Raw genomic sequence first — 144,179 nt, forward strand, 5'->3', positions numbered from 1 at the left:
CTAGGAGGTGCCTGGTTAGCAGAGCCCATGGGCAGAACAAGAGGAAGTAAGAAGATCCCAGCTTGCTTTGTCAAAAGCTTACATTTTGACACTGTAAGAAGACTACTGCATCTCACAGGATGATTAAATAAATTTCAGACATTGTTTGTAATACCTTAAAGCTGTTTGTATACTTTTCATTTGATACACAGCAATTAATGTTCCTTTGAATACTCCTCATTGAAGCATTGAGCCTAGATTGAAATGCTTATTTCTTACATGTGTATATTCTGAAGCTTATGTATGATTTATATCCTCAACAGATAGTTTGTTGAAATATTTACACTATGTGATCAAATCACATGTTGAAAACTGCATTCTTCCCTTAGGTGAGAATGGTCTCTTCTACATTTCACAATGATCTTGGTACTTCCTTAAGCAGGAAAGTGTATGAAATTGGTCCATAACGTGAAGAGTCACCCTTATGGTGGTTTTGAAGGTACTGAAAGTTCATTGGATAAACAAGTCAGCCACCTTTGTTCTAATAGCTTACAATACTTCCTGAAGTCTTGCTCAGTGCACACAAAATAACCTAGACCATAGCTGCTGTGCAGATGGCGTGGTTGGGGAGGACAACAATAGTTATGGAGACTTTGCTGTGGACAACCACAGCATGTTGGGGGAGGTGCAGATCAACAGCTGAAGCATCTGCACAAATGTATTTCTTCCATAGCTTGTCAGCTACAACTACTGAGCCTGTGAATGATAATATCAACTGGTTATGCAAGTATGGCCAATGGTTTGACAAATGTAGATGTTAAGATTAAGTACTTTCTCACTAGAATACTGAAGAAGGACAAACCACATAAACAGAAGATCAGCAGCGATGAGTGAAAAAGTGTGCTGTAGAGGGACTCAAACCCATGATCTTCTGGTTACTAGGCAGTCACATTAACCGCAATGCCACCTGGACACAGTGTTTATTGCAAAAATGCAGACTATCTCATCGTGCTCCCCAGCAGACTCTCACAGCCCCCCAGTGGCACCTATCAGCAGTCCCTGTCCATGTCGTACTTTCTCGCTGATTTTATATTCACACTGGAGGTTGAATGTAAGTGTACATCCACACTGAAGGTAGGGAATTAATTACCTATTGAGGTGAATCAATAGTATGAATGCATGGTAAAACGTGCTCACAATTAACTCACTATGTAAAAAGAAATTGGTCAAATCTAGAACATAGAACTATTCACACAAATTTTATTCAGCATAACTAAAACAAACTTTTCTTCATATCATTGTCAACTCTCTGCCAGGACAAGAACTTTTTTTTCTTTCCTTCATTATGGGATACTTAACCAACCACAGTTTGTATTTCAAGATGGCTTTCATACTGAGGTAGTTTTCAGTCAGCAGTTGGTTCCCACTCCTTGTTGCACATATCCTGCAGATGCATGCTGTTTCATTTAGTTTCAACACAATAGACAACTATATTTTTACCCAGTGAACTCAGTTGTGTAACAGTCCATCCCACAGCAATCAGCTGAAGACAGCAACATTCTCTGTTGCCAAAATAACTGGTGATCTGAGGCATCTCAACACCTTGGAAGATTACTAACATTATCAGACATATTGGGGTTTTAAAATGTTGTCTATATCTTGCTTACGTCTTTCATTCTTGCAGTCTGTAAATATAATACTTAATAATGTATTGTACAAGTTGGGCAAGCCCAGATAAACCTATTGTTTACATTTGACTGCACAAAAATTAGTTGTCCTCTAAGAATTCTAAGTCTGGCCGTCTACACAATCTGGCAACACTATAGTATTTGTATGTGTCTGGAGGAAATGTTGTCTTCCACTCGAGCTGTTACAGTGTTGTATCTGGTAGTAAATGTCGCCCAATGTAGAGGCATAGTTGAGAGTTTAAGTCCTCTCATTCTTTTATTTTTTAACCACATTTCGGCTGTGTACTTAATGTACCAGTCTGATAGAAACTCAGGGATAATTTGCTTCCCTTTCTAATCTTCTGTGCAAGAGCTCATGGCTGCATCAAGATCGGAATAGATTATAGTCGAGAGTTTTCTTTCCATAGAGCATCAACCAGCTATCTGCTACTGGTCTCTTGATGCCAGCCACCATCTGACCAGTTGAGCTCATTGCGACGTATTTTTGGCACCTTGCTGCTCTCGCATTTAAATTGTTTCTTTGTGTAGTTTGATTCTCCGCATGAAATAACTCTGATAAATGGGGTGGACACCATGCAGTTACACATGTGTAGGTTATTGTGAATATATTTATCAGTTGTCATTTTCTTATTTGAACTTCCAATATTTGATGTGTAGTTATGAACTGGATTGTGTGTAGTTGAATCTTATGAATATTGTTTAAGTGTTATGAAATAGATGCAAGGGTCTAACACTTCAGACATATTTTTCATTTTGGGGTTAACTGACAGGTGAAGGAGCCTCCATATTTGCCATGTCTTTTATAACAGCATCTTCTCATTGTTGATAGCCATGGCATAGGGAAGCTCTATGAGTGAACTGATGACACTGAAACGAAAATGCGGTAATAGACACCAGTTTGATTTTTGTTGCTGTTAATTGTGGCATGTCGTACTTCTGCTATTGACTTCTTAACTTTGGCAGTTGAATGCAAATGTTGTACGAAAGTTAAATGGTAACAGTTCATCACATATGTCAATTATTGAAACTTCATGAATGTGGAAATTCATTCATGCCAGAATGAAAGAAACAAGAAAATGCTTTTCTGATGTGGTTTTCCTAATATCGTTCCACACTTCACACAAATGCTTCAAGGTGCATTCACCCCTCTGTTAAACCCACAGCAAACAGTATGTCACATATATTAGATATCTTCCTCGTGCTGCAGAAAATCCAACTATGCTAATAAATAATTTCATGCTTATCAGTGTGAGAGCATAAATTTACTCCAAACGCAGATGCACCACATTCATCTGTTCGGACTACAACCAGTGTCAGATGCCTGGTGGTGAGCAGCTGGGTTGCAGTGGTTATGTAGGGTGAGGAAACGTTTAAACATAAACTGTTGTGATCTTGATGCAGCCAAAGGCTCTTTTGTTATTACTGTGTGGTTAGAAAGTGAAGCAGAATACCTTTGAGGTTTCATCAGGTTCACACTTTTAGCAGGCAGTCAAACTGCAGTTAAAAAATAAAGGAATGAATAGACTGGAGCATACAACTTTGCATCTACATTGCATGACATTTACCACTAGACCACGAGTGGTACAACACTCTAACAACTCAAGTGAAAGACAATGTCTACATCTTACAGTGTCTGCATCCTGTGTTGTCAAATCATGCATATGACAAGGCTTAGAATTCTGAGGGGTGGGGAACTTTCTGTGCTGTCAAGTGTATATGTAGAGTTGTTTCATTTAATGTGGTCTGGTAGTTGCTTCACATACTCATTTGATATAACTTTTTGTTAATGGTAACTACATTACCTGAGAGCTTGTATAGTTACAAATATTATTGATTGATCAATGGAAGGCCCAGGATGTAAGAACAATAATATAGAGGATAGATTTCTACTCGTAACGTAGAAGAGTCATCGAGTTGTGGACCGGCACAATGAAAAGGACACTGGAAGTATGCACAATCTCCGACAAAGTCCTTCCTCAGAAGTAGAACTCTCTCTCTCTCTCTCTCTCTCTCTCTCTCTCTCTCTCTCTCTCTCTCTCTCTCTCACACACACACACACACACACACACGGCTACTGTCTGTGGCTATTAAGGCCCGACTGTGACTGTGTTTGACATGAGCAACAACTGCTGAAGTGAGTGACAGGTAAAAGGAGGCAGCACAGGTTGAGGAGTGGGAGGGATAGTAGGGTAGGGGTTGGGGAAGAAGTGAACCAACTGTGAGCTACTACCTGTATTCTGTAATGGTCTAACTTCTGTATCAATATTTTGTGATCAACACAACTGAACACCTTAGTTGATTAAAAAAAGATGGCTAGTGCTCGAAACCATTTGTTTAATCCATCCAGTACCTCACAGAGAAAAGAGAATATAGCATTATCAGTTGTTAAACCACTTCTAAAACTGATCTGGACATTCGATAGCATATTATGTGAAATAAAATGATCAATTATCCTTACATACACAGCCTTTTCAATAACTTAAGCAAACACTGTTGGCATAGAAATAGGTCTAAAATTGGTCACATTATCCCTTTCTCCCCTTTTACAAAGTAGCTTTTTCATGCAAACAGGTAGCTTGTTAGTGGTCGTGCCCACATAGAACATGCCACAGATGTTACCGCTTATTTGGTAGATCGTATGGCTGTTTTCACAGGTGGCTCTGTCTTTGATCAAATAGGAGATGCCAGTGATAGGTATGGAGTAGATATGGCTTCTAGGTCTGTTGCAGGAATATAAGCGTTGAGGCAAGGGGCTAGGAGCAAGAGAGGAGTAGTGATGGATAAGAGTCTTGTCTAGGACTGGTGGGCAACAAGATATCATTATGGGAGGGTTGGGGAAGACAGTAGTGAGGATATTTTAGGACAGGTCGGGAGACAGTCAAAACAGAAATGACAAATATCCTCCCCATCCCTCCCACAGTGATATTCCACCACCCACCCAACATATGAAATATACTTGTCCATCTCTAGCCTGCCCCAGTTCCCAACTCCTTGGTACATGCCTCATATCTATGCAATAGACTCAGATGCAAGACCTGGCATGACAAATTTTTTTGAAAGTCTGTGCCGAATTTTATTAAATTAGTGGGGTGCCTTAACGATTTAAGAAATTTCACACGGGATGAAAGTCATCCAGAATCTTCTGAAGCCATTAAGGTGGTGCTTAGTAACCCACTAGTATTAGACATACCAAATTTTGAGGTCATGTTCTTCTTGCAGACAGACACCTAATTCTTCTGGAGTAGAAAGTGGTAGCTGTCCTCCTACAGGAACAGATTGGCAGGGGACATGTTGCATGTAGATGCCCTATAGCAATGCACCTTGGGAACTTTCACCTGCGGAGATGAAATATTCTATGTATGAATGGGAAGCCTTGGCGGTTATGTTTGCCCTTAAGAAATTCAGATTTTATTTTGAACACCAGGAATTTTGTTTAGAGACTGACAATCAAGCTCTTAGTTAGGTTTTGGCTCGTTATTTCCATAATACCCTCATAGGCATTTATAAAACCGTTGTCAAGATCAGACGACACATCACCTGGTCCTCCCTGTATAAGCAAGCCTGGAGGTTGGTAGGGTCAAGATCACTCAACATGTCACCTGGTACTCCCAGAATAAGACTGTCCAGAGGTTGGTGGAGGAGTGTGAGAGCCGTAAGGGAGCTGAGCCCAACTTGAATTCCCTCAAGTGGCTTTTAGAGCCTACCTGTTAGGAATGCCTGATGGATTAACTTTGTATGGATTATATAGGTCCACTTCATCAAGTGTGTGTGTGTATTAGGCACCTACTAGTTATCATTGATGAATTTTCTCGTTTTTTTGACACATTCCGAGCAGAGAAATGACATTCCTGGCAGCTGGCCAGCATTTGTTATGAATTTTTTCTGTTTCCAGGCCACCGAGGATGCTTGATAGCTTCTGTTTCCCAGCTATTTGTGAGGTTCTGCTTTGACAATGGAATTAAAGATGTGACCACAAATCCTTTTACCAGCATACTTTGCTGACCAGGTGAACTGCAAGTTGAAGGCTGTGCTTATCTTTCACAACAAGGCTCAGACAACGTGGCTCAATTTTATCTTTAACACTGCACAACCCAAGTCCGTGGAGGCTGCTCCACTATCCCTTATGTTAGCACATCCAGTCAATTTTCCTCTTGTCAACCTGTAGTCAATCAATGATTTGCTTCAAGAACAAGTCACCCTAGCAGTAACACAGCACAACTGGAGCCAGACTAGACATAATACCAAAATTGTCCGAAACCCTAATATTGCTGAAAAGGGGGAGTTAGGGTTCGATAGCAAGCTAGCTCCTCAGTTGTTGGGACCCTGTTAGATTGTCAGGGTGGTGAGTTCGGCAAACCTCCTGGTTCTGAATTTATGGACGAGTAAAGCCTCACACATGCACATTACTCATATCAAGGAGAGGCATATGTAAAGGGCTCCTTAACGGTGGGGACGGGGGATTTTGGTTTGGTGGAGGAGGCTGAACCATGGTGGGCTCCCTCTTCGAATTCGAGCCCCATGTGCCTGGAAGATGTCACTTCTCACAGCTCAGAGCTCGTGGCACCAGTGGGCATTGTGGAGCATCAATGGGTGTAGAGGAACAGCAGTGGATCTCACGGGCAGTCGGTGTCTTGAAGCTGGACTGGAGGGTGAGTCATGCAGGGCTCGTGGGCAGCATGTACTGTTTAGCCGAACTTTATGTGGCAGTATCATTATACCATCACAATCATTACAATAATACAACCTTCTTTCAATAATGGTAACTGCCATAGGCTGATCAGCCCAAGATTATCATTACTCATCTAAAAGCTGGTATGTACACCTCAGGCACAGACAAAAGTAGGGAGACATAGTGGCACAGAAGCAATGAGGCCTTCATAGATCACTGGAGGAAGTTGGAACCATATTTATACAATCAGGCCACTTCATTCCCATAAATTCTGGAAGGGGGGATGATCTCTGACGTTATGTTAAATCACATCCCAGATCTGTTCAACCAGGTTGAGGGCTGGCGAGTTGGGTGGCCAACACATTAATTGGAACTCACCACTGTGTTCCTGTTGCAGGGGCGACAGTCAGGGTGAATGACTGATCTGGTCTTGTAACATTAACCAAAACAGCCTTGCTGTGCTGGTACTGTAAACGGATGAAAGCAAGGGGAAACTATAGCCGTAATTTTTCACGAGGGGATGCAGATTTACTGTCCATTAAATGATGATGGTGTCCTCTTGGGTAAAATATTCCGGAAGTCAAATAGTCCCCCATTCAGATCTCCAGGATGACATCATTATCAGGAGACAGAAAACTTATGTTCTACAAATTGGAACATGGAATGTCAGACCCTTTAATCAGGCAGGCAGGTTAGAAAATTTAAAAAGGGAAATGGATAGTGTAAAGATAAATATTGCGGGAATTGGTTAAGTATGATGGCATGGGGAATAAGACTTCTGGTCAGATGAACACAGGATTATAAATACAAAATCATGTAGGGGTAATGGAGGAGTAGGTTTAAAAATGAATAAAAAACAGGAGTGCGGGTAAGCTACTATGAACAGCATAGTGAATGCAGTATTGCAGCCAAGATAGACACAAAGCCCACACTTACCACAGTAGTGTACAGGTTCATATGCCAACTAGGTCCCCAGATGATGAAGAGATTAAAGAAATGTATGATGAGATAAAAGAAATTATTCAGATAATGAAGGGAGACGAAAATTTAATAGACATAATAGGTGATTGGAATTCAATAGTAGGAAAAGGAAGAGAAGGAAAAGGAGGAGGTGAATATGGAATGTGGGTAAGGAATGAAAGACGAAGCCGTCTGGTAGAATTTTGTACAGAGCACAACTTCATCATACACTATGCGCTGAAAAGCTTCAGGCCACCCCCAAAAACTTACTTTTTCATATTTGGTGCATTGTGCTGCCACCTACTCCATATCAGAGACCTCAGTAGTCATTATACATCGTGAGAGAGCAAAATGGGGCGCTCCGCGGAGCTCATTGACTTTGAATGTGGTCAGGTGATAGGGTGTCATTGGTGTCACATGTCTGTATGCGAGCTTTCCACACTCCTGAACATTCCTACGTCCACTGTTTCTGATGAGATAGTGAAGTGGAAGCATGAAGTGACACATGCAGCACAAAAGCATACAGGCCAATCTTGTCTGCTGACTGAAAGATACCGCTGACATTTGGAGAAGGTTGTAATGTGTAATAAGCAGATATCTATCCAGACCTGAAAGAACTGCAAAAAGGTAGGAATTGTAAGAGATAGGATCTGGATAAAGTGAAAGGATCAGAGATTGTAGAGCGTTTCAGAAAGCACTAGGGAACCATTGACAAGGACATGGGTAAGAGATACCGCAGAAGAGGAAGGGTAGCTTTGAGAGATTACTAGTGAAAGTAGCAGAGGATCAAGTAGGTAAAAAGACGAGGCTAGTAGAAATCCTTGGGTAACAGAGGAGATACTGAATTAAATAGATGAATGGTGAAAATATAAAAATGCATTAAATGAAGCAGGCTGAAAGGAATACAAACGTCTCAAAAATGAGATCGACAGGAAGTGCAAAATGGCTCAGCAGGGATGGTAACAGGACAAATTCTAGGGATGTAGAGGCATATATGACTAGGGGTAAGACAAACACTGCCTACTGGAATACTGAAGAGACCTATAGAGGGTCTATACAAGGGCGATGCACTTGCGGGCAATATTTTGAAAATGGAAGAGAACGTAGATGAGGATGAAATGGGAGGTACGATACTGCGTGAAGAATTTGACAGTGCTGAAAGACATAAGTTGAAACAAGGCCCTGGGAGGATACAACATCCATTAAAACTACTGATAGCCTTGGGACAGCCAGCCTTGAAAAAACTCTGCCATCTGGTCAGAAAAATGTATGAGACAGGCAAAATACCCCCAGACTCCAAGAAGAATATAATAATTGCAATTCCAAAGAAAGCAAATGTTGACAGGCATGAAAATTACCGATCTATCAGTTTAATAAGTCATGGCTGTAGAATACTAACATAAATTCTGTACAGTCGAATGGAAAAACTGGTAGGTGCTGACCTCAGGGAAGATTAGTTTCGATTCCGTAGAAACGTTGGAACATGTGAGGCAATACCGACCCTATGATTTATCTTAGATGATAGATGAAGGAAAGGCAAACCCACATTTCTAGTATTTGTAAACTTAAAGAAGCTTTCGACAATGTTGACTGGCATACTCTCTTTCAATTCTAAAGGTGGCAGTCGTCAAATGCAGGGAGTGAAAGGCTATTTACAATTTGTATAGAAACCAGATGGCAGTTATAAAAGGGGAGGAGCAAAAGGAAAGCAGTGGTTGGGAAGGGAGTGAGACAGGGTTTTAGCCTATCCCTGGTGTCGCTCAGTCTGCATATTGAGCAAGCAATAAAGGGAACAAATGAAAAATTTTGAGTAGGAATTAAAATCCAGGGAGGAGAAATAAAAACTTTGAGGTTAGCCAATGACATTGTAATTCTGTCAGAGACAGTAAAGGGCCTGGAAGATCAGTTGAACAGAATGGACAGCACATTCAAAGAGGGATATAAGACGAACATCAACAAAAGCAAAACAAGAATAATGGAATGTAGTCGAATTAAATTGGGTGATGATGACAGAATTGCATTATGAAATAAGACAATTAAGGTAATAGATAACTTTTGCTATTTGGGGAGCAAAATAACTGACGAAGGTTGAAGTAGAGAGAATATAAAATGTAGTCTGGCAGTGCCAAGGACAGCATTTCTGAAGAAGAGAAATTTGTTCACATTGAGCATACATTTAAGTGTCAGGAAGTCTTTTCAGAAAGTATTTGCATTGAGTGTATCCATGTATGGAAGTGAAACATGGACGAAATGTGGTGCTGCAGAAGAATGCTGAAGATTAGATGAGTAGATTATGTGACTAATGAGGAGATACAGAATAGAATTGGGAAGAAGAGGAATTTGTGGCACAACTTAACTATAGGGTGGCGTATAAAATGTGTTACCAATTGTTTGTTTTACAATTTACACCACACATTAGATACTCCGCTGGGATCTCTACAGCAGTACCAGCAGAGCTTGGAAAAACAAATGAGTTACGAAATGACATGTAATTCACGATACTGCCACTAGGAGACTAGTAACCAGCAATGGCTGATAATGGAAGACTGACAACACAGCAACGATCGGCAATTGTGTTACTTTTTCATGAAACGAAAAGCCTTGTTGTGACTCAGAGGCGTTTTCGACAACAGTTTAACACACGATGGGTCCCTTGCAAGAAGACCATTCACGGGTTGCACAATAAATTTGTACAGGAAGGAACAGTATTGGGATCGAAGCGACCTCGGCCTAAGCCTGTTTGTTCGCCAGAGAATATTTAAGCAGTACGAGTTGCTGTACAGAGAAGTCCCGGGAAATTGTGTAGAAAGGCAGCAGTGCAACTGGGAATACCCAGTCGCTCCATTCAATGCATTCTTAAAAGTGGCCTCCACATGTACCCATACAAGATGACCTGTGCACAGAAGCTCACTGAAGAACACAAGCAGCAGAGACTACTGTTTGCTCAGTGGGTGGAGGATAGGGAAGAAACTCTCAACAACGTTTGGTTTTCAGATGAGGCACATTTTCATTTAGATGGTGTGGTTAACAAACAAAATGTACACTTTTGGGCCACTGAAAACCCACAAGTGCTTCATAAATGACATTATGCTCCGAGGATTACAGCGTGGGCAGCAATTTCCAGTCACGGACTTACTGGACCCTTTTTCTTTGAAGAAACTGAACAGCGAACGTTATTTGAGCATGCTTCGCAAAAGATTTATTCCTCAGCTTCTTGCTACTGCCTTGCCCTTCAACACACAGTGATTCATGCAAGATGGAGCAAGGCCACATACTGCAAACACTGTGTTGGAGTTTTTACACAAGCATTTCGACATGCGGATCATTTCACTCAGGTTTCCAGGTTGCTTCAATGATGGACAAAATTGGCCCCCCAATAGTCCAGACCTCAATCCATGTGACTCTTTTCTTTGGGGGTACCTAAAGGAAAAAAATTTCCTGAAATGTCCACGTGATTTAATGGAGCTCAGAAGACTTATTCTTTAAGCTTTCAGTGAAATTAGGGAAGACATGTGCTGTAGGGTACTCACTAACTTCAGCGTTCCTTTGAAGAAAGTTGGGAATCAAAATGGTGGGCATATTGAGCATGTACTGAGTTAGAACAAATCTCCATGGACGGCTCTTCATTATAGCATATGTTCCTTTTGGATTGTATTGACAATAAAGTTTATATTCAAAAACTTAATGGTAACACATTTCGTGCGCCACCCTATAGAAGAAGGGACTGGTTGGTAGGACAGGTTCTGAGCCATCAAGGGAACATTGATTTAGTATTGGAGGGAAGGGTGGAGGATGAAAATCAGAGGGAGACCAAGACATGAATACACTAAACAGATTCAGAAGGATGTGGGTTGCAGTAGTTACTCGGGGATGAAGAAGCTTGCACAGGATAAAGTGGCATGGAGAGCTGCATCAATCCAGTCTTGCCACTGAAGAGCACAACAACAATAGAAGGGGTGGATGTGCTTTGCAACCAGTTTACAATACTTCTTTTGTGACACAGTGCCTCACACAAGCTCCACTGGACCCATGGGTGCCCACGTGGTTGTTTCCCAGAGTATAATGGAGGCCCCTACAGTACAGGAGTCAAGAGGCTGTTCCCCTTGTGGGTGACGGAAATGCACCCTCCCAAAGGCACGATGAAGGTATCAGGATTCATCAGACCATGCAGTGCTCGGCCATTGTGCCAACATCCAGCGCCAACAGTTACATACCTATTTCAGTTGTTGTCGATGTCATGGCGTGGGTCATCAGCGGCACAGACTCATCATTAGGAGTGTTTGGAGCATTGTGCATTCAGACACAATTGTACTCTGCCCAGCATTAATGTCTGATGTTAGTTACATCACAGTTTGTTGCCTGTCTTGTTTTACCAGTCTGCCTAGCCTATGATGTCTACCATCTGTGATGAGGAGTACTTGCCCAACCCCATAACGTCTGGCCATGGTCTCACCTTTGTTTTGCCATGTGTTGAAGACAACTGCCATATTACTACTTCAACACCCGGCAAGCTGTGCAGCTTCCAAAACGTTCATACCAAGCCTTCAGGCCATCAAAATCTGCTCTTGGTCAAACTCAGATTGTGCGCATTTCCTATTTTACAACAAGACAAGATGCTCACTGATACTCCATGCAACGTGTGTGTGTCTGACTAGAAGACAAGGTGAGATGCTATTGCCTGGATGAGTTTATACTGACAGTAGATCAGTGATCATAATGTTTTGGCTGCTGTGTATATGGATTTAGTATTATGACTTCCAAGTGGATGCTGGGCAATGCCAAGGGAACCATTTCGCAACATTTGAGGCAACTGTAAAATGCATCAATTTATTACAAGGGTGTGCCAGAAAATAATGCCTCCAAAATTTTGATTCTGTTCTTAATATCAGTTGTCATGCATATGACACTGTTGATGTTACCACTTTGCTGACACACTATGCAGCACCCTCCTGATGAACAGTTCTGAACTGAAGGGTGTGTGTGTTATTTAACTGTGTCAGCATGTGAGAAAACCCTCAGACAACAGAGCACCAATTCAAATAGTTCATCCACATGTGGAGCACCCTCTCCTTCAGCATGACAATGCCAGACCATACACAACTTTTTTTTTGCACCTGCAACAGACTGACGCCTTTGATTCATTATTATTGATCATCCTCCATACTGACCCGGTTTGAGCCAATGAATTTTCAACTGTTTGCAAAACTTAAAGAACACCTTCAGGGACTCAACTTTGATAGTGATGAATTAGTGTAAGCGTAGGTGAGGCTGTGGGTCTGCCAACGAAGTCAAGCATTCTACAGTGACGACACCAACAACCTGGTGTCTCACTGGGAGAAAGGTGTTCAGTGCCACGGTGACTATGTTAGAAATAAATATACAAACATGAAGAATAAATATGTTAAATATTAAGTTTGTTTTAATTAAAATGCTTCAATAATTTCCGAATAGAAATTTTGTGTCATTACTTTCCAGCATGTGCTCATGCCCAAAATATACACCAATTAAAAATTAACATTTAATTAATTTGGCAGAGAAGGTGGCTTTCAACTGATACAATGTTAAGGTCATAGGGAAGTTCAGTTCATCAACTAACACAGCACACGAGTATGAGAAGACTTCTTGTAGGTAAAAAGTTACATTATGGGCACCATTTGGATGTTTTGGTTAACATTAGGCTGTGCTACTGATCAATTTGTTACCATATCCTTTACTTGGCTTTCACATTTCTAGACTTTGTCAGCTCACAGCCACACTGCCACTTTTGAACATAGGCTAAGCCTTGAGATGCACTACGAATCAAACTCCCACTACAACCAATGTTACAAGGGGGGAGTGGGTCTAGAACCACATTTTAACGTTGTAGCCTTTGAATAGTTCTCCAGTTTAGGTCCAAAGTCAATGGATCTTCAAACTGCTTTTCATTTACATGATGTGTCTTGTGCATACATATCATCCTGAATGCCAAACCATCATTACATCAGGGTTCAAAGCCAAAGCCTGAACTGTGTTGGGTCTAACCACTCTTTTACTGTATTTAATAAAATTTAGTATATTTATTTTCCTATCATTTCCTCACAGTGATTGTTTAGGATTACTGTTGTGATAATGCTTGTCAAATGAATTGCAAGCTGTTCGCATAGTTTGTATAATCTATAATGAAGTACTCACATATATTCAAATGCAAATGCTGCATTAATGCTATCCCAGTACTTCTGCAGTTGCACTCAAGATGTATGTTGAAACAGATTTTTTCAGCACAGATAGTTCACAAGTAGTTTGCGTGATTGTGTCAGTGCGCTCAATTCTCATTTGCAGGATAAAAATACTAGTGGCACCAAGTGAATTTGTTTGCTGCTGATAGGTGAATACCCTACAACCGGTTGCACTACGTCAGATTTCAAGTGACATGTATATGTAAGATTATTTACACCAGTAACTGTAACATTGTGACAGTTTCACAAACAATATGAGTAACAATGTGCAGCAAATGCAGAAAGTGGTTATGAACAAACCTGTCAATATTTAATGTGTAACCCCATGGCTTCATCAAAACTTTGCTGCCAACATACAAATTCATTCTGCTGTGTAACAATTTATGCTTCCATGTGATATTTGTCTGAAATTTAACTTTACTGCTGAGAGTTCTACTTACATATGGTTCACATATTCAAAGTAAACAAAATGTACTTCTCAGATTAGTGACCATGCAAGTGTCACTTCAAAATTATTCATAAATAATTTATTTTACATTATCAGTAAATAAATTACAATTCTCATTCCATACGACGATACACTGCAATAATGCATTAACTGCAGCCATACCATTTATAAATTTAATGGCACTGCTAAGGTTCACTACAGTCATAATCATTCTTAAGTTGCACATTAAGGTTGTCATTCAAAAGAAGTGTATCAGAGCAGAATATACCCACTTTATGGCAACCAGTTTATCAGTATAATTGTGTTGTGCATTAAAAAAGTTTTGCATGTTTACTAACCATTAAATTGAAACTCTTGCTCAATTCTATGTGAGGTTTAATACAAGGCTTATTTCAATGCACTGTGCAAAATGTCATATTTAAGACAGTAAGTTCATCAGTTTAGTAAACCGAATTATTCATGTTTCCAGCTGTATGACATCAATTGTACGTATTCACGCATCACACTGCACACAGAAATTAATGAAACCCTGTTAAGAAATACAAGTAAGCCACTTACTATGAAGTGTAACTCAGTTTGTACTTCATCAGTTTCATCTTTTTTTATCCACTTAGTTGGCTCCTGGTCCATCGCTTCAGTTCTACAGTCTGAAAAGAAAAAGCAATCAGATAAGAAAAGTTTTTGGCCCACTCAGTTTCTGTTTTTACCATGAGGTATAGCTCAAAGGCAGTATTGTCACTCATATATTGCGTGCAGTAAATGGGTGATTACACACGAAACAGATGCAAAGTGGCTGAGGAAAAGTGTGTTCATTGATATAAACTCATTCACATTTTGCAGGTCATGAAGATTGAGAACAATCATAAAACAACACGCAATGGAAACTGAGCATTTAAATTTGCTACTGCTTCTTTGTAACACTGGCTCATGGATACCATCCTGTTGTGACAATTATGGAAGATGTGTAATTTTGTGTGCATGCATTAACTTCAGCATTACAAACAATCACAGCAGTCAATAGATTGCAGCAATATTACTTAATAACATCAAATATTTCATTCTATACTTGGTTCATTGTGTTAATTTCAGTGTGATAGGGACATGAAGAAAATCCGGATTTACGGATTGTTTATCAGTGAATATGCATTTTCAACGTAGGCATTACCTTGAAACTTACTTCATCTGTATTCATTCACGGATGTATGCTCAATTTACAGGAAGTGTCATCATTTTAGAATCTTTACCTGCTATTAAAGGAAACCAATACCTGCACTGTAGACTGCACATTGCAATGCAGAAGTTCTCATTCTTGATTACCATCAAGATTAAACATTAGTTAGCATTTTCTAACAAAACTGATTTACTGAAACGACTTCATACTAACTGTAAATATGATGAATGATCTATTGAGTTCTGATGACATGTAATGCTTTACGTTAGGCAGATTATAGTTAATCTGTACCTTGTATCTCGCCAGTTCGTAAATGATGTTGCAGTACTCTTATACAGAACTCCATTAAAACCCACACACTACAACAAACTGGTATTTACATATGATTACACGAATACTAACGACACGAATAATCAAAGCACAGTGAAAACTAACAAAATGCAACAGAATTGCAGCATTTCCTTTCATGCGAACATACTCGAACCATGAAATGATGTAACTGTGGGCACTTTAAAAAATGCTTACGTTAGCCCTAAGATCTGGAGCCGCTTTATGTCTACATCACATCACAGAAAATTATCATCACAATCATTATTACTGCTAAGTAAGTCAAAATAACCATACTAACATGGACAACCTTTGAATTTAACTGTCCGCCTTTTCTCGTTAGCCACGAAGTATATGAGGAGATTACTTCGTAGACAAACTGCTCCTGACAGCACGTCACACACTCAGCCGTTTCTTTTACGAAGATACACGTAGCGATTTTAACCATCAGGCCAAAAACAAGCACTAACAACTCAGGTATTTAGTTGTTACGAACATAACCTGAAAAATTACAACATTCACACTCCGTCACCAAGCACACTATAGGTGATGTGATCACAATTAAATACGGAATAAACTCTCATCCTTATGTACCCATTAAAAATTAAAACATAAAAAAGACAGCAGCCTCAAACAGCAGTCATCACAAGATATTCGCGAACTAGTACACTCATCAAACTCAACTGTTACTGTGATAGAAGTTAAGTACCATGTTAATTTAATTCCGAAACACATTTCTTCACTTATTCGTGTTTGCAGTTTATAAACGCTAATAAATTACCTGGAGAATATCACACACAAATTTCCACAACACCCCAAGGTTGCTGCTGACTACACAGTACACGAAGGGTGACAGTATCGCAGAACCAGCAGATGCATTCAAAACCAGCGTGAATCTTGTCGCTCGTGTGGCCAACAGCAGAATTTTACGTCTTTTTCAGTGAGTGTTACGAGATATGTAATTAACAGTTTTTTTCTGTATTTTCTATAGTATTTGCGTGCATTAGTGTGAAATAGACTTGATAAATTGAAGGTTTCAGTTTTTATTTGCGTTTGAATAGGAAAAGCGAAGGACAGCTTCGCGTGTACGCAAACGTTTGTTTACATTCTTAAATTACATTGTTAAATGTGCGGGATCATCAATTAAGTAGTGCACAGTACTCAGTATTTACGTTTATTAGTGTCATTTAGACTCGATACATTGAACATAGCAGTTTTTATACATTTTATTAGGTCATTTTTCGCGTGTACGTGAACGTTTGTTTACATTATAAATACGAGGGTTAATCAGTTTAAGTTAGTGTTGGATGCTTAGTGTTCACATTTATTAGTGTCATTTAGGCTCGTTACATTGAAGGTAGCAGTTTTTATACGTTTTATTAGGAAAAGTGATACTGACAGTGAACTCTAACGCCACTTGCATACGTTTGACTAGCGTTAACAGTTAAGTAGACGTAAAATACGTGGTAAATTGGTGTTACACTAAAATGTCTGAGTAAATCAATGTTACAATGAAACTTCTGAGCCATTCTTACATACGGTTTAGTTAGCAGAAATCTAATACTCTCCTCGCCGTCTGCTTATTTTTCTTAGCTTGTTGTGGCCATTAGTGATCGTGTACTGTGAGCCTATGGGTTCCTATAAAGTAGAACTCGTATTTGTGCTTTTCATTCTGAACTCTTATTGTTAGCTAAGGGTTTTGATTTGTACCTGCATCTGTCAGTGTACAATACTCAGTATTTACGTTTATTTGTGTCATTTCGACTCGATACATTGAATGTAGCCGTTTTTATAGTTTAGGTCATTTTAGCGTGTACGTAAACATTTGTTTACACTGTAAATGCGAGGGATAACCAGTAGGTTTAGTTTACCGCTGGTTACTGTTTAACATTTATAAATAACATTCACTATATAGCCCCTAGCAGTATACTGTAGGTCACTGTTTTTTCCTGTAGTATCCACTTGATAGCCCTAGCAGCAAAATAAGCACCAGATCTAGCTTCTACCATAAATATTTATTGTTTTTCATTGTTGAGTGTCCTTTCTGCCACCTAGAGTGTAGTTGTTAACCTAGTGTGGCAGTAGGTTTCCTTAAGTTTCTTATAGTAAATCACATATTAGCTAGATGGATAGGGACTGTGTCTGTTGTGTGCGGATGCAGGAGGAGTTAGCCACAGTCCAAATGCAGCTGGAAGCTTTGTTGGCCACAGTCAACTGGCTCCAGAGTGCCACCTTGAGGTGCGGTGGGGATGGGGTACCTGGAGCAGCCTTTTCTGTACTAGATGTGCGGGCAGGGGGGCGGGGGAGAGATGTCACAGCTCTCTGTCACTGAGCCGACCTACACTAGTAACATAAAACTGTTTATTTGCTGCCATTAATCATCAATGAGGAAAGAAGTCAACAAACCTAACTCAAAAACTTCATAAAAAGACTGAAAGCATTACAAAAACACACACACATGGAAAAATATCCTAAATGTAAAACCAAAGTGAACTCCCAACACTGAAAAGATAGTCAACAAAAATGTAATAAAGGAGAAATTTTTAAAAAGAAAATCTGAAACTAAATATAATGTGTCATTTCTTATTAATGTGCTCTATTTGTATGTATACAGTCAATTGAATAAAGTTGAAAAAAGGTTCAAGTCATGGCTGTGATAGAAATTTTAATTAATTTCTTCAGCTTCTACAATTATTAAAGATAAAGCTGAGACTCATACACCTCAAGGAAACTTTAAAACCATCAGTTCATGAAATGAAAGAAAATGATCTGTTTTATGCCCAATTGTGCAATAAAATCTTCAAAGAAATGTAAATCCAAGTGTGTGAAATATCTTTATTGATTTATGAATATTTCAGTACCATAAACAGAGGATCATTTATAATTTTTGTCTGTCTGATGCAGTGTATGCGGTACTTTCACTCCTGTGCACTTCACACGTGTGAAAGAGGCATCAAGGGACTCCAAACCTCCTGTTTGTGTATTAGTCAGTACAGTATCTTCTCTGAAAAATAACATGAAGAATGACAGAGAGCTTGGATCATTCCCTGGCTGATTGCTGTGTCCTAAGGACAAGTCTTCAAGTGTGTGATTAAGTGGACTAAAATGATTTTTTTTCTAGTCAAATTTGTCACCACCCTTTCTTCCTTGGACAGACTATCAATTACATCTTGTTGACACAAGACTACATGTTACACTTGTTGAGGTACATGACTTCAAGACTGTCATGGTAAGAATCTGTGGAGGAGTTACCACTTGTATCAACATTGAATAATTCATCCCCACTGTCATGCTTCATATCTTCATAATTTCATCCTCAATAGAAGGGAACAACAACAACAACATATTCAATAGAAGGGCTGAAGATAAAAACATTTGGATCAACAGAGGCATCCAACCCAACCCGTCGGCTTTGATCCATGACGTAAGCATGTTGTGGTGTGTGATGTCATGACGGTGCGGAGTTTAGTTTATGAGTGTGTTGTGTTTGTAGCTGTCGTCTTGTTGCAGTTGGAGGTGTCCTCAAGTGGTGTGTGTATGGTCCGTGTATTATGTGGTGTATTGGGTTCACTGCTTGAAGTGTGCATTTATTGGTCATGACTGTTATAGAAGAACAGAAATTGGTTTCAGTGAGTTAAGAATTAAGTTTGTGTTGTGTTTATGTTATTGTGGTGTCATTTGCTGTTTGTTGAGTGGTAAGTCATTTAATTTAATTTGTGGCTTCTTTTGTTTGGTATGGATATGTCTTCTAAGTTAAATTGGGTTAAGGTTGTGGGAGGGGGGGGGGCTGGTTTGTTTTGGATGTGTTTTTGTTTGTTTGTTTGGCGGAGGTGGGGGGATTGGGGTTGCTGACCTAGTGTGTAGCGCTGGAACTTTTTTGTGGTAAGTAGCCATTTTTTTGGATCTATTGTTTGCATGTTATGATGATTGGTGGGGTATTTGTGTGTTGTTGGGTCAGTGTTATTTACTGCATGTGTTGGTGGTTGGTTATCAGCACTTGTAGTTGATTTATGTATCTTATGGGAAGTACTTTATTTCAATTTTTTTGGTATTGTCAGTTGTATTTGAGTTATATAGGTCAAGGGAAGTGTCCAACTCAATGACTCGTCGTAGCTACGTGTTTTGGTATTGTGAGCTGCTGTTGACCTATACTGTATAGGTCAAGTGAAGTGTCCGATTCCCATTTTTGATGGTATGTGTAGTCGCAGTGTTGCAATTTTTCTAGATGTCAATTTTTCTTTTGTGGTATCGGTAATTGTGGTTGAGCTATGTAGATGAAGGGAAGTGACAGATTCCTGTGAATATTGTGAATGTAGTGGAATTGGGGAAATTTTGATTGGTTTTATGTTGTCGTGTGTGTGTGTGTGTGTGTGTGTGTGTGTGTGTGTCTGTTTAGTTTGTCCCCACCCAAAAACCCCCAATTTCCCGCACTGGTCCCGTGAGTTTGATTATATTTATGGATTTTGTAATCGTGTTTACACAATGACCTCATAGGCGCCATATTGGAGACATTGTGAATGGTCGTGTCCGCCATATTGGTGACGTCATTGGTCAAAGCATACGGGTGGAATTGGACATTTCCGTAATCCCAAACATTTTTATTCTAATCTTGATGAACAGTAAGATGAAGTAAAATTGAATGCAGTGAAATAATATCGTAGTAGACACAGTACTACTACTACTACCAACTTAGTAGCCAGAACTGTGAGAAACCGCTAAAAAATAGGTTCAAAGCTCTATTGTGCACTTAAATTCATGAACAGTACACAGCTGCCTGTGAAGTTGCACATTTATACTTGTCATTAGTGGTCAGGGGGCAGCAGGATGGCTTAAGTTAACTCATCAATAGCGCTCAAGGAAAACCCACAACCTGTGCTTAAACTCGTCAAGAGTACCTGGTGACCAGCAGAACATGAAGACAGTACTCAACAACAACAGTTAAAGGACTATGGACAGATGAGACAGTGGTTGGCCAAGAAATTTATTTGGAGGGTAGGCCCTGAAATTGTCATTTTGTATATAGCTCAGTTGGTCAGTTTCATACTGCATCATGCCCAAAAACAAGTGTGTCCATTCATAGTAGTGAATCATATTAAAAAAAAAACTGTGTTATTAAAAACTAAGTTAAGGAAAAACTGTAGTGTCCTACGATTTCGAACCAAGCATCACAAGAAGTGAACCAAGTATGGCTTATCCCTGGACAATAAGAATAACAATAAAGATGATGATGATGATGTAGTAGTATTCCACATTAATATTAAAGGAAATAATTTTCAACAGACAAAACATCATGCTGCGTTAACTGAAGCCTGTGTCATTCGAAGGAATTAATTAATTCATTGTATATGTGCTATGCCAATCAACGATATCAATTCATTTTGAAATGTGAATTGACCACCTAGTATCTGTTAATGATCAACTTAGGTGGCAACCACTGATCAATGCAACTAGCTGATAGTAATAATTTGAATCTAAGCTTGCTTGCTAAAGAGACTTGATTTTGTAACCCCAAATACAGACTCACATAAGTGCCAAGAGCAGACATTATCAACAAATATTGACTGCAATATCAGACAGTTCTGTGTCGCCTCGCTTTCACGCTAATGGAGGACATTTTGAACATTTCCTGTAACACAGTGTTTGAAGTCACGCTGGTACGTTCTGTTGCTGTGTGTTTCCATTCCATGATTAATGTGATTTGAAGAGAAGTAATAAAATGAGCTCTAACATGGAAATTAAGCGTTTCCGGACACATGTCCACATAACATATTTTCTTCCTTTGTGTGTGAGGAATATTTCCTGAAAGTTTGGCCGTACCTTTTTGTAACACCCTGTATAATAACCATTTTGATTTTTCCAGCATAATTATTCATAGTTTTCTTATCAGGTTGCCTATTAGAGTGAAAAACCATCATGACAATGTATCTAATTGACTGCCATTTCATATGAGATGCTATTTCTCAATAATGGCATGCCTCACTACTTCATTTTCATCACTGGCACCACAGCACGCACACAATGCATTAGGGGCAGCATTGATGTGCCTGGTACATATGTCACTCCATATTTTGATCTACATAATATTGCTATCTCCAAAAACAGTATCAATCAATAGCTCACAGAGTAAATTTTATACATGAGATATTTCATCTACCTTTTTTCAATTACTGTAGAAGTAACATGGGGTCAAATTTCTGACACTACTCTGTTTGTTTTAGTGTAACTCAAACCATGTACACAAAATATGAATCATTCTGTATAGAAAGTGAACATTTCAGAAGTAATTTTCTGTTAATCAGTAATGTAACAAAACAAATCTGTAAGCATGTAAGACTCTGAAACCCTTAACATGGGATTATAAAAGAAAGAAGTTATTTTGAAATAACAAATGAATGGAGAGGTGAAACAATTGGTAATAGGGTAAAAGGAACTACTACTATCAATAAGTAAGATATTGTAACAGACTACTGCACACAATGAAGTAGAGGAGTATAAATGTAAAATAAGTTACAAATGTAAGACAGGACACAAGATAAGATAAAAAATACAACATTATAACAAGGTTTATGGTACATTAATAAATAATCTAGAGAAAATTTATAACTGGTAGAAAATAAACTTTTTCTCGCTTGCATTGAAATTTCAACACAAAACTTTCCAAGAAGAGACTTAACTCTGTCAAAATTTTAGGTCTGGTACTAATTTTATATTAACCACAACAGAGCAGAAAGTAAAAAAGAAGTCCATAAATGGAAAAAATGTCGTTAAGATTTGAGCGTTATGCTATGTCATCACTAAAAGCATGCACAGTATAAGTGCTATCTTACGTCAATTTCGCCTCAACTTTCCAAAGTATCTAAAGAATCAAGAGTTGTACTCTTATACAGAATGGGTAATGCTGAATATATAAAATTGTACTTAGGAAACTCGGGCAATAGCCTCAGACCACAGGGCACATACAGCTACTTCTGCATTTGATCACTTGGGCCTTAGAAACACAAATGTTTCTACAACTTCTGAAACAGTGACAATAAACTGCAGAACTCTGGGATCACGATCTAGGTTAGTGGAGTTGCAAGAGGAGCTAATGAAGACCAAATAATATGTAGAAAGGTTATAGAAGCATTGAAAAAATCCAGACCAAATGGAATTAAAATCAGGCCGTATGTTTTATTACAGATGAAAAGAGTGGAAGTAAATACAAGTGTAGCCTTTGTAGCAAATAAGAAAATTAAAAATACTACAGGTATTAAAGGAAACTCAAATATTATATTAAAACTGGTTTTAAAAATAAAAAAGAGATATACTGTGGCAATCGCTTGAACCTATGGACCAACACTCAGATGCTGTTGAGGTATAACACCTCTACAAATATTTACAGTTATTTCAAGCAGAATGACCTCCTCCAAACCAACAAGCACGAATTCTGAAAACCTCCATCACACAACACCCCCCTACACTTTTTTGTATTTATTTATTTGTTTTACTCCACATACCATCCTCAAAGACAAAGATTGAGGGAATAAGGTAGATGGAATATTTCCTGATTTATAAAAACAATTTGACTTAATACTGCACCAATGTTTATTATCAAAAGTATGGTGATATGGGTGTCAGACAACATATGTGACTGGGTTGATGTTTTCTATGTAAACAGGGTACAGCATCATCCCTAGACTGTAAATTGATGGGGTAACAGAATGTAAATTATACCAAAATCTGTTCTAAACATTTCTGAGATTTGCTGGATCCACTACAGTAGATGCTATAGGTATATCTTTATACTTGGTCAAGCGATCAAACTGAGCTATAATCTTCTGATTTGTAATTCAACGTTGACAGGCAATGTGAAATACAGTATCTATAATGGTCTAGTGCAGGGTCATGTAAATTTCTTAGTTCTGCCCAATTTCATGGCAGTTTGTCATAACATCCCATGATCTCCTTATGGGTATATCAGCATTGTAGCATCCTTTCAACTATGGAGCTGTCTCCATGTTCAGCTGCATTGTTCTGCTGAACAATCTGTAATGGTCTAGTGCATGGTCATGTAAATTTCTTAGTTCTGCCCAATTTCATGGCAGTTTGTCATAACATCCCATGATCTCATAATGGGTATATCAGCATCCTAGCATCCTTTCAACTATGGAGCTGTCTCCATGTTCAGCTGCATTGTTCTGCTGAATTCTCTTCAAAATAAATGTTAATCTTTTAGCCAGGTACTTCACTTTGCTGGAATTCATATCGGGTGACAGCTTATAAGTCTTGAAACATGAATGGATTTTGTGGTGATAAACAACCTCAAAGGGAATCGACACTGTGGTTTCATGTATTCTGGTGTTGTATGACGAAATCACATATGGTAATAGACAATCCCAGTCTGAGGGGAAGCTAATCATGTTATAAGATAAGATTCTAGGTACTGTTTTATGAATGTGTTCAACCCTGCTATTACTCTTAGAATGAAATGACGTAGCTCTGAACTTCTTTATTTTAAACAGTCAAGATAACTGTATGATAAGATTGGCCATAACGTTTGTCCCTCAGTCTGCTATAATGGCCTCTGTACTTCTAGATTATAGTGCAAAATAAGTTACCAGTGCTCTCACAACCATCTCAGTGGCCATGTCTGCAGTGGGTCACACAATAAGATGATGAGAGAAACGGTCAGCGACAGATAAAATGTATGTTACTTTTTACTGTTAAGGCAAATGGTCCTGCAATATAGAGTGCTAAGACTTTGAAAGGTCCAGCTACCTCAGATGTAGTTTGAAGAGGTACATTTGGTTTTTGTTCTTGCACTCTCTGCAAAAAGACAATTTTGAACATAATATCCTAATTTATTTGTGGCACTTTCCCCATTACGATGTGTCTGTATACACTCATGACTTTGTCGCAGTATATACTTGCCAGTAGTCTTGGGATTCTTGTGCCTTCTTTAATTCCTCAGTAAGCACATCATCTACTTGCAGGATCTTAATTTTTGTACTCAAGGCACCTGGATTCTGATTTAACTTTCCAGGCTTAAGTCTGGTTATGTAGTCATATTCACAGAGTTTTAAGGCCAATCTAACAAGTCCACTGCTGGGATCCTTTAAACTCAAAAGGCACTGTAAAGCAACACGATCTGCAATTACTGTGAACTGTCATGCCTATAGGTGACACTGACAGTAATGGGTGCCAAAAACAAGAATCAGAAGTTCATTTTGTGTGGTGGTGTAATTTTGCACAGCTGCTACAGCTGACGTGAAGCATAACCAATTGGTTTTTCTTCACCATTTTGTATCTGATTCAAAATACAACCAGCTGAGACATTGCTAGCATCACACAACAAGATTAAAGGTAGAGCAAAATGCCGATAACCCAAGACAGGTGTACTTGTTAAGAATGTCTTTCAGTTTTAACATGGCCCTCCTGCTATCCATTGTCCAGACAGGAGCAACTCCCTTCGTTAGTAATTTTGCAAGCCATTTTGTGGTGACCGGATAGTTCTCCACAAAACGGCGATAGTAATTTATTAACCTGAGAAATCAGTTGCAATTCTTTAATGTTCCTCGATGCTGGAAAATCATTCACTGCATTTTTTAATTGTGGTTCTGGTCTTGACCATCTGCTAAAATTATATGGCCTGGATAGTGCAATTATGATAGTGCAAAATCGCAGTTTTTGAATTTCAAATTTATATTAGCATCACTAAAATGGGTTAGTATGTTTTTTAGTTACTTTGCATGTTCTCTCACTGAATTTGAAAAGACAACTGTGTTATCCAGGTATACTAGTCACATGGTTGGCTTTAAACCTCCTAAAAGTAAATCAGCAAAATGTTAAAATTTTGTGGAGGGGGAGAGGCGGATGTTTGGGGGGGAGGGGGTGCGGGAAGGGCTTTCTTTGATATTCATAATGCCCACAGGGTACAACAAAAGCTGTCTTTTTCTCCATCTTTAATAGCTACATGAATCTGATAGTAGCTGGAGCATGGTGAAGAATTTGCGTTTGACAAGATGATTGAAAATATCATCAATCTTTGCAAAAAATGCTGCAAGCTTTTCCTGTGTAACTGGTTTTGTTGGGGACTGCCACTGTAACGAGCGTACATAAACAAGGTGTATACGACCCGGGACAACCGGTTTTTTTTAGAATTCTAGGTATTTTTCATTGTTTTCAGTTAATTTTTTGTAATTTTGACTGGTAAGAACCGATACTCTAACAAAGGATATTACTGTACCCCACTACTGCAGAATAATACTTCGACAATAAAAGATAAACGAGAGAAAAAGAACGAAAATTACTTAAATTGCAAAGGAAATGCGCCATATACAATGACGACACACAGTGCTCGTGCAAGTGTCTGCCAAATGCAAAATTTGTCAAAGGCTTTAGGAAGACTATGCAATGCTTCATAACAACAAATTGCCTCCGATGAGTGCGAAGTCACAACTGTCTACATTAGATTCGTTTTAGCAGTTACGAGCGGGCTCATGCGCATGCGCAGTTGAGTTGCTTTTGAGTAGTAGATTCTCCTAATTCTGGCTACAGGAATGTGGATGTTGGCTGTGCAAGCAGTCGCATCAAGCAGCTAGAAGCTACCGGGGAAAGGGGGCGCCAAATTCATATTTGTCTATTGATTATTCATATGATTTTGAAACGCATCCCTATTGGATTTTGAACATTTTTGAACACATTTTAAGTTGATTTCTGACTGAATCATAAGTAGATTTTTGAATGCATGCATAGTGTATGTGATGTCTCATCGCATCTAGAAATAAACTTCCCGTAGATGGGACAGGGCTATACGATCTGAGCGGACTAAAGCCAAACGGATGAATGCCAATTGCTGTCTGATTATGTGGTTGATTGGGTTTGTAAAAGATCAGTGTTGTTATAATTACTAGCGAAATCCATAGATTCAGACTACCGGATGGGAAATAAACAACTGTCAGGAATAACAGGTGAGAAAGATTATGTATTATTTTCTCTGTGTATCAAAGGAATTGAAATTTTGACAGAAAATGTTTGGCCATATCGCTACACTAGTAAGGACCAGTAGCACAGTTCTCGTCTAGCAGCCACTTAAGTTCTATTCTGGAAGTAACATGGAAAACGTGTTGCACAAAAACGTAAAACGCCTAACAGGAAAATAATTGCGGGATAACCTAACGTGTGATTCTGGCAGGGTTAGTGAAGTTAATCAGCAAACAAATTTTGACAATGGCACGAATAGCTACAGAATTGGTGGTGACAAGATTGTTTGTGGAACGAGGAAGGAGAGGAAACGGGGACAAATTATGGGAGAGTAAGACAATCCCAAATTTATATAAAAATTTCGTAATTCTACTTTTCGGTCTCATGCTTGAGAAACTGGTGCATATGAATGAAAGTGAAACTATTTCCTAACATTATGTTTTTTTGTTTGTAGTAGGTCTAATAGGCATTTGATATTGGTACTTCATGAATTATATTCTGTAGTGTTATAAAAATGTCCATTGGTGCCAAGACAGTCTTGTTTATTTGGTGTGTGTTACAAAACTGCTGACATATTAAAAGGCCTATTTTGTTTTATCTAGCAGACAGCGACAAAATAGATGTAATCAGATCGAGAAACCACACCAGTCTTGGGTATTATTTCTGTTAACAGCTTTTTGAGTATTAGATAATGACATTTTGATTTTTCATGTAGCAAAACGTTTCACGAACTTTGATGAGGTAATACCGTAGATCCTTTCCCAGAAAGGAAAGCACACCATGTAAAGCTGTAGTGAGTTTAGAGAGAAAAAATGCTAGGAGCTAAGGATTGAAGAAATCCATAATTTCTTGATTATCTCTTGTCTTTATTGGTTTTATGTATCCTATATTTAATTTTATGTCGCACAAAACAGCAAGTTATTAGCCAATAGGCAATAAATAGTTCAGATTTTCTGAAGAGTTCTTGTTCTCCTGATTACAAAAAATCCCATCCGCTATTAATTGTGAGATTTTGTTTTTTGAAAAGGGGCAGGCTGTCTAACTGGTTGACTGGGAACAGGCGAGGCCCCACAGGACATTTCAATTTCCACTGTCCTGAATATAGTTTGATGGCATCCATTACAAAATATACATGTTTCAATTCCACAGAGCGAAATACAGTGACATGCGTTAGAAGAATGATTTGACAAGAGGAATGGCACTGCACTTTGGCGTACTTAAGACCAAATAATATGTCTTACATTTCCTCGAACACACATGTTTTATGCTTCAGACTTTTCAGAAAGATGTGCGCTACAAGATGAACATATTTATGAAAATTCGATTTTTTTAGTATTGATCCGGTACGCAAATATCGTAGATATGGGGCTGATGCGCAGAGCAGTCAGAGTAGAGTTGTAGTGGGTAGTCTCCACTTGATCCGTGTCTACATTTAGTGATTTTGCTGTTTCGCCTTCATGTACTCTCACGTCAAATCGAAACAAAACGGATGTCTGTGGCCGGGAGCTATCAAGTGAATTAAAATACATTCACATAATTATGGAAGGCTAAAATATGGCATTAGTTTCAGATTTTATTTTATTTCTACCTTTCTGACAGTCAAGCATTAATCACCTTGTGGAACAATGAAGTTATTTTTGTCTGTTTGCTAAAGAAATTTGGCTTTTATTAACCTTTTCTGCAGTGGCAGTCAATGTATTTGAAACAAAACGTTTAATTCCACAGTGCTGGCTGGTTTCAACTGTTCGCTGCATTCCCCCCCCCCCCCCCCCCCCCTCTCCCTCCTCCAACCCCTCCCCCCCCCCCCTTAGCACATATGGCATTATGCCATAATTAAGAACCAAATATGATATAATACAATACTGGTGCTCCAAGAAAGTTTACATCGCGAAAGCCACACTGAAAAGCTTAGTATCAGGTTGAGGTCTACTTCATTGGAAATCTGGACATATGAGTGTGCACTTTAGATCTTTCAGTGTTTAACACGTACGCACATACGGGCTTCCTATGTTATGATAGCTGTGTCGCCTGTTATTTGCGCTGTCTGGCAACTGCTGAAACAAACCTATTTCTGACAGGTCGCGGGAGAGTATTGCGACTTGTGGTTTCAAAAGCATTACTTTCAAAGTAAATATCCTTCTACGTAAGTTGAACTATGTGCAAGAATGTGCCATGAATTTATTAAATTAAAGTGCAACACACACAAAAAAGATCAACATTATATGCGAAAGCTTAACTTCTCTTACAGCATATTAACCTTAGAGACCAATATTATATTTGACAGCTTTGCTTTTCTTGTAGCAACACCATATATATTAATTTAAACTATTAACTTTCCCTGTTTGTGTGTTCATGCTACTTAACAGTGATGTTGCTGCTGGCTGGCTACATCACGTGTCCTATGCTCTGAATATCTGCTGGCGAGATCACGTGACATGAGCTATGACTGGCTTACAAAAGCGCATCGCAATCTTGATTTCAGTGATTTGGAAAGTAACATGTGGTGTTAAGTGGAATTCCAATGTATACTTTTGCAATACGAAAATACGCAGCATGCATGTTGCTGCACATGAAAGATATTTCCAAATCTTTTCTTTTTCCCTGAGTTTCGTTTTCTATTGTGCCAGAAAATTCTATGCCCATGTATAAAACCATAACCATTCAAAGGATTGATAAGGGAAAATATACTATCAATTAACATGGAGAAAGTGTATTTTTATCCGTGAAAAATCCGGGAATTTTTTTTCCTTGTCCGCGTATACACCCTGCACAAGAACAAAACATTGTACAGATATCATACGTATGTCATTTTGAAGAGAAACCCTGAAAGCTCTATTTTCATGTGTACCGTGCAACGGTTCTTTCGCGTTCTCGTCAATATGGTACCAGAATGTTTAAGTTCTATCACTGTAAAGATGGAAGATCCGCGATTCGGAATGTCAGAACTGTGTAGTAAGTAGTGACAGGCACACTTTAAACCATCGACTCTCGGAGACTGTTTTTAACCGTGTTCAACCTAATGGTAAATTATCAAACTATTTTTCTCTGAATCATACAGTTTGTGGGAAAAGCAGTGAGAATAATTACTTTTGGAAACCTTTTATCAGACAAAGCCTGTTATAACAATAAACTGTTTCGCTTAATAAAACAGCCGCCATACCCAAATCGGGCACAGTGTCCACACAAAAAGATGAAGTCAATTTTCGACACTGAATAAATAACTGCTTTCACTTACTATGTAACTGAAAGACAACCACTTAATTTCCATTTACTTGAGTCATTTGGCAGTAAGTACTATTAATCCCACTTTCTGTTACTTATGGAATTTACCACTATACTTCAGTAATTATTTAAAGAAAACACACACATGTTTCAACAAGGATACAAAAAAATATTAAACTTATAGCTATTATTCATATGACCAAAACTATTATTTAACACGACTAGATTTCATTTCTTTAGGACTTTTATTTGTTAACATTTAACTAACACCAATATTTGTCTGGCTTTCTTTGACATGGAGAAGCAACATGAACAAATAATGTTAAGATTGTTGCAGTTAAACAATTATGTTATCTTACTTTCAAGAATGCTATTGAAAACTTATCCTCATGGTCACGAAAAGCGGTGGTTCTTAAACTGATATGTGCAAACTGTAGTATTTAACAATGATTTTCAGAATTTACTACCAAAACAATACTATTGCCAGTAATTTACTATTATTCAAGCTTCAATAAACATCAGAATACTCGGAATAAATTCGTTTAGGTAAGGACCCTACTGAGGTAAATGAAATTGGAAAATTATGGTTAAACACAAAGGTACATTTAACACTTATATTCCACTGATTGAAGAAGGCTGGTTCATACTGTGATACACTTCTAAGTAAAGTACTTTGCCTGTTACTGATGTCGGAGGTGGCGTGAGGCGATGCTGCGTAGTAACATTGCACAGGTACGGCTCCTGATGTACATAGCTCTATCTTCCTCTTGTTGGCGACGATAAAATTGCAAATTTCTGAGCTATTAATTTATTGCTGTACTGCACCAATCATGTAGAACACGTCTGAGCATGTTCACCACTTGCAGGGCAGCTACCGACTGTGTGTGTCACTTGCGCGCCAATTCTCACTCGCATGCCCCACCACCTTTCCCATTCCACCACAGAACGGAGTTCCGTTCTACCTATGATCCCTACACATTTTCATTTTACACTTCTGCTTACAAAAACCCTAAGTATGAACCATCTACAATTGCATGACAGCACATACATACAAAATTGACATAATTAATTACAGTTGTACTTGAAATATTACATAATTATTTACAAAATATGTTTTAATACATTTATTCCACCTACATCAAAGAGGTTATTTTTAAGAGATAAACTACACTTAACAAAAGCTTACTCTCGTTATAGTATTTACCTAATTTTTCAAAATTATTACGGAACAAAAAATTTAAAATATACAGATTAATGGCAGTATTATATTTACAATAGCATTACAACTGCCACAGCGTATTTTGGTAATTTGCCGATAGTTGGTGCTAGTCACAAGCATGGTGAGTTGAGGTATGTTGTAGTTTGACAAATGGGAAAGTGAACAGGCATAAATCTCAAATATGGGATTCAAAGCATCCACACAAATGCATTGAATTTGAGCGTGATTCCCCAAAGGTAAATATTTTTTGTGCCTTGTCACGTCAAAAACTGTACAGGTCATTCTTCTTTGTCGAAAGCACTGTCACTGGGTATTCCTACTTGGACATGTTTCAGCAGAATGGGGCTCACCCCATTTCCATCTTGAAGTTTGTGGGTACCTGAACACGGAGCTACTGCATTGGTGGATTGGCCGTGCAGCACAAGGGGACAGCTGTTTCATGAAATGGCCTTCCTGATCACCAGACCTCACTCCATGTGAGTCTTTTCTGTGGGAACACATTAAAGATCTGATATATGTACCACCTCTACCACGTGATACAGCAGAAGTCCGGGAGAGAATACGGGAAGCGACTGCCACAGTCGACGATGCCATGCTAGGATGGGTATGGCAAGGTATCAATTACCATACTGACATGTGCTGGGTCTCTCATGGTTCTCATATAAAATGTTTGTAAAAAACAAAAACTTTCACAGTCTCCCTTCAAAGTGCAATATGTATGAGACCTGTACAATGTTTAGTTCTTTTGCAATAAATAATGATTGAAAGTGTTCCCGGACTTTATGTACGCCCTGTATGTGACAACCAGGAACTGAAAGAAGGTTTAATTACTCCAGCTTTTAGTAAATCTGAGGCATTTTTGTCTACTGCAGGCTGCAAGTGATAAGATGTGCAATATGGTTTCCAGGCTATTGGCTTGGTATCATATGTAGGAATCTTGTGGTACATTAAGAAGTTTGACAGAAGTTGTTTCTTTTCTTCAGATGAAGTTGCAAAGTCAGCTAGAATGGGGTACAGTTGACAGTGAGTATATCTAACAAACAAAACATTTATTTGTATGCCTGTATTGATGAGGAAGGTAGAAGTTCTGCTGTTCATTTATCTTGCAAACTTGAGCAATTCCTATCTCTCTTACCGGATTGGCTTTGCAGAAGGGGAGCAAGGAGCAGTGGCAGAACTGCTCCCATTCACATTTCGCGTATTCACATTCCTTCGAGCACCTCGTTGACCCACTTGGTTAGCTGACCTGTGCTGTAGAGATGGACAGTTTTCTCTCTCGTGTCTAATTTTTCTAAAACAAGCACATGCTGGTGCCAAACACTAAGGAGCCGTGTAACTTTTTGTCATTTGCAACGAGTGTAGCACACTTTGTCAACGAATGCACATCAAGTGGGCTTTATCCCGGTGGATGATTACACAAATTGTTGCACCTCCTTTGTGAGTTGTGTAGCCTAACTTAGTGTACTCGGTATACTTCACCTTGTCACGTACCTGTGGGGTCAATCCTGCAAATGAGTGAATCTGCAAACAAGTTTCTGATTTCCTGAGTGGTATCTCATTCCTTTCATTACTTTCTGTTAGTACATATGTACGACAACACACAACTCTTATTCGGTCAGAAAATCACTCGAAATCCTCTCCAGAATTTTGATATTTGATGGAAAGATTGTCCTTATAGTAGCTGACTGTATTTATCTCTGTATATATCCTCAACGCATTCTGCAAGGATGTCAAATGCCTTGGTATTTCTCAGCCCTTCCTTGAATCTACGTAAGCATGAGCCACTCCTTGCAATTTCGTGCTGGTACTCCTATAAACTTTTCGTCAGTCGATGGGGACAGTTTCCCTGTATCCATTACATTTTGTACTACTGTGTCAACGTTTACACGTAGTTTAGAACCGCCTATGGGAACACAGAAATAGGGAAGTTAGGCTAGCTCCAGGCACAGTGCTGTTTCGCAGCATCACATTTACTAATGCCTCACTAAGGTGCCTTTGCAGATCATCATTTTTCACACGGAGTTGCTCCACCCGTGTTTGCAATATGTTGGATCCATCTCTAGTTGCCTCTGTGATGTGGTTGAGGGAATTGCTTTAAACTAGACACTCACACACACACACACACACACACACACACACACACACACACACACACAAAATTTGATCACAGACCTCGATGATGTCAGTGGCAGCATTGGTCCAGAGGCATTTCCCCCTACAAGTGAAGCTTGCACGTTTAATATGTAGTAATTGGATAGATAAAAAAATCCAGTCACCGAGTGATGGCAGGAGAAAGGTTTTACTTATGCAAGCTTTTGAAGCCAGTGGCCCCTCCTTCCAGCATAAAGATTGAATGGGTAGGGAGAGGGGCTAAGGGAAGGGAACTTGAGACGTCTAGGGAAAGGGGTGGGGTTCTGAAAAGTCACCCAGAATGCAAGGTCAGGGGAGACTTAACAGATGGGATGATAAAGGAAGACACAAACCGTTGCTTGGTGAATGGATTTTTTAGCTATACAATTACAGTATATTGTCAGGAATTGATTATTTTGATTGTTACAATTAAATTGTTCATTGACAGTTGATTGGGCAGCAATGCAGTGGCGATGCCCGGTGTCGAGGTGGCATCGGGACATCATAATCATGATGTGACCTTGTGCGACCACGATAGAGGAGGCAGATGAGGTTGAATTTCCTTGCCTAATGGCAGCGTGGCATTAGGCCTGGGTAGACTGTGGTGGGCAGCTTGGGCTGACTGTGCTAAGCACTTGTCTGTTGCACCGCAGCATGGAGCCGGACAGTCCTGCATGATGGATTCTTACATCTGTTCACGGCTTAGTAATTTGTATGGGGCACCTCAAAGCTGAAAGTGGGTCAAATTTGGCATCTCACTTCAGATGCCAGTTCTTACACCCACTTGGGGGTGTCGTCAGGATTGGATAGTGATGTGGACTTGTAATTAATATATGTAGTCATGTTGGGAAAAGGAAACTGTATCAATTTATTTGCTCATACGGATTACATTGTGAGAACCATTTTGGAGCAGAAGGTAAAGGAGCCAAGGTAAAGAAACTGAGCCATTTAGTGTTTGCCATAGGTGGCGGTTTGGAACATAAGAGAGAGATGTTCTTCAGCTCTGATAGCAGTCAGTGTCTAAAGTCAAGTGATCCTGTGGCATTATTTTGTTGGTAGGTAGGTCTTTACAGTGATGATTTATCCTAGTCCATCATGAACTGGCCCATTGTTGTATCAGCAGCAAGGCGACAGACTGAATGGGAGCCCATTTGTAAAATGAAGTAATAGTAATTTCTTGCTTACGGAGACTGGAGTAGCACCTTGCAAACAAACTACTTTCCAATAACAGTTTTAGCCACGGATGTGACATCTCTGACCCTTTTACGCAACTATTGTGTAAAAATGGGTGTTTGCGAGACTTTAATATGGTGCATCATTTAAACTATATATTTTCAGAATGAAATATTCACTCTGCAGCGGAGTGTGCGCTGATATGAAACTTCCTGACAGATTAAAACTGTGTGCCCGACCGAGACTCGAACTCGGGACCTTTGCCAGGAGCAATGTCACTCTCTTCTGTGGTGTTATGAGATTCAATTTGAAAATGTTGTGCTCGTTAATGAGATCTGTTTACTCAATGTATATGAATGTCACATAAGAGTAACAAAATACAAAAGAGTTGTTTAAAAGGCAGTTATGTTATTTTGTGGCTTGAAGACTAGAGAGCTGTCTTACAGCCCTCAATCCTCTGCAAATGGAAACAAAGTCACACGACAAGACATGGTGGCAGTACATAGCAGGTTTGTTAACATGGAGAAACTACAAGAAGGTAACTGACTTTAGTAGCATCAGGGTGACAGATCATTGAAAAGTAATGTGTCTTCTCAGCTCAGTACAGCCATCCCTCTCTTTTTCACTGCTAAATTTCACTACCAACAATTCGTGCTTTGACCACAAGCTTCATTCACAAAATAGTAAAAATAATATGGAATAACTATTAAAATAAATGTGAGGGTTACCCAAAAAGTGAGGCACTACATTTGTTTTCCTTCAGTAATTATTTATTGAACACAACGATAAATATACAAAAGAAAGAATGTTGTTTATTCTACATTCCCTATACTTCCACACAATTGCTGCCCTTTTCTATGGCCTTCCTCCATCGAGACACAAGGGTGTGTGTACCCTGTCAGTGCCACTCCTTGTTCTGGTATTGAAGCCATTTCTCCACTGTAAGAATCACATCTTTGTCATCCTCAAAATGTCATCTACAAATGTGATGCTTTAATGGGACGAGCAAATGGAAGTTGGAGGTGCGCTAGGTCAGGGCTGTAGGATGGACGAGATGATACTGTCCAACCCTGTTTAATGATGGTTCTGAAGTCCTCAAACTTGTGTGAGGCCGAGCGTTATCATATAGAATCAGTCAATCACCTGTGTTATTATGGTGACAAAATCATTGGAAGCCCCTTTTGGGTTTGGTTAATGTGTTCACATCTGCTTCAGAAATATTGGTACTGTGTCTTGGCATCACATCAAAGAGTGAGAAGATTTAGTTTCCTTCCTGAGTGACAGCTTCATTGCCAAGTGCCAAGTTGTTCTGCATTGGTCTTTGTGAATGAGCACATCAGCAAGCTGTGCCTGGTCAAGTTTGAAAGCCACGAATGGGCTCCCTGAATGAAGCAAATCTTGGAGCTCTGCCGAACCAATGTCTCGTAATGGCCTCACTCTCTTTGCCCAGTGACTAACAGAACTTCTGTCTATTGCAGATGCTCCATAAACAGGATGCAAACAATTGGGAATATTCTCGAAGGTTCTATTCTTTGCTGTGAGAAGTTCAATGACGACACGCTGCTTGTAGCTTACATCATATAGAGCCACCATTTCAAAACATTGCTATAGGTATGATACCTGTCAGAATAAATGGGATATTTGTGTGTGCAATTTGGAAACTTCAAATAATGTATATCTTAACTGTCACATTCATACAATTTTTGCTGATTGAGAAAATATGTGGTACATTATTTTCCAGGCAGTCTTCGTACTTTCAGTTAGCATGACACCCTCTGTTCGCTGCTGTGTACAGTGGCGAGAACCTGACCAATTGGGTGCAAATTTGATTTACGTGCTAGCTAAAGTGCTATGTGCTATATTTCATGTTGTGTTTGTGTCCTGCAAAAAAATCCTATTTAACTGATGCTCCACTTTACAGATCTCACCAAACTGTCTCATTGTTGGTACAGTTTGTTACGCAAAAATATTGAGAACTCTGATGTCAGTGGATGAAACAGTACCTATATTCCAAGTTACAATTGAAGACTGCTTCATTATTATGAGAAATACAAATGTTTGATGCTAAAACCAGCCAGCTTTTGTTAAATATGAATGGAACGAATGCTTCAGGGCGAGGTGAAGAAAACCGAGAAAGGCACTATGTTGCACCTTCATATTAGGCTAACAACTCTTATGGTGACAGATCTGTATATTTAGTCTTATTCACAGTCCTGGGCTCTTATTTCTAGTGTGATGATGATGAATTATGTTCATGCTGACACAGCAAATAGTTTATGTGTGCATAGGGTGGCAGGTCTCAGTTGTGAAATATTCTGAAGGGGTAGCAATACCTTTATAATTTGATGGGAAGCAACTTCCCATGCAAGCAGGATATGTGGACATTGTCAGATGTCTGGTGTTGTGCTGAAGACATTTGGTCCTCACAAGGGGAAGGTCGTGGAATGGCCAACCAATTTGAGTCATATTTGGCAGGGTGCTTGTATAAACCTAAAACAGAGGACTGAGATATTTTGGCTCAAAAAGCTCCCCCATCGTTATATTTGAGGAAACCACTCCTAATTGATCGATTCAAATTTGACAAAATCAATAGGTAATTGAAAATTGGGTGTTTTCATCATGTGGGGGGGTGCTGCTCAGCATATTCCCATTTCGTAGAATCGAAGAAAGACACTGAGTATGCCTATGGTAAACACTGTTCAAAAGAACTGCCACTGACGTAGTGATCAAGGCATGTGGCTGAGGAGAAGAGAACATATGTTTAATTTCCAAATGCATTCTGCAGTTTTTTCATTAGTATTTTTGCTGTATTGAATCTAGTAGGAATAGGAAAGTGAAAAGGTAATCAGTGAAAAATAGTAACAAGGTAGGGAAATAAATTTCTTTAATGACTTGGATTAGAAAGAATTATAATTTTAATCCTGGTTGCCCTACAAAGGCTCTTTCACTCACTGTTACATGCCTTTACTTACCTTTGAACATCTACATGGGTGGTACTTGTCATATAAACATTTGAAGCAAATATGCTTGTGGCACCAAGAACATATAATGAAAGCAGCTTTTGCACAACTACATCATTCATTCTGAAGATTTGGCAGAAAAGTGACTTGGGTTACATTTAAAAATATTTCGTTTTTGGGAATTACACTGAAGTGCCAAGGAAACTGGTATAGGAATGTGTATTAAAATACAGATAGATGTAAACAGACAGAATATGGCACAGTGGTCATCAATGCCTGTATAAGATAACAAGTGTCTGCCACAGTTGTTAGCTAGGTTACTGCTGCTGCAATGGCAGATTATCAAGATTTAAATGAGTTGGAACATGTTGCTATAGTCGGTGCATGAGCGATGGGACACAGTATCTCTGAGGTAGTGATGAAGCGAGGTTTTTCCATTTGACCATTCCACAAGTGTACCTTGAATATCAGGAATCTGGTAAAACATCAGATCTCTGACATCGCTGTGGCTGGAAAAAGATTCTGCAAGAAAATGACCAATGACGACTGAAGAGAATTGTTCAATGTGACAGAAGTGCAACCTTTCCTCAGATTGCCGTACATTTCAGTACTGGGCTATCAACAAGTATCAGCATGCAAATCATTCAACGATACATCATCAATATGGACTTTTGGAGCTGAGGCCCACTCGTGTACCCTTGATGACTGCATGACACAAAGCTTTATGCCTCGTCTGGATCCGTCAACACCGACATTGGACTGTTGATGACTGGAAACATGTTGCCTGGTCGGATGAGTCTCATTTCAAATTGTATCAAGTGTATAGATGTGTATGGGTATGGAGCTGGCCTCATGAGTCCATGGACACTGCTTGTCAGCAGGGGACTTGTTCAAGCTGGTGGGGGCTCTGTAATGGTGTGGGATGTGTGCAGTTGGACTGATACAGGACCCATGATATGTCTATATACGACTCTGATAGGTAACTCTTATGTAACCATCCTTTCTAGATTACCTGTATCCATTCATGGCCATTGTGCATTCTGAAGAACTTGGCCAATTCCAGCAGGACAATGTGACACCCCACACATCCAGAATTTCTACAGAGTGGCTCCAGAAACACTCTTCTGAGTTTAAACACTTCACTGGTCACCAAACTCACCAGACATGAACATTATTGAGTGTATCTGGGATGCCTTGCAATGTGCTGTTCAGATGATGTCTCCACACCCTTGTGTTCTTACTGATTTATGGACAGCCCTGCAGGATTCATGGTGTCAGTTCCCTCTAGCACTATTTCAGACATCAGTCAAGTCCATGCCATGCCATGTTGCAGCACTTCTGCGTGCTTGTGGGCCCCTACATGATATTAGGCAGGTGTACCAGTTTCTTTGGATCTCCAGTGTAATTCTAATGCATACCACGCATGCAACATCACCTAAAAAATTGGTGCTGAAAATTGATCATGAATTATGCTATGAATTGTTGTGGAATGTGGATAGTTGTGAAATTCCTGCTGGATTTCCAGATGTACATTGCAGTTTTGAAACCTCCAAATAAAGTTCTGTACCACGGCTCATTGTAAACTAGCATAGCATATTAAGCTGTCTGTGGTCCCTCGTGACATTTGTTTTCATATGAGGCTTTGAATTTTAATTTTTCACCAATCCAAGTTGTTTGAGAAATTTATTTACCTCCTTGTTATTATTCCTTAATAACTGCCATATTAACCCTCCTTTTGTTACTAATTTCAATAAGGAAAAGAAAGATGACAAAAAATCCAGCAGACTGCATTTCAGAATTGAACACAGGTTCTCTGCTCCCCAGCCAGATGCCTTGATTGTTGCATCAGCAGTACTTTCATTGAATAGCATTTACTTTACGGGTACATAAGTGGCAGTTGTAATAGTTTCTTTTGCAAATCCCTAGGAAAAAAGTTTGCTTCTGGACACCACCTATGATGATTAAAAGTGTTCCATTTTCAATTGTATATCGATCTGGTCAGTTTTGAATCAGATTCACATCATGAACTGTAGGGATGGTGTTCTCAAAACTGATCTTCATTTTATGTTGTATAGAAGCAGGCTGCCAAATATGAGCTGAATTGGTTAACTGCATTTGTGGCCTTCTCCTTGCCCATGTTAAAAATTTACACTTTACACTGCCATTTTTGCATTGTTGTGAAGTACTGATCAATTGGTGGTAAAAGGTTTCAAAGAAACCATTGAAGCTATAATAGTACTTTAATTTGAAAACCTTTTGACAGTGTATGGTTTCTTTAATTGATTACATTTAATGGGTTTCATATAAATGATTTCCTTTTTCTTCTGTGATGCCATATGTAATGTAGTTAAGAGGTATATTTTCGTTTTCATAGTGCTGGAACAGTGATATAAGCCGTTTGATACTTCAAAAATAAGCTATTGGAAAGTGATACCAAACTCCTGAAAAATGCCATCAAAATTGGCAGAAAGTAATACTAGAGTTGGCAGAAAACAGCAACAAATAAGCAAAAATAACTCTGAAATTGACCATAAAATAAAATGGATTTTTCCTGTCTCTGCTTACTGTTTGTTAGACAGACAGACATTATTTCCACGACATAATACTTATTTATTTGAGATTGTGTTCTTCGCAGTTGTAAACCATTGTTTACACCTGATTCTCTTATCTTGAATGTGCTGCCATACAGTGTATGTTCAAGTACAGCGTGTACATAAAATCAAGGAACACTTTCGATTATTTATTTAAACATTGTACAGATGCCATACATACTGCATTTCGAAGAGAAACTTTTTGAAAGTTTATTTTTTTCTATAAACATTTGATATGCGAACCATGAGTGATCACGTAGATGACAATACGGTAATCAAATTCTTGCCTTACCCATCCCAGCATGGCATCGTTGACTGTGGCAGTCACTTCCCGTATTCACTCCTGGAGCTCTGCCACATCATATGGTAGAGGTAGTACATATGCAAAAGAGTCACACAGAGTGAGATCTGGTGATCGGGAGGGCCATTTCATGAAACAGATTTCCCCTTCTGTAGCATGGCCGAGCCATCGATGTGACTGCTCCGTTTTCAGGTACCCAGGAACTTCACGATGAAAATGGGGTGGAGCCCCATCCTGCTGAAAGATGAACAGAGAGTCCAATCTCATTTGAGGCATCAGCCATTGCTGCAACATGTACAAGTAGGAATTTCCAGTGACAGTGCTCTTGGTGAAGAAGAATGGCCCATACAATTTTTGACGTGACAAGACACAAAAAACATTTACCTTTGCAGTACAGTTTCAGATTCTTTGTTCACCATTGACCACCTGAGGTGGACTAGGCAATTTAAATGGATATCATATAACATTTTCCGTGAATAGTACCTTAAAGCTAAATGAGCTTTGCAAATAGCGCCCATAGATGATAACATACACCATAACATAAGATAAATACTTTCAGTGACACCACATAATGAAATCCTTAAAAATTAATGTTGATTGATTTTATATTCATAAATTCTGTTACATTGTAAAAAGGATTGATTAGTAACCAGTTTAGTAGCTTGCTCTTGAAGCTACTTATGTGATCCGACCGAGAAGAAAATGGAAGTTTATTAAATATTCTTAGACTATTGATTAGATGGGAATTCGCTGTTCTTGTCAGCCTGTGCCTAGGTATGTCTAATTTTGTTTTGCCTCTGGTATTATGGTGGTGCATGTCTTCCCCCATTTCAAAAACTGCTATATTGTTTTTTTTGCTTACAATTCTGAGGCGTATATATAAAAATTAATAATGGTTAATATTTTCAGCTGAATGAACAGTGGTCGGCAGTGCTCTGATCTACCAGAATTGCTCATTGGCCTTATCACTTTCTTCTGAATTTTTAGAAGTTCAGTGATGTGAAGAGAGTCCCCATATCAGCAGTCCATACTCTATCTGTGACTGAAAGAGTCCAAAATAAATAACTCATAAATATTCTCTTGTCACCAGGCTCCTCAGTTTCCACATTAAATACGTAACTCGAGACAATTTTGCGCAGGTGTGGTTGATGTGTGTTTCCCACATTAACTTAAAGTCTACATGAATTCCTAGAATTTTAACTGCTTTAACCTATACCTCTTTTGACAATCCCAGTGTAATCTGTTGGTTTTTATAAGGATTGCAAAGCAATGTATTGGGTGAGAACCAATTTAGTGCTGCTTCCATGTCATCTTGCAGAACTGATATGTTCTCGTGCTGAGCAAACAAAGTTGTGGCATCAGCATAACCAAATAACAAAAGTGGGGATACAATGAGGTAAATCATTGACTGCAGTTATAAAAAAGAAGGGCCTAAGGACAGACCCTTGTAGGACTCCTGTCTTAACTTCTAGCAACTGTGCGTCTCTGTTGCTGACATAGGCAAACTGCTTCCAATTTTTAGGTATGATTCAATTACTGCCAATGTAGAATCTTGTATGCCATAGAATTTGAGTTTAGCAATTAAGATATCATGAGAAATCCAGTCTAATGCCTTACTTAAATCACATAAAAGAAGTGAGGCTTTATTTTTATTCTCAAAGGTTGTTATTACTTCATTCACAATTGAAAGAACAGCAGTGGTGGTATTTTTTCCCTTGCGGAAGCCAAATTGACTATTAGAGAGTAAGTTATGCGACTCAAAGTAGTGGTTCAGTTGGTTATAAATAAGAGATTCAAGTATTTTCAAAAAAATGGGAGCTATTGAAACTGGTTGGTAATTTTTGAGATCATGTTTGTCCCCTTTTTTATACACTGGGATAACTTTTGATATTTTTAGAGTTGTAGGATGGACTCCAAACTTTCGACACCTATTAAACAGAAAGGCCAATGGTTCACTAATTATATGCACTGTTTTTTTAATTATGTAATTGGACAACCAAGAGCAGTCCATGCTCTTGGGAGTTTGAGAACTTTGCCACTACCTTTGTAATCCAAGTGGGTGCGATTGTCCTCCATGTAAATGTATTGTTTGCAGGTTGTTGTTGCTTAAGTAGATCACTTGCATTGGTGGTTGTTGTTTCAATTTTGTTCCTAATATAACTCACAGAGTCCTAATATAACTCACAGAGTCCATGAAAAAATGATTAACTTTATCCGGGTCAAGAGCTATGCGATGTTCATCATTCCTGCAATGCTCTTGTGCAACAGTATTCCATGCAGCTTTGCACTTATTAGGAGCCCCTTCAATGTATCTTTTGTATGCTGTTCTTTTTGCCATTCTAAGCTTAGTTCTGTAGGTTCTCTTACATTCAAGATATGCTTTGTACAAATCATCTTTCTGCTCCGTTCCATCTTTGTGAGAATTTTTATACGTGTGGTACAATGATAACATATTTTCCCTCATATTGGTAAGTTTATCTGTGTACCACTTAATGTTTTTCTTTATAGGTTGGCTTTTAAGATTGATTTTTATAGGAGGAGAACAAGAATACCACAAATCTAAATAATTTTTAATGAAGCTCTTAAAAGCAGTTTCAGTTTTATTTATTCCCACTTGACAGTTATATATACAGTCCCACTTAATATATCCGAGTTTCTGAATGAACTGGTTTACTACATCTTCCTTCTGCCCTCTAACCCACATTACCTTTTCCTTAGCATTGGCACCTATGTTTGGGGAATACGCTCAAATTCAGTGCATTTTTGTGGATGCTTCATACCGTAGATTCGACAGTTGTGCCTGTTCACTTTCACAGTACTGTGAAAAGTTACTTGGTTGCTAAAAATGAAGTGTTCAACAATGCCATACCCACCCCATTCACTTGTTACAACTGTGAATAAATCTCAGAATGCTTGTCTTTGTTGTTGCCATTGACGTTCTGCACTAGCTCCAATTTTAATGGTTTCATAGACAGCTTCTGTAACAGGACTTTCCACACTGTCATTGGAGTCATTTCCAGTTCGAAGGATGCACGATGCGCCGATTTCCTAGGACTCCTTATGAATATCTCTCGTAAATGCTCCACATTCACTGCACTCACACTAGGATGTCTGCTTCTCTTCGTCAGGCACAAGCTACCTGTCATAAGGAATTTGTTGTGCCGGTGGTACATGGCCTTTCTTGTTGTTAGCTTCTTACCGTACTTGGTTCTAAACATAGGGGGAAAAAAAACTTTCAGTGTTTATCTTCGAAATGACATATGTGTGATATCTGTACAGTGTTTGGTTTCTGTGCAGTAAATAATGAAAACTGTTCCTAGACTTTATGTACACCCTGTATTTTGAAATCTCCTATGTTGGCAAACATATAAGTGTTATATCAGATATTGATAGAAACTGCTTACCAAGCATCAAGGAAGACATTAACACAGACGAGGAAAACCTAGTCAAGGAAAACATAAGTTTTTTTTGAAACTGGAGTTATATTAATCTGCCAAAAGAGAAGAAAGTAGCAATATTATGAAAAGGAAAGTTACCACTCACTATAAAGCAGAGATGCTTAGTCATAGATAGGCACAACTAAAAGCCTGTCACAAACAAGAAGGTTTGGCCAGTAAGGCCTTACTGGCCGGAAGCTTCTTGTTTGTGACAGTCTTTCTGTTGTGCCTATCTGTGACTCAGCATTTCTACCATACGGCGAGTGGTGACTTTTATTTCCATAATATTGTTATATTCCATCCTGGATTTTCCTTATTTGAAAAGAGAAGACAGGTTGGATGAAACAATGCATACTGAGATTAAATAGAAAAAGTTCTCAAGAATTCCTGGAGCAAGGAGGAGGTGAACAACTGAGTAAGAGCACTTGTTTTTCCTTTCATTCTTTCTATTTAATTTCAGTTTCTATTCCTGCTTCTGTACTTTCTTCATTCGAAAGAACCCGAAAAATGGCGCTGTTATACTTCACTGTGTATGCCTGTATCTACAGCTGCTTGGTAAATAAAAATTATATCTAACGTTATTTGACTGCAATTCTGTATGGGGTGTAATTTTTGCTAGCAGAAAAATATATAATTCCAGTGATACACTATGGCTGACCACTACTTATATTTAGGAGGTGAAATTGCCAGTGCTGCTGATTGTCACACACAAAATGAGGGGGAATGAGGAAGGGAGATATCTCATAACTTTGATGTTCCCCATGGAGGAAAGATTGATAGCTTGGGGATGATTGGAAGAGGTCCCTCAGACATCAGGAAACTAATGAATTCGAATTTTTTTTTTTCACCCCATACACTTAAAAGTGTCCATCAGCAGTACTTGGGAATTCCACCTTCTAAAGGTAAGTACTGCCCACCCCATCTGTCTCTTTGTAATTTTATACACAGTTCAGTCACATTAATGTGAGCACTGCCTATGTTTTATATCAACATGCAGTAACCGCTCACAGAAGGCAGATGCCAGCATTAGCATTGGAGTATATATAAAGTGGGTCAAGGGGTGATGCAGAAAAGAGTGCAGATGTTGTCATAATGCTGAAACAGAGCTATTTATCGGACATCATTGGTTTTTGGGCCAAGTGTAGAAGCATTTCCAATGAATGGATTTTGTGGTGATAAACAACGTCAAAGGGAATCGACACTGTGGTTTCATGTATTCTGGTGTTGTATGACGAAATCACATATGGTAATAGACAATCCCAGTCTGAGGGGAAGCTAATCATGTTATAACATAAGATTCTAGGTACTGTTTTATGAATGTGTTCAACCCTACCATTACTCTTAGAATGAAATGACATAGCTCTGAACGTCTTTATTTTAAACAGTCAAGATAACTGTATGATAAGATTGGCCATAACTTTTGTCCCTCAGTCTGCTATAATGGCCTCTGGATTTCTAGATTATAGTGCAAAATAAGTTACCAGTGCTCTCACAACCATCTCAGCGGCCATGTCTGCAGTGGGTCACACTATAAGATGATGAGAGAAACGGTCAGCGACAGATAAAATGTATGTTACTTTTTACTGTTAAGGCAAATGGTCCTGCAATATAGAGTACTAAGACTTTGAAAGGTCCAGCTACCTCAGATATAGTTTGAAGAGGTACATTTGGTTTTTGTTCTTGCACTCTCTGCAAAAAGACAATTTTGAACATAATATCCTAATTTATTTGTGGCACTTTCCCCATTACGATGTATCTGTATACACTCATGACTTTGTTGCAGTATATACTTGCCAGTAGTCTTGGGATTCTTGTGCCTTCTTTAATTCCTCAGTAAGCACATCATCTACTTGCAGGATCTTAATTTTTGTACTCAAGGCACCTGGATTCTGATTTAACTTTCCAGGCTTAAGTCTGGTTATGTAGTCATATTCACAGAGTTTTAAGGCCAATCTAACAAGTCCACTGCTGGGATCCTTTAAACTCAAAAGGCACTGTAAAGCAACACGATCTGCAATTACTGTGAACTGTCATGCCTATAGGTAACACTGACAGTAATGGGTGCCAAAAACAAGAATCAGAAGTTCATTTTGTGTGGTGGTGTAATTTTGCACAGCTGCTACAGCTGACGTGAAGCATAACCAATTGGTTTTTCTCCACCGTTTTGTATCTGACTGAAAATACAACCAGCTGAGACATTGCTAGCCCAACCAGCTGAGACATTGCTAGCATCACACAACAAGATTAAAGGTAGAGCAAAATGCCAATAACCCAAGACAGGTGCACTTGTTAAGAGTGTCTTTCAGTTTTAACATGGCCCTCCTGCTATCCATTGTCCAGACAGGAGCAACTCCCTTCGTTAGTAATTTTGCAAGCCATTTTGTGGTGACCGGATAGTTCTCCACAAAACGGCGATAGTAATTTATTAACCTGAGAAATCAGTTGCAATTCTTTAATGTTCCTTGATGCTGGAAAATCATTCACTGCATTTTTTATTGTGGTTCTGGTCTTGACCATCTGCTAAAATTATATGGCCTGGATAGTGCAATTATGATAGTGCAAAATCGCAGTTTTTGAGTTTCAAATTTATATTAGCATCACTAACATGGGTTAAAAGAAGGTTGTATACCTGGAAGAATCCTGGAGATACTAAAAGGTATCAGATAGATTATATAATGGTAAGACAGAGATTTAGGAACCAGGTTTTAAATTGTAAGACATCTCCAGGGGCAGATGTGGATTCTGACCACAATCTATTGGTTATGAACTGCAGATTGAAAGTGAAGAAACTGCAAAAAGGTGGGAATCTAAGGAGATGGGACCTGGATAAACTGAAAGAACCAGAGGTTGTAGAGAGTTTCAGGGAGAGCATAAGGGAACAATTGACAGGAATGGGGGAAAGAAATACAGTAGAAGAAGAATGGGTAGCTCTGAGAGATGAACCAGTGAAGGCAGCAGACGATCAAGTAGGTAAAAAGGCGAGGGCTAGTAGAAATCCTTGGGTAACAGAAGAAATATTGAATTTAATTGATGAAATGAGAAAATATAAAAATGCAGTAAATGAAGCAGGCAAAAAGGAATACAAACGTCTCAAAAATGAGATCAACAGGAAGTGCAAAATGGCTAAGCAGGGATGGCTAGAGGACAAATGTAAGGATGTAGAGGCTTGTCTCACTAGGGGTAAGATAGATACTGCCTACAGGAAAATTAAAGAGACCTTTGGAGAGAGGAGAACGACTTGTATGAATATCAAGAGCTCAGATGGCAACCCAGTTCTAAGCAAAGAAGGGAAGGCAGAAAGGTGGAAGGAGTATATAGAGGGTTTATACAAGGGCGATGTGCTTAAGGACAATATTATGGAAATGGAAGAGGATGTAGATGAAGACGAAATGGGAGATAAGATACTGCGTGAAGAGTTTGACAGAGCACTGAATGACCTGAGTCGAAAGAAGGCCCCCGGAGTAGACAACATTCCACTGGAACTACTGACGGCCTTGGGAGAGCCAGTCCTGACAAAACTCTACCATCTGGTGAGTAAGATGTATGAGACAGGTGAAATACCCGCAGACTTCAAGAAGAATATAATATTTCCAATCCCAAAGAAAGCAGGTGTTGACAGATGTGAAAATTACCGAACTATCAGTTTAATAAGTCACAGTTGCAAAATACTAACGCGAATTCTTTATAGACGAATGGAAAAACTGGTAGAAGCGGACCTCAGGGAAGATCAGTTTGGATTCCATAGAAATGTTGAAACACGTGAGGCAATACTAACCTTAAGACTTATCTTAGAAGAAAGATTAAGAAAAGGCAAACATACGTTTCTAGCATTTGTAGACTTAGAGAAAGCTTTTGACAATGTTAACTGGAATACTCTCTTTCAAATTCTGAAGGTGGCAGGTATAAAATACAGGGAGCGAAAGGCTATTTACAATTTGTACAGAAATCAGATGGCAGTTATAAGAGTCGAGGGGCATGAAAGGGAAGCAGTGGTTGGGAAAGGAGTGAGACAGGGTTGTAGCCTCTCCCCGATGTTATTCAATCTGTATATTGAGCAAGCAGTAAAGGAAACAAAAGAAAAATTCAGAGTAGGTATTAAAATTCATGGAGAAGAAGTAAAAACTTTGAGGTTCGCCGATGACATTGTAATTCTGTCAGAGACAGCAAAGGACTTGGAAGAGCTGTTGAACGGAATGGACAGTGTCTTGAAAGGAGGATATAAGATGAACATCAATAAAAGCAAAACGAGGATAATGGAATGTAGTCAAATTAAATCGGGTGATGCTGAGGGAATTAGATTAGGAAATGAGACACTTAAAGTAGTAAAGGAGTTTTGCTATTTAGGGAGTAAAATAACTGATGATGGTCGAAGTAGAGAGGATATAAAATGTAGACTGGCAATGGCAAGGAAATTGTTTCTGAAGAAGAGAAATTTGTTAACTTGGAGTATAGATTTAAGTGTCAGGAAGTCGTTTCTGAAAGTATTTGTATGGAGTGTAGCCATGTATGGAAGTGAAACATGGACGATAAATAGTTTGGACAAGAAGAGAATAGAAGCTTTTGAAATGTGGTGCTACAGAAGAATGCTGAAGATTAGATGGGTAGATCACATAACTAATGAGGAAGTATTGAATAGGATTGGGGAGAAAAGAAGTTTGTGGCACAACTTGACTAGAAGAAGGGATCGGTTGGTAGGACATGTTCTGAGGCATCAAGGGATCACCAATTTAGTATTGGAGGGCAGTGTGGAGGGTAAAAATCGTAGAGGGAGACTGAGAGATGAATACACTAAACAGATTCAGAAGGTTGTAGGTTGCAGTAGGTACTGGGAGATGAAGCAACTTGCACAGGATAGAGTAGCATGGAAAGCTGCATCAAACCAGTCTCAGGACTGAAGACCACAACAACAACAAAATGGGTTAATATGTTTTTTATTTACTTTGCATGTTCTCTCACTGAATTTGAAAAGACAACTGTGTTATCCAGGTATACTAGTCACATGGTACAACAAAAGCTGTCTTTTTCTCCATCTTTAATAGCTACATGAATCTGATAGTAGCTGGTGCATGGTAAAGAATTTGCATTTGACAAGATGATTGAAAATATCATCAATCCTTGCAAATAATGCTGCAAGCTTTTCCTCTGTAACTGGTTTTGTTGGGGACTACCACTGTAACGAGCATACATAAACAAGGTGTATACGACCCGGGACAACCGGGTTTTTTTAGAATTCTAGGTATTTTTCATTGTTTTCAGTTATGTTTTTGTAATTTTGACTGGTAAGAACCGATACTCTAACAAAGGATATTACTGTGCCCCACTACTGCAGAATAATACTTCGACAATAAAAGATAAATGAGAGATAAGAATGAAAATTACTTAAATTGCAAAGGAAATGCGCCATATACAATGACGACACACAGTGCTCGTGCAAGTGTCTGCCAAATGCAAAATGTGTCAAAGGCTTTAGGAAGACTATGCAGTGCTTCATAACAACAAGTTGCCTCCGCTGAGTGTGAAGTCACAACTATCTACATTAGATTCGTTTTAGCAGTTACGAGTGGGCTTATGCGCATGCGCAGTTGAGTTGCTTTTGAGTAGTAGATTCTCCTAATTCTGGCTACAGGAATGTGGATGTTGGCTGTGCAAGCAGTCGCATCAAACAGCTAGATGCTACCGGGAAAAGGGGGCGCCAAATTCATATTCTTGAGGAAAAAAACTTGTATCGCAAAGTGCCTAGCATGCAGCGCATGTTTGTCTATTGATTATTCATATGATTTTGAAACGCATCCCTATTGGATTTTGAACATTTTTGAACACATTTTAAGTTTATTTCTGACTGAATCATAAGTAGATTTTTGAATGCATGCATAGTGTATGTGATGTCTCATCGCATCTAGAAATAAACTTCCCGTAGATGGGACAGGGCTATACGATCTGAGCGGACTAAAGCCAAACGGATGAATGCCAATTGCTGTCTGATTATGTGGTTGATTGGGTTTGTGAAAGATCAGTGTTGTTATAATTACTAGCGAAATCCATAGATTCAGACTACCAGAGTGGAAATAAACAACGCTCAGGAATAACAACGTGCGTCTCGCGGGCCCTGAGGAATCGCTTCATGACGTCATCAGTAAGGCTGAAAGCGTGACAGCGCTGCCTGGTGACTAGACCTGTAAACAACTCTGTTGACGTAAGTGACGTCACACGTTGAACTATGTGCAAGAATGTGCCATGAATTTATTAAATTAAAGAGCGTTTGACTCATTTAAAAATCAACTCCTTGATGATGAGTCATTTAGAAGAATTTGGAGCCCTGAAGATCAGACATTTATCTCATTATTGTAAATTTTACTGGCACATCTGTGTGATGTATCTCAAAGTGCAACACACACAAAAAAGATCAACATTATATGCGAAAGCTTAACTTCTTTTGCAGCATATTAACCTTAGAGAGCAATATTATGTGACAGCTTTGCTTTTCTTGCAGCAACACCATATATATTAATTTAAACTATTAACTTTCCCTGTTTGTGTGTTCGTGCTACTTAACAGTGATGTTGCTGCTGGCTGACTACATCACGTGTCCTATGCTCTGAATATCGGCTGGAGAGATCACGTGACATGAGCTATGACTGGCTTACAAAAGCGCATCGCAATCTTGATTTCTGTGATTTGGAAAGTAACATGTGGTGTTTGGTGGAATTCCAATGTATACTTTTGCAATACGAAAATACGCAGCTTGCATGTTGCTGCACATGAAAGATATTTCCAAAGCTTGTCTTTCTCCCTGAGTTTCGTTTTCTATTGTGCCTGGAAATTCTATGCCCATGTATAAAACCATAACCATTCAAAGGATGATAAGGGAAAATATACTGTCACTTAACATGGAGAAAGCTTGTTTTCACCTGGGAGAAAGTGTATTTTTATCCTTGAAAAATCAGGGAATTTTTTTTCCTGCACAAGAACAAAACATTGTACAGATATCATACGTATGTCATTTTGAAGAGAAACCCTGAAAGCTCTTTTTTCATGTGTACCGTGCAACGGTTCTTTCGTGTTCTCGTCAATACGGTATCAGAACGTTTAAGTTCTACCACTGTAAAGATGGAAGATCCGCGATTCGGAATGTCAGAACTGTGTAGTAAGTAGTGACAGGCACACTCCAAACCATCGACTCTCAGAGACTGATTTTAACGGTGTTCAACCTAATGGTAAATTATCGAACTATTTTTCTCTGAATCATACAGTTTGTGGGAAAAGCAGTGAGAATAATTACTTTTGGAAACCTTTTATCAGACAAAGCCTGTTATAACAATAAACTGTTTCGCTTAATAAAACGGCCGCCAGCCCAAATCGGGCACAGTGTCCACACAAAAAGATGAAGTCAATTTTCGACACTGAATAAATAACTGCTTTCACTTACTATGTAACTGAAAGACAACCACTTAATTTCCATTTACTTGAGTCATTTGGCAGTAAGTACTATTAATCCCACTTTCTGTTACTTATGGAATTTACCACTATACTTCAGTAATTATTTAAAGAAATCACACACATGTTTCAACAAGGATACAAAAAAATATTAAAATTATAGCTATTATTCATACGACCAAAATGATTATTTAACACGACTAGATTTCATTTCTTTAGGACTTTTATTTGTTAACATTTAACTAACACCAATATTTGTCTGGCTTTCTTTGACATGGAGAAGCAACATGAACAAATAATGTTAAGATTGTTGCAGTTAAACAATTATGTTATCTTACTTTCAAAAATGCTATTGAAAACTTATCCTCATGGTCACGAAAAGCGGTGGTTCTTAAACCGATATGTGCAAACTTTAGTATTTAACAATGATTTTCAGAATTTACTACCAAAACAATACTATTGCCAGTAATTTACTATTATTCAAGCTTCAATAAACATCAGAATACTCAGAATAAATTCATTTAGGTAAGGACCCTACTGAGGTAAATGAAATTGGAAAATTATGGTTAAACACAAAGGTACATTTAACACTTATATTCCACTGATTGAAGAAGGATGGTTCATACTGTGATACACTTCTAAGTAAAGTACTCTGCCTGTTACTGATGTCGAAGGTGGCGTGAGGCGGTGCTGCGTAGTAACATTGCACAGGTACGGCTCTTGATATACATAACTCTATCTTCCTCTTGTTGGCGATGATAAAATTGCAAATTTCTGAGCTATTAATTTATTGCTGTACTGTGCCAATCACGTAGAACACGTCTGAGCATGTTCACCACTTGCAGGGCAGCTACCGACTGTGTGTGTCACTTGCGCGCCAATTCTCACTCGCATGCCTCACCACCTTTCCCATTCCACCACAGAACGGAGTTCCATTCTACCTATGATCCCTACACATTTTCATTTTACACATCTGCTTACAAAAACCCTAAGTATGAACCATCTACAATTGCATGACAGCACATACATACAAAATTGACATAATTAATTACAGTTGTACTTGAAATATTACATAATTATTTACAAAATATGTTTTAATACATTTATTCCACCTACATCAAAGTAGTTATTTTTAACAGATAAACTACACTTAACAAAAGCTTACTCTCGTTATAGTATTTACTTAATTTTTCAAAGTTATTGTTGTTGTTGTTGTGGTCTTCAGTCCTGAGACTGGTTTGATGCAGCTCTCCATGCTACTCTATCCTGTGCAAGCTTTTTCATCTCCCAATACCTACTGCAACCTACATCCTTCTGAATCTGCTTAGTGTATTCATCTCTTGGTCTCCCTCTATGATGTTTACCCTCCACGCTGCCCTCCAATACTAAATTGGTGATCCCTTGATGCCTCAGAACATGTCCTACCAACCGATCCCTTCTTCTGGTCAAGTTGTGCCACAAACTTCTCTTCTCCCCAATCCTATTCAATACTTCCTCATTAGTTATGTGATCTACCCATCTAATCTTCAGCATTCTTCTGTAGCACCACATTTCAAAAGCTTCTATTCTCTTCTTGTCCAAACTATTTATCGTCCATGTTTCACTTCCATACATGGCTACACTCCATACGAATACTTTCAGAAATGACTTCCTGACACTTAAATCAATACTGGATGTTAACAAATTTCTCTTCTTCAGAAACGCTTTCCTTGCCATTGCCAGCCTACATTTTATAACCTCTCTACTTCGACCATCATCAGTTATTTTGCACCCCAAATAGCAAAACTCCTTTACTACTTTAAGTGTCTCATTTCCTAATCTAATTCCCCCAGCATCGCCCGACTTAATTAGACTACATTCCATTATCATTGTTTTGCTTTTGTTGATGTTCATCTTATATCCTCCTTTCAAGACACTGTCCATTCCATTCAACTGCTCTTCCAAGTCCTTTGCTGTATCTGACAGTATTACAATGTCATCGGCGAACCTCAAAGTTTTTATTTCTTCTCCATGAATTTTAATACCTACTCTGAATTTTTCTTTTGTTTCCTTTACTGCTTGCTCAATATACAGATTGAACAACATCGGGGAGAGGCTACAACCCTGTCTTACTCCCTTCCCAACCACTGCTTCCCTTTCATGTCCCTTGACTCTTATAACTGCCATCTGGTTTCTGTACAAATTGTAAATAGCCTTTCGCTCCATGTATTTTATACCTGCCACCTTTAGAATTTGAAAGAGAGTATTCCAGTCAACATTGTCAAAAGCTTTCTCTAAGTCTACAAATGCTAGAAACGTAGGTTTGCCTTTCCTTAATCTTTCTTCTAAGATAAGTCGTAAGGTCAGTATTGCCTCACGTGTTCCAGTGTTTCTACGGAATCCAAACTGATCTTCCCCAAGGTTGGCTTCTACTAGTTTTCCATTCGTCTGTAAAGAATTCGTGTTAGTATTTTGCAGCTGTGACTTATTAAGCTGATAGTTCGGTAATTTTCACATCTGTCAACACCTGCTTTCTTTGGGATTGGAATTATTATATTCTTCTTGAAGTCTGAGGGTATTTCGCCTGTTTCATACATCTTGCTCACCAGATGGTAGAGTTTTGTCAGGACTGGCTCTCCCACGGCCGTCAGTAGTTCCAATGGAATATTGTCTACTCCTGGGGCCTTGTTTCAACTCAGGTCTTTCAGTGCTCTGTCAAACTCTTCACGCAGTATCTTATCTCCCATTTCATCTTCATCTACATCCTCTTCCATGTCCATAATATTGTCCTCAAGTACATCGCCCTTGTATAGACCCTCTATATACTCCTTCCACCTTTCTGCTTTCCCTTCTTTGCTTAGAACTGGGTTTCCATCTGAGCTCTTGATATTCATACAAGTCATTCTCTTATCTCCAAAGGTCTCTTTAATTTTCCTGTAGGCAGTATCTATCTTACCCCTAGTGAGATAGGCCTCTACATCCTTACATTTGTCCTCTAGCCATCCCTGCTTAGCCATTTTGCACTTCCTGTCGATCTCATTTTTGAGATGTTTGTATTCCTTTTTGCCTGTTTCACTTACTGCATTTTTATATTTTCTCCTTTCATCAATTAAATTCAATATTTCTTCTGTTACCCAAGGATTTCTACTAGCCCTCGTCTTTTTACGTACTTGATCCTCTGCTGCCTTCACTACTTCACCCTCAAAGCTACCCATTCTTCTTCTACTGTATTTATTTCCCCCGTTCCTGTCAATTGCTCCCTTATGCTCTCCCTGAATCTCTGTACAACCTCTGGTTCTTTTAGTTTATCCAGGTCCCATCTCCTTAAATTCCCACCTTTTTGCAGTTTCTTCAGTTTTAATCTACAGGTCATAACCAATAGATTGTGGTCAGAGTCCACATCTGCCCCTGGAAATGTCTTACAATTTTTAACCTAGTTCCTAAATCTCTGTCGTACCATTATATAATCTATCTGATACCTTTTAGTATCTCCAGGGTTCTTCCATGTACACAACCTTCTTTCATGATTCTTAAACCAAGTGTTAGTTATGATTATGTTGTGTTCTGTGCAAAATTCGACCAGGCGGCTTCCTCTTTCATTTCTGTCCTCCAATCCATATTCACCTACTATGTTTCCTTCTCTCCCTTTTCCTACACTCGAATTCCAGTCACCCATGACTGTTAAATTTTCGTCTCCCTTCACAATCTGAATAATTTCTTTTATTTCATCATACATTTCTTCAATTTCTTCGTCATCTGCAGAGCTAGTTGGCATATAAACTTGTACTACTGTAGTAGGCGTGGGCTTCGTATCTATCTTGGCCACAATAATGCGTTCACTATGCTGTTTGTAGTAGCTTACCCGCATTCCTATTTTCCTATTCATTATTAAACCTACTCCTGCATTACCCCTATTTGATTTTGTGTTTATAAACCTGTAGTCACCTGACCAGAAGTCTTGTTCCTCCTGCCACCGAACTTCACTAATTCCCACTATATCTAACTTCAACCTATCCATTTCCCTTTTTAAATTTTCTAACCTACCTGCCCGATTAAGGGATCTGACATTCCACGCTCCGATCCATAGAACGCCAGTTTTCATTCTCCTGATAACGACATCCTCTTGAGTAGTCCCCGCCCGGAGATCCGAATGGGGGACTATTTTCCCTCCAGAATATTTTACCCAAGAGGACGCCATCATCATGTAATCATACAGTAAAGCTGCATGCCCTCGGGAAAAATTACGGCTGTAGTTTCCCCTTGCTTTCAGCCGTTCGCAGTACCAGCACAGCAAGGCCGTTTCGGTTATTGTTACAAGGCCAGATCAGTCAATCATCCAGACTGTTGTCCTTGCAACTACTGAAAAGGCTGCTGCCCCTCTTCAGGAACCACACGTTTGTCTGGCCTCTCAACAGATACCCCTCCGTTGTGGTTGCACCTACGGTACGGCTATCTGTATCGCTGGGGCATGCAAGCCTCCCCACCAACGGCAAGGTCCATGGTTCATGGGGGGGTCAAAATTATTACGGAACAAAAAATTTAAAATATACAGATTAATGGCAGTATTATATTTACAATAGCATTACAACTGCCACAGTGTATTTTGGTAATTTGCCGATAGTTGGTGCTAGTCACAAGCATGGTGAGTTGAGGTATGTTGTAGTTTGACAAATGGTAAAGTGAACAGGCATAAATGTCGAATATGGGATTCAAAGCAGCCACACAAATGCATTAAATTTGAGCGTGATTCCCCAAAGGTAAATATTTTTTCTGCCTTGTCACGTCAAAAACTGTACAGGCCATTCTTCTTTGTCGAAAGCACTGTCACTGGGTATTCCTACTTGGACATGTTTCAGCAGAATGGGGCTCCACCCCATTTCCATCTTGAAGTTTGTGGGTACCTGAACACGGAGCTACTGCATTGGTGGATTGGCCGTGCTGCACAAGGGGACAGCTGTTTCATGAAATGGCCTTCCTGATCACCAGACCTCACTACATGTGAGTCTTTTCTGTGGGAACACATTAAAGATCTGATATATGTACCACCTCTACCACGTGATACAGCAGAAGTCCGGGAGAGAATACGGGAAGCGACTGCCACAGTCGACGATGCCATGCTAGGATGGGTATGGCACGGTATCAGTTACCATACTGACATCTGCTGGGTCTCTCATGGTTCGCATATCAAATGTTTGTAAAAAACAAAAACTTTCACAGTCTCTCTTCAAAGTGCAATATGTATGAGACCTGTACAATGTTTAGTTCTTTTGCAATAAATAATGATTGAAAGTGTTCCCGGACTTTATGTACACCCTGTATGTGACAACCAGGAACTGAAAGAAGGTTTAATTACTCCAGCTTTTAGCAAATCTGAGGCATTTTTGTCTACTGCAGGCTGCAAGTGATAAGATGTGCAATATGGTTTCCAGGCTATTGGCTTGGTATCATATGTAGGAATCTTGTGGTACATTAAGAAGTTTGACAGAAGTTGTTTCTTTTCTTCAGATGAAGTTGCAAAGTCAGCTAGAATGGGGTACAGTTGACAGTGAGTATATCTAACAAACAAAACATTTATTTGTATGCCTGTATTGATGAGGAAGGTAGAAGTTCTGCTGTTCATTTATCTTGCAAACTTGAGCAATTCCTATCTCTCTTACCGGATTGGCTTTGCAGAAGGGGAGCAAGGAGCAGTGGCAGAACTGATCCATTCACATTTCGCGTATTCACATTCCTTCGAGCACCTCGTTGACCTGTTTGGTTAGCTGACCAGTGCTGTAGAGATGGACAGTTTTCTCTCTCGTGTCTGATTTTTCTAAAACAAGCACATGCTGGTGCCAAACACTAAGGAGCCGTGTAACTTTTTGTCATTTGCAATGAGTGTAGCACACTTTGTCAACGAATGCACATCAAGTGGGCTTTATCCCGGAGGATGATTAGACGAATTGTTGCACCTCCTTTGTGAGTTGTGTAGCCTAACTTAGTGTACTCAGTATACTTCACCTTGTCACGTACCTGTGGGGTCAATCCTGCGAATGAGTGAATCTGCAAGCAAGTTTCTGATTTCCTGAGTGGTATCTCATTCCTTTCATTACTTTCTGTTAGTACATATGTACGACAACACACTACTCTTATTCGGTCAGAAAATCACTCGAAATCCTCTCCAGAATTTTGATATTTGATGGAAAGATTGTCCTTATAGTAGCTGACTGTATTTATCTCTGTATATATCCTCAACGCATTCTGCAAGTATGTCAAATGCCTTGGTATTTCTCAGCCCTTCCTTGAATCTACATAAGCATGAGCCACTCCTTGCAATTTCGTGCTGGTACTCCTCTAAACCTTTCGTCAGTCGATGGGGACAGTTTCCCTGTATCCATTACATTTTGTACTACTGTGTCAACGTTTACACCTAGTTTAGAACCGCCTATGGGAACACAGAAATAGGAAAGTTAGGCTAGCTCCAGGCACAGTGCTGTTTCGCAGCATCACATTTACTAATGCTTCACTAAGGTGCTTTTGCAGATCATCATTTTTCGCATGGAGTTGCTCCACCCGTGTTTGCAATATGTTGGATCCATCTCTAGTTGCCTCTGTGACGTGGTTGAGGGAATTGCTTTAAACTAGACACTCACACACACACACACACACACACACACACACACACACACACGCACACACAAAATTTGATCACAGACCTCGATGATGTCAGTGGCAGCATTGGTCCAGAGGCATTTCCCCCTACAAGTGAAGCTTGCACATTTAATATGTGGTAATTGGATAGATAAAAAAATCCAGTCACCAAGTGATGGCAGGAGAAAGGTTTTACTTATGCAAGCTTTTGAAGCCAGTGGCCCTGCTTCCAGCATAAAGATTGAGCGGGTAGGGAGAGGGGTGAAGGGAAGGGAACTTGAGACGTCTAGGGAAAGGGGTGGGGTTCTGAAAAGTCACCCAGAATGCAAGGTCAGGGGAGACTTAACAGATGGGATGATAATGGAAGACACCAACCGTTGCTTGGTGAATGGATTTTTTAGCTATACAATTACAGTATATTGTCAGGAATTGATTATTTTGATTGTTACAATTAAATTGTTCATTGACAGTTGATTGAGCAGCAATGCAGTGGCAATGCCCGGTGTCGAGGTGGCATCGGGACATCATAATCATGATGTGGCCTCGTGCGACCACGATAGAGGAGGCAGACGAGGTTGAATTTCCTTGCCTAATGGCAGCGTGGCATTAGGCCCGGGTAGACTGTAGTGGGCAGCTTGGGCTTACTGTGCTAAGCACTTGTCTGTTGCACCGGACCATGGAGCCGGACTGTCCTGCATGATGGATTCTTACATCTGTTCACGGCTTAGTAATTTGTATGGGGCACCTCTAAGCTGAAAGTGGGTCAAATTTGGCATCTCACTTCACCCACTTACACCCACTTGAGGGTGTCATCAGGATTGGTTGGTGATGTGGACTTGTAATTAATATACGTAGTCATGTTGGGAAAAGGAAACTGTATCAGTTTATTTGCTCATAGGGATTACATTGTGAGAATTGTCAGGAGGACAACAGAAGGTAGTTCCAGAACCATCTTGGAGCAGAAGGGAAAATGCCAAGGTAAAGAAACTGAGCCATTTAGTGTTTGCTATAGGTGGCGGTTTGGAACATAAGAGAGAGATGTTCTTCAGCTCTGATAGCAGTCAGTGTCTAAAGTCAAGTGATCCTGTGGCATTATTTTGTTGGTAGGTAGGTCTTTACAGTGATGATTTATCCTAGTCCATCATGAACTGGCCCATTGTTGTATCAGCAGCAAGGCGACAGACTGAATGGGAGCCCATTTGTAAAATGAAGTAATAGTAATTTCTTGCTTACGGAGACTGGAGTAGCACCTTGCAAACAAACTACTTTCCAATAACAGTTTTAGCCACGGATGTGACATTTCCTGAGCCTTTTACACAACTATTGTGGAAAATTGGGTGTTTGCGAGACTTTAATATGGTGCATCGTTAAAGTATATATTTTCAGAATGAGATATTCACTCTGCAGTGGAGTGTGCGCTGAAATGAAACTTCCTGACAGATTAAAACTGTGTGTCCGACCGAGACTCAAAATCGGGATCTTTGCCTTTCGCGGGCAAGTGCTCTACCATCTGAGCTACCGAAGGATGACTCACGCCCAGTACTCATAACTTTACTTCTGCCAGTATCTCGTGCTTCGGTAGCTCAGATGGTAGAGAACTTGCCTGCGAAAGGCAAAGGTCCCGAGTTCGAGTCCCGGTCGGGCACACAGTTTTAATCTGCCAGGAAGTTTCATATCAGCACACACTCCACTGCAGAGTGAATATCTCATTCTGGAAACCTCCCCCAGGCTGTGGCAAAGCCATGTCTCTGCAATATCCTTTCTTTCAGGAGTGCTAGTTCTGCAAGGTTCGCATGAGAGCTTCTGTAAAGTTTGGAAGGTAGGAGACGAGATACTGGCAGAAGTAAAGCTGTGAGTACCGGGCGTGAGTCGTGTTTCGGTAGCTCAGATGGTAGAGCACTTGCCTGCGAAAGGCAAAGGTCCCGAGTTCGAGTCTCAGTCAGGCACACAGTTTTAATCTGCCAGGAAGTTTTATATATTTTCAAATTACAAAAGTATAAATATGAAAAACACTGAATGTGATGCTTAAGTTTTGTAAACATGTAAATTAACATGGCATCTGGTATCTTTTAACATAACATAGATCCCAGCCTACTTCAGCAAGACATGTTATTTGTCCATAAAAACATGTCAAATCTCTTCCTCATGATGAGATAAAGATGTTCATTTAAAAATATTATTTAGCTAGTTAATATATAAAGTACTCCCCACTGTGTAATATTTGCAGAAATGACGAAAGAATTGTCGGAGGCTTAGGACATCATCAAAGTGTGACAGATATGGAACATCATCTCCTGCTACGAAGGGGTTATTTACTTATTGTGGTTGTGGCTTGGCAGTGTTTTGTAAGGCAGAGAGGAAGAGGCACTGTCTGCAATATCAACATCCAGAATAAGCTTAACAAGGCTAAGGAGCAATGTCACTCTCTTCTGTGGTGTTGTGAGATTCAATTTGAAAATGTTGTTCTCGTTAATGAGATCTGTTTACTCAATGTATATGAATGTCACATAAGAGTAACAAAATACAAAAGAGTTGTTTAAAAGGCAGTTATGTTATTTTGTGGCTTGAAGACTAGAGAGCTGTCTTACAGCCCTCAATCCTCTGCAGATGGAAACAAAGTCACATGACAAGACGTGGTGGCAGTGCATAGCAAATTTGTTAACATGGAGAAACTACAAGAAGGTAACTGACTTGAGGTAAATGTTTATGAGTAGCATCAGGGTGACAGATCATTGAAATGTAATGTGTCTTCTCAGCTCAGTACAGCCATCCCTCTCTTTTTCACTGTTAAATTTCACTACCAACAATTCGTGCTTTGACCACAAGCTTCATTCACAAAGTAGTAAAAATAATATGGAATAACTATTAAAATAAATGTGAGGGTTACCCAAAAAGTGAGGCACTACATTTGTTTTCCTTCAGTAATTGTTCATTGAACACAACGATAAATATACAAAAGAAAGAATGTTGTTTATTCTACATTCCCTATACTTCCACACAATTGCTGCCCTTTTCTATGGTCTTCCTCCATCGAGACACAAGGGTGTGTGTACCCTGTCAGTGCCACTCCTTGTTCTGGTATTGAAGCCACTGTAAGAATCACATCTTTGTCATCCTCAAAATGTCATCTATAAATGTGATGCTTTATTGGGACGAGCAAATGGAAGTTGGAGGTGCGCTAGGTCAGGGCTGTAGGATGGATGAGATGATACTGTCCAACCCTGTTTAATGATGGTTCTGAAGTCCTCAAACTTGTGTGAGGCCGAGCGTTATCATATAGAATCAGTCAATCACCTGGGTTATTATGGTGACAAAATCATTGGAAGCCCCTTTTGGGTTTGGTTAATGTGTTCACATCTGCTTCAGAAATATTGGTACTGTGTCTTGGCATCACATCAAAGAGTGAGAAGATTTAGTTTCCTCATGAGATAGTGCGTAACCCATTGTGCACAAACTTCTGAGTAATTAAGACTATGGACAATTGCATCCACACTTTACTTCCTGAGTGACAGCGTCATTGCCAAGTGCCAAGTTGTTCTGCATTGGTCTTTGTGAATGAGCACATCAGCAAGCTGTGCCTGGTCAAGTTTGAAAGCCACGAATGGGCTCCCTGAATGAAGCAAATCTTGGAGCTCTGCCGAACCAATGTCTCGTAATGGCCTCACTCTCTTTGCCCAGTGACTAACAGAACTTCTGTCTATTGCAGATGCTCCATAAACAGGATGCAAACAATTGGGAATATTCTCGAAGGTTCTATTCTTTGCTGTGAGAAGTTCAATGACGACACGCTGCTTGTAGCTTACATCATATAGAGCCACCATTTCAAAACATTGCTATAGGTATGATACCTGTCAGAATAAATGGGATATTTGTGTGTGCAATTTGGAAACTTCAAATAATGTATATCTTAACTGTCACATTCATACAATTTTTGCTGATTGAGAAAATATGTGGTACATTATTTTCCAGGCAATCTTCGTACTTTCAGTTAGCATGACACCCTCTGTTCGCTGCTGTGTACGGTGGCGAGAACCTGACCAATTGGGTGCAGATTTGATTTACGTGCTAGCTAAAGTGCTATGTGCTATATTTCATGTTGTGTTTGTGTCCTGCAAAAAAATCCTATTTAACTGATGCTCCACTTTACAGATCTCACCAAACTGTCTCATTGTTGGTACAGTTTGTTACGCAAAAATATTGAGAACTCTGATGTCAGTGGATGAAACAGTACCTATATTCCAAGTTACAGTTGAAGACTGCTTCATTATTATGAGAAATACAAATTTTTGATGCTAAAACCAGCCAGCTTTTGTTAAATATGACTGGAACGAATGCTTCAGGGCGAGGTGAAGAAAACCGAGAAGGCACTATGTTGCACCTTCATATTAGGCTAACAACTCTTATGGTGACAGATCTGTATATTTAGTCTTATTCACAGTCCTGGGCTCTTATTTCTAGTGTGATGATGATGAATTATGTTCATGCTGACACAGCAAATAGTTTATGTGTGCATAGGATGGCAGGTCTCAGCTGTGAAATATTCTGAAGGGGTAGCAATACCTTTATAATTTGATGGGAAGCAACTTCCCATGCAAGCAGGATATGTGGACATTGTCAGATGTCTGGTGTTGTGCTGAAGACATTTGGTCCTCACAAGAGGAAGGTCGTGGAATGGCCAACCAATTTGAGTCATATTTGGCAGGGTGCTTGTATAAACCTAAAACAGAGGACTGAGATATTTTGGCTCAAAAAGCTCCCCCATCGTTATATTTGAGGAAACCACTCCTAATTGATGGATTCAAATTTGACAAAATCAATAGGTTATTGAAAATTGGGTGTTTTCATCATGTGGGGGGGTGCTGCTCAGCATATTCCCATTTCGTAGAATCGAAGAAAGACACTGAGTATGCCTATGGTAAACACTGTTCAAAAGAACTGCCACTGACGTAGTGATCAAGGGAGGAGAAGAGAACATATGTTTAATTTCCAAATGCATTCTGCAGTTTTTTCATTAGTATTTTTGCTGTATTGAATCTAGTAGGAATAGGAAAGTGAAAAGGTAATCAGTGAAAAATAATAACAAGGTAGGGAAATAAATTTCTTTAATGACTTGGATTAGAAAGAATTATAATTTTAATCCTGGTTGCCCTACAAAGGCTCTTTCACTCACTGTTACATGCCTTCACTTACCTTTGGACATCTACATGGGTGGTACTTGTCATATAAACATTTGAAGCAAATATGCTTGTGACACGAAGAACATATAATGAAAGCAGCTTTCGCACAACTACATCATTCATTCTGAAGATTTGGCAGAAAACTGACTTGGGTTACATTTAAAAATATTTCGTTTTTGGGAATTACGCTGAAGTGCCAAGGAAACTGGTATAGGAATGTGTATTAAAATACAGATAGATGTAAACAGACAGAATATGGCACTGCGGTCATCAATGCCTGTATAAGATAACAAGTGTCTGCCACAGTTGTTAGCTAGGTTACTGCTGCTGCAATGGCAGATTATCAAGATTTAAACGAGTTGGAACGTGTTGCTATAGTCGGTGCATGAGCGATGGGACACAGTATCTCTGAGGTAGTGATGAAGCAAGGTTTTTCCATTTGATCATTCCACAAGTGTACCTTGAATATCAGGAATCTGGTAAAACATCAGATCTCTGACATCGCTGTGGCTGGAAAAAGATTCTGCAAGAAAATGACCAATGACGACTGAAGAGAATTGTTCAATGTGACAGAAGTGCAACCTTTCCTCAGATTGCCATACATTTCAGTACTGGGCTATCAACAAGTATCAGCATGCAAATCATTCAATGATACATCATCAATATGGACTTTTGGAGCTGAGGCCCACTCGTGTACCCTTGATGACTGCATGACACAAAGCTTTATGCCTCGTCTGGATCCGTCAACACCAACATTTGACTGTTGATGACTGGAAACATGTTGCCTGGTCGGATGAGTCTCATTTCAAATTGTATCAAGTGTATAGATGTGTATGGGTATGGAGCTGGCCCCATGAGTCCATGGACACTGCTTGTCAGCAGGGGACTTGTTCAAGCTGGTGGGGGCTCTGTAATGGTGTGGGATGTGTGCAGTTGGACTGATACAGGACCCATGATATGTCTATATACGACTCTGGTAGGTAACTCTTAAGTAACCATCCTTTCTAGATTACCTGTATCCATTCATGGCCATTGTGCATTCTGAAGAACTTGGGCAATTCCAGCAGGACAATGTGACACCCCACATATCCAGAATTTCTACAGAGTGGCTCCAGAAACACTCTTCTGAGTTTAAACACTTCACTGGTCACCAAACTCACCAGATATGAACATTATTGAGTGTATCTGGGATGCCTTGCAATGTGCTGTTCAGATGATGTCTCCACACCCTTGTGTTCTTACTGATTTATGGACAGCCCTGCAGGATTCATGGTGTCAGTTCCCTCTAGCACTATTTCAGACATCAGTCAAGTCCATGCCATGCCATGTTGCAGCACTTCTGCGTGCTTGTGGGCCCCTACATGATATTAGGCAGGTGTACCAGTTTCTTTGGATCTCCAGTGTAATTCTAATGCATACCACGCATGCAACATCACCTAAAAAATTGGTGCTGAAAATTGATCATGAATTATGCTATGAATTGTTGTGGAATGTGGATAGTTGTGAAATTCCTGCTGGATTTCCAGATGTACATTGCAGTTTTGAAACCTCCAAATAAAGTTCTGTACCACGGCTCATTGTAAACTAGCATAGCATATTAAGTTGTCTGTGGTCCCTCGTGACATTTGTTTTCATATGAGGCTTTGAATTTTAATTTTTCACCAATCCAAGTTGTTTGAGAAATTTATTTACCTACTTGTTATTATTCCTCAATAACTGCCATATTAACCCTCCTTTTGTTACTAATTTCAATAAGGAAAAGAAAGATGACAAAAAATCCAGCAGACTGCATTTCAGAATTGAACACAGGTTCTCTGCTCCCCAGCCAGATGCCTTGATTGTTGCATCAGCAGTACTTTCATTGAATAGCATTTACTTTACGGGTACATAAGTGGCAGTTGTAATAGTTTCTTTTGCAAATCCCTTGGAAAAAAGTTTGCTTCTGGACACCACCTATGATGATTAAAAGTGTTCCATTTTCAATTGTATATCGATCTGGTCAGTTTTGAATCAAATTCACATCATGAACTGTAGGGATGGTGTTCTCAAAACTGATCTTCATTTTATGTTGTATAGAAGCAGGCTGCCAAATATGAGCTGAATTGGTTAACTGCATTTGTGGCCTTCTCCTTGCCCATGTTAAAAATTTACACTTTACGCTGCTATTTTTGCATTGTTGTGAAGTACTGATCGATTGGTGGTAAAAGGTTTCAAAGAAACCATTGAAGCTATAATAGTACTTTAATTTGAAAACCTTTTGACAGTGTATGGTTTCTTTAATTGATTACATTTAATGGGTTTCATATAAATGATTTCCTTTTTCTTCTGTGATGCCATATGTAATGTAGTTAAGAGGTATATTTTCGTTTTCATAGTGCTGGAACAGTGATATAAGCCATTTGATACTTCAAAAATAAGCTATTGGAAAGTGATACCAAACTCCTCAAAAATACCATCAAAATTGGCAGAAAGTAATACCAGAGTTGACAGAAAACAGCAACAAATAGGCAAAAATAACTCTGAAATTGACCATAAAATAAAATGGATTTTTCCTGTCTCTGCTTACTGTTTGTTAGACAGACAGACAGACATTATTTCCACGACATAATACTTATTTCTTTGAGATTGTGTTCTTCGCAGTTGTAAACCATTGTTTACACCTGATTCTCTTATCTTGAATGTGCTGCCATACAGTGTATGTTCTAGTACAGCGTGTAGATAAAATCAAAGAATACTTTCAATTATTTATTTAAACATTGTACAGATGCCATACATACTGCATTTCGAAGAGAAACTTTTTGAAAGTTTATTTTTTTCTATAAACATTTGATATGCGAACCATGAGTGATCAGGTAGATGACAATACGGTAATCGAATTCTTGCCTTACCCATCCCAGCATGGCATCGTTGACTGTGGCAGTCACTTCCCGTATTCACTCCCGGAGCTCTGCCACATCATATGGTAGAGGCAGTACATACACAAAAGAGTCACACAGAGTGAGATCTGGTGACTGGGAGGGCCATTTCATGAAACAGATTTCCCCTTCGGTAGCATGGCCGAGCCATCGGTGTGACTGCTCCGTTTTCAGGTACCCAGGAACTTCACGATGAAAATGGGGTGGAGCCCCATCCTGCTGAAAGATGAACAGAGAGTCCAATCTCATTTGAGGCATCAGCCATTGCTGCAACATGTACAAGTAGGAATTTCCAGTGACAGTGCTCTTGGTGAAGAAGAATGGCCCATACAATTTTTGACGTGACAAGACACAAAAAACATTTACCTTTGCAGTACAGTTTCAGATTCTTTGTTCACCATTGACCACCTGAGGTGGAATAGGCAATTTAAATGGATATCATATAACATTTTCCGTGAATAGTACCTTAAAGCTAAATGAGCTTTGCAAATAGCGCCCATAGATGATAACATACACCATAACATAAGATAAATACTTTCAGTGACACCACATAATGAAATCCTTAAAAATTAATGTTGATTGATTTTATATTCATAAATTCTGTTACATTGTAAAAAGGATTGATTAGTAACCAATTTAGTAGCTTGCTCTTGAAGCTACTTATGTGATCCGACCGAGAAGAAAATGGAAGTTTATTAAATATTCTTAGACTATTGATTAGATAGGAATTCGCTGTTCTTGTCAGCCTGTGCCTAGGTATGTCTAATTTTGTTTTGCCTCTGGTGTTATGGTGGTGCATGTTTTCCCTCATTTCAAAATCTGCTATATTATTTTTTGCATACAACTCTGAGGCGTATATATAAAAATTAATAACGGTTAATATTTTCAGCTGAATGAACAGTGGTCGGCAGTGCTCTGATCTACCAGAATTGCTCATTGGCCTTATCACTTTCTTCTGAATTTTTAGAAGTTCAGTGATGTGAAGAGAGAGTCCCCATATCAGCAGTCCATATTCTATCTGTGACTGAAAGAGTCCAAAATAAATAACTCATAAATATTCTTTTGTCACCAGGCTCCTCAGTTTCCACATTAAATACGTAACTCGAGACAATTTTGTGCAGGTGTGGTTGATGTGTGTTTCCCACATTAACTTAAAGTCTACATGAATTCCTAGAATTTTAACTGCTTTAACCTATACCTCTTTTGACAATCCCAGTGTAATCTGTTGGTTTTTATAAGGATTGCAAAGCAGTGTATTGGGTGAGAACCAATTTACTGCTGCTTCCATGTCATCTTGCAGAACTGATATGTTCTTGTGCTGAGCAAACAAAATTGTGGCATCAGCATAACCAAATAACAAAAGTGGGGATACAATGAGGTAAATCATTGACTGCAGTTATAAAAAAGAAGGGCCTAAGGACAGAACCTTGTAGGACTCCTGTCTTAACTTCTAGCAACTGTGCGTCTCTGTTGCTGACATAGGCAAACTGCTTCCAATTTTTAGGTATGATTCAATTACTGCCAATGCAGAATCTTGTATGCCATAGAATTTGAGTTTAGCAATTAAGATATCATGAGAAATCCAGTCTAATGCCTTACTTAAATCATATAAAAGAAGTGAGGCTTTATTTTTATTCTCAAAGGTTGTTATTACTTCATTCACAATTGAAAGAACAGCAGTGGTGGTATTTTTTCCCTTGCGGAAGCCAAATTGACTATTAGAGAGTAAGTTATGCGACTCAAAGTAGTGGTTCAGTTGGTTATAAATAAGAGATTCAAGTATTTTCAAGAAAATGGGAACTATTGAAACTGGTTGGTAATTTTTGAGATCATGTTTGTCCCCTTTTTTATACACTGGGATAACTTTTGATATTTTTAGAGTTGTAGGATAGACTCCAAACTTTCGACACCTATTAAACAGAAAGGCCAATGGTTCACTAATTATATGCACTGTTTTTTTAATTATGTAATTGGACAACCAAGAGCAGTCCATGCTCTTGGGAGTTTGAGAACTTTGCCACTACCTTTGTAATCTCAGTGGGTGCGATTGTCCTCCATGTAAATGTATTGTTTGCAGGTTGTTGTTGCTTAAGTATATCACTTGCATTGGTGGTTGTTGTTTCAATTTTGTTCCTAATATAACTTACAGAGTCCATGAAAAAATGATTAACTTTATCCGGGTCAAGAGCTATGCGATGTTCATTATTCCTGCAATGCTCTTGTGCAACAGCATTCCATGCAGCTTTGCACTTATTAGGAGCCCCTTCAATGTATCTTTTGTATGCTGTTCTTTTTGCCATTCTAAGCTTAGTTCTGTAGGTTCTCTTACATTCAAGATATGCTTTGTACAAATCATCTTTCTGCTCCATTCCATCTTTATGAGAATTTTTATACATGTGGTACAATGATAACATATTTTCCCTCATATTTGTAAGTTTATCTGTGTACCACTACATGTTTTTCTTTATAGGTTGGCTTTTAAGTTTGATTTTTATAAGAGGAGAACAAGAATACCACAAATCTAAATAATTTTTAATGAAGCTCTTAAAAGCAGTTTCAGTTTTATTTATTCCCACTTGACAGTTATATATACAGTCCCACTTAATATATCCAAGTTTCTGAATGAACTGGTTTACTACTTCTTCCTTCTGCCCTCTAACCCACATTACCTTTTCCTTAGCATTGGCACCTGTGTTTGGGGAATACGCTCAAATTCAGCGCATTTGTGTGGATGCTTCATGCCGTAGATTCGACAGTTGTGCCTGTTCACTTTCACAGTACTGTGAAAAGTTACTTGGTTGCTAAAAATGAAGTGTTCAACAATGCCATACCCACCCCATTCACTTGTTACAACTGTGAATAAATCTCAGAATGCTTGTCTTTGTTGTTGCCATTGAGGTTCTGCACTAGCTCCAATTTTAATGGTTTCATAGACAGCTTCTGTTGCAGGACTTTCCACACTGTCATTGGAGTAATTTCCAGTTCAAAGGATGCACGATGCGCCGATTTCCTAGGACTCCTTATGAATATCTCTCGTAAGTGCTCCACATTCACTGCACTCACACTAGGATGTCCGCTTCTCTTCGTCAGGCACAAGCTACCTGTCATAAGGAATTTGTTGTGCCAGTGGTACATGGCCTTTCTTGTTGTTGGCTTCTTACCATACTTGGTTCTAAATATAGGGGAAAAAAAAACTTTCAGTGTTTATCTTCGAAATGACATATGTGTGATATCTGTACAGTGTTTGGTTTCTGTGCAATAAATAATTAAAACTGTTCCTAGACTTTATGTACACCCTGTATTTTGAAATCTCCTATGTTGGCAAACATATAAGTGTTATATCAAATATTGATAGAAACTGCTTACCAAGCATCAAGGAAGACATTAACACAGACGAGGAAAACCTAGTCAAGGAAAACATAAGTTTTTTTTGAAACTGGAGTTATATTAATCTGCCAAAAGAGAAGAAAGTAGCAATATTATGAAAAGGAAAGTTACCACTCACTATAAAGCAGAGATGCTAAGTCATAGATAGGCACAACTAAAAGCCTGTCACAAACAAGAAGGTTTGGCCAGTAAGGCCTTACTGGCTGGAAGCTTCTTATTTGTGACAGTCTTTCTGTTGTGCCTATCTGTGACTCAGCATCTCTACCATACGGCGAGTGGTGACTTTTATTTCCATAATATTGTTATATTCCATCCTGGATTTTCCTTATTTGAAAAGAGAAGACAGGTTGGATGAAACAATGCATACTGAGATTAAATAGAAAAAGTTCTCAAGAGTTCCTGGAGCAAGGAGGAGGTGAACAACTCAGTAAGAGCACTTGTTTTTCCTTTCATTCTTTCTATTTAATTTCAGTTTCTATTCCTGCTTCTGTACTTTCTTCATTGGAAAGAACCCGAAAAATGGCGCTGTTATACTCCAGTGTGTATGCCTATATCTACAGCTGCTTGGTAAATAAAAATTATATCTAATGTTATTTGACTGCAATTCTGTATGGGGTGTAATTTTTGCTAGCAGAAAAATATATAATTCCAGTGATACACTATGGCCGACCACTACTTATATTTAGGAGGTGAAATTGCCAGTGCTGCTGATTGTCACACACAAAATGAGGGGGAATGAGGAAGGGAGATATCTCATAACTTTGATGTTCCCCAAGGAGGAAAGATTGATAGCTTGGGGATGATTGGAAGAGGTCCCTCAGACATCAGGAAACTAATGAATTCGAATTTTTTTTTTTTTCACCCCATACACTTACAAGTGTCCATCAGCAGTACTTGAAATTCCACCTTCTAAAGGTAAGTACTGCCCACCCCATCTGTCTCTTTGTAATTTTATACACAGTTCAGTCACATTAATGTGAGCACTGCCTATGTTTTATATCAACATGCAGTAACCGCTTTCAGACGGCAGATGCCACCATTAGCATTGGAGTATATATAAAGTGGGTCAAGGGGTGATGCAGAAAAGAGTGCAGATGTTGTCATAATGCTGAAACAGAGCTATTTATTGGACATCATTGGTTTTTGGGCCAAGTGTAGAAGCATTTCCAAAAATGCTAAGATTGTAAACTGTTTACGTGCCACCGTGGTGAAAGTATACAGTGCATGGCGAATTAGTGCCATCCAAAACCGTCATGCAGGCAACTGTGGTGCAAAGATATGTGTGGGTGAATGAATATGCAACTGTTGAGCAACTGACCGGCCAGATGAACCAAGGGGCTACCAACCGTGTCTCCTCAATGACCGTTCAACAAATGTTGATGCATATGGGCCTCTGCAACAATGGTTTGGTTCATGCATGTATTCTGGCTGCTGTCCATCATTGAGAAAGGCAAGAATTTGCATGCCACTGAGTGGCAAAAGATGGCCTTTTCAAATGAATCGTGTTTTATGCTCCATCAGACAGATGGCTTTTGGCATGTATGGCCCTGCAACAATTGTTGAGTTCAGGCCGGTGGAGGGGGTTTATGGTGTTGCGAATATTTTTGTGGTCTCCCCCCAGGTGATTTCATCATTCTGGAAAGCACAGTGGTTCAACACAAGTAAGCATCAATCCTTGGGGACCACATCCACTCATACGTGCAATTTATTTTCCCTTGGCAAGATAGCGTCTACCAGCAGAACAATGGAGTATGTCACACACTTCGTAGTGTAAGTGTGTGGTACCACAAGCACCAGAGGGAGTTCACTGTGCTCATGCTCCCCTGCCTCCCCCTACCCGCTCCCTGCCCCCTCCTCTACCCTAAGGCTGAATTCAAAACCCAGTTGAGAATATGCGGTGACAACTTTGATACTGTTTTTGCCACGAATCTTTGGCCCTCGGCTGTGAAACATAGCACACTTGGCCACGATAGTGGATCTGGAGTGGGTCCACATCCCTGTTGGTACCTTCTGGAACCTCACTGACACTCTCCATGCATGTCCTCACTGTGAAAGATGGCTATTTGGGCTTTTGACAGGTGGTTACAAGTAGTTTTGGACCAAGCAGCTTCCTCAAGTTAATTTTACTATAGATAGAATACTTGGGCAAATTCATGTGGTTTTGTTCACAACAATTTTCTTTCTTGTTTTGTTCTAGTGGCAGATTGAAGGATTTGTTGAGAAGTACAAGAAAATGAAAGACAGGGCAGCTCTTTTGAAAGGCAGTTTACATAAGGTAAGGTGGCATAAACCATCTTTTTAAACACAAGAACATGATAATGAAAACCTATCACCATTATGCATTACAGTTTGCTATTATACTCCGAAATATACAAGGTACATCCAAAAAGTTCGATGAATGGTCTCAGAAAATAAAGAAAATGAGAGTTACAAAGTAATCACCATTAGCTACAACACATTTGTGACACTAATTGTAAAGCTATTGAAAACTGTTCATAAACACTTCTTGTGGAATAGTTTTAAGTAATGTGGTCATGCGTTGTTGGATTTATCGCATCATTACAGGAGGTGAGACCGGGTGCTACCAGTACGATTCTGAGACTGAGCGACAGACATTTCCCTCACCTCCCTCAGATAGAAATTCACGATAGATCAAGACTTTGCTTTTGAAAAAAGCAATCAACATCCTTTAATCTTGGATTTTGACAGAAGACTCTTTTTGGGAGGTGGGGAAAACAACAAACATTGTGCCACGGACTGTCACTCGGTCTCAGGATCTTATTGGCAGCACCAGGCCTCATCACCTGCTATGCCACAGATATGCAACGGTGTGTGACCACAGTGCTTTGAGCGATTGCACAAGAAAATTTGTTGGCAGTTTCCAACAGCTTTACAACTGATGTCAGAAGTGTGTTGTAGCTAACAGTGGTTACTTTGAAGGCCAAGACTTATTTGGTGCACCTCTTCTTGTTTGTCTTTTCTGTACAGATCTTTTTGTTTTCATATAACTGCTGCAATCTGCACCCATTTGGCTCTGCGTGCTGTTGTCAAAAATTGTTCTCCCTTTATAATGTTACCCCTGCTCCCTCCTCTTGAACTTCCCTCCATTACAAAATTGAAATGTTTTTCTGGTGACCTCCTCCTCAGTATTCACAAACTGGGAAATCCAAAAGGAAAAGCATTTCTCCTCCAGAATATTATCCCCAAGGGGATGCCATTATCAAGCTGTATAGTATAGGTGGATAATAGTGACGTGTTGTGTTGATTGTAGCAAAATTGGGAGTTGCACATGCTCCTAATTTAGAAAATTAAAAGTATGTGCTCTGAGACACGTGCCATCAGAATAATTCCTAATATGAAAGAAATATTTTCATTTACTTGTGGATTTGTGAATGTTTTCTAAGGCAATGAAGAATGTCTACACCCAAAATGAGATTATTAAAGAGTTACATGTGTCTCGTCACCCGAGAAATCTTCTGTCTTAGCCTTTTTAAGAAAGTGGGGACATTGACCACAACCAAACATTCTCTCTCTTCAATCATAACTTTCTCACAATCAAATGTTCCACAACCATAATATAAGAAGAAAATGAGACCCACATTATGATCTGATGAATTTTTCTGTAGTACAGAAATGTGTGAAATAGAACTAGCACTGAAATCTTTTAACTTGCTTGGAAGTAATAAAGATTCCTAAGAGATAATAACACGTTATTTGAAAGTAAGAAGAAGAAAATTTTGTGTAATAATCGTATTATTGTCTTACTTAATTTTTAAGGCAGAAAAATTTGGAATATAGTCTGATTTGTTCAAGTTATGTCTTTCTGGTTTTGTTTGTACATGATTAATAATGCATTCTATGTTATATAATTCATAGAAAAGTTCTTTAAATTTGAGAAATCCAATGCAATGTTAATGTAATCAGGGAACAGTGTCATATGATTTGTAATAAAGTCTAATTTTATATTTATTTTTGATTGACGTTTATGTAATACTAAATTAAATTTTTTGAAAGAGTCCACCTCCGGATACACAAAAGAGATATGTGACAGGGAACGCACACGCGTGACCACACACACACACACACACACACACACACACACACACACACACACACACAACTATCATCTCCGCATGCTAAGACTGATATGTTTATTTCTGTACCTTCAAACTAATCTCACCACTTCTCTTCACCATCATTGTATTTTCCTGCTCCTGCCTGCACCAGACATATAGTCTCACATATTCAGTGGCATAAGTTGCAAGATCCCTTGCCTTTTGATATGCTGAACTGTAAAGTGTCACACAGCATAACAGGAAAGGAGAGACAGTACTGTCAACGTACTATATGTTTACAACTATATGTCTACACCATAAAACAAGGAAGGAAAAGAGCAATTCACAAGAATCACAGCCAGTAAAAACATTGCTCCTGATGTGCACATTTTTGTATGACATGATGTGGAGTTGTAAATGGATTTAGTAACTGATCTGCAATTTTATTTGTCCCTCCTACAGCATTTTAAGCTTTTCACAACTGACACTTGCATTTCTACACGCATGTCAAAGTAGTATTAGTGAATGGAGATAATACAAACAAGAGTTGAGATGCCACAGTTCGAATGTATTAGACTTTTCTGAGGGATGTTCAGTGAGTCACTAAGGAGCTGAAAATTGCATCCCCAGACAAGGATAAGACAAAAACTGAAAGCATATTTGTTTCTCAGTATTAACATGATTTTATGTCTATATGAGAAATAAGTTGTGTATTAAGGTAGTCTTTCTAGCTGCACTAAGATCCATATAATTTTTCCTATTGTTTCCAACTGTCAAACATTTAAGTAAAACAAAAACCACTAACCATTTGGTCTAGTAATAACAGCGTTTCTGTGTTGACGGGCTGGACTAGTGTGATCCTGTTTTACACCCTTTATTACGAAGTACTAGATGCCACTGAGGCCAACCATTCTCGTACCGGCTGTGCGACAGTGTTCACCCATCGGCCCTGCCAGGTGCCAGGAAAGTGACTACTGGTTGGTGGGCGTAACACTGATCATTTTCTTGAGAGGTGAAGATTTCATTCTTTTTGTCACCTCTACGAGTTTCGAAACTGTGGTAGACATAACAATTAAAATGTTATTTTAAATGTAAGATGAATATAAGCTAGCTGTCATGTCATTCCTGCTTTCTGTTTATAGTCCCCGTACATTAATACCAACAACTAAAAATGTTGACAGTGAATAGTGAACCTTTACTGCTGCAGGTAAGTGATAAAAAAATTAAAGTTTTTATCAAAATAATTAATGATAATTATATGATAGAGTGTTCAGATGTAATACAAACACGTATCATGATCTGAAGCAACAACTCAGAGCACAGTTTGTGAACAGTTAACAATATAGATCAACAAAGGCAAAAGTCAGTTGTTCATCTCCTGTCCTTATCATTCTTATGTTACATTTCCACATATTGCTCACTGTGTGTATGCTACCACAAAGAAAAATGCTTTTATGACCTTAATGTGCTGAATTGAAAGCAAATACTACAAAGATACTATTGTGATCATGTATTATTTAGAATCTTGAAAAAATCTGATTAGAAAGAAAAGAAACGGAACTGTGTAGCACAAAAAGAATTGCTTGAAGCCATCTACTCACAAATGGCTAAAGACTTTCATTTCCTATTTTTTGATAATGACACAGAAACTAAATTTTGTTTGTGACACAGTTTCCAGTTGCTGTGACAACCATCCGTGGACATTGCTTAGCTGCAACTTTGTATTCTGCATTTGCTCTCTCATTGACAGAAGATCGCACTATTAGTGAACACCAGTTCTGTGGAAAGTTGTCCTGTAATGTATGCCAAAATAAATACTATAATTGATCTTGAGTATCTATTCCTTGAAGTCAAATTGATAACCACTCTCAGATCTTTGATAAATGTTTATTACTGGTAAAAATAACCCACAGTCCGAAACGGTAGTGTGACAGTGTTGATGTAAACACAGAGCATTTCATCAGATGAAGAGTGACATATTAACTTAACCACAGTATTCCTGGTGCTTACAGTTTGATACATCCAGTTTCCAGGAATGTAACCCATGTACACTGTCTTTCATAATGTTGACACAATTACACAACCCATATGCTGCCTACTGAATGTTTCCAAAAAGTTAAAGGTAATGCATGTCACTGCAAAGACTGTAGAAAAAGAAAAGAAAGATGTTAATGAAGATGTTAGGTGGACTGACTTTTGATAATATGAATGCAGATAGGTTAATCATGTGAGAGATTGCCACTGACTGACTACTTTGGGTAGGATTGGTCTTATAAAGGGTGGTGTAAAGATTTTTGCTGCATTCGGAATCTTGTAATTATTTGAAAATGACTAGATTAAGTTTTACCACTTTGGATGGGCTGTGTACTCAGAACGAAATTAGGTTTATGAAATATGTTGTGGATTATTACATTAGAAAAATTCATGCAACCACTTTATTCATCCATGTTAGGAACACGCCAGCTAAAAGTTAGACAGTCATATTTAAAAGTATATGCCTTATGTTAATTTTATTAAGTTTTTAATTAATTACTTTACATATTAATAAAGGATGCCATTCAGTCCACAAAAATAATGTCTATGATAATACACAGGGGAACTTCAGAAGTAAACAGATATTATGACGCAAAAAATAATAGTGTGCCTGGTTCCAAATTTTAAGTGTGTATATATTTTAATTGAATTATTTTCCAGTGAATCAAAATATCTTCTCACAGATAATAGAATGAGTGCTTTCCGGTGAGTGGTGTCTGCTTCAGATTATTCCGCTCAGCTCATTCTAAATTTCCTATCTCGTATAATAGTGAAGTTTTCAGTTGACAACTTTTAATTAGTACAGTACTATGCACCACAGCATCATCAGCAAACAACCCCAGATTGCTGCCTATCCTGTCCTCTAAATCATTTATCTGTATATAGAGAACAACAGTGATCTTATCACACGTACCTGGAGCACTCCTGGTGATACCATTGTCCCTGATACTGGGTTCTATTACTTAAGAAGTCTTCGAGCGATTCACATATCTGTGAACTTATTCCATATGCTTGTACCTTCATTCAGAGCCTGCAGTGGGGCACCGTGTCAAATGTGTTCCAGAAATCTATGGACTCTGCCTGTTGCCCTTCATATGTGGTTCACAGTATATCATGTGAGAGAAGGTTGATCTGAGTTTCACACGACCAATGCTCTCTCAAGCTGATTTGTGGACGTAATCTTCTCAGTCTCAAGAAAATTTATTATATTCAGACTGGGAATATGTTCAAGGATTCTGCAACAAACTGAAGTTACTGATATTTGTCTGTAATTTTGCAGGCGTGTTCCTTTACCCTTCTGCCACTTGGGACTTTGTGCTGGACGAGAGATTCGCAATAAATGCAAGCTAAATAAGGGATAATGCTGTGGAGTATTCTTTGTAAAACCAAATTGGGAGTACATCCAGACCTAGTGCCTTATTTGCTTTTAAATCTTTCAGTTGTTTCTCTGCGCCAGGAGCCTGTCTGGTGGTCATATGACTGTATATTTGTATGATTTTGCTGCATGAATGATTTCTTGGATATGAAATTTAAAACTTCAGCTTTCATTTTGCTGTCTTCAACTGCCACACCTGACTGTTCAACAAGGGACTGAGCAGAAGCGTAAGACGCACTTAGGGTTTTACATAGGAGCAGAATTTTCTCAGGTTCTCTGCAAGATCTTTTGCTAAGGTATCACAGTGGTAGTTGTTGTATGCTTTGCGCATAGATCTTTTCGCAAACATACGAATCTCTATTAACCTTTTGTTGTTGTCATTTTTGTGGTCTCTTTCGAACTGAGGGTGCAATAACCTCTGCTTCCACAGCATCTTCCAAATTTCATTATTAAACCATGGAGAGGCTTTTCCATCCTTTATCCACTTACAAGGTGCATAACTCTCCAGACCATGATTTACAATCTGTTTAAACTTTACCTGTAACTCCTCTACTTGCATCTTACTGGAACTAAGTGACGTTAATTCACTGGCTAAGTGAGATGCTAACAACTGCTTATCTACTCTTATCTACAAGAAACACTCTCCTAGCCTTCTTACTTGATGTAATATCTTTCATAACCATGGTTAATTGCTAGTTATGATTGCTAATCCCCATTTCTATACTGATATTGTCAGTAAGATCTGGCATGTTTGTAGCTACAAGATCTAAAATATTTCCATTGCGTATGGGCTACCAAGCTAACTGCTCAAAAGAGTTTTCAGAAAATGTTTTCAAAATTATTTTGGCCATCTGTCTGTCAGTATCCTCAGCAATGAATCCATAGATATACCAGTCTATACTCAATAGGTGAAAGTCACCTCCAACTAGTATTGCATGGTCTGGGAATTTATGCGCAACTGACTGTGGTCTTTCTTTGAAGTTTTAAGAACTGTCACAGTGGAATAGGGTCGCTACTAAAAACATCCGTCTGTTATACGGGACCAGATAACTTCACTGTCGCATTCCACTTCAACCTCAATAGAGGTAATATTTTTGTCAGCTGCAGTGAACACTCCCCCTGCCTTGGAGTCTAATCTGTCTTTATGACATATGTTCCCTGACTTTCTAAATCTCTCAGATCTGTCCACTTTAGGTTGCAGTGAGCTGTTGGTCTCAAGAATACTTTGAGCATGAGAGCTTTCCTGTAGGGCAGGAAATTCAAGAAATTTTGTTATGAATTCTTTGACGGTTTACTGATAAAATTTTGACATTCGAAGTTTCATTAGACCTAAAGTGGTCTGACATCCTTTGCTACATATTGACTGGGGAATGTTCTTCAGAGTACTTCAAACTACTGTCTAGTCAAAAAAAACCTCATGTGCACTTCATAAGCAATCTGCTACCTGAGTAGCTGCTTCCTTCATGTAGACCACCCCCTGACCTGACAAAGGGAGTCTTACAAATCCCCAAATCCCCACCAGATAATGCAAGTCTAGAAATCTGCAGTCAAGACAATCACAGAATCAACGAATCCTTTGGTTGAGACCCTCCACTCGGCTCCAAACCAAAGGACCCAATCACCCCTGGGAACAATGCTGCAAATTGCGAGCTCTGCCTGCACCCCACACCAAGGCTAGCAGTCTTCACCACCACCACTTCTTCCTCCTCCTCCTCCTCCTCCTCCTCCTCCTCCCCCCCCCCCCCCTCCCCCGGCCACCTGTATGAACTGAGTATGGCGACAGAAATCGTTGGTGCCAATGTGAGCCACAACTTGCAGACTACTGCACCCTGCATGCTCGATAGCTGCAGGCAGAGCTGCCTCCACATCTTGGATGAGGCTCACCGAGACACTACCGAATGCACATTATCTTTCTTTCCAGCCCTGAACAGTGTCTGTCTAAGGGGCTCCACAACGCACCTAATTTTGGAGTTCCCAATAACTAGTAAACCCCTCCTCCTGTGGGCCTGCCCATATCCTACTGAAGCAGCAGCCACATATTTACTTAAAGGGCGAATGGGTGAGGCCAAGTGACCAGTCTCCTCATTGGCTCTCCGCCTTGATTGATGCAAATGCATTACCTCCCTATACTCACCCTGCAGTGAGGGTGAATCCACTGCATCATGTACACTAGGAGGTGCCTGGTTAGCAGAGCCCATGGGCAGAACAAGTGACACCTGAGGTGTCCCATACAACACGCCAGATTCTCCACTACCACTGTAGCCTGAGGCAGCAGTCTGAAGGTGACCGATTGTAGCCAGAAGCGCCTCAAGCTGTTCGCGGACCACAGCCAACTCCTCGTGCATCCACATACAGTATGCACACACCTTAATCATCCTAGTAAGACCAACTGAGAAGCAAACTATAAAAGCAGATAGAATCCCAGGTACACAACTTGTTACCCTCCTGATGTGTCACAAATGGGTATTGATGCATTAATTAGCTAGCTGTTCAGTGAGCAATTCTGCACGACAAGCTGAAGGATATTTTTTCTTACAAAAATGTGAAATTAAACCTATTAAATAGAGCAGCATATGCTAAATTTAGTAAATGTACTACAAGGAAAAGAAGGAAATTCATGAAGACTTAACTTATTGCTCTGTACGACGACTGGTATGTTGTTGTATTAATAATAAATGAAAAAAGGAAATGACATGACAACTGGCTTTTATTAATCTTATATTGAAATTAAGATTTTAATTGTTAAAAGTCAGATAGTGTTGAAACTAGCGAGGGCAAAAATAAGAATGAAACCTTCACTTTCAAGGAAATGTCAGTGTTCTGCCACAGCAACAGTTGGGACCTTCATAGCACCCAACAGACCTGGTGGGCAGAGACTGGTATGCAACCAGTCCAAAAATTATTGGCGTCAGTGGCCTCCAGTGCATTAAAATGCTCTGGGAAAAATAAAACTTCAAATCAGTTACTAAATCAGTTTGTGAATTCCACATTATGTCACACATAAATACATCCATCCTGAGGAATATTTTTACTGCCGTGATGCTTGTAGATGACTATTTTCATTCTTTGTTTTATGGTAGAAGAAAATGAACCTTTCTGTTAAGCCACTGATTTTAATTGAAATTAGTCTTATGTTAACTCCTAATTCAGGTCAGTTGGTATCTCACTTTTTGTTTGCTATAGGGTGCAGTATGGACCTGTGTGAATTGGTAGTACATTGGCAGCACTGTGTCTTCTTACCTTTTAAGCTGTGTGACAGGCTTTACAGTGCATCATAACGAAAAGGCTAGATACTGACCATGCCCAACCCATTTACAACTGCTGCCTGCTTCACTCATACCTACATACCAACATGCATTTCACACTGTTATTGTATTATTATTTATTTCTATTCCTGTCTTCATTTTAATCTCATCCAGTTTTCTTATTGGTCTTATTTACATCTTGATGTCTTACTACTGTGCTTCATGTAGCTTTATCCTTCCTTCGCTATACTTAATCTGGTTTTGTCTTTTTCCAGTTTTCAGAATATTCCCATATGTTTTAATGCTCTGTTACTATTTTTTTTTCTCCACAATCGATTTTAGTTCCTTCCATCTGTGTAAATACAGAAAAGTTTCCCTACCCCTATACCGAACCCACTCCCACATAACTTGTTTCTGTGTTGCTGCTTAGTTTGTGGAATTGCTCCCAAACAGCTTTCCACAGTGATTCTATGTTATAATTCTGTCATTCCACAGCCCTCACCAACTCAGCCCTACACAATATATAACTGAGTCCTAAACATTTTCTCACTACCTCATCACTGCCTGTAAAATATTTCCACTCTGCTGTACCAATTACCACATCACATTGCCAAATTTGAAACCCACGTACTGCAGGAACAAGAGCAGCATGCACAGTGCCACCTTAAAAACTGTAAAGTCTATTCACTTTGTACACTTATATTGGACTACCACAATCCAGCACCACTACAAAAACCTCTGTCAAACCTCCTTTACATCAGTTAATAGATGCCTGACCCCATCTTGCAGAACTACATATGCTACACTCTCACAAGCTCCCGCCCACCATCCTACCGAACCAAGCACCTAAACAGTCCTGTAACATAGTAGTGAACCTCTCCTCCAAAAGCCTCATTTCAAAGGGGCTTATCTTTTGCCATATTCACAAATTCAGTCATTCTGAGCTTGTTAAAGACCTACTCTCCTTCCTAAAGTGGAAACACTGCTGGACCATTTGTGAATGTAATGAAATTTTATCAGAAGGTTCCACAATGTCTTGAATGGATATGTACTAATATTCAGCTCCATATCTCCTTTGGTTCATTTCTACAGCCTCTCGTGAATAGGGTTCCCGAGTTTGCACCACCTACACACGTGCCAAAGTGTGAACTTTGGATAACTTTTGTGAAAGGTACTTTCAGTTTACAAGCCCTTGCTTATGTGCACTTAAACAACTTTTTGTGCTGAATTAGAAGATATTATCGTTGACATTTTTAAATGCAAACTGTAAGAGCCGTAAGACTACAAAAATGACAGAAAATTAATTGTGTGACTTTGAGAGCCCATCTTCAACCAGTCACAATTCACAATTTAATCAACAGATTTGGCCGACGACTGTGCTGTCTTCTTGTGCTTTTTCTGTCAAGTTATATGCTCCTACCAATTTGGTGTAAATGTTTTGGGTGCCAAATTTGTGTAGTTTTTGGAGTCTGTATCTCAACTGTATGTTCTTTAAGCTTTATAATCTTTCTGTATCTAAAAAGAGAAGCCTTTCAACTTGAGAGGCACTGTAGTTTAATTTTTTACTCTTGCCTGCTTATGACTGAAAAAAAAAATTGCTCACAGTTATTACTTTTCATACACATTTTTATGCTCAAACGTGATATTAATGAATAAACAGAAAGAAAAATCAGTGAAACCTTTTTTCTGTCCATAAAAATACAAGTGTAAGTTATGTATGACTCAACTTCAAGCAATAAGCAGCAATAAAACAAATGAAAATTCAGAATGTTGGAACTCTAAACACAGCTGGAATAATTCTTTTTCACATCAGAATGAATAAATTGCTATTACTGTCTTGTTCATATTCTGAGTAAATACATTGGATTCCTGATGTTTTGGTGTTTTTATGACTTTTAGACATGTATTGTTCCGGAATTGGTCTTCTCAAAATTTTGTGAACTCAGGCCAAAGTAGCGCTGCTGGTACCAGAGTTGTTGTAATTTAACCTTACCCAAAAAGATTGCGTTTTTAAACCCATTGTAAAAAAAATCAATAAAACCCAACTATATCTAATATGAAAATTCAATTAACATACAAAATGATACATAGTTACCCTTACACGAACTAAAGAGAGCCACCATATTTACTGAAGGCAAATATGTAGTGTCACAAGAATTTATTTTATTAATATTGTGTTTTAACTTTCCTTGCAATTTAAAAAATGCAACTAAAATAACATTTACACTTCCAGCAAAAAGAAACTAACTTGATGTAGAATTGTCATGAGAGTAAAGTACTATTAACTACTTTTTGGAAGCATGCAGAAATTTGTAGATCTTCACTAATTTCTCAGTTCTTTTGTCCCCTAAATTTTTTATTAATTTTGCCCAAATGAACTGGCAGATGGACAAGATTCTTTCAGGTGCATTGCTGGCAGGGCACGAAAAGAGGCACTAATAAAGTAGTTGTAAGAATGGGTTATTGTTTTCAATAGAGTAATAATAGGAATTTATATTGAAATGTTTAATCATCAATCTGAAAAGAAAGCAATAAAATCCAATTTCAACTACTTTTCTTTCATTTTTTAAACCCATTTTTATTTTCTCCCTAATCCTGGCTGGTACACTCAGTTCATGTATGTGTAATACATAAAAATGGCCAACTGGTGTTGGCTGCAGCTGCTATCAAGGATGGTAACTATGAGGAATTAATAAAGAAAACTGTGTGCCATTTAGAATCAAAGAATGCATGCTGCAGTATTGTGAACCATGTCCTGTATAACCTGACCTAGAATCTTATTCAGTACATGTTTTTAAAAGAATATGACCCAGAAGAAATTATACAGTACAAACAGGGTTTTGTACTAACAAGAATGTTGTAGAGATGCATCATTCAACTGTAGAAGAGTTAATAGAGAAACTGGTTCTTTAAAAAAGAAAACAAATATAGAAAAGTCATGGTCTGACAAGCTACCATTCTCTCTCTCTCTCTCTCTCTACCGCTCCCCCTGCTGTTCCCCTCCTCCTCTGTCTCTCTCTCTCTCTCTCTCCCTCCCGCTCCTCCTGCTGTCCCCCCCCCCCCCCCCCTTCTTTCCCAAATTGACATCTGGGTACACCGTGTATGCTTCATATCACTGCTTTTTCATTTTTGCTGAGTGCTGGAAACTCTACAGCAGGCTGCTTCTGTGCACCCTACTAAATGAGAGAAATTTCTTCTTTTGTAAACGACAAACATTGTAATGCTTTTTACACGCAAGAAAGACTTCAAATAATTCTGTCTGCTTGATAAGCACATTTTGACAACATTTGCAATGAACAGAGTTACAGATTAGAACACACCCTACTATCATGTTTCTTTTGTTCCATGACTTTTTTAAGCACTGTCAAGAATGTCTTCTTCCAAGGAGCCTGTCACAACTCTGAGGTGGTAATCTGCTGCACAGGGAAAACATAAAGTACAGCAAGTGGCCTAATGATCTTCATACCAATTAGTAATCTATTTGAGACCAGTAAATGCTACTTGAGCTACTGTTTGTACGAAATCTGAAGATACTTGCAATATCTGTAGGGTATATAAGAATCCCAGAATGTGACAAGCAGTTGTTCGTCTAGCCTAGTACTTCGTTTTTATGTAATATTCTTCTTTATAGTGTCGATATTGTAGAGGCCTCCTTTTCCGTTCAAGAGGGTCTTGATTATTATTGGTGCAATCTCTTCCTTGCATAGTTTGTTAATCTGTTCCCAATATTCTGAGTTCCACTTTTCTTGTCACCTGGTATTTTTAAATAACAGATAAATAAATAAGTAGTGTGACTATAATTAATACCAGTGTAAATAAAATCCTTGTATACTCTTATTAACTAAATAATACTACACCAGGCCATGTGAGAGACATTGTGTCAGTAGTGTTTTATGATGCCCTCCAGAAGAAATACTAGCACCACCTCCTAGGTTGAGGGTGTAAATAAATCTTAAATCTTCTCCATCTAAATTTAATTCTTCCGATAGTTCTGGTGAAAGGCGATTGCTTTCATAAAATTTCCATTTACTTAATTTATCTCTGGTTTTATTAAGTCCATCCCAGAGCTTACCTAGTTCCTCTTCTGTTTTTCCTAAATCAGCTGTGAACCATAGTGTACTGACTGATAAATCTGTTGTTTCTTGTACCTTTTGAGTAATTAATTCACTTACTCATGCCTCCAAAGTTCTGAAAGTGGAGCCTGGTAAAGCTGTTATGTCCAAATGTTTACCCTGCTCTAACACATGTAACCACATTTGCGTGTCTTAAGAATTGTTCATTTACTTTTGTAAACATTTGTTTAGTTAATTCTTTCATATATGTTTTACGTTCTGACCTACCTCCTTTAATTGTTCAAAACCAGCATTTCTTACAAGATCACATAGTTCATTTATCTTAGTACTTAACTACTCTTGTAAAGTGGGTAAAATGTTAGCAAGTTAGTTATTTTTGTATTTATCTCCTTTTTTTTTCCTCTTCGTGAGATTCCTGAATATGCTGTTGGAGGCTACCATTTGTGATATTTGTGATATCTACTTTTCCACTTAAATCCTCAGTCGGTCTTCCACCATTTGTTGCCTAAAATTTATTAATGTAAAAACGCTAATGAGTTGTCTGTTGACTCAGTATTCTAAGCCCAATGACACTCAACTTTTTGGCCAGCCACTGACTTCAAATTTCTCACAACACATAGTACCACTTGAAGGCACATTATTTTGATTCAAATACAGCTCACTTACGATTTTCAGTGGCTCTAGGCACAGCGAACTGCCAGTGCGAAGTGGGACTGTCATGGTGGGAAGGCTACAATAGAAATTGCTGCAGCAGTGGCCAACTCTGGTGTTTGATATACCGCCAATGTAACTGCAGTTAACTGGCGTGTGATGACAAGGAACTGAAGACTAGAAAACAGCCACCGGCTCGAAATCTCAATCTTCTGGATTGTAGACATGTATTTTATTCTGTGTTGTAATTATTGTTGAGTAACTTAATATTCTTGTATTGACAACTAAATTCCTTCTGTTCTTTCTGTATCACTGTATTCTCATCAACAGCTCAATTCTTCATAAACTTTTCTTGAATAAAGTATTATTAATGATTGTTGCATTGAGTAACCTGCACAGTTGACCACATTTTAATGGACAGTGTCCTTTTCTACTGGAACTCATTATGACAAAAATACTAATTTCTTTCAAGTATCTTAACAAATTTTTGCAGATTCGCCATTCTGTGGGGCATTCACCACAAATGAAATTTTTCCTGGGTACTTACATGACAATTTTCTCTGATGAGGGCAGTACATTAGCTACTATTGTCAAAACACCTTTTGCTCATTACCTGCATAAACTGCTCCCCCCCCCCCCCCCCCCAAATCTCCCGCCATCTCACCGCCCCATCTCCAAATCAGTGTCCAGCTGTACCCTGTATGCCTTGTATTACTGACTGTGTCTCCTTTTTGGCATGCTGCTGAGTGCTGAAGACTCAACAACAGACAACTACTGTGCACACTACTACATGAGAGAATTTTCTTCTTCTGTAAACCACATATATTATTATAGCTTTTTACACACAGGAAAGATATCAAGCTTTCTGTTTGCTTGGCTAGTATATTTCAACATCATTTGCAACAAAACAAAGTTACAGTCCATAGCATTTCTTGTTTCTGTGTATGTCTGATGCATTGTCACATGTGTCTTCATCCTAGGAGCCTGGCACATATCTGAAGTAGGGATCTGCTGCACAGAGAAAACATTAAGAACAGCAAGTGTAGCCAAATGGAAGCCACTTCCAGTGTTGCTCTGTCCAGTAGCAACATAGTCTATCTCACCATTCAGTCAATATACACATGCAGAAAAACCCAGTGGTCAACATGAATGTCCCACTATCCAAACTACTTTAAATAAATGTGCTCCAGTAGTTGATGGTCATCATTCATCAGTCCTAAATACCCTGTGCAATACATTACTTTAACAAAGTGATAGATTACACTGTAGTCTTGATCTATTTAAATTCAAGGACAACATTTCAAGCATCATCTTGTCTTACGTTACAGAGAAAGAAATTAAAGAAATTGAATTTGATCAAGAAAGGTTTGCTGAAGTCCACAGAGTTGCTAGGATAAGAGAAAATCAACAGTTCAAGCCCATTGCTGTAAACAATATTAGGGGAAACAGAGGTTAGAATGATTTTGTAGTATTCAAAGTCAAAGTGTTTAAAGTCGGTGAAGAAATTCCAGCACTTATCAGCTTTTTGCATCCCACTGGCTATGTCCGTTCCTTCCATTGTCCATCTACCTAAGGTACTTAATGGATTCCGGATCATCACATATTTAAAATCAAAAGCACCATCAATAGCATCAGGAAGGCAATATACTTGTTCAGAATCTAAATGAGACGGCATTTGCAATTTATTTAGTCTGAAGTGCAAAGACATTATTCCAGTCATACAGTGTGTTTAAAGTTCTGTCTCTCTGGATTTTCATTTGTTTTATTGCTGCTTATTGCTTGAAGTTGATTGTACATAACTACACTTGTATTTTTGTGGCTTAAAAGCTGTTTTCTCTCATTTTACTTTCTATTTACTCATTAATGCTGCATTTGAGCATATACACTCTTTATGAAAACCTACAACTTTGAACAAGGTTTTACAGCTGTAAGCAGACAAGGGTCAGCTGCTGAAGCTGAAAGACTGCTGAACAGGTCCAGAAAAACAGGGACACTTCATTGAAAATATATTTATTGAAATATAAGTTTCAAAACTGGGCAAATTAAAGCTGAAAGTACATATTTTATACTGTAATTAGGCTTTTACAAAACATTCATTGTAGAACACACAAATTTGACCATCCGTTATTTCCTTTTCTCTGGTGAACAAAACACTAGAACAGTGTATTATTGCAACCCCGTTTGTAGTCCAGTAGGCCATTCTTGAGAGCACAAGACAGATTCTTAAAAACCAAGTCAAAAAGAAGTATATTTGTGCATTAGAAGTTCATTTGATATGAGTATTGCTTCAAAATTAATTAATTTTAATTTCAATATGAATTGTCCCACCCATAACACCGAACATCATTAAGTTGTACAAGAGAACACTGTGTAAGCAACTTAGTTTGCGTGTAGGATTCAGCTGGTAAAATTAAAGTATGTTAAGAATAACATTTGCATTTTATGGGTGGGACTTTACGCACTGTATTCTCTCCAATGTTTGAAGCTTTGTCAGAAAATGGGTTAAGAAGAATATTGTTTTAGAATGAAGGTACATGTTTTGGGCACTTATTTTGCCAAATAAAATAATAATAGATATTTTTAACTAAATTTCAAATTACAATACATAGCAGTAATGGCATCAAAGACTAGAGTCCAAAAGTCCTGTATTAAAGAACCACATATTATACCAAATACATGACAAAATAGTAAAACCAAATAAATGTCATTGGTGCCAACATGTATCGTCATGTTTCTTGTGTGTTGAACTAATATAAAGTACTCGGGTTTCCAGATGCGACAGTTCGATGAGTGTCGCTACCATCGTCTTATGGTAAAGTGTTGAAATGTCATCTTGCTTGATCTTATACAGGTACTGCAGCAAGTTGAGTTGTCCTTGCCCTTGACCCAGCACAGATTGGAGCAGATGAGGGAGTGTACTTGAATCCCAGCATGTTCGGTCACATACCAACTAGCACATTGTACAGATATCTCTCAGCTCTGAGTGCTCACAGTGTGTCATGGCCAGTAACAGGTCCAAAGCAGAACTTTGTTAATAGCCACCATCTCTGTTTCTGAGGCCGTTATTAGCCCTAAATTTGATGGATTCCTTTATCATGCTGTCCCAAACTACATTGCATTACAAAGCACTCTTGCTAATTCAGAATACAACATGCAGCTTTCTTCCAAACTGTGCTCAGTGACTGCCAATTTGTCTCTCTGCCCCAGAGCTGATGTGCTCCAGGCAGTACTGCTGAATACGACATTGTGTCTGCTCCGTGTAACATGGCCTACGCTCACACTGAATGCTTTAGATGTCATATGGGCACATCTCCAGATGAAGAAGATGGTGATTATCTTTAAAAACTTGAGTTTAAACTCTTGTTTGTCCTGCTCTGGAAACCTAGAAGATTTTATTAGTATATCCCAGTTGTTCTGGAACACGTTTCACACACATATATATAACTAGTACTGATAATAACAAACAGCTGGTACATAAAGGGCAGGCTCTATTAAAGGGATCCAGTAGGCTACAAAGCGTGATGGTACTTTTTGAGTGGTATTCTAAGTGAATTTCTAATCAATCATGGGCTGGTTTGAAAATTGTTTTTCCTTGTTTCTTTGTGTTCTGACATGCTTTACATCCATTAGGACCTCCTCACTATTGATCTATACATTGAACAGTGTATCTAAGGCAATCTAATCTAGTGAAGTGAAGAACAAGCATATTTTTTTGAATGGGTTTGTACCAGCTGGAAATGAATGTGTAAGCTTGCGACGTTTGCCTACTTTATTTCTTCACTGATGGTCCTCAGTGTTGACGTACTGTGTTGTGAGACTAGCTGAAAAATGGGCGGTGGAATTTCAACACTGACTACTGTAAATAATGTAGCCGACAGGTGCACAGTTGTGTTCCCAGTTAATATGGCCAGTGCGCTGTTGTTTAACTTTGGATAAGCCTCATTAATAGTTCTCAGGCAAACATCAGCGTACTGCTACCATAGTTTACTGTCGAACATCTATTAGCAGTAGAAAACTGGTCACACAGTTATTGCAGAATAATATGCTACATATTGAATAAACACTGTCATTGTTTTAACATATGACCTATTACACATATTTCACAGTTAATAATACCTCTTGTTTAGCACACTTTGGTAGCTTACCAGTAGCACCAATAATTCTTATTCCAGAAACATGCATCACCACTATACCCTCTGTGTTCTTAATAGCTTCAAAAAATGCCTGTGAGATGCCTTTCAAATCGCTACCATTGTCCAGTAAACACTTACCACCACTTGCTTTTGTTACAGGGTGCCACACTTCCTTTTTACTAACCATTTGATCTTCTTCATACAACAAATCCTCAATTATCCTTTGCCTGGAAAGACTATAATCCAGATTACCAAATTAATTACCAGACACAGTCAAATGACAAATAGCATGGTTCTCTTCCTCATTATCACTCTCAAACTCCAACTCTTCATTACACCTAACATTATCTTCCTTTATTGTTTCTTTATGTAACACATTGTCATCATTATCAATTATAAATTTAAATACCTCATCCTCGTCACTACTGAATTCGTCACTGCTATCATCATTACAGCTACTGTCAGAATCAGACCCACTGTCACTTTGATTGTCATCAAATACTTGGCTTATTAGTTGATTATTGTTTCCAGTATTAGACCATAAAGCAATACACCTGAATTCCTTATGTTCTCTTAAAAATTTACCATCTGTCTGGACACTTTGGACATCCTGGGCAATAGCAACACACTGTGTTTCATCACTTGATTTTATTATAGTACATTCCTCCTCTACTTTTATGGGATAAACATTGCTACCCACACCATCATTCAACATCTCACTAGAATTAGAAATTACACTCATCTTACTACTATCATTTACATTACCCTTACCTGTGATTACAGTACATTTATATACACATGGTTCTTCATCACTACCTGCTCTAGTGCGAGCCAAAACTGGAGCATTATCTGGTTTAAATGGTTTGATCCAGAACCTGCTCCATTTCTTTTACTTGAATTTCTCCTACTATTTCTGTGTCCATTCTGGCTATCTTCCACCCAACCATTCCTTGAATTTCTACTGTAATTAGTCCTGTTCATCCTATTTACCTGAAATTCTCTCCCTAATTGATTATTGTCATCAAAATTCCTCCTACGATCTTCCACTGAGGGCTGCACCCTCTCCACTTTATCAGTATGACTCAGATATCACTAATATTACCTGTAGGGGCAGGTATGAGCAATTCTCTAACTTTCTGAGGCAACTTAGTTTCTAAGCCCACTAGCTAGCTCTTTGTCCAAATATTTCAGTTTTTTTATCCAAAGCTGACAGAATTCTTTCATAGTACCCTTCCTAGAGGCAAATCTCTCTCCTCCACAAAATTCACTCAAAATTCTCTGCTGCTTCTCTTTGGACCAATATTCATCTAGAATTGATTTTTCAAAGCTGTGCCATGAAGGCATGATCTGTATCGCTTCATAGGCTCAGATGTTATTGAATTTAGCATCTGTTAAACTTCAGGAGTAAGTAAACAACCCATAATTTTTTGTTCTCTCCAAAAAAAATTCCTACTACGAGATACAGGCCTCCGAAGATGAGACTGCGAACACCATTTTGAAGTTGCGAATTTAGGAAAAATTTTTGAAATGCTTTATCTCTGTAACTGTTATTGATATTTTAAGAGTTTTTTTTTAATTTAAAAGATAATTGCTTTATGATTACAATGATATCCTCCATTTGGACATATCTGCCAAAGTTCTTTTACTGTCGCCTTTTGAATTTTATTTTTTTAATAATTTTCGGATTTTTTTTTTTTTTTTTTTTTTTTTTTTTCAAAAATGCTAATCCAGAAAAGTTAGATTTTTTTTGGTTGATTAGTACTATGTAGTACTCTCTGTAAAGGATAGCTTCCACTTTTAAGTTGGACAGGTTTTATTTTAAAAAAATCTTTTTTTTTCAACTTTCATGGGTAATATATGACTCCACTGAAGTTGTTTCTTACTAATTTCTTTGTTACAATGTTTATTTCTATTGTCTTTGTTGCAGTTATTTTTTATCACTTTCTTTTTTGCATTTACTTCTTTTCACTTTCATTATTGAAGATATTTCTTACACTTGGTGGTAGTTTCTTGTCAGTTTCTTTGTTGTGGGTGTTCATTGCAGGTTTCTGTATTGTAGTTGTTAATTTGTTTACTGAAGAGGCTTCTAAGAAATCTGAGGCCATCCAGTGAGTTATGTGTTTTCCTGAGGAATTTGCCAGTTGACGCAGTTGCAGCGTGTTTTTTGAAAATGACTGTTTGAAATGTCTTCTGACTGGGCCCACAGGAGAGTGAAGTGTGCTGACTATTTGGATATTCATAAAAGAGTGAAATATAAGACAAACAGAAAAAGCAGACTTTGTTCAGGTTGGGAATAAGTGTTCTTATTTAAAGACTCTGTTTCAAAGTAAAGATGTACCAGCGATGACTTTTTGTGTTATAAATGTTTTGACAGAATAACAACAATGATAGTATCAGAACAATGTGAAGCCTCCCATGGTGCAGATGATGCAAATTTTGCATCAGTAAAGGAGAAATTAAATACCCTGAATCAGTCAACTACAGAGGTAGATGTTTGTCCTGTTAAGAAACCGTGGTCAGTGAAGTCGAATCAGCAGCTCTATGCATCAAGAAAGTGCAGAAAAATTACTAAAGCTATGGACGAATACACTACAGCAAAACTGACCATACTCTCGAAAGTAGAAATTCAGAAGAAAATGAATCAAAGCCCTCTTGCACCTCTAGCCAGGAATTTTTCACAAATATCAATTCAGCATACTGTGCATCCTACAGTGAAAAGGCACAAGTTTTAACTATTATTCCAGAGACATTTTCAAAGAAAACAAATTTGAACCACTTTCCGTCAGTATCAAAGTACATGGTAGACAAATCAAGAAATGTGAAGTCTGTAAAAGGAATCTTAGGAAGACCAGATCCCTATTATTGTCATCCTGTAGAAGCAGCTCAGGTTCTTACAGTGCAGTCATTTTATCTGGAAGATAAATGGGACTCTTCTTGTCAGAGTGCCAACAAAAAATACACTATAACACTAACAGGTGAAGGTAAAAAAATTGTGAAAGTGTAGAGGTACATGACTTACAGTATTAAAGAAACTTTTGCAATTTATAAGATCAACAATACAACTTCACATATCGGAAGATCAAAATTTTATGCACTATGAGTTAAGTGGGTAGTTCCAACCCACCTAGAGATGTCTATTTATGTGTGTACGGCATGAATTTTGAACTTTGTGTGGTAACTTTGAAGAACTTACTGGAGCACATGACATATGACGCCTCTGTTAGGCGTGTGAACTCATTGGTAGTCTGTAACATAAAACAAGGGTACCATTGGTGTAATGACCAGATTTCAATTTTTACAGGAGGGACATATTTTCAAAACAAGACCACAAGTGTTGCAGCTATAAGTGATGACACAGGACATGACTCAGCACATGCTTTGCTAGTGGTGCAGAAAATTCTTCATCTGCAAACAGGGGCAGACAAGATCGTTATTATTTCTGATGGTACTCCTAATCATTTTAAAAATTGTTACCAGCTGTTTGAATTGAGTAAGTCACTATTGCCAACTGATTGGGTACACAGTGCTACTGGTCACAGGAAGGGCCCTTGTGATAGAAAAGCAAGACCCAACTCGCTTTATTTGTTCATGAGACCCAGAAAATATTAGATACAGGCTCCCAGGTAGATGCTATTTTTCTTGACTTCCAGAAGGCGTTCGATACAGTTCCGCACTGTCGCCTGATAAACAAAGTAAGAGCCTACGGAATATCAGACCAGCTGTGTGGCTGGATTGAAGAGTTTTTAGCAAACAGAACACAGCATGTTCTTATCAATGGAGAAACGTCTACAGATGTTAAAGTAACCTCTGGCGTGCCACAGGGGAGTGTTATGGGACCATTGCTTTTCACAATATATATAAATGACCTAGTAGATAGTGTCGGAAGTTCCATGTGGCTTTTCGCGGATGATGCTGTAGTATACAGAGAAGTTGCAGCATTAGAAAATTGTAGCGAAATGCAGGAAGATCTGCAGCGGATAGGCACTTGGTGCAGGGAGTGGCAACTGACCCTTAACATAGACAAATGTAATGTATTGCGAATACATAGAAAGAAGGATCCTTTATTGTATGATTATGTGATAGCGGAACAAACACTGGTAGCAGTTACTTCTGTAAAATATCTGGGAGTATGCGTGCGGAACGATTTGAAGTGGAATGATCATATAAAATTAATTGTTGGTAAGGCGGGTACCAGGATGAGATTCATTGGGAGAGTGCTTAGAAAATGTAGTCCATCAACAAAGGAGGTGGCTTACAAAACACTCGTTCGACCTATACTTGAGTATTGCTCATCAGTGTGGGATCCGTACCAGATCGGTCTGACGGAAGAGATAGAGAAGATCCAAAGAAGAGCGGCACGTTTCGTCACAGGGTTATTTGGTAACCGTGATAGCGTTACGGAGATGTTTAATAAACTCAAGTGGCAGTCTCTGCAAGAGAGGTGCTCTGCATCGCGGTGTAGCTTGCTCGCCAGGTTTCGAGAGGGTGCGTTTTTGGATGAGGTATCGAATATATTGCTTCCCCCTACTTATACCTCCCGAGGAGATCACGAATGTAAAATTAGAGAGATTAGAGCGTGCACGGAGGCTTTCAGACAGTCGTTCTTCCCGCGAACCATACGCGACTGGAACAGGAAAGGGAGGTAATGACAGTGGCACGTGAAGTGCCCTCCGCCACACACCGTTGGGTGGCTTGCGGAGTATAAATGTAGATGTAGATGTAGATGTAGATGTGATTTTGTAGGAGGCCTGACGAAGCAGCATGCTCCAAAACATAATCTTTACATTCCAAACATAGCTGCGATACAGAATGCTTAGGATTTTATGAGAGTTGTGAAATCTTACACATCCGCAGCCCTCATTCTTTTGTCCAAAGAGGAAATCGAAGAATTCCGTGAGCAGAAAAAAGAAGAATGGTCCAAAAAAATTACTCCTGTGAAAGAAATTCAGAAGACACATTTTTGGACTCACTTTAAAGAGCAAGAAAGAAGACATTTCATTCATTCAACCAACACCTCAGAAACAGTAGGATAATATTCAGGTTCACAACCTGAGAAGGGGGATGTTTGTGGCATGTGTGTGTTGACTGGGATTGCAGAGATTTATAGACACTAGTTATGAGTTAAACGAAATTGTAGTGAAATTTATGCTACCACATGGACCAGTTGCTGGATGTAAGTGTCCAGCTGAAGGACAGCAACAATGCCATCAGTGCTCACCTTCTGTTCACAATGTTCTCAAGTGCTCCAGTTCCTATTGGTTCAACAGGAAGGCATCACTCTATATTAAAGGAAGATACTGAAGCACTGGAACACATTTTTAGTTCATTAACTGGCTAATTTCGGTACAAACAGAGTACACATAAGTTATATAAATTGAAACTTTTTACTCTTTGGACCTTTCACATATGTTTTGGAATCATTTAAAATGCTTGAAAAATGTGTCTCTTACTCATCTTTCAAACTACAAAAATTTTGTTAAATAAGGGTAGTTTTTGATTTTTATGAGCCTGTTATGTGATAATAAAACATGCTTTATGTATGGCAAAAATTTCAATTATTTGTGAAACCTGTTCAACTGAAAAGTGGAGGCTCCCCTTTTCAGGGAATGTAAAATAATATGGTACTAATCAACAGAAAAAAATCAAAATTTTACAGATTGGAATTTCTGAAAAAAAAAATCCATAAATTAAATAAAAAAAGTTCAGAATGCTATAGTAAAAGAACTTTGTCAGATAAGTCCAAATGGAGGATTTCTTTGTAATCATAAAGCAATTAGCTTTCAATTAAAAAATCAATAAAATATCTAGAGATGTTCCAGAGATACAGCATTTTAAAATTTTATCAAAAAGTCACATCTTCAAAAAGGTATGCACAGTGTCATTTTTGGAGGGCTGTATCTTGGAGCAGAAATATAAACTACATTCAGTAACATCTGAGACTATGAAGGTAACATTTTTTCCTACCCTGCCTGTATTGTTATGGACTATGCCTGAAGTACAACTATCAGCTACCTGAGCTGCCCACCCGTGAGCTACCCCTTTAAAAAAATCTTTCACAAATGACATTTTCTCCTTGTGATTGCATGTTTCAAGCAAATTATTAAATTATCTAATGAGATCCTATGGATGCACTTGAACATATGGTTCAAAACTATTAAATTTGTTACAACTAACAAATGAAGTTCTGTTTGGGACACTACATATTCTATACTTTAGATTTTGTATTTCTTCCATCTTTTTTTCCATATCAGCCAATTTGGTATCTACATTATTATTTACTTTTACCAGTTTTTCCTCTACCACTACTGCACACTTGGTTCCACTTCTGTTTCTAAATCATTTTTAATCTGATTGATTTGGTTCAAGTTTAACTCTGTTTTCAGCACAAAATTTCCTGGCTGCTTTGATTTCATCTTTACGCTGTTTTTTGGAAGCCTGCACCCTCCTACTATAGTCATCACAAAGCTTCTTTCTGTCTTCTACACATTTACTACTCATTAATGTTAATTTCTCATTAGTGTTATGTGCTTCTTTCCTTATCTTTTCATCACAATCGTTAGCTACTGCTTCAACCTTCTTATTTAATTCTGAAAGATTAGAGCTGACTACCTTAATCTCCTTTTTAATTTATTTCTCCAATTCATCCTTGAAGCTAACCAGGTCAGTTCTAATGCTATGAGATTTCTTTTCCACCTTAACAATGTCTTCTTTTGTACACAATCTACTCATAATTTCTTTTAACACTCATTCCAATTTTTCGTCTGCCCTAACCTGTTGCCCTCGCTGACTTTCACTACTCCCCCTTAACCTTAATGATTTCATCCACTTCAGTACTGTTTTCATCCATTTCACTTCCATCACCTTACAATATACATGACGCTTTTATCGTTTCATCTGCAATAGGGCTTTCGTCCCCATCATTCAAAGTTACGTGCATGTCATTTACAGAACCAGTTCCCCATTGTCCCTTCTCTCTCATCACACTGTCTTGTTCGTTAAGGCCACTCATTATGCATAATTTAATATAAAATGACTTTTTTATGAAATTACCTTATTCTTATTGACTGCGGCTGCTGCTGCTGCTGCTGCAGTTGCAGCAGCAGTAATCATCATCTCGATTCATCGTCTGCACAGCTGCGTCTATGTGTGTGCTGATTTGCTGCTCCTGTACTCAATGGCTGCTTCCATAGAACCCACTAGCTGATTGGCTGCTGTCATACTGTGGCCATGAAACCCATTCGCTGATTTGCTGTTGCACTTCCTTCGTTATAATCACTGTATTGTAAACTGTTCTTGAGATAGTGTTCATAGTTCGTGAGTCCTAGTTTATTGTGCCCAATTACAATAATCATCACCCAGAAGGGAACCATACATGATGTTCACCTGCTTTATTTGTTTGTTGATGGTCCTTGGTGTCAACATATTGCGTTGTGTTACTGACTGAAAAATGGGGAGTGGAATTTCAACACTGACTACTGTAAATAATGTAGCCAACAGGTGCACAGTTGCATTTCTAGTTCTTTACTTTCACTGTTCACGACCTGCCAATAAACACAGTTAATATGGCCAGTGCACTATTGTTTAACTTTCGATGAAACTCATTAATAGTATTCAGGCAAACATCAGCATACTGCTACCGTAGTTTACTGTTGAACACCTATGAGCAGTAAAAACCTGATCACATAGTTATTGCAGAATGATATGCTACATATTGAATAAACACTGTCATTGTTTTAACACATGACCTATTACACGTATTTCACAGTTACGTTGATGCATTGTTGTTGACCTAACCAGCACAGGTTTCTCGTCTGAAAATCGCCCGTGGACTGATTGTCTCGGGACCAAAAATTTGCCTTTATACATCATCTCAGTGATAGGCACTGAAACTACACATTGTTCAGTGTTTAAGTTGCAGAAGTTACATTTAAAACATAAATCATTAAATTAACTGAATACATTGAAAAATTGGTTCTTTTTAACAGTTTGTTCAACACAGGGGTTAAGCCGAATTATTTGTTTAAATGATGAAATTAACAGATATAGATATAGAAACAATACTTTTTACAAACCTGTTAATTACTTTGGAATTAATGAAGGGCTGGATTTGTTAATATATTTTCAAATAGAGCCAAATAAATACTTCAAGAATCCTAGTGATTCTTTTTCCAAATGTGTATAATTAGTACAGAATTTATATTTGTTTGTAAGTCAGCAATAGAATCTAAGCCACAAAACAATTACTGATTTCATCCTATAACAAAAGATATTAACAATAAATTGTCAAAATAAATTAGAAAATCAATTACATACATAAAACGGAGCACAAATTTAGATCTGGTGCTATATTCTTTAAAACTGAGGGCCAACCTTTCTCTTTTATGAAATTGCAGATTACATTTACATATTTCGATGGTAATTGGTCAAAAATTTAAAAAAGAAATGAATTTAAGGAGGCAGATAACAAAACAAGAGGAAGTAAGAAGATCCCAGCTTGCTTTGTCAAAAGCTTACATTTTGACAGTTTAAGAAGACTACTGCATCTCACAGGATGATTAAATAAATTTCAGACATTGTTTGTGATACCTTAAAGCTGTTTGTATACTTTTCATTTGATACACAGCAATTAATGTTCCTTTGAATACTCCTCATTGAAGCATTGAGCCTAGATTGATATGCTTATGTCTTACATGTGTATATGCTGAAGCTTATGTATGATTTATATCCTCAACAGATAGTTTGTTCAAATATTTACACTATGTGATCAAATCACATGTTGAAAACTGCATTCTTCCCTTAGGTGAGAATGGTCTCTTCTACATTTCACAATGATCTTGGTACTTCCTTAAGCAGGAAAGTGTATGAAATTGGTCCATAAATTGAAGAGTCACCCTTATGGTGGTTTTGAAGGTACTGAAGGTTCATTGGATAAACAAGTCAGTCACCTTTGTTCTAATAGCTTACAATACTTCCTGAAGTCTTGCTCAGTGCACACAAAATAACCTAGACCATAGCTGCTGTGCAGATGGCGTGGTTGGGGAGGACAACAATAGTTATGGAGACTTTGTTGTGGACAACCACAGCATGTTGGGGGAGGTGCAGATCAACAGCTGAAGCATCTGCACAAATGTATTTCTTCCATAGCTTGTCAGCTACAACTACTGAGCCTGTGAATGATAATATCAACTGGTTATGCAAGTATGGCCAATGGTTTGACAAATGTAGATGTTAAGATTAAGTACTGTCTCACTAGAATACTGAAGAAGAACAAACCACATAAACAGAAGATCATTCAAAGTGAAACCAGGTGGACTGTGTGCCGCCAGAAGGAAATCTCCTAAAACAAAAAATATGTCATAATGGCCAACACCACTTAATATGGTACTGTCAGTGTAAAATAAAGAAAATGTCATACATGGGGATTGTGTGTCATCCCCCTGATAACCATTTCAGCAGGCATTACCTAAAACTATAACGTTCATTTTCTTCTTCTTCTTGTTTTTCCGAAGTAGTGAAGCCTGAGGAAGTACTTTCAGTTATTATATGAGCATGGTGTCTATTGTTTTGGACATTTCTGGAAGAACACACACCACACTGAATCCGCAGCTATGACAGCAATTGTAGTTGGAGGGAGAGGAAGGCAGAGAAAGGGAAGGGACTAATGATATTAGCTGCATCGAGACTTTACACAGAGTCAGCAGCGATGAGTGAAAATGTGTGCTGTAGAGGGACTCAAACCCATGATCTTCTGGTTACTAGGCAGTAACATTAACCGCAATGCCACCTGGACACAGTGTTTATTGCAAAAACGCAGACTATCTCATCGTGCTCCCCAGCAGACTCTCACAGCCACCCAGTGGCACCTATCAGCAGTCCCTGTCCATGTCGTACTTTCTCGCTGATTTTATATTCACACTGGAGGTTGAATGTAAGTGTACATCCACACTGAAGGTAGGGAATTAATTACCTATTGAGGTGAATCAATAGTATGAAAGCATGGTAAAACGTGCTCACAATTAACTCACCATGTAAAAAGAAATTGGTCAAATCTAGAACATAGAACTGTTCACACATATTTTATTCAGCATAACTAAAACAAACTTTTCTTCATATCATTGTCAACTCTCTGCCAGGACAAGAACTTTTTTTTCTTTCCTTCATTATGGGATACTTAACCAACCACAGTTTGTATTTCAAGATGGCTTTCATACTGAGGTAGTTTTCAGTCAGCAGTTGGTTCCCATTCCTTGTTCCACATATCTTGCAGATGCGTGCTGTTTCATTTAGTTTCAACACAATAGGCAACTAAATTTTTACCCAGTGAACTCAGTCGTGTAACAGTCCATCCCACAGAAATCAGCTGAAGACAGCAACATTCTCTGTTGCCAAAATAACTGGTGATCTGAGGCATCTCAACACCTTGGAAGATTACTAACATTATCAGACATATTGGGTTTTTAAAATGTTGTCTATATCTTGCTTGCGTCTTTCATTCTTGCAGTCTGTAAATATAGTACTGTAATACTGTATTGTATAAGTTGGGCAAGCCCAGATAAACCTATTGTTTACATTTGACTGCACAAAAATTAGTTGTCCTCTAAGAATTCTAAGTCTGGCCGTCTACACAATCTGGCAACACTATAGTATTTGTATGTGTCTGGAGGAAATGTTGTCTTCCACTCGAGCAGTTACAGTGTTGTATCTGGTAGTAAATGTCGCGCAATGTAGATGCATAGTTGAGAGTTTAAGTCCTCTCATTCTTCTATTTTTTAACCACATTTCAACTGTGTAGTTAATGTATCAGTCTGATAGAAACTCAGGGATAATTTGCTTCACTTTCTAATCTTCTGTGCAAGAGCTCATGGCTGCATCAAGATCGGAATAGATTATAGTCGAGAGTTTTCTTTCCATAGAGCATCAACCAGCTATCTGCTACTGGTCTCTTGATGCCAGCCACCATCTGACCAGTTGAGCTCATTGCGACGTATTTTTGGCACCTTGCTGCTCTCGCATTTAAATTGTTTCTTTGTGTAGTTTGATTCTCCGCATGAAATAACTTTGATAAATGGGGTGGACACCATGCAGTTACACATGTGTAGGTTATTGTGAATATATTTATCAGTTGTCATTTTCTTATTTGAACTTCCAGTATTTGATGTGTAGTTATGAACTGGATTGTGTGTAGTTGAATCTTATGAATATTGTTTAAGTGTTATGAAATAGATGCAAGAGGAAAGGGTCTAACACTTCAGACATATTTTTCATTTTGGGGTTAACTGACAGGTGAAGGAGCCTCCATATTTGCCATGTCTTTTATAACAGCATCTTCTCAATGTTGATAGCTATGGCATAGGGAAGCTCTATGAGTGAACTGATGACACTGAAACGAAAATGCGGTAATAGACACCAGTTTGATTTTTGTTGCTGTTAATTGTGGCAAGTCGTACTTCTGCTATTGACTTCTTAACTTTGGCAGTTGAATGCAAATATTGCACGAAAGTTAAATGGTAACAGTTCATCACATATGTCAATTATTGAAACTTCATGAATGTGGAAATTCATTCATGCCGGAATGAAAGAAACAAGAAAATGCTTTTCTGATGTGGTTTTCCTAATATCGTTCCACACTTCACACAAATGCTTCAAGGTGCATTCATCCCTCTGTTAAACCCACAGCAAACAGTATGTCACATATATTAGATATCTTCCTCGTGCTACTTAGTTTATAATGCATAAACAATGTTAAAAAGATCAAATTATGAAAAATCCAATTCATAACTGCAAGTCAAATACTAGAATTTTAAATTAGAAAATGACAGTTGATAAATACACTCATACCTTTTGTGTAGCTCCATGTTCACTTGGTTTACTAAAGTTATTTAGTGCAGAAAATCCAACTATGCTAATAAATAATTTCATGCTTATCAGTGTGAGAGCATAAATTTACTCCAAACGCAGATGCACCACATTCATCTGTTCGGACTACAACCAGTGTCAGATGCCTGGTGGTGAGCAGCTGGGTTGCAGTGGTTATGTAGGGTGAGGAAACGTTTAAGCATAAACTGTTGTGATCTTGATGCAGCCAAAGGCTCTTTTGTTATTACTGTGTGGTTAGAAAGTGAAGCAGATTACCTTTGAGGTTTCATCAGGTTCACACTTTTAGCAGGCAGTCAAACTGCAGTTAAAAAATAAAGGAATGAATAGACTGGAGCATACAACTTTGCATCTACATTGCATGACATTTACCACTAGACCACGAGTGGTACAACACTCTAACAACTCAAGTGAAAGACAATGTCTACATCTTACAGTGTCTGCATCCTGTGTTGTCAAATCATGCATATGACAAGGCTTAGAATTCTGAGGGGTGGGGAACTTTCTGTGCTGTCAAGTGTATATGTAGAGTTGTTTCATTTAATGTGGTCTGGTAGTTGCTTCACATACTCATTTGATATAACTTTTTGTTAATGGTAACTACATTACCTGAGAGCTTGTATAGTTGCAAATATTATTGATTGATCAATGGAAGGTCCAGGATGTAAGAACAATAATATAGAGGATAGATTTCTACTCGTAACGTAGAAGAGTCATCGAGTTGTGGGTCGGCACAATGAAAAGGACACTGGAAGTATGCACAATCTCCGACAAAGTCCTTCCTCAGAAGTAAAACTCTCTCTCTCTCTCTCTCTCTCTCTCTCTCTCTCTCTCTCTCTCTCTCTCTCACACACACACACACACACACACACACACACACACACACACGGCTCCTGTCTGTGGCTATTAAGGCCCGACTGTGACTGTTGAAGTGAGCGACAGGTAGAAGGAGGCAGCACAGGTTGAGAAGTGGGAGAGATAGTAGGGTAGGGGTTGGGGAAGAAGTGAACCAACTGTGAGCTACTACCTGTATTCTGTAATGGTCTAACTTCTGTATCAATATTTTGTGATCAACACAACTGAACACCTTAGTTGATTAAAAAAAGATGGCTAGTGCTCGAAACCATTTGTTTAATCCATCCAGTACCTCACAGAGAAAAGAGAATATAGCATTTTCAGTTGTTAAACCACTTCTAAAACTGATCTGGACATTCGATAGCAAATTATGTGAAATAAAATGATCAATTATCCTTACATACACAGCCTTTTCAATAACTTAAGCAAACACTGTTGGCATAGAAATAGGTCTAAAATTGGTCACATTATTCCTTTCTCCCCTTTTACAAAGTAGCTTTTTCATGCAAACAGATAGCTTGTTAGTGGTCGTGCCAACATAGAATGTGCCACAGATGTTACCGCTTATTTGGTAGATCGTATGGCTGTTTTCACAGGTGGCTCTGTCTTTGATCAAATAGGAGATGCCAGTGATAGGACTGGAGTAGATATGGCTTCTGGGTCTGTTGCAGGAATATAAGCCTTGAGGCAAGGGGCTAGGAGCAAGAGAGGAGTAGTAATGGATAAGAGTATTGTCTAGGACTGGTGGGCAACAAGATATCATTATGGGAGGGTTGGGGAAGACAGTAGTGAGGATATTTTAGGACAGGTCGGGAGACAGTCAAAACTGAAATGACAAATATCCTCCCCATCCCTCCCACAGTGATATTCCACCACCCACCCAACATATGAAATATACTTGTCCATCTCTAGCCTGCCCCAGTTCCCAACCCCTTGGTACATGCCTCATATCTATGCAATAGACTCAGATGCAAGACCTGGCATGACAAATTTTTTTGAAAGTCTGTGCCGAATTTTATTAAATTAGTGTGGTGCCTTAACGATTTAAGATATTTCACATGGGATGAAAGTCATCCAGAATCTTCTGAAGCCAATAAGGTGGTGCTTAGTAACCCACTAGTGTTAGACATACCAAATTTTGAGGTCATGTTCTTCTTGCAGACAGACACCTAATTCTTCTGGAGTAGAAAGTGGTAGCTGTCCTCCTACGGGAACAGAATGGCAGGGGAGGTGTTGCATGTTGATGCCCTATAGCAATGCACCTTGGGAACTTTCACCTGCGGAGATGAAATATTCTATGTATGAATGGGAAGCCTTGGCGGTTATGTTTGCCCTTAAGAAATTCAGATTTTATTTTGAACACCAGGAATTTTGTTTAGAGACTGACAATCAAGCTCTTAGTTAGGTTTTGGCTCATTATTTCCATAATACCCTCTTAGGCATTTATAAAACTGTTGTCAAGATCAGACGACACATCACCTGGTCCCCCCTGTATAAGCAAGCCTGGAGGTTGGTGGGGTCAAGATCACTCAACATGTCACCTGGTCCTCCCTGAATAAGGCTGTCCAGAGGTTGGTGGAGGAGTGTGAGAGCCGTAAGGGAGCTGAGCCCAACTTGAATTCCCTCAAGTGGCTTTTAGAGCCTACCTGTTAGAAATGCCTGATGGATTAACTTTGTATGGATTATATAGGTCCACTTCATCAAGTGTGTGTGTGTGTGTGTATTAGGCACCTACTAGTTATCATGGATGACTTTTCTCTTTTTTTTTGACACATTCCGAGCAGAGAAATGACATTCCTGGCAGCTGGCCAGCATTTGTTATGAATTTTTTCTGTTTCCAGGCCACCGAGGATGCTTGATAGCTTCTGTTTCCCAGCTATTTGTGAGGTTCTGCTTTGACAATGGAATTAAAGATGTGACCACAAATCCTTTTACCAGCATACTTTGCTGACCAGGTGAACTGCAAGTTGAAGGCTGTGCTTATCTTTCACAACAAGGCTCAGACAACGTGGCTCAATTTTATCTTTAACACTGCACAACCCAAGTCCCTGGAGACTGCTCCAGTATCCCTTATGTTAGCACATCCAGTCAATTTTCCTCTTGTCAACCTGTAGTCAATCAATGATTTGCTTCAAGAACAAGTCACCCTAGCAGTAACACAGCACAACTGGAGCCAGGCTAGACATAATACCAAAATTGCCTGTCACAGGTTATCCATCTGTTAGTCAGGGGCTAAACGGTTCATTGGAAAGGCTGGGGACACAGTGTTAGTCCGAAACCCTAATATTGCTGAAAAGGGGGAGTTAGTGTTCGATAGCAAGGTTGCTCCTCAGTTGTTGGGACCCTGTTAGATTGTCAGGGTGGTGAGTTCGGCAAACCTCCTGGTTCTGAATTTATGGACGAGTAAAGCCTCACACATGCACATTACTCATATCAAGGAGAGGCATATGTAAAGGGCTCCTTAATGGTGGGGACGGCGGATTTTGGTTTGGTGGAGGAGGCTGAACCATGGTGGGCTCCCTCTTCGAATTCGAGCCCCATGTGCCTGGCAGATGTCACTTCTCACAGCTCAGAGCTCGTGGCACCAGTGGGCATTGTGGAGCAACAATGGGTGTAGAGGAACAGCAGTGGATCTCACGGGCAGTCGGTGTCTTGAAGCTGGACTGGAGGGTGAGTCATGCGGGGCTCGTGGGCAGCATGTACTGTTTAGCTGAACTTTATGTGGCAGTATCATTATACCATCACAATCATTACAATAATACAACCTTCTTTCAATAATGGTAACTGCCATAGGCTAATCAGCCCAAGATTATCATCACTCATCTAAAAGCTGGTATGTACACCTCTGGCACAGACAACAATAGGGAGACATAGTGGCACAGAAGCAATGAGGCCTTCATAGATCACTGGAGGAAGTTGGAACCATATTTATACAATCAGGCCACTTCATTCCCATAAATTCTGGAAGGGGGGATGATCTCTGATGTTATGTTAAATCACAACCTAGATCTGTTCAACCAGGTTCAGGGCTGGCGAGTTGGGTAACCAACACATCAATTGGAACTCACCACTGTGTTCCTGAAACCACTCGATCACACTCGTGGCCTTGTGAAATTGTGCATTGTTTTCATGAAAAATGCCACACTCAATGCAAATACTTTCAGAAAAGACTTCCTGACACTTAAACGTTTACTCAATGGGACACATGATCGTCACGAAGGAGTGCACCTAACATGAACCATGGACCGTGGCACTGGTAGCGAGGCTTGCGTGCCTCAGCAATACAGATAGTCGTTCCATAGGTGCAACCCCAACGGAGGGGTATCTGTTGTGGGGCCAGACAAACATGTGGTCCCTTAAGAGGGGCAGCAGTCTTTTCAGTAGTTGCAGGGGCGACAGTCAGGATGAATGACTGATCTGGTCTTGTAACATTAACCAAAACGGCCTTGCTGTGCTGGTACTGCGAACGGCTGAAAGCAAGGGGAAACTACAGCCGTAATTTTTCCCGAGGGCATGCAGCTTTACTGTATGATTACATGATGATGGCGTCCTCTTGGGTAAAATATTCCGGAGGTAAAATAGTCCCCCACTCGGATCTCCGGGCGGGGACTACTCAAGAGGATGTCGTTATCAGGAGAAAGAAAACTGGTGTTCTACGGATCGGAGCGTGGAATGTCAGATCCCTTAATCGGGCAGGTAGGTTAGAAAATTTAAAAAGGGAAATGGATAGGTTGAAGTTAGATATAGCGGGAATTAGTGAAGTTCGGTGGCAGGAGGAACAAGACTTCTGGTCAGGTGACTACAGGGTTATAAACACAAAATCAAATAGGGGTAATGCAGGAGTAGGTTTAATAATGAATAGGAAAATAGGAATGCGGGTAAGCTACTACAAACAGCATAGTGAACGCATTATTGTGGCCAAGATAGATACGAAGCCCACACCTACTACAGTAGTACAAGTTTATATGCCAACTAGCTCTGCAGATGACGAAGAAATTGAAGAAATGTATGATGAAATAAAAGAAATTATTCAGATTGTGAAGGGAGACGAAAATTTAACAGTCATGGGTGACTGGAATTCGAGTGTAGGAAAAGGGAGAGAAGGAAACATAGTAGGTGAATATGGACTGGGGGACAGAAATGAAAGAGGAAGCCGCCTTGTAGAATTTTGCACAGAGCACAACATAATCATAACTAACACTTGGTTTAAGAATCATGAAAGAAGGTTGTATACATGGAAGAACTCTGGAGATACTAAAAGGTATCAGATAGATTATATAATGGTAAGACAGAGATTTAGGAGCCAGGTTTTAAATTGTAAGACATTTCCAGGGGCAGATGTGGACTCTGACCACAATCTATTGGTTATGACCTGTAGATTAAAACTGAAGAAACTGCAAAAAGGTGGGAATTTAAGGAGATGGGACCTGGATAAACTAAAAGAACCAGAGGTTGTACAGAGATTCAGGGAGAGCATAAGGGAGCAATTGACAGGAATGGGGGAAATAAATACAGTAGAAGAAGAATGGGTAGCTTTGAGGGATGAAGTAGTGAAGGCAGCAGAGGATCAAGTAGGTAAAAAGACGAGGGCTAGTAGAAATCCTTGGGTAACAGAAGAAATACTGAATTTAATTGATGAAAGGAGAAAATATAAAAATGCAGTAACTGAAACAGGCAAAAAGAAATACAAACGTCTCAAAAATGAGATCGACAGGAAGTGCAAAATGACTAAGCAGGGATGGCTAGAGGACAAATGTAAGGATGTAGAGGCCTATCTCACTAGGGGTAAGATAGATACTGCCTACAGGAAAATTAAAGAGACCTTTGGAGATAAGAGAACGACTTGTATGAATATCAAGAGCTCAGATGGAAACCCAGTTCTAAGCAAAGAAGGGAAAGCAGAAAGGTGGAAGGAGTATATAGAGGGTCTATACAAGGGCGATGTACTTGAGGACAATATTATGGAAATGGAAGAGGATGTAGATGAAGATGAAATGGGTGATATGATACTGCGTGAAGAGTTTGACAGAGCACTGAAAGACCTGAGTCGAAACAAGGCCCCCGGAGTAGACAATATTCCATTGGAACTACTGACGGCCGTGGGAGAGCCAGTCCTGACAAAACTCTACCATCTGGTGAGCAAGATGTATGAAACAGGCTAAATACCCTCAGACTTTAAGAAGAATATAATAATTCCAATCCCAAAGAAAGCAGGTGTTGACAGATGTGAAAATTACCGAACTATCAGCTTAATAAGTCACAGCTGCAAAATACTAACACGAATTCTTTACAGACGAATGGAAAAAGTAGTAGAAGCCAACCTCGGGGAAGATCAGTTTGGATTCTGTAGAAACACTGGAACACGTGAGGCAATACTGACCTTACGACTTATCTTAGAAGAAAGATTAAGGAAAGGCAAACCTACGTTTCTAGCATTTGTAGACTTAGAGAAAGCTTTTGACAATGTTGACTGGAATACTCTCTTTCAAATTCTAAAGGTGGCAGGGGTAAAATACAGGGAGCGAAAGGCTATTTACAATTTGTACAGAAACCAGATGGCAGTTATAAGAGTCGAGGGACATGAAAGGGAAGCAGTGGTCGGGAAGGGAGTAAGACAGGGTTGTAGCCTCTCCCCGATGTTGTTCAATCTGTATATTGAGCAAGCAATAAAGGAAACAAAAGAAAAATTAGGAGTAGGTATTAAAATTCATGGAGAAGAAATAAAAACTTTGAGGTTCGCCGATGACATTGTAATTCTGTCAGAGACAGCAAAGGACTTGGAAGAGCAGTTGAATGGAATGGACAGTGTCTTGAAAGGAGGATATAAGATGAACATCAACAAAAGCAAAACAAGGATAATGGAATGTAGTCTAATTAAGTCGGGTGATGCTGAGGGAATTAGATTAGGAAATGAGGCACTTAAAGTAGTAAAGGAGTTTTGCTATTTGGGGAGCAAAATAACTGATGATGGTCGAAGTAGAGAGGATATAAAATGTAGGCTGGCAATGGCAAGGAAAGCGTTTCTGAAGAAGAGAAATTTGTTAACATCCAGTATTGATTTAAGTGTCAGGAAGTCATTTCTGAAAGTATTCGTATGGAGTGTAGCCATATATGGAAGTGAAACATGGACGATAAATAGTTTGGACAAGAAGAGAATAGAAGCTTTTGAAATGTGGTGCTACAGAAGAATGCTGAAGATTAGATGGGTAGATCACATAACTAATGAGGAAGTATTGAATAGGATTGGGGAGAAGAGAAGTTTGTGGCACAACTTGACCAGAAGAAGGGATCGGTTGGTAGGACATGTTCTGAGGCATCAAGGGATCACCAAGTTAGTATTGGAGGGCAGCGTGGAGGGTAAAAATCGCAGAGGGAGACCAAGAGATGAATACACTAAGCAGATTCAGAAGGATGTAGGTTGCAGTAGGTACTGGGAGATGAAAAAGCTTGCACAGGATAGAGTAGCATGGAGAGCTGCATCAAACCAGTCTCAGGACTGAAGACCACAACAACAACAACAACAAGTGGCACAGAAGCAATGAGGCCTTCATAGATCACTGGAGGAAGTTGGAACCATATTTATACAATCAGGCCACTTCATTCCCATAAATTCTGGAAGGGGGGATGATCTCTGATGTTATGTTAAATCACATCCTAGATCTGTTCAACCAGGTTCAGTGCTGGCGAGTTGGGTGGCCAACACATTAATTGGAACTCACCACTGTGTTCCTGAAACCACTCGATCACATTCATGGCCTTGTGAAATGGTGCATTGTTTTCATGAAAAATGCCACACTCAATGCAAATACTTGCAGAAAAGACTTCCTGAAACTTAAACGTTTACTCAATGGGAAACATGATCGTCACGAAGGAGTGGACCTAACATGAACCATGGAACGTGGCACTGGTAGTGAGGTTTGCGTGCCTCAGCAATACAGATAGTCGTTCCGTAGGTGCAACCCCAACGGAGGGGTATCTGTTGTGGGGCCAGACAAACATGTGGTCCCTTAAGAGGGGCAGCAGTCTTTTCAGTAGTTGCAGGGGTGACAGTCAGGATGAATGACTGATCTGGTCTTGTAACATTAACCAAAACAGCCTTGCTGTGTTGGTACTGTAAATGGATGAAAGCAAGGAGAAACTATAGCCGTAATTTTTCACGAGGGGATGCAAATTTACTGTCCATTAAATGATGATGGTGTCCTCTTGGGTAAAATATTCCAGAAGTCAAATAGTCCCCCATTCAGATCTCCAGGATGACATCATTATCAGGAGACAGAAAACTTATGCTCTACAAATTGGAACATGGAATGTCAGTCCCTTTAATTAGGCAGGCAGGTTAGAAAATTTAAAAAGGGAAATGGATAGTGTAAAGATAAATATGGTGGGAATTGGTTAAGTTTGATGGCATGAGGAATAAGACTTCTGGTCAGATGAATACAGGATTATAAATACAAATTCATATAGGGATAATGGAGGAGTAGGTTTAAAAATGAATAAAAAACAGGAGTGCGGGTAAGCTACTATGAACAGCATAGTGAATGCAGTATTGCAGCCAAGATAGACACAAAGCCCACACTTACCACAGTAGTACAAGTTCATATGCCAACTAGGTCCCCAGATGATGAAGAGATTAAAGAAATGTATGATGAGATAAAAGAAATTATTCAGATAACGAAGGGAGACGAAAAGTTAATAGACATAGGGGATTGGAATTCAATAGTAGGAAAAGGAAGAGAAGGAAAAGGAGGAGGTGAATATGGACTGTGGGTAAGGAATGAAAGAGGAAGCCGTCTGGTAGAATTTTGCACAGCTTTGGGCCACCCCCAAAAACTTACTTTTTCATATTTGGTGCATTGTGCTGCCACCTACTCCATATCAGAGACCTCAGTAGTCATTATACATCGTGAGAGAGCAAAATGGGGCGCTCCGCGGAGCTCATTGACTTTGAATGTGGTCAGGTGATAGGGTGTCATTGGTGTCACATGTCTGTATGCGAGCTTTCCACACTCCTGAATATTCCTACGTCCACTGTTTCTGATGAGATAGTGAAGTGGAAGCATGAAGGGACACATGCAGCACAAAAGCATACAGGCAATCTTGTCTGCTGGCTGAAAGATACCGCTGACATTTGGAGAAGGCTGTAATGTGTAATAAGCAGATATCTATCCAGACCTGAAAGAACTGCAAAAAGGTAGGAATTGTAAGAGATAGGATCTGGATAAAGTGAAAGGATCAGAGACTGTAGAGTGTTTCAGAAAGCACTAGGGAACCATTGACAAGGACATGGGTAAGAGATACAGCAGAAGAGAAAGGGTAGCTTTGAGAGATTACTAGTGAAAGTAGCAGAGGATCAAGTAGGTAAAAAGACGAGGCTAGTAGAAATCCTTGGGTAACAGAGGAGATACTGAATTTAATAGATGAATGGTGAAAATATAAAAATGCAGTAAATGAAGCAGGCTGAAAGGAATACAAACGTCTCAAAAATGAGATCGACAGGAAGTGCAAACTGGCTCAGCAGGGATGGTAACAGGACAAATTTAAGGATGTAGAGGCATATATGGCTAGGGGTAAGACAAACACTGCCTACTGGAATACTGAAGAGACCTATAGAGGGTCTATACAAGGGCGACGCACTTGCGGGCAATATTTTGAAAATGGAAGAGAACGTAGATGAGGATGAAATGGGAGGTACGATACAGCGTGAAGAATTTGACAGTGCTGAAAGACATAAGTTGAAACAAGGCCCTGGGAGGAGACAACATCCATTAAAACTACTAATAGCCTTGGGACAGCCAGCCTTGAAAAAACTCTGCCATCTGGTCAGAAAAATGTATGAGACAGGCAAAATACCCCCAGACTTCAAGAAGAATATAATAATTGCAATTCCAAAGAAAGCAAATGTTGACAGGCATGAAAATTACCGATCTATCAGTTTAATAAGTCATGGCTGTAGAATACTAACATGAATTCTGTACAGTCGACTGGAAAAACTGGTAGGTGCTGACCTCAGGGAAGATTAGTTTCGATTCCGTAGAAACGTTGGAACACGTGAGGCAATACCGACCCTATGATTTATCTTAGATGATAGATGAAGGAAACGCAAACTCACATTTCTAGTATTTGTAAACTTAAAGAAGCTTTCGACAATGTTGACTGGCATACTCTCTTTCAATTCTGAAGGTGGCAGTCGTCAAATGCAGGGAGTGAAAGGCTATTTACAATTTGTACAGAAACCAGATGGCAGTTATAAAAGGGGAGGAGCAAAAGGGAAGCAGTGGTTGGGAAGGGAGTGAGACAGGGTTTTAGCCTATCCCTGGTGTCGCTCAGTCTGCATATTGAGCAAGCAATAAAGGGAACAAATGAAAAATTTTGAGTAGGAATTAAAATCCAGGGAGGAGAAATAAAAACTTTGAGGTTAGCCAATGACATTGTAATTCTGTCAGAGACAGTAAAGGGCCTGGAAGATCAGTTGAACAGAATGCACAGCACATTCAAAGAGGGATATAAGACGAACATCAACAAAAGCAAAACAAGAATAATGGAATGTAGTCGAATTAAATTGGGTGATGATGACAGAATTACATTATGAAATAAGACAATTAAGGTAATAGATAAGTTTTGCTATTTGGGGAGCAAAATAACTGACGAAGGTTGAAGTAGAGAGAATATAAAATGTAGTCTGGCAGTGCCAAGGACAGTATTTCTGAAGAAGAGAAATTTGTTCACATCGAGCATACATTTAAGTGTCAGGAAGTCTTTTCAGAAAGTATTTGCATTGAGTGTATCCATGTATGGAAGTGAAACATGGACGAAATGTGGTGCTACAGAAGAATGCTGAAGATTAGATGGGTAGATTATGTGACTAATGAGGAGATACTGAATAGAATTGGGAAGAAGAGGAATTTGTGGCACAACTTAACTATAGGGTGGCGTACAAAATGTGTTACCAATTGTTTCTTTTACAATTTACACCACATATTAGATACTCCGCTGGGATCTCTACAGCAGTACCAGCAGAGCTTGGAAAAACAAATGAGTTACGAAATGACATGTAATTCACGATACTGCCACTAGGAGACTAGTAACCAGCAGTGGCTGACAATGGAGGACTGACAACACAGCAACGATCAGCAATTGTGTTACTTTTTCATGAAACAAAAAGCCTTGTTGTGACTCAGAGGCGTTATCGACAACAGTTTAACACACGATGGGTCCCTTGCAAGAAGACCATTCACGGGTTGTACGATAAATTTGTACAGGAAGGAACAGTATTGGAATCGAAGCGACCTCGGCCTAAGCCTGTTTGTTCGCCAGAGAATATTTAAGCAGTATGAGTTGCTGTACAGAGAAGTCCCGGGAAATGGTGTAGAAAGGCAGCAGTGAAGCTGGGAATACCCAGTCGCTCCATTCAATGCATTCTTAAAAGTGGCCTCCACATGTACCCATACAAGATGACCTGTGCACAGAAGCTCACTGAAGAACACAAGCAGCAGAGACTACTGTTTGCTCAGTGGGTGGAGGATAGGGAAGAAACTCTCAACAACGTTTGGTTTTCAGATGAGGCGCATTTTCATTTAGATGGTGTGGTTAACAAACAAAATGTACACTTTTGGGCCACTGAAAACCCACAAGTGCTTCATGAATGACATTATGCTCCGAGGATTACACCGTGGCCAGCAATTTCCAGTCACGGACTTACTGGACCCTTTTTCTTTGAAGAAACTGAACAGCGAACGTTATTTGAGCATGCTTCGCAATAGATTCATTCCACAGCTTCTTGCTACTGCCTTGCCCTTCAACACACAGTGATTCATGCAAGATGGAGCAAGGCCACATACTGCAAACACTGTGTTGGAGTTTTTACACAAGCATTTCGACATGCTGATCATTTCACTCAGGTTTCCAGGTTGCTTCAATGATGGACAAAATTGGCCCCCCAATAGTCCAGACCTCAATCCATGTGACTCTTTTCTTTGGGGGTACCTAAAGGAAAAAAATTTCCTGAAATGTCCACGTGATTTAATGGAGCTCAGAAGAGTTATTCTTTAAGCTTTCAGTGAAATTAGGGAAGACATGTGCTGTAGGGTACTCACTAACTTCAGCGTTCCTTTGAAGAAAGTTGGGAATCAAAATGGTGGGCATATTGAGCATGTACTGAGATAGAACAAATCTCCATGGACGGCTCTTCATTATAGCATATGTTCCTTTCGGATTGTATTGACAATAAAGTTTATATTCAAAAACTTAATGGTAACACATTTCGTGCGCCACCGTATAGAAGAAGGGACTGGTTGGTAGGACAGGTTCTGAGCCATCAAGGGATCATCGATTTAGTATTGGAGGGAAGGGTGGAGGGTGAAAATCAGAGGGAGACCAAGACATGAATACACTAAACAGATTCAGAAGGATGTGGGTTGCAGTAGTTACTCGGGGATGAAGAAGCTTGCACAGGATAGAGTGGCATGGAGAGCTGCATCAATCCAGTCTTGCCACTGAAGAGCACAAGAACAATAGAAGGGGTGGATGTGCTTTGCAACCAGTTTACAATACTTCTTTTGTGACACAGTGCCTCACACAAGCTCCACTGGACCCATGGGTGCCCACGTGGTTGTTTCCCAGAGTATAATGGAGGCCCCTACAGTACAGGAGTCAAGAGGCTGTTCCCCTTGTGGGTGACGGAAATGCACCCTCCCAAAGGCACGATGAAGGTATCAGGATTCATCAGACCATGCAGTGCTCGGCCATTGTGCCAACATCCAGCGCCAATAGTTACATACCTATTTCAGTTGTTGTCGATGTCATGGCGTGGGTCATCAGCGGCACAGACTCATCATTAGGAGTGTTTGGAGCATTGTGCATTCAGACACAATTGTACTCTGCCCAGCATTAATGTCTGATGTTAGTTACACCACAGTTTGTTGCCTGTCTTGTTTTACCAGCCTGCCTAGCCTATGATGTCTACCATCTGTGATGAGGAGTACTTGCCCAACCCCATAACGTCTGGCCATGGTCTCACCTTTGTTTTGCCATGTGTTGAAGACAACTGCCATAGTACTACTTCAACACCCAGCAAGCTGTGCAGCTTCCAAAACGTTCATACCAAGCCTTCAGGCCATCAAAATCTGCTCTTGGTCAAACTCAGATTGTGCGCATTTCCTATTTTACAACAAGACAAGATGCTCACTGATACTCCATGCAACGTGTGTGTGTCTGACTAGAAGACAAGGTGAGATGCTATTGCCTGGATGAGTTTATACTGACAGTAGATCAGTGATCATAATGTTTTGGCTGCTGTGTATATGGATTTAGTATTATGACTTCCAAGTGGATGCTGGGCAATGCCAAGGGAACCATTCTGCAACATTTGAGGCAACTGTAAAATGCATCAATTTATTACAAGGGTGTGCCAGAAAATAATGGCTCCAAAATTTTGATTCTGTTCTTAATATCAGTTGTCATGCATATGACACTGTTGATGTTACCACTTTGCTGACACAGTATGCAGCACCCTCCTGATGAACAGTTTTGAACTGCAGGGTGTGTGTGTGTGTGTGTGTTATTTAACTGTGTCAGCATGTGAGAAAACCCTCAGACAACAGAGCACCAATTCAAATAGTTCATCCACATGTGGAGCACCCTCTCCTTCAGCATGACAATGCCAGACCATACACAACTTTTGTTTTGCACCTGCAACAGTCTGACGCCTTTGATTCATTATTATTGATCATCCTCCATACTGACCCGGTTTGAGCCAATGAATTTTCAACTGTTTGCAAAACTTAAAGAACACCTTCAGGGACTCAACTTTGATAGTGATGAATTAGTGTAAGCGTAGGTGAGGCTGTGGATCTGCCAACGAAGTCAAGCATTCTACAGTGACGACGCCAACAACCTGGTGTCTCACTGGGAGAAAGGTGTTCAGTGCCACGGTGACTATGTTAGAAATAAATATACAAACATGAAGAATAAATATGTTAAATATTAAGTTTGTTTTAATTAAAATGCTTCAATAATTTCCGAATAGAAATTTTGTGTCATTACTTTCCAGCATGTGCTCATGCCCAAAATATACACCAATTAAAAATTAACATTTAATTAATTTGGCAAAGAAGGTGGCTTTCAACTGATACAATTTTAAGGTCATAGGGAAGTTCAGTTCATCAACTAACACAGCACACAGAGTATGAGAAGACTTCTTGTAGGTAAAAAGTTACATTATGGGCACCATTTGGATGTTTTGGTTAACATTAGGCTGTGCTACTGATCAATTTGTTACCATATCCTTTTCTTGGCTTTCACATTTCTAGACTTTGTCAGCTCACAGCCACACTGCCACTTTTGAACATAGGCTAAGCCTTGAGATGCACTACGAATCAGACTCCCACTACAACCAATGTTACAAGGGGGGAGTGGGTCTAGAACCACATTTTAACCTTGTAGCCTTTGAATAGTTCTCCAGTTTAGGTCCAAAGTCAATGGATCTTCAAACTGCTTTTCATTTACATGATGTGTCTTGTGCATACATATCATCCTGAATGCCAAACCATCATTACATCAGGGTTCAAAGCCAAAGCCTGAACTGTGTTGGGTCTAACCACTCTTTTACTGTATTTAATAAAATTTAGTATATTTATTTTCCTATCATTTCCTCACAGTGATTGTTTAGGATTACTGTTGTGATAATGCTTGTCAAATGAATTGCAAGCTGTTCACATAGTTTGTATAATCTATAATGAAGTACTCACATATATTCAAATGCAAATGCTGCATTAATGCTATCCCAGTACTTCTGCAGTTGCACTCAAGATGTATGTTGAAACATATTTTTTCAGCACAGATAGTTCACAAGTAGTTTGCGTGATTGTGTCAGTGCGCTCAATTCTCATTTGCAGGATAAAAATACTAGTGGCACCAAGTGAATTTGTTTGCTGCTGATAGGTGAATACCCTACAACTGGTTGCACTACGTCAGATTTCAAGTGACATGTTTATGTAAGATTATTTACACCAGTAACTTTAACATTGTGACAGTTTCACAAACAATATGAGTAACAATGTGCAGCAAATGCAGAAAGTGGTTATGAACAAACCTGTCAATATTTAATGTGTAACCCCATGGCTTCATCAAAACTTTGCTGCCAACATACAAATTCATTCTGCTGTGTAACAATTTATGCTTCCATGTGATATTTGTCTGAAATTTAACTTTGCTGCTGAGAGTTCTACTTACATATGGTTCACATATTCAAAGTACACAAAATGTACTTCTCAGATTAGTGACCATGCAAGTGTCACTTCAAAATTATTCATAAATAATTTATTTTACATTATCAGTAAATAAATTACAATTCTCATTCCATACGACGATACACTGCAATAATGCATTAACTGCAGCCATACCATTTATAAATTTAATGGCACTGCTAAGGTTCACTACAGTCATAATCATTCTTAAGTTGCACATTAAGGTTGTCATTCAAAAGAAGTGTATCAGAGCAGAATATACCCACTTTATGGCAACCAGTTTATCAGTATAATTGGGTTGTGCATTAAAAAAGTTTTGCATGTTTACTAACCATTAAATTGAAAGACAGTAAGTTCATCAGTTTAGTAAACCGAATTATTCATGTTTCCAGCTGTATGACATCAATTGTATGTATTCACGCATCACACTGCACACAGAAATTAATGAAACCCTGTTAAGAAATACAAGTAAGCCACTTACTATGAAGTGTAACTCAGTTTGTACTTCATCAGTTTCATCTTTTTTTATCCACTTAGTTGGCTCCTGGTCCATCGCTTCAGTTCTACAGTCTGAAAAGAAAAAGCAATCAGATAAGAAAAGTTTTTGCCCACTCAGTTTCTGTTTTTACCATGAGGTATAGCTCAAAGGCAGTATTGTCACTCATATATTGCGTGCAGTAAATGGGTGATTACACACGAAACAGATGCAAAGTGGCTGAGGAAAAGTGTGTTCATTGATATAAACTCATTCACATTTTGCAGGTCATGATGAGTGAGATCAATCATAAAACAACACGCAATTGAAACTGAGCATTTAAATTTGCTACTGCTTCTTTGTAACACTGGCTCATGGATACCATCCTGTTGTGACAATTATGGAAGATGTGTAATTTTGTGTGCATGCATTAACTTCAGCATTACAAACAATCACAGCAGTCAATAGATTGCAGCAATATTACTTAATAACATCAAATATTTCATTCTATACTTGGTTCATTGTGTTAATTTCAGTGTGATAGGGACATGAAGAAAATCCGGATATACGGATTGTTTATCAGTGAATATGCATTTTCAACGTAGGCATTACCTTGAAACTTACTTCATCTGTATTCATTCACGGATGTATGCTCAATTTACAGGAAGCGTCATCATTTTAGAATCTTTACCTGCTATTAAAGGAAACCAATACCTGCACTGTAGACTGCACACTGCAATGCGGAAGTTCTCATTCTTGATTACCATCAAGATTAAACATTGGTTAGCATTTTCTAACAAAACTGATTTACTGAAACGACTTCATACTAACTGTAAATATGATGAATGATCTATTGAGTTCTGATGACATGTAATGCTTTACGTTAGGCAGATTATAGTTAATCTGTACCTTGTATCTCGCCAGTTCGTAAATGACGTTGCAGTACTCTTATACAGAACTCCATTAAAACCCACACACTACAACAAACTGGTATTTACATATGATTACACAAATACTAACGACATGAATAATCAAAGCACAGTGAAAACTAACAAAATGCAACAGAATTGCAGCATTTCCTTTCATGCGAACATACTCAAACCATGAAATGGTGTAGCTGTGGGCACTTTAAAAAATGCTTACGTTAGCCCTAAGATCTGGAGCCGCTTTATGTCTACATCACATCACAGAAAATTATCATCACAATCATTATTACTGCTAAGTAAGTCAAAATAACCGTACTAACATGGATAACCTTTGAATTTCACTGTCCGCCTTTTCTCGTTAGCCACGAAGTATATGAGGAGATTCCTTCATAGACAAACTGCTCCTGACAGCACGTCACACTTTCAGCCGTTTCTTTTACGAAGATACACGTAGCGATTTTAACGGTCAGGCCAAAAACAAGCACTAACAACTCAGGTATTTAGTTGTTACGAACATAACCTGAAAAATTACAACATTCACACACTGTCACCAAGCACACTATAGGTGATGTGATCACAATTAAATACAGAATAAAATCTCATCCTTATGTACCCATTAAAAATTAAAACGTAAAAAAGTCAGCAGCCTCAAACAGCAGAGTCATCACAAGATATTCGAGAACTAGTACACTCATCAAACTCAACTGTTACTGTGATAGAAATTAAGTACCACGTTAATTTACTTCCGAAACACTTTTCTTCACTTATTCTTGTTTGCAGTTTATAAACGCTTATAAATTACCTGGAGAATATCACACACAAATTTCCACAACACCACGAGGTTGCTGCTGACTACACAGTACACGAAGGGTGACAGTATCGCAGAATCAGCAGATGCATTCAAAACCAGCGTGAATCTTGTCGCTCGTGTGGCCAACAGCAGAATTTTACGTCTTTTTCAGTGAGTGTTACAAGATATGTAATTAACAGTTTTTTCTGTATTTTCTATAGTATTTGCGTGCATTAGTGTGAAATAGACTTGATAAATTGAAGGTTTCAATTTTTATTTGCGTTTGAATAGGAAAAGCGAAGGACAGCTTCGCGTGTACGCAAACGTTTGTTTTCATTCTTAAATTACATTGTTAAATGCGCGGGATCATCAATTAAGTAGTGCACAATACTCAGTATTTACGTTTATTAGTGTCATTTAGACTCGATACATTGAACATAGCGGTTTTTATACATTTTATTAGGTCATTTTTCGCGTGTACGTGAACGTTTGTTTACATTATAAATACGAGGGTTAATCAGTTTAAGTCAGTGTTGGATGCTTAGTATTCACGCTTATTAGTTACATTGAAGGTAGCAGTTTTTATACGTTTTATTAGGAAAAGTGGTACTGACGGTGAACTCTAACGCCACTTGCATACGTTTGACTAGCGTTAACAGTTAAGTAGACGTAAAATATGTGGTAAATTAGTGTTACACTAAAATGTCTGAGTAAATCAATGTTACAATAAAACTTCTGAGCCATTCTTACATACGGTTTAGTTAGCAGAAATCTAATACTCTCCTCGCCATTTGCTTATTTTCCTTAGCTTGTTGTGGGCATTAGTGATCGTGTACTGTGAGCCTATGGGTTCCTATAAAGTAGAACTCGTATTTGTGCTTTTCATTCTGAACTCTTATTGTTAGCTAAAGGTTTTGTTTTGTACCTGCATCTGTCAGTGTACAATACTCAGTATTTACGTTTATTTGTGTCATTTCGACTCGATACATTGAATGTAGCCGTTTTTATAGTTTAGGTCATTTTTGCATTTACGTAAATGTTTGTTTGCACTGTAAATGCGAGGGATAACCAGTAGGTGTAGTTTACCGCTGGTTACTGTTTAACATTTATAAATAACATTCACTATATAGCCCCAGCAGTATACTGTAGGTCACTGTTTTTTCCTGTAGTATCCACTTGATAGCCCTAGCAGCAAAATAAGCACCAGATCTAGCTTCTACCATAAATATTTATTGTTTTTCATTGTTGAGTGTCCTTTTGCCACCTAGAGTGTAGTTGTTAACCTAGTGTGGCAGTAGGTTTCCTTAAGTTTCTTATAGCAAATCACCTATTAGCTAGATGGATAGGGACTGTGTCTGTTGTGTGCGGATGCAGGAGGAGTTAGCCACAGTCCAAATGCAGCTGGAAGCTTTGTTGGCCACAGTCAACTGGCTCCAGAGTGCCACCTTGAGGTGCGGTGGGGATGGGGTACCTGGAGCAGCCTTTTCTGTACTAGATGTGCGGGCAGGGGGGCGGGGGAGAGATGTCACAGCTCTCTGTCACTGAGCCGACCCACACTAGTAACATAAAACTGTTTATTTGCTGCCATTAATCATCAATGAGGAAAGAAGTCAACAAACCTAACTCAAAAACTTCATAAAAAGACTGAAAGCATTACAAAAACACACACACATGGAAAAATATCCTAAATGTAAAACCAAAATGAACTCCCAACACTGAAAAGATAGTCAACAAAAATGTAATAAAGGAGAAATTTTTAAAAAGAAAATCTGAAACTAAATATAATGTGTCATTTCTTATTAATGTGCTCTATTTGTATGTATACAGTCAATTGAATAAAGTTGAAAAAAGGTTCAAGTCATGGCTGTGATAGAAATTTTAATTAATTTCTTCAGCTTCTACAATTATTAAAGATAAAGCTGAGACTCATACACCTCAAGGAAACTTTAAAACCATCAGTTCATGAAATGAAAGAAAATGATCTGTTTTATGCCCAATTGTGCAATAAAATCTTCAAAGAAATGTAAATCCAACTGTGTGAAATATCTTTATTGATTTATGAATATTTCAATACCATAAACAGAGGATCATTTATAATTTTTGTCTGTCTGATGCAGTGTATGCGGTACTTTCACTCATGTGCACTTCACACGTGTGAAAGAGACATCAAGGGACTCCAAACCTCCTGTTTGTGTATTAGTCAGTACAGTATCTTCTCTGAAAAATAACATGAAGACTGACAGAGAACTTGGATCATTCCCTGGCTGATTGCTGTGTCCTAAGGACAAGTCTTCAAATGTGTGATTAAGTGGACTAAAATGATTTTTTTTCTAGTCAAATTTGTCACCACCCTTTCTTCCTCGGATAGACTATCAATTACATCTTGTTGACACAAGACTACATGTTACACTTGTTGAGGTACATGACTTCAAGACTGTCATGGTAAGAATCTGTGGAGGAGTTACCACTTGTATCAACATTGAATAATTCATCCCCACTGTCATGCTTCATATCTTCATAATTTCATCCTCAATAGAAGGGAACAACAACAACAACATATTCAATAGAAGGGCTGAAGATAAAAACATTTGGATCAACAGAGGCATCCAATCCAACCCGTCGGCTTTGATCCGTGACGTAAGCATGTTGTGGTGTGTGACGTCATGACGGTGCGGAGTTTAGTTTATGAGTGTGTTGTGTTTGTAGCTGTCGTCTTGTTGCAGTTGGAGGTGTCCTCAAGTGGTGTGTGTATGGTCCGTGTATTATGTGGTGTATTGGGTTCATTTGGTTATCACTGCTTGAAGTGTGCATTTATCGGTCATGACTGTTATAGAAGAACAGAAATTGGTATCAGTGAGTTAAGAATTAAGTTTGTGTTGTGTTTATGTTATTGTGGTGTCATTTGCTGTTTGTTGAGTGGTAAGTCATTTAATTTAATTTGTGGCTTCTTTTGTTTGGTATGGATATGTCTTCTAAGTTAAATTGGGTTAAGATTGAGGGGGGGGGGGGGGCTGGTTTGTTTTGGATATGTTTTTGTTTGCTTGTTTGGCAGAGGTGGGGGGATTGGGGTTGCTGACCTAGTGTGTAGCGCTGGAACTTTTTTGTGGTAAGTAGCCATTTTTTTGGATCTATTGTTTGCATGTTATGATGATTGGTGGGGTATTTGTGTGTTGTTGGGTCAGTGTTATTTACTGCATGTGTTGGTGGTTGGTGTTTTGTTATCAGCACTTGTAGTTGATTTATGTATCTTATGGGAAGTACTTTATTTCAATTTTTTTGGTATTGTCAGTTGTATTTGAGCTATATAGGTCAAGGGAAGTGTCCAACTCCAATGACTCATCGTAGCAACGTGTTTTGGTATTGTGAGCTGCTGTTGACCTATATAGGTCAAGTGAAGTGTCCGATTCCCATTTTTGATGGTATGTGTAGTCACAGTGTTGCAATTTTTCTAGATGTCAATTTTTCTTTTGTGGTATCGGTAATTGTGGTTGAGCTATGTAGATGAAGGGAAGTGACAGATTCCTGTGAATATTGTGAATGTAGTGGAATTGGGGAAATGTTGATTGGTTTTATGTTGTCGTGTGTGTATGTGTGTGTGTGTGTGTGTGTGTGTGTGTGTGTGTGTGTGTGTGTGTGTGTCTCTGTTTAGTTTGTCCCCACCCAAAAACCCCCAATTTCCCGCACTGGTCCCGTGAGTTTGATTATATTTATGGATTTTGTAATCGTGTTTACATAATGACCTCATAGGCGCCATATTGGAGACATTGTGAATGATCGTGTCCGCCATATTGGTGACGTCATTGGTCAAAGCTTACAGGTGGAATCGAACATTTCCGTAATCCAAAACATTTTTATTCTAATCTTGATGAACAGTAAGATGAAGTAAAATTGAATGCAGTGAAATAATATCGTAGTAGACACAGTACTACTACTACTACCAACTTAGTAGCCAGAACTGTGAGAAACCGCTAAAAAATAGGTTCAAAGCTCTATTGTGCACTTAAATTCATGAACAGTACACAGCTGCCTGTGAAGTTGCACATTTATACTTGTCATTAGTGGTCAGGGGGCAGCAGGATGGCTTAAGTTAACTCATCAATAGCGCTCAAGGAAAACCCACAACCTGTGCTTAAACTCGTCAAGAGTACCTGGTGACCAGCAGAACATGAAGACAGTACTCAACAACAACAGTTAAAGGACTATGGACAGATGAGACAGTGGTTGGCCAAGAAATTTATTTGGAGGGTAGGCCCTGAAATTGTCATTTTGTATATAGCTCAGTTGGTCAGTTTCATACTGCATCATGCCCAAAAACAAGTGTGTCCATTCATAGTAGTGAATCATATTAAAAAAAAAACTGTGTTATTAAAAACTAAGTTAAGGAAAAACTGTAGTGTCCTACGATTTCGAACCAAGCATCACAAGAAGTGAACCAAGTATGGCTTATCCCTGGACAATAAGAATAACAATAAAGATGATGATGATGATGTAGTAGTATTCCACATTAATATTAAAGGAAATAATTTTCAACAGACAAAACATCATGCTGCGTTAACTGAAGCCTGTGTCATTCGAAGGAATTAATTAATTCATTGTATATGTGCTATGCCAATCAACGATATCAATTCATTTTGAAATGTGAATTGACCACCTAGTATCTGTTAATGATCAACTTAGGTGGCAACCACTGATCAATGCAACTAGCTGATAGTAATAATTTGAATCTAAGCTTGCTTGCTAAAGAGACTTGATTTTGTAACCCCAAATACAGACTCACATAAGTGCCAAGAGCAGACATTATCAACAAATATTGACTGCAATATCAGACAGTTCTGTGTCGCCTCGCTTTCACGCTAATGGAGGACATTTTGAACATTTCCTGTAACACAGTGTTTGAAGTCACGCTGGTACGTTCTGTTGCTGTGTGTTTCCATTCCATGATTAATGTGATTTGAAGAGAAGTAATAAAATGAGCTCTAACATGGAAATTAAGCGTTTCCGGACACATGTCCACATAACATATTTTCTTCCTTTGTGTGCGAGGAATATTTCCTGAAATTTTGGCCGTACCTTTTTGTAACACCCTGTATAATAACCATTTTGATTTTTCCAGCATAATTATTCATAGTTTTCTTATCAGGTTGCCTACTAGAGTGAAAAACCATCATGACAATGTATCTAATTGACTGCCATTTCATTGTTGTTGTTGTCGTCTTCAGTCCTGAGACTGGTTTGATGCAGCTCTCCATGCTACTCTATCCTGTGCAAGCTTTTTCATCTCCCAGTACCTACTGCAACCTACATCCTTCTGAATCTGCTTAGTGTATTCATCTCTTGTTCTCCCTCTACGATTTTTACCCTCCACGCTGCACTCCAATACTAAATTGGTGATCCCTTGATGCCTCAGAACATGTCCCTTCTTCTGGTCAAATTGTGCCACAAACTTCTCTTCTCCCCAATCCTATTCAATACTTCCTCATTAGTTATGTGATCTACCCATCTAATCTTCAGCATTCTTCTGTAGCACCACATTTCGAAAGCTTCTATTCTCTTCTTGTCCAAACTATTTATCGTCCATGTTTCACTTCCATACATGGCTACACTCCATACAAATACTTTCAGAAACGACTTCCTGACACTTAAATCAATACTGGATGTTAACAAATTTCTCTTCTTCAGAAACGCTTTCCTTGCCATTGCCAGCCTACATTTTATATCCTCTCTACTTCGACCATCATCAGTTATTTTGCTCCCCAAATAGCAAAACTCCTTTACTACTTTAAGTGCCTCATTTCCTAATCTAATTCCCTCAGCATCACCCGACTTAATTAGACTACATTCCATTATCCTTGTTTTGCTTTTGTTGATGTTCATCTTATATCCTCCTTTCAAGACACTGTCCATTCCATTCAACTGCTCTTCCAAGTCCTTTGCTGTCTCTGACAGAATTACAATGTCATCGGCGAACCTCAAAGTTTTTATTTCTTCTCCATGAATTTTAATACCTACTCCGAATTTTTCTTTTGTTTCCTTTATTGCTTGCTCAATATACAGATTGAACAACATCGGGGAGAGGCTACAACCCTGTCTTACTCCCTTCCCACCACTGCTTCCCTTTCATGTCCCTCGACTCTTATAACTGCCATCTGGTTTCTGTACAAATTGTAAATAGCCTTTCGCTCCCTGTATTTTACCCCTGCCACCTTTAGAATTTGAAAGAGAGTATTCCAGTCAACATTGTCAAAAGCTTTCTCTAAGTCTACAAATGCTAGAAACGTAGGTTTGCCTTTCCTTAATCTTTCTTCTAAGATAAGTCGTAAGGTCAGTATTGCCTCACGTGTTCCAGTGTTTCTACGGAATCCAAACTGATCTTCCCCGAGGTTGGCTTCTACTAGTTTTTCCATTCGTCTGTAAAGAATTCGTGTTAGTATTTTGCAGCTGTGACTTATTAAACTGATAGTTCGGTAATTTTCACATCTGTCAACACCTGCTTTCTTTGGGATTGGAATTATTATATTCTTCTTGAAGTCTGAGGGTATTTCACCTGTTTCATACATCTTGCTCACCAGATGGTAGAGTTTTGTCAGGACTGGCTCTCCCACGGCCGTCAGTAGTTCCAATGGAATATTGTCTACTCCGGGGGCCTTGTTTCGACTCAGGTCTTTCAGTGCTCTGTCAAACTCTTCACGCAGTATCATATCTCCCATTTCATCTTCATCTACATCCTCTTCCATTTCCGTAATATTGTCCTCAAGTACATCGCCCTTGTATAGACCCTCTATATACTCCTTCCACCTTTCTGCTTTCCCTTCTTTGCTTAGAACTGGGTTTCCATCTGAGCTCTTGATATTCATACAAGTCGTTCTCTTATCTCCAAAGGTCTCTTTAATTTTCCTGTAGGCGGTATCTATCTTACCTCTAGTGAGATAGGCCTCTACATCTTTACATTTGTCCTCTAGCCATCCCTGCTTAGCCATTTTGCACTTCCTGTCGATCTCATTTTTGAGACGTTTGTATTCCTTTTTGCCTGTTTCACTTACTGCATTTTTATATTTTCTCCTTTCGTCAATTAAATTCAATATTTCTTCTGTTACCCAAGGATTTCTACTAGCCCTCGTCTTTTTACCTACTTGATCCTCTGCTGCTTTCACTACTTCATCCCTCAAAGCTACCCATTCTTCTTCTACTGTATTTATTTCCCCCATTCCTGTCAATTGCTCCCTTATGCTCTCCCTGAATCTCTGTACAACCTCTGGTTCTTTTAGTTTATCCAGGTCCCATCTCCTTAAATTCCCACCTTTTTGCAGTTTCCTCAGTTTTAATCTACAGGTCATAACCAATAGATTGTGGTCAGAGTCCACATCTGCCCCTGGAAATGTCTTACAATTTAAAACCTGGTTCCTAAATCTCTGTCTTACCATTATATAATCTATCTGATACCTTTTAGTATCTCCAGGGTTCTTCCATGTATACAACCTTCTTTCATGATTCTTAAACCAAGTGTTAGTTATGATTATGTTGTGTTCTGTGCAAAATTCTACCAGGCGGCTTCCTCTTTCATTTCTGTCCCCCAATCCATATTCACCTACTATGTATCCTTCTCTCCCTTTTCCTACACTCGAATTCCAGTCACCCATGACTATTAAATTTTCGTCTCCCTTCACAATCTGAATAATTTCTTTTATTTCATCATACATTTCTTCAATTTCTTCGTCATCTGCAGAGCTAGTTGGCATATAAACTTGTACTACTGTAGTAGACGTGGGCTTCGTATCTATCTTGGCCACAATAATGCGCTCACTATGCTGTTTGTAGTAGCTTACCCGCATTCCTATTTTCCTATTCATTATTAAACCTACTCCTGCATTACCCCTATTTGATTTTGTGTTTATAACCCTGTAGTCACCTGACCAGAAGTCTTGTTCCTCCTGCCACCGAACTTCACTAATTCCCGCTATATCTAACTTCAACCTATCCATTTCCCTTTTTAAATTTTCTAACCTACCTGCCCGATTAAGGGATCTGACATTCCACGCTCCGATCCGTAGAACGCCAGTTTTCTTTCTCCTGATAACGACATCCTCTTGAGTAGTCCCCGCCCGGAGATCCGAATGGGGGACTATTTTACCTCCGGAATATTTTACCCAAGAGGACGCCATCATCATGTAATCATACAGTAAAGCTGCATGCCCTCGGGAAAAATTACGGCTGTAGTTTCCCCTTGCTTTCAGCCGTTCGCAGTACCAGCACAGCAAGGCCGTTTTGGTTATTGTTACAAGGCCAGATCAGTCAATCATCCAGACTGTTGCCCTTGCAACTACTGAAAAGGCTGCTGCCCCTCTTCAGGAACCACACGTTTGTCTGGCCTCTCAACAGATACCCCTCCGTTGTGGTTGCACCTACGGCACGGCTATCTGTATCGCTGAGGCACGCAAGCCTCCCCACCAACGGCAAGGTCCATGGTTCATATGAGATGCTATTTCTCAATAATGGCATGCCTCACTACTTCATTTTCATCACTGGCACCACAGCACGCACACAATGCATTAGGGGCAGCATTGATGTGCCTGGTACATATGTCACTCCATATTTTGATCTACATAATATTGCTATCTCCAAAAACAGTATCAATCAATAGCTCACAGAGTAAATTTTATACATGAGATATTTCATCTACCTTTTTTCAATTACTGTAGAAGTAACATGGGGTCAAATTTCTGACACTACTCTGTTTGTTTTAGTGTAACTCAAACCATGTACACAAAATATGAATCATTCTGTACAGAAAGTGAACATTTCAGAAGTAATTTTCTGTTAATCAGTAATGTAACAAAACAAATCTGTAAGCATGTAAGACTCTGAAACCCTTAACATGGGATTATAAAAGAAAGAAGTTATTTTGAAATAACAAATGAATGGAGAGGTCAAACAAATGGAATTAAAATTAGGCCGTATGTTTTATTACAGATGAAAAGAGTGGAAGTAAATACAAGTGTAGCCTTTGTAGCAAATAAGAAAATTAAAAATACTACAGGTATTAAAGGAAACTCAAATATTATATTAAAACTGGTTTTAAAAATAAAAAAGGGATATACTGTGGCAATCGCTTGAACCTATGGACCAACACTCAGATGCTGTTGAGGTATAACACCTCTACAAATATTTACAGTTATTTCAAGCAGAATGACCTCCTCCAAACCAACAAGCACGAATTCTGAAAACCTCCATCACACAACACCCCCCTACACTTTTTTGTATTTATTTATTTGTTTTACTCCACATACCATCCTCAAAGACAAAGATTGAGGGAATAAGGTAGATGGAATATTTCCTGATTTATAAAAACAATTCAACTTAATACTGCACCAATGTTTATTATCAAAAGTATGGTGATATGGGTATCAGACAACATATGTGACTGGGTTGATGTTTTCCATGTAAACAGGGTACAGCATAATCCCTAGACTGTAAATTGATGGGGTAACAGAATGTAAATTATACCAAAATCTGTTCTAAACATTTCTGAGATTTGCTGGATCCACTACAGTAGATGCTATAGGTATATCTTTATACTTGGTCAAGTGATCAAACTGAGCTATAATCTTCTGATTTGTAATTCAATGTTGACAGGCAATGTGAAATACAGTATCTATAATGGTCTAGTGCAGGGTCATGTAAAATTCTTAGTTCTGCCCAATTTCATGGCAGTTTGTCATAACATCCCATGATCTCCTAATGGGTATATCAGCATCGTAGCATCCTTTCAACTATGGAGCTGTCTCCATGTTCAGCTGCATTGTTCTGCTGAACAATCTGTAATGGTCTAGTGCATGGTCATGTAAATTTCTTAGTTCTGCCCAATTTCATGGCAGTTTGTCATAACATCCCATGATCTCCTAATGGGTATATCAGCATCCTAGCATCCTTTCAACTATGGAGCTGTCTCCATGTTCAGCTGCATTGTTCTGCTGAATTCTCTTCAAAATAAATGTTAATCTTTAGCCAGGTACTTCACTTTGCTGGAATTCATTTCAGGTGACAGCTTATAAGTCTTGAAACATGAATGGATTTTGTGGTGATAAACAACCTCAAAGGGAATCGACACTGTGGTTTCATGTATTCTGGTGTTGTATGACGAAATCACATATGGTAATAGACAATCCCAGTCTGAGGGGAAGCTAATCATGTTATAAGATAAGATTCTAGGTACTGTTTTATGAATGTGTTCAACCCTGCCATTACTCTTAGAATGAAATGACGTAGCTCTGAACTTCTTTATTTTAAACAGTCAAGATAACTGTATGATAAGATTGGCCATAACGTTTGTCCCTCAGTCTGCTATAATGGCCTCTGGACTTCTAGATTATAGTGCAAAATAAGTTACCAGTGCTCTCACAACCATCTCAGCGGCCATGTCTGCAGTGGGTCACACAATAAGATGATGAGAGAAACGGTCAGCGACAGATAAAATGTATGTTACTTTTTACTGTTAAGGAAAATGGTCCTGCAATATAGAGTGCTAAGACTTTGAAAGGTCCAGCTACCTCAGATGTAGTTTGAAGAGGTACATTTGGTTTTTGTTCTTGCACTCTCTGCAAAAAGACAATTTTGAACATAATATCCTAATTTATTTGTGGCACTTTCCCCATTACGATGTGTCTGTATACACTCATGACTTTGTCACAGTATATACTTGCCAGTAGTCTCGGTATTCTTGTGCCTTCTTTAATTCCTCAGTAAGCACATCATCTACTTGCAGGATCTTAATTTTTGTACTCAAGGCACTTGGATTCTGATTTAACTTTCCAGGCTTAAGTCTGGTTATGTAGTCATATTCACAGAGTTTTAAGGCCAATCTAACAAGTCCACTGCTGGGATCCTTTAAACTCAAAAGGCACTGTAAAGCAACACGATCTGCAATTACTGTGAACTGTCATGCCTATATGTAACACTGACAGTAATGGGTGCCAAAAACAAGAATCAGAAGTTCATTTTGTGTGGTGGTGTAATTTTGCACAGCTGCTACAGCTGACGTGAAGCATAGCCAATTGGTTTTTCTTCACCATTTTGTATCTGGCTCAAAATACAACCAGCTGAGACATTGCTAGCATCACACAACAAGATTAAAGGTAGAGCAAAATGCCGATAACCCAAGACAGGTGCACTTGTTAAGAATGTCTTTCATTTTTAACATGGCCCTCCTGCTATCCATTGTCCAGACAGGAGCAACTCCCTTCGTTAGTAATTTTGCAAGCCATTTTATGGTGACCGGATAGTTCTCCACAAAACGGCGATAGTAATTTATTAACCTGAGAAATCAGTTGCAATTCTTTAATGTTCCTCGATGCTGGAAAATCATTCACTGCATTTTTTAATTGTGGTTCTGGTCTTGACCATCTGCTAAAATTATATGTCCTGGATAGTGCAATTATGATAGTGCAAAATCGCAGTTTTTGAATTCCAAATTTATATTAGCATCACTAAAATGGGTTAGTATGTTTTTTAGTTACTTTGCATGTTCTCTCACTGAATTTGAAAAGACAACTGTGTTATCCAGGTATACTAGTCACATGGTTGGCTTTAAACCTCCTAAAAGTAAATCAGCAAAATGTTAAAATTTTGTGGAGGGGGAGAGGCGGATGTTTGGGGGGGTAGGGGGTGCGGTAAGGGCTTTCTTTGATATTCATAATGCCCACAGGGAACAACAAAAGCTGTCTTTTTCTCCATCTTTAATAGCTACATGAATCTGATAGTAGCTGGAGCATGGTGAAGAATTTGCATTTGACAAGATGATTGAAAATATCATCAATCCTTGCAAAAAATGCTGCAAGCTTTTCCTCTGTAACTGGTTTTGTTGGGGACTGCCACTGTAACGAGCGTACATAAACAAGGTGTATACGACCCGGGACAACCGGTTTTTTTTAGAAGTCAAGGTATTTTTCATTGTTTTCAGTTAATTTTTTGTAATTTTGACTGGTAAGAACTGATACTCTAACAAAGGATATTACTGTACCCCACTACTGCAGAATAATACTTCGACAATAAAAGATAAACGAGAGAAAAAGAACGAAAATTACTTAAATTGCAAAGGAAATGCGCCATATACAACGACGACACACAGTGCTCGTGCAAGTGTCTGCCAAATGCAAAATGTGTCAAAGGCTTTAGGAAGACTATGCAATGCTTCATAACAACAAATTGCCTTCGATGAGCGTGAAGTCACAACTGTTTACATTAGATTTGTTTTAGCAGTTATGGGTGGGCTCATGCGCATGCGCAGTTGAGTTGCTTTTGAGTAGTAGATTCTCCTAATTCTGGCTACAGGAATGTGGATGTTGGCTGTGCAAGCAGTCGCATCAAGCAGCTAGATGCTACCGGGAAAAGGGGGTGCTAAATTCATATTCTTGAGGAAAAAAACTTGTATCGCAAAGTGCCTAGCATGCAGCGCATGTTTGTCTATTGATTATTCACATGATTTTGAAACGCATCCCTATTGGATTTTGAACATTTTTGAACACATTTTAAGTTTATTTCTGACTGAATCATAAGTAGATTTTTGAATGCATGCATAGTGTATGTGATGTCTCATCGCATCTAGAAATAAACTTCCCGTAGATGGGACAGGGCTATACGATCTGAGCGGACTAAAGCCAAACGGATGAATGCCAATTGCTGTCTGATTATGTGGTTGATTGGGTTTGTGAAAGATCAGTGTTGTTATAATTACTAGCGAAATCCATAGATTCAGACTACCAGAGTGGAAATAAACAACTGTCAGGAATAACAGGTGTGAAAGATTATGTATTAACTTCTCTGTGTATCAAAGGAAATGAAATTTTGACAGAAAATTTTGGCCATATCGCTACACTAGTAAGGACCAGTAGCACAGTTCTCGTCTAGCAGCCACTTAAGTTCTATTCTGGAAGTAACATGGAAAACGTGTTGCACAAAAACGTAAAACGCCTAACCGGAAAATAATTGCGGGATAACCTAACGTGTCATTCTGGCAGGGTTAGTGAAGTTAATCAGCGAACAGATTTTGACAATGGCACGAATAGCTACAGAATTGGTGGTGACAAGATTGTTTGTGGAACGAGGAAGGAGAAGAAACGGGGACAAATTATGGGAGAATAAGACGATCCCAAATTTATATAAAAATTTCGTAATACTACTTTTCGGTCTCATGCTTGAGAAACTGGTGCATATGAGTGAAAGTGAAACTATTTCCTAACATTAAGTTTTTTTGTTTGTAGTAGGGCTAATAGGCATTATATATTGGTACATCATGAATTATATTCTGTAGTGTTATAAAAATGGCCATTGGTGCCAAAACAGTCTTGTTTATTTGGTGTGTGTTACAAAACTGCTGACATATTAGAAAGGCCTATTTTGTTTTATCTAGCAGACAGCGACAAAATAGATGTAATCAGATCGAGAAACCACACCAGTCTTGGGTATTATTTCTGTTAACAGCTTTTTCAGTATTAGATAATGACATTTTGATTTTTAATGTAGCAAAATGTTTCACGAACTTTGATGAGGTAATACCGTAGATCCTTTCCCAGAAAGGAAAGCACACCATGTAAAGCTGTAGTGAGATTAGAGAGAAAAAAATGCTAGGAGCTAAGGATTGAAGAAATGCATAATTTCTTGATTATCTCTTGTCTTTATTGGTTTTATGTATCCTATATTTAATTTTATGTCACACAAAACAGCAAGTTATTAGCCAATAGGCAGTAAATAGTTCAGATTTTCTGAAGAGTTCTTGTTCTCCTGATTACAAAAAATCCCATCCGCTATTAATTGTGAGATTTTGTTTTTTGAAAAGGGGCAGGCTGTCTAACTGGTTGACTGGGAACAGGCGAGGCCCCACAGGACATTTCAATTTCCACTGTCCTGAATATAGTTTGATGGCATCCATTACAAAATATACACGTTTCAATTCCACAGAGCGAAATACAGTGACATGCGTTAGAAGAATGATTTGTCAAGAGGCATGGCACTGCACTTTGGCGTACTTAAGACCAAATAATATGTCTTACATTTCCTCGAACACACATGTTTTATGCTTCAGACTTTTCAGAAAGATGTGCGCTACAAGATGAACATATTTTTGAAAATTCGATTTTTTTAGTATTGATCCGGTACGCAAATATCGTAGATCTGGGGCTGATGCGCAGAAAAGTCAGAGCAGAGCAGCCCAAATAACAGGCGACACAGCTATCATAACATAGGAAGCCCGTATGTGCGTACGTGTTAAACACTGAAAGATCATACATTATCTCATAAAAGAAACAAGACATTAGAGCATCGGAATTTCGTGAACCATATTAAAATGTGCACATTTAAAGTGCACACTCATATGTCCAGATTTCCAATGAAGTAGACCTCAACCTGATATTAAGCTTTTCAGTGTGGCTTTTGCGATGTAAATTTTCTTGGAGCACCAGTATTGTATTATATCATATTTGGTTCTTAATTATGGCATAATGCCATATGTGCTAGGGCGGGGGGGGGGGGGGGAGGAAAAAAAATGCAGCGAACAGTTGAAACCAGCCAGCACTGTGGAATTAACCGTTTCGTTTCAAATACATTGACTGCCACTGCAGAAAAGGTTAATAAAAGCCAAATTTCTTTAGCAAACAGACAAAAATAACTTCATTGTTCCACAAGGTGATTAATGCTTGACTGTCAGAAAGGTAGAAATAAAATAAAATCTGAAACTAATGCCATATTTTAGCCTTCCATAATTATGTGAATGTATTTTAATTCACTTGATAGCTCCCGGCCACAGACACCCGTTTTGTTTCGATTTGACGTGACAGTACATGAAGGCGAAACAGCAAAATCACTAAATGTAGACACGGATCACGTGGAGACTACCCACTACAACTCTACTCTGTCTGGCAACTGCTGAAACAAACCTATTTCTGACAGGTCGCGGGAAAATATTGCTACTAGTGGTTTCAAAAGCATTACTTTCAAAGTAAATATCCTTCTACATAAGTTGAACTATGTGCAAGAATGTGCCATGAATTTTTTAAATTAAAGAGCGTTTGACTCATTTAAAAATCAACTCTTTGATGATGAGTCATTTAGAAGAATTTGGAACCTTGAAGATCAGACATTTATCTCATTATTGTAAATTTTACTGGCACATTTGTGTGATGTATCTCAAAGTGCAACACACACAAAAAAGATCAACATTATATGCGAAAGCTTAACTTCTCTTGCAGCATATTAACCTTAGAGACCGATATTATATGTGACAGGTTTGCTTTTCTTGTAGCAACACCATATATATTAATTTAAACTATTAACTTTCCCTGTTTGTGTGTTCATGCTACTTAACAGTGATGTTGCTGCTGGCTGACTACATCACATGTCCTATGCTCTGAATATCGGCTGGCGAGATCACGTGACATGAGCTATGACTGGCTTACAAAAGCGCATCGCAATCTTGATTTCAGTGATTTGGAAAGTAACATGTAGTGTTTGGTGGAATTCCAATGTATACTTTTGCAATACGAAAATACGCAGCATGCATGTTGCTGCACATGAAAGATATTTCCAAATCTTGTCTTTTTCCCTGAGTTTCGTTTTCTATTGTGCCAGGAAATTCTATGCCCATATACTGTCACTTAACATGGAGAAAGCTTGTTTTCACCTGGGAGAAAGTGTATTTTTATCCGTGAAACATCCGGGAATTTTTTTTCCTTGTCTGTGTATACACCCTGCACCAGAACAAAACATTGTACAGATATCATACGTATGTCATTTTGAAGAGAAACCCTGAAAGTTCTTTTTTCATGTGTACCGTGCAACGGTTCTTTCGCGTTCTCGTCAATACAGTACCGGAACGTTTAAGTTCTACCACTGTAAAGATGGAAGATCCGCGATTCGGAATGTCAGAACTGTGTAGTAAGTAGTGACAGGCACACTCCAAACCATTGACTCTCGGAGACTGATTTTAACCGTGTTCAACCTAATGGTAAATTATCAAACTATTTTTCTCTGAATCATACAGTTTGTGGGAAAAGCAGTGAGAATAATTACTTTTGGAGACCTTTTATCAGACAAAGCCTGTTATAACAATAAACTATTTCGCTTAATAAAACGGCCGCCAGCCCAGTGTCCACACAAAAAGATGAAGTCAATTTTCGACACTGAATAAATGACTGCTTTCACTTACTATGTAACTGAAAGACAACCACTTAATTTCCATTTACTTGGGTCATTTGGCAGTAAGTACTATTAATCCCACTTTCTGTTACTTATGGAATTTACCACTATACTTCAGTAATTATTTAAAGAAAACACACACATGTTTCAACAAGGATACAAAAAAATATTAAACTTATAGCTATTATTCATATGACCAAAACTATTATTTAACACGACTAGAGTTCATTTCTTTAGGACTTTTATTTGTTAACATTTAACTAACACCAATATTTGTCTGGCTTTCTTTGACATGGAGAAGCAACACGAACAAATACTGTTAAGATTGTTGCAGTTAAACAATTATGTTATCTTACTTTCAAAAATGCTATTGAAAACTTATCCTCATGGTCACGAAAAGCGGTGGTTCTTAAACCGATATGTGCAAACATTAGTATTTAACAATGATTTTCAGAATTTACTACCAAAACGATACTATTGCCAGTAATTTACTATTATTCAAGCTTCAATAAACATCAGAATACTCGGAATAAATTTGTTTAGGTAAGGACCCTACTGAGGTAAATGAAATTGGAAAATTATGGTTAAACACAAAGGTACATTTAACACTTATATTCCACTGATTGAAGAAGGATGGTTCATACTGTGATACACTTCTAAGTAAAGTACTTTGCCTGTTACTGATGTCGAAGATGGCGTGATGCGGTGCTGCGTAGTAACATTGCACAGGTACGGCTCCTGATGTACATAGCTCTATCTTCCTCTTGTTGGAGACGATAAAATTGCAAATTTCTGAGCTATTAATTTATTGCTGTGCTGCGCCAATCATGTAGAACACGTCTGAGCATGTTCACCACTTGCAGGGCAGCTACCGACTGTGTGTGTCACTTGCGCGCCAATTCTCACTCGCATGCCCCACCACCTTTCCCATTCCACCACAGAACGGAGTTCCGTTCTACCTATGATCCCTACACATTTTCATTTTACACTTCTGCTTACAAAAACCCTAAGTATGAACCATCTACAATTGCATGACAGCACATACATACAAAATTGACATAATTAATTAAAGTTGTACTTGAAATATTACATAATTATTTACAAAATATGTTTTAATACATTTATTCCACCTACATCAAAGATGTTATTTTTAACAGATAAACTACACTTAACAAAAGCTTACTCTCGTTATAGTATTTACTTAATTTTTCAAAATTATTACGGAACAAAAAATTTAAAATATACAGATTAATGGCAGTATTATATCTACAATAGCATTACAACTGCCACAGCGTATTTTGGTAATTTGCCGATAGTTGGTGCTAGTCACAAGCATGGAGAGTTGAGGTATGTTGTAGTTTGACAAATGGGAAAGTGAACAGGCATAAATGTCGAATATGGGATTCAAAGCATCCACACAAATGCATTGAATTTGAGCGTGATTCCCCAAAGGTAAATATTTTTTGTGCCTTGTCACGTCAAAAACTGTACAGGCCAATCTTCTTTGTCGAAAGCACTGTCACTGGGTATTCCTACTTGGACATGTTTCAGCAGAATGGCGCTCCACCCCATTTCCATCTTGAAGTTTGTGGGTACCTGAACACGGAGCTACTGCATTGGTGGATTGGCCGTGCTGCACAAGGGGACAGCTGTTTCATGAAATGGCCTTCCTGATCACCAGACCTCACTCCATGTGAGTCTTTTCTGTGGGAACACATTAAAGATCTGATGTATGTATCACCTCTACCACGTGATACAGCAGAAGTCCGGGAGAGAATACGGGAAGCGACTGCCACAGTCGACGATGCCATGCTAGGATGGGTATGGCAAGGTATCAATTACCATACTGACATGTGCTGGGTCTCTCATGGTTCGCATATCAAATGTTTGTAAAAAACAAAATCTTTCACAGTCTCTCTTCAAAGTGCAATATGTATTAGACCTGTACAATGTTTAGTTCTTTTGCAATAAATAATGATTGAAAGTGTTCCCAGACTTTATGTACACCCTGTATGTGACAACCAGGAACTGAAAGAAGGTTTAATTACTCCAGCTTTTAGTAAATCTGAGGCATTTTTGTCTACTGCAGGCTGCAAGTGATAAGATGTGCAATATGGTTTCCAGGCTATTGGCTTGGCACCATATGTAGGAATCTTGTGGTACATTAAGAAATTTGGCAGAAGTTGTTTCTTTTCTTCAGATGAAGTTGCAAAGTCAGCTAGAATGGGGTACAGTTGACAGTGAGTATATCTAACAAACAAAACATTTATTTGTATGCCTGTATTGATGAGGAAGGTAGAAGTTCTGCTGTTCATTTATCTTGCAAACTTGAGCAATTCCTATCTCTCTTACCGGATTGGCTTTGCAGAAGGGGAGCAAGGAGCAGTGGCAGAACTGCTCCCATTCACATTTCGCGTATTCACATTCCTTCGAGCACCTCGTTGACCTACTTGGTTAGCTGACCAGTGCTGTAGAGATGGACAGTTTTCTCTCTCATGTCTGATTTTTCTAAAACAAGCACATGCTGGTGCCAAACACTAAGGAGCCGTGTAACTTTTTGTCATTTGCAACGAGTGTAGCACACTTTGGCAACGAATGCACATCAAGTGGGCTTTGTCCCGGTGGATGATTAGACGAATTGTTGCACCTCCTTTGTGAGTTGTGTAGCCTAACTTAGTGTACTCGGTGTACTTCACCTTGTGACGTACCTTGGGGTCAATCCTGCGCATGAGTGAATCTGCAAGCAAGTTTCTGATTTCCTGAGTGGTATCTCATTCCTTTCATTACTTTCTGTTAGTACATATGTACGACAACACACAACTCTTATTCCGTCAGAAAATCACTCGAAATCCTCTCCAGAATTTTGATATTTGATGGAAAGATTGTCCTTATAGTAGCTGACTGTATTTATCTTTGTACATATCCTCAACGCATTCTGCAAGGATGTCAAATGCCTTGGTATTTCTCAGCCCTTCCTTGAATCTACATAAGGATGAGCCACTCCTTGCACTTTCGTGCTGGTACTCCTATAAACTTTTCGTCAGTAGATGGGGACAGTTTCCCTGTATCCATTACATTTTGTACTACTGTGTCAACGTTTACAACTAGTTTAGAACCGCCTATGGGAACAGAGAAATAGGGAAGTTAGGCTAGCTCCAGGCACAGTGCTGTTTCGCAGCATCACATTTACTAATGCCTCACTAAGGTGCCTTTGCAGATCATCATTTTTCACACGGAGTTGCTCCACCCGTGTTTGCAATATGTTGGATCCATCACTAGTTGCCTCTGTGACGTGGCTGAGGGAATTGCTTTAAACTAGACACACACACACAGACCTCGATGATGTCAGTGGCAGCATTGGTCCAGAGACATTTTCCCCTACAAGTGAAGCTTGCACATTTAATATGTAGTAATTGGATAGATAAAAAAATCCAGTCACCAAGTGATGGCAGGAGAAAGGTTTTACTTATGCAAGCTTTTGAAGCCAGTGGCCCCTCCTTCCAGCATAAAGATTGAACGGGTAGGGAGAGGGGTGAAGGGAAGGGAACTTGAGACGTCTAGGGAAAGGGGTGGGGTTCTGAAAAGTCACCCAGAATGCAAGGTCAGGGGAGACTTAACAGATGGGATGATAAAGGAAGACACCAACCGTTGCTTGGTGAATGGATTTTTTAGCTATACAATTACAGTATATTGTCAGGAATTGATTATTTTGATTGTTACAATTAAATTGTTCATTGACAATTGATTGGGCAGCAATGCAGTGGCGATGCCCGGTGTCGAGGTGGCATCGGGACATCATAATCATGATGTGGCCTCGTGCGACCACGATAGAGGAGGCAGACGAGGTTGAATTTCCTTGCCTAATGGCAGCGTGGCATTAGGCCCGGGTAGACTGTAGTGGGCAGCTTGGGCTGACTGTGCTAAGCACTTGTCTGTTGCACCGCAGCATGGAGCCGGACAGTCCTGCATGATGGATTCTTACATCTGTTCACGGCTTAGTAATTTGTATGGGGCACCTCAAAGCTGAAAGTGGGTCAAATTTGGCATCTCACTTCAGATGCCAGATCTCACACCCACTTGGGGGTGTCGTCAGGATTGGTTGGTGATGTGGACTTGTAATTAATATACGTAGTCATGTTGGGAAAAGGAAACTGTATCAGTTTATTTGCTCATAGGGATTACATTGTGAGAATTGTCAGGAGGACAACAGAAGGTAGTTCCAGAACCATCTTGGAGCAGAAGGGAAAATGCCAAGGTAAAGAAACTGAGCCATTTAGTGTTTGCTATAGGTGGCGGTTTGGAACATAAGAGAGAGATGTTCTTCAGCTCTGATAGCAGTCAGTGTCTAAAGTCAAGTGATCCTGTGGCATTATTTGGTTGGTAGGTAGGTCTTTACAGTGATGATTTATCCTAGTCCATCATGAACTGGCCCATTGTTGTATCAGCAGCAAGGCGACAGACTGAATGGGAGCCCATTTGTAAAATGAAGTAATAGTAATTTCTTGCTTACGGAGACTGGAGTAGCACCTTGCAAACAAACTACTTTCCAATAACAGTTTTAGCCACGGATGTGACATTTCCTGAGCCTTTTACACAACTATTGTGGAAAAATGGGTGTTTGCGAGACTTTAATATGGTGCATCATTTAAACTATATATTTTCAGAATGAGATATTCACTCTGCAGCGGAGTGTGCGCTGATATGAAACTTCCTGACAGATTAAAACTGTGTGTCCGACCAAGACTCGAACTCGGGACCTTTGCCTTTCGCGGGCAAGTGCTCTACCATCTGAGCTACCGAAGCATGACTCACGCCCAGTACTCATAGCTTTACTTCTGCCAGTATCTCGTGCTTTGGTAGCCCAGATGGTAGAGCACTTGCCTGCGAAAGGCAAAGGTCCCGAGTTCGAGTCTCGGTCGGACACACAGTTTTAATCTGCCAGGAAGTTTCATATCAGCGCACACTCCGCCGCAGAGTGAATATCTCATTCTGGAAACCTCCCCCAGGCTGTGGCAAAGCCATGTCTCTGCAATATCCTTTCTTTCAGGAGTGCTAGTTCTGCAAGATTCGCATGAGAGCTTCTGTAAAGTTTGGAAGGTAGGAGACGAGATACTGGCAGAAGTAAAGCTGTGAGTACCGGGCATGAGTCGTGCTTCGGTAGCTCAGATGGAGGAGCACTTGCCCGCGAAAGGCAAAGGTCCCGAGTTCGAGTCTCGGTCGTGCACACAGTTTTAATCTGCCAGGAAGTTTTATATATTTTCAAATTACAAAAGTATAAATATGAAAAACACTGAATGTGATGCTTAAGTTTTGTGAACATGTAAATTAACATGGCATCTGGTATCTTTTAACATAACATAGATCCCAGCCTACTTCAGCAAGACATGTTATTTGTCCATAAAAACATGTCAAATCTCTTCCTCATGATGAGATAAAGATGTTCATTTAAAAATATTATTTAGCTAGTTAATATATAAAGTACCCCCCACTGTGTAATATTTGCAGAAATGACGAAAGAATTGTCGGAGGCTTAGGACATCATCAAAGTGTGACAGATATGGAACATCTTCTCCTGCTACGAAGGGGTTATTTACTTATTGGGGTTGTGGCTTGGCAGTGTTTTGGAAGGCAGATAGGAAGAGGCACTGTCTGCAATATCAACACCCAGAATAAGCTTAAATAAATAAATAATTACTGAAGGAAAACAAATGCAGTGCCTCACTTTTTGGGTAACCCTCACATTTATTTTAATAGTTATTCCATATTATTTTTACTACTTTGTGAATGAAGCTTGTGGTCAAAGCACGAATTGTTGGTAGTGAAATTTAACAGTGAAAAAGAGAGGGATGGCAGTACTGAGCTGAGAAGACACATTACATTTCAATGATCTGTCTCCCTGATGCTACTCATAAACATTTACCTCAAGTCAGTTACCTTCTTGTAGTTTCTCCATGTTAACAAACCTGCTATGCACTGCCACCATGTCTTGTCATGTGACTTTGTTTCCATTTGCAGTGGATTGAGGGCTGTAAGACAGCTCTCTAGTCTTCAAGCCACAAAATAACCCTTTAAGGAGCAATGTCACTCTCTTCTGTGGTGTTATGAGATTCAATTTGAAAATGTTGTTCTCGTTAATGAGATCTGTTTACTCAATGTATATGAATGTCACATAAGAGTAACAAAATACAAAAGATTTGTTTAAAAGGCAGTTATGTTATTTTGTGGCTTGAAGACTAGAGAGCTGTCTTACAGCCCTCAATCCTCTGCAAATGGAAACAAAGTCACACGACAAGACATGGTGGCAGTGCATAGCAGGTTTGTTAAGATGGAGAAACTACAAGAAGGTAACTGACTTGAGGTAAATGTTTATGAGTAGCATCAGGGTGACAGATCATTGAAATGTAATGTGTCCTCTCAGCTCAGTACAGCCATCCCTCTCTTTTTCACTGCTAAATTTCACTACCAACAATTCGTGCTTTGACCACAAGCTTCATTCACAAAATAGTAAAAATAATATGGTATAACTATTAAAATAAATGTGAGGGATACCCAAAAAGTGAGGCACTACATTTGTTTTCCTTCAGTAATTATTTATTGAACACAACGATAAATACACAAAAGAAAGAATGTTGTTTATTCTACATTCCCTATACTTCCACACAATTGCTGCCCTTTTCTATGGCCTTCCACCATGGAGACACAGGGGTGTGTGTACCCTGTCAGTGCCACTCCTTGTTCTGGTATTGAAGCCATTTCTACACTGTAAGAATCACATCTTTGTCATCCTCAAAATGTCATCTACAAATGTGATGCTTTAATGGGACGAGCAAATGGAAGTTGGAGGTGCGCTAGGTCAGGGCTGTAGGATGGATGAGATGATACTGTCCAACCCTGTTTAATGATGGTTCTGAAGTCCTCAAACTTGTGTGAGGCCGAGCGTTATCATATAGAATCAGTCAATCACCTGGGTTATTATGGTGACAAAATCATTGGAAGCCCCTTTTGGGTTTGGATAATGTGTTCACATCTGCTTCAGAAATATTGGTACTGTGTCTTGGCATCACATCAAAGAGTGAGAAGATTTAGTTTCCTTCCTGAGTGGCAGCTTCATTGCCAAGTGCCAAGTTGTTCTGCATTGGTCTTTGTGAATGAGCACATCAGCAAGCTGTGCCTGGTCAAGTTTGAAAGCCACGAATGGGCTCCCTGAATGAAGCAAATCTTGGAGCTCTGCCGAACCAATGTCTCGTAATGGCCTCACTCTCTTTGCCCAGTGACTAACAGAACTTCTGTCTATTGCAGATGCTCCATAAACAGGATGCAAACAATTGGGAATATTCTTGAAGGTTCTATTCTTTGCTGTGAGAAGTTCAATGACGACACGCTGCTTGTAGCTTACATCATATAGAGACACCATTTCAAAACATTGCTATAGGTATGATACCTGTCAGAATAAATGGGATATTTGTGTGTGCAATTTGGAAACTTCAAATAATGTATATCTTAACTGTCACATTCATACAATTTTTGCTGATTGAGAAAATATGTGGTACATTATTTTCCAGGCAATCTTCGTACTTTCAGTTAGCATGACACCCTCTGTTTGCTGCTGTGTGCGGTGGCGAGAACCTAACCAATTGGGTGCAAATTTGATTTACGTGCTAGCTAAAGTGCTATGTGCTATATTTCATGTTGTGTTTGTGTCCTGCAAAAAAATCCTATTTAACTGATGCTCCACTTTACAGATCTCACCAAACTGTCTCATTGTTGGTACAGTTTGTTACGCAAAAATATTGAGAACTCTGATGTCAGTGGATGAAACAGTACCTATATTCCAAGTTACAATTGAAGACTGCTTCATTATTATGAGAAATACAAATTTTTGATGCTAAAACCAGCCAGCTTTTGTTAAATATGAATGGAACGAATGCTTCAGGGCGGGGTGAATAAAACCGAGAAAGGCACTATGTTGCACCTTCATAATTGGCTAACAACTCTTATGGTGACAGATCTGTATATTTAGTCTTATTCACAGTCCTGGGCTCTTATTTCTAGTGTGATGATGATGATGAATTATGTTCATGCTGACACAGCAAATAGTTTATGTGTGCATAGGATGGCAGGTCTCAGTTGTGAAATATTCTGAAGGGGTAGCAATACCTTTATAATTTGATGGGAAGCAACTTCCCATGCAAGCAGGATATGTCGACATTGTCAGTTGTCTGGTGTTGTGCTGAAGACATTTGGTCCTCACAAGGGAAAGGTCTTGGAATGGCCAACCAATTTGAGTCATATTTGGCAGGGTGCTTGTATAAACCTAAAAAAAGAGGACTGAGATATTTTGGCTCAAAAAGCTCCCCCATCCTTATATTTGAGGAAACCACTCCTAATTGATTGATTCAAATTTGACGAAATCAATAGGTAATTGAAAATTGGGTGTTTTCATCATGTGTGTGGGGGGGGGGGGGGTGGGGGGGGGGGGGTGCTCAGCATATTCCCATTTCGTAGAATCGAAGAAAGACACTGAGTATGCCTATGGTAAACACTGTTCAAAAGAACTGCCACTGACGTAGTGATCAAGGCATGTGGCTGAGGAGAAGAGAACATATGTTTAATTTCCAAATGCATTCTGCAGTTTTTTCATTAGTAGTTTTGCTGTATTGAATCTAGTAGGAATAGGAAAGTCAAAAGGTAATCAGTGAAAAATAATAACAAGGTAGGGAAATAAATTTCTTTAATGACTTGGATTAAAAAGAATTGTAATTTTAATCCTGGTTGCCCTACAAAGGCTCTTTCACTCACTGTTACATGCCTTCACTTACCTTTGAACATCTACATGGGTGGTACTTGTCATATAAACATTTGAAGCAAATATGCTTGTGGCACCAAGAACATATAATGAAAGCAGCTTTCGCACAACTACATCATTCATTCTGAAGATTTGGCAGAAAACTGACTTGGGTTACATTTAAAAATATTTCGTTTTTGGGAATTACACTGAAGTGCCAAGGAAACTGGTATAGGAATGTGTATTAAAATACAGAGAGATGTAAACAGACAGAATATGGCACTGCGGTCATCAATGCCTGTATAAGATAACAAGTGTCTGCCACAGTTGTTAGCTAGGTTACTGCTGCTGCAATGGCAGATTATCAAGATTTAAATGAGTTGGAATGTGTTGCTATAGTCGGTGCATGAGCGATGGGACACAGTATCTCTGAGGTAGAGATGAAGCGAGGATTTTCCATTTGACCATCCCATAAGTGTACCTTGAATATCAGGAATCTGGTAAAACATCAGATCTCTGACATCGCTGTGGCTGGAAAAAGATTCTGCAAGAAAATGACCAATGACGACTGGAGAGAATTGTTCAATGTGACAGAAGTGCAACCTTTCCTCAGATTGCCATACATTTCAGTACTGGGCTATCAACAAGTATCAGCATGCAAATCATTCAACAATACATCATCAATGTGGACTTTTGGAGCTGAGGCCCACTCGTGTACCCTTGATGACTGCATGACACAAAGCTTTATGCCTCGTCTGGATCCGTCAACACCGACATTTGACTGTTGATGACTGGAAACATGTTGCCTGGTCGGATGAGTCTCATTTCAAATTGTATCAAGTGTATAGATGTGTATGGGTATGGAGCTGGCCTCATGAGTCCATGGACACTGCTTGTCAGCAGGGGACTTGTTCAAGCTGGTGGGGGCTCTGTAATGGTGTGGGATGTGTGCAGTTGGACTGATACAGAACCCATGATATGTCTATATATGACTCTGATAGGTAACTCTTATGTAACCATCCTTTCTAGATTACCTGTATCCATTCATGGCCATTGTGCATTCTGAAGAACTTGGCCAATTCCAGCATGACAATGTGACAACCCACACATCCAGAATTTCTACAGAGTGGCTCCAGAAACACTCTTCTGAGTTCCAGCATGACAATGTGACACCCCACACATCCAGAATTTCTACAGAGTGGCTCCAGAAACACTCTTCTGAGTTTAAACACTTCACTGGTCACCAAACTCACCAGACATGAACATTATTGAGTGTATCTGGGATGCCTTGCAATGTGCTGTTCAGATGATGTCTCCACACCCTTGTGTTCTTACTGATTTATGGACAGCCCTGCAGGATTCCTGGTGTCAGTTCCCTCTAGCACTATTTCAGACATCAGTCAAGTCCATGCCATGCCATGTTGAAGCACTTCTGCGTGCTTGTGGGCCCCTACATGATATTAGGCAGGTGTACCAGTTTCTTTGGATCTCCAGTGTGATTCTAATGCA

Source organism: Schistocerca piceifrons, chromosome 2, assembly GCF_021461385.2.
Source record: "Schistocerca piceifrons isolate TAMUIC-IGC-003096 chromosome 2, iqSchPice1.1, whole genome shotgun sequence".
Classification (NCBI taxonomy): Eukaryota; Metazoa; Arthropoda; class Insecta; order Orthoptera; family Acrididae; genus Schistocerca; species Schistocerca piceifrons.